The 144,179-nt window shown below is 48.7% G+C and overlaps 1 protein-coding gene across 1 annotated transcript; it reads right to left on the reverse strand.

The window, feature by feature from the left end:
• Positions 1 to 24,254: 24,254 nt before the first annotated feature.
• Positions 24,255 to 100,001, reverse strand: LOC143767012 (uncharacterized). The gene is made up of 5 exons (XM_077255030.1): positions 99,996 to 100,001; positions 99,191 to 99,194; positions 97,826 to 99,147; positions 93,951 to 94,064; positions 24,255 to 24,650 (listed from the first exon to the last, which is right to left on the reverse strand). Exons 1-4 carry the CDS (start codon positions 99,999 to 100,001, stop codon positions 94,056 to 94,058), a joined length of 1,341 nt encoding a protein of 446 aa, XP_077111145.1. The 3' UTR covers positions 24,255 to 24,650; positions 93,951 to 94,055.
• Positions 100,002 to 144,179: the final 44,178 nt, after the last annotated feature.

Here is a 144,179-nt window from a genome sequence, read left to right on the forward strand (position 1 = left end):
AGCAGAGTGTAGGCCGAAGCCTAATTGAACCAATTTTAAAGGTAACACTTAACCCGTCCTCAGGGGTTACAAACTAGAAGAGCCACACCTTGGGCAGCAGTAATGCTGCACAAGTCAAAGGTTGCTCTTTTAATTTTTCTCCTTGCACACGCTGAATTAAACACGTATAACATTTAGCCCTTTATACAGTCAAACTGTGTTGGAGGCGGGAGTTCCCTTCGTAATGAGACGCAGCACAGCTGGCAAAAATACCACCTTGGTGCTTGGCGCGGCCTCCTGAGCATCGCATTTTGATGTACAGGAGTCTGCGTTGTTGCGTTATCCCTTGGCCATGCGCTGCCCATCTTCTGACATCATTTCTTGTCGGCTGGTGCGGTTCGCGATGCCCATGAATCCCAGCCCCGCAGTGTCTTTACAGTGTTTCACACTGCGGGGCTGGGATTCATGGCCTGGCGCAGTACATAGGTTCGCCTCTCGCTCGTGTCCTTACACCTGCTACAGACTGTGCGGCGTCAGCTGATCCCTTATCGCATGCCGCGGCCATGAAGCCGCACAGTCTGAAGAAGGCGGAAGGAGCTGAGTGACAGCCTGGCGAAGATATGCACTGCTCATGCCCGTCAATCACACCCTCGCAGTCAAAATAAATAAGACACCGAGGGGCGTTGTGTCGGGCAGGGCGGCCGCAGAGGCGCAGCCAGCCAAACAATGATGTCAGAAGAAGGGCAGCGCTACCAAGGGGGTCGTTGCATGTCATTACAAAGGAAAGTCACACCTCAGGGATGTTTTAATGGTCTCAGGGGACACATTGTAGACGTGTTCTGTTCCACGGGTGCAAGGAGAATAAGTTTATGAGCCACCTTGCACACATGCAGCATTACTGCTGTACAAGGTGGCTGCAAAACATACAAACACCTGGGGGTGGGGCGACAGGATCCCTTCAATTTCAGTTCTTGTGTCTGCGTGGCTTTTGCAGGACATGATGCCGGCTACACAGCAGGGGAACAGCTGGCGTTGCTGAACCCCACTGACACATTGGCTGGTGTATTTCTCTGTGCAGCTAGCAGTACCGGGCCCCAACTGGCGGTGTTAGAGCCCAGGGTCAGCAGGAGGAGCAGGGGGAGCAGAGTGTAGGCCGAAGCCTGCACTGGCGGCAGCTTTGGGTCTGTTGTGTCTGCGTGGCTGTTGCAGGACACGTTGCCGGCTACACAGCAGGTGAACAGCTGGCGGTGCTGAACCCCACTGACACATTGGCGAGGTGTTTTTCTCTGTGCAGCCAGCACTTCCGGACAGCAACTAGCGGTGTTGGAGCCCGGGCTCTGCAGGTAGAGCAGAGTGTAGGCCGCAGCCTGCACTGGAGCAAGTTGAAAGGGAACCTTTAACCCCCCCCAGGCGTTTGTAGCTGAAAGAGCCATCTTGTACAGCACTAATGCTGGAAAAGGTAAACTTAGCTCTTTTAATTATGGTCCTTGCACATGCTGAACCTAACACTTTTGAAATGTGTCCCCTCACACGGTTAAACCGTCCGGTCGGTGGAACTTTCCTTTGTCATGTGACGCAGCACAGCCGTCATTCTTACCCCCTTGGCGCCTCCTCCTCAGCGTTGTTTGAATCTGTCCCGGAGTCTGCGCTGTTATGTTATCCCTTGGCCAGGCACACTTAGCGCTGCCCGTCTTCTGACATCATTTGGTGTCAGGCTGGCTGCGCCTGTGCGGCCGCGCTGGCCGAGAGCCCGCCTAGCAGTGTCGTCTAATGTAATCCCACCGAGGGCCTGGGATCCGTGGCCATGCGCAGTGCATATCCTCGCCTCTCACTCCCCTCCCTACGGCTTCTTCAGACTGTGCGGCGTCACGGCCGTGGCATGCTATTAGGGTATCAGCTGACGCCGCACAGTCTGAAGAAGCCGTAGGGAGGGGAGTGAGAGGCGAGGATATGCACTGCGCATGTCCATGGATCTCAGTGGGATTAAATCAGAAGACAATGCGAGGCGGGCTCTCGGCCAGCGCGGCCGCACAGGCGCAGCCAGCCTGACACCAAATGATGTCAGAAGATGGGCAGCGCTAAGTGTGCCTGGCCAAGGGATAACATAACAGTGCAGGCTCCGGGACGGAATCAAACAACGCTGAGGAGCCGGGGCACGGTGCCAAGGGGGTAGGAATGACAGCTGTGCTGCATCATATTACGAAGGAAAGTCCCACCTCCGGGACGGTTTTACGGTATCAGTGGACACATTTTATAAGTGTTAAGTTCTGCGTGTGCAAGGAGCTAAACAAAAATAGCTACCTTTTCCTTGTGCAGCATTACTGCTGCACAAGGTGGCTCTTTCAGTAACAAACGCCTTGGGGGGGGGGGGGACAGGTTCCCTTACATTTCAGTTGTTGTGTCAGCGTGGCGGTCGCAGGACACATTGCCGGCTACACAGCTGGGGATCAGCTGACGTTACTGAAACCCAATAACACTGGGTCGTATGTTTTGACTGTGCAGACGGCACTTCAGAGCCTCAACTGGCGGTATTGGAGCCCAGGAATTTAAGTTCAGGTGGTAGAAAGATGAACACAACAGGAGACCTGGATAACGTAGACAGTCACCTAATTATTTAATCAGGAAGAGGAGTGGCAAATTCCTGCAAGATGCAGGCCTTGTTCATTTTCAGGAAAGTAAGCCGGTCAACGTTATCGGAGGATAGTCGCATGCGACGGTCAGTTAGTACACCACCTGCAGCACTAAAGACGCGTTCCGATAATACACTAGCCGCAGGGCAAGCCAGCACCTCCAATGCATACTGGCTTAGCTCTGGCCATGTATCCAGCTTTGAGACCCAAAACTTGAAAGGGGAAGAGCCGTCTGGGAGTACAGCAAGAGGGCAAGACATGTAGTCTGTCACCATCTGACGGAACCGTTGCCTCCTGCTGACTGGAGCCGTCTGTGATGGTGTAGACTTTTGTGGCGGGCACAGGAAACTGTGCCACAGTTGGGCCATACTGGTCTTGCCTTGGGCAGAGGCACTGCTTCTGCTCCCTCTTTGTGCAGAGCCTCCACCACTGCCTGGACGCACTGAGCTGCTTTGTAATGCACTAGCAGCACTTCTCTCACTTGGAATGGAGAAGATGATGGAATTCACCAGTGTGTCTTGGTACTCCCGCATTTTTCGCTCCCGGTTCAACGGTGTGATGAGGCTTTCTACGTTGTCCCGGTAGCGAGGATCGAGGAGGGTGAACACCCAATAATCAGACATGTTGAGAATGTGGGCGATGCGACGGTCGTTTCTCAGGCACTGCAGCATGTAATCCACCATGTGCTGCAGACTGCCAACTGCCCAAGAAACGCTGTCCCCTGCTGGAGGCGTGATCTCTGCCCGCTCGTCATCACCCCACCCTCGCTGTACACACTGACTACTGGACAATTGTGTAACTCCCTCCTCTGGACGGATGTCTTCCCCTTCCATTGACTCCTCCTCATCCTCCTCACAAACTGTCCCCTGCCTACGCGTTTGTGAGGAACCACGTGGCGCTGACTGTCCAGAAGATGATGGAAATGGTGAGTCCTCATCCTCCACCTCTTCCACAACATCATCCCTTAGCGCTTGCAGTGATTTTTCAAGCAGGCAGATAAGGGGGACAGTCATGCTGACTAGTGCATCATCTGCACTCGCCATCCGCGTGGAATAATCGAAGGGACGCAAAACCTGGCAGACGTCATTCATAGTGGCCCACTCTGTGGTTGTGAAGTCTGAACGGCGCTGAGTGCGACTTCTTTGCGCCTGAAGCAGCTGGTACTCCATTACAGCTTGCTGCTGCTCACACAACCGCTCCAACATATGTAACGTGGAATTCCACCTGGTAGGTAGGTCACATATGATGCGATGTTCCGGCAGGCGGTGTCGGCGCTGCAGAGCCGCAATGCGCGCTTTTGCCGTGCTGGAATGCCGCAAGTGAGCACACTCTAGGCGGACCTTGTGCAGCAGTGCATCAAGATCCGGATAGTCCCTCAAAAAACTCTGCATGACCAAATTGAGCACATGTGCCAGACATGGGATGTGAGTGAGGTTGCCGAGGCCCAGAGCTGCCACCAGATTTCGGCCATTATCACACAGTACCATGCCTGGCTGGAGATTCGCTGGCACAAACCACACATCGCTCTCCTGCTTGATGGCATTCCAGAGCTCCTGCGCTGTGTGGCTTCGATTCCCCAAAGAAATTAATTTCAAGACGGCCTGTTGACGTTTGGCCACGGCTGTGCTCATGTCGGTCGTAACAGGTAAACGTTCATCACGGGTCCATGTGGAGGTGGACTGTGACGGCTCCTGCAGCGATGATTCTGAGGAACTGATGTAAGAGGAGGAGTCAATGCGTACAGAATGGATTCCTGCACTCCTTGGAGTGGGCAGGACACGTCCTGCGCCACTCGCACGATCTGTACCCGGCTCAACGACATTAACCCAATGGGCAGTGAGGGAAAGGTATCGCCCCTGTCCATGTTGACTGGTCCACGCATCGGTGGTGAGGTGGACCTTGCTACTGACGGCATTCAGTAGCGCGTGTTTTATGTGTCCCTCCACATGCTTGTGCAGGGCAGGGACGGCTTGCCTGCTGAAGTAAAAGCGGCTGGGCACATTGTACTGTGGGACTGCCAATGACATCAAGTCACGGAAGCTGTCAGTCTCCACCAGCCTGAATGACAGCATTTCCAGTGACAGAAGTTTGGCAATGCCTGCAGTCAGAGCCTGTGCTCGTGGGTGGTTTGATGAGAAAGGCCGCCTTTTCTCCCATGCCTGTACTACCGATGGCTGTACACTGGGCTGGGAGTGTGTGGATGACTGGGAAAGTGGTGATGCCGGTGGAATTACAGCGGGTCTCTGGACAACAGGGCCAGAGGTTCTTCCACGGCGATCCTGGGAGGAAGCCGATCAGCTACGTGTGAGCTGGAGGAAGAGGCAACACGAGCTGAAGAGGTGGTAGCTGCCGCTGTTGGTTGGCCTAGCTCTTCAGTGTGTCTTTCTAACTCCGCCGCGTGCCTGGTGCGCACATGTTTCCACATGTTGGAGGTATTGAGGTTGTTGACATTTCGACCTCTTTTGACTTTGTGATGACACACCTTGCATTTGACATAGCAAATGTCATCTGCAACTGTGTCAAAAAAAGACCAGGCACTGCAAGTCTTGGGAGCGCCCTTTTTGGCTTTTGGAAGAGACATGCTCCTAAAGAGTGACAAAGCGGAGGCTGCAGGATCCGCAGTCTTCCCCCTCCCTCTCCCTCTTTGGGCCGTACGGGGAATCTCTTCCTCAGAGCTGCTCCCACCACCTTCCTGTCCCTCACGCCAAGATGTGTCAAGGACCTCATCATCTACACTACCCTCTGCCCCCAACTGCTCCTCCTAGGTAGTCTCAACAGCAGAGCACGCACCAGAAAGTGGCACCTGAGTGTCATCAGCGGATGCGTCCTGCGATGTGGTGACCGGAGCCACTGGCCCACCCGCCTCTTCAGAGGAAGAGAGAACAAGCTGTTGGGCATCACTGCACCCTGCCTCTTCTTCCATTTCTCCAATGCTGCTTGGCTGGCCCCCTGTTTCCAAGCCAAGAGATTCAGAGAACAGAAGTAGAGACGGCTCCTGTCCTGGGATCTCTGTCTGCCTGGGCAATTTGGCAGGTGGTGAAGAGACAGATGGCTGCTCTCCAGTGCTCTGTGTCTGAGAGGATGTGGCACTAATTGAAGTTGATGCATTAGCTGCCATCCATCCGACAACGGCTTCAATTTGTTCTTCACGCAGCAGCGGTGTACGGCGCTCTGCGACAAAGCTGCGCATGAAGGACTGTTCCCTGGTGAAAGTGGGTGCTGATGAGTCACCGGTGCCCGCAGCAGGCACAGAATCCCCACGTCCTCTCCCTGCTCCGCGCCCACGCCCACGTGCCTTACTCACTGCCTTCTTCATCTTGGTTGACTGATAAAGATAAGCAGAAAAGTACTAACGGCTTTGTGTGCTTATTCCTGAACAACTCCGAGTCCTAACAGATATAAGAAACACTAATTTTCTAAAGTGTGGACTAGACTTTAATATGAGCTAATGTGGCCTACACAAATGTAAAGTGGTGTGTTTGGTGAACTTTATTATTTATTTATTTTTTGGGGGCTGAACTGACAACAGAGAGAGCTGCAGTCACACGGAGACTGTGCAGACAGCCGTAAACGGCGCTGCAAGGCCCAAAAACCCTCCTCTATGTTATCATATGTAGTGTTTTTCCACAAGTTAGCTGGAGACGGGTGGAAAGACACTAATAGGAATTTTTTGAAAAAATGTGCAGCAGCCTGCACTACTTAAAACAAAAGGAAAATTGATTTTACGGTATGACGCAGTGAAGAACCCTGAGCTGGAGACAACCAGGCTATGGCTGCTCACAGACTACAGGGCGAGCTGCAGTCACACGGAGACCGTGCAGACAGCCGTAAACGGCGCTGCAAGGCCCAAAAACCCTCCTCTACGTTATCCTATGTAGTGTTTTTCCACAAGTTAGCTGGAGACGGGTGGAAAGACACTAATAGGAATTTTTTGAAAAAATGTGCAGCAGCCTGCACTACTTAAAACAAAAGGAAAATTGATTTTACGGTATGACGCAGTGAAGAACCCTGAGCTGGACACAACCAGGCTATGGCTGCTCACAGACTACAGGGCGAGCTGCAGTCACACGGAGACCGTGCAGACAACCGTAAACGGCGCTGCAAGGCCCAAAAACCCTCCTCTACGTTATCCTATGTAGTGTTTTTCCACAAGTTAGCTGGAGACGGGTGGAAAGACACTAATAGGAATTTTTTGAAAAAATGTGCAGCAGCCTGCACTACTTAAAACAAAAGGAAAATTGATTTTACGGTATGACGCAGTGAAGAACCCTGAGCTGGACACAACCAGGCTATAGCTGCTCACAGACTACAGGGCGAGCTGCAGTCACACGGAGACCATGCAGACAGCCGTAAACGGTGCTGCAAGGCCCAAAAACCCTCCTCTACGTTATCCTATGTAGTGTTTTTCCACAAGTTAGCTGGAGACGGGTGGAAAGACACTAATAGGAATTTTTTGAAAAAATGAGCAGCAGACTACACTACTTGAAAAAAAAAAAAGAACAGTATGAGGCAATGAACCACCCTCCCTGAACTGAATACAACCAGCTATGGATGGCCTATGGCTGCACTCAGACTAGAGAGTGGGCTGCACTCACACACACACACACACACACAGACCTTGCAGATCGCTGTGAAAACAGCGCTACAAGGCAAAAGCAAGGTGATTAGTAGGTGAACACAGTGGTTGCTAAATTAGCCTTTGAAAAGCACAAAGAAGCAAATCGCTATCTCTAAACTGGCCCTCAGTCAGCAAACAGCATCCTGTCACTAACTGAATTCACAGCAGAGTGAGCGCAAAATGGCGCCAGCGACTTTTAAACTGCATCATGACATCATTTCAGCAGCCAATCACAGCCTTGCCAGTAGTTTCAGGCCCTCCATGCTGAACAGGATGTGCCCACACTTGGAATCATTCTCATTGGCTGATTTCGTACAAATTTGTGCAGTTTGAATCCTGGGAACTTCCGATTCCGGTATCCGATACGCGGCAAGTATCGGATCTCGGTATCGGAATTCCGATACCGCTAAGTATCGGCCGATACCCGATACTTGCGGTATCGGAATGCTCAACACTAATCGCAACCCGTGAATGCATGAAGGAAGAGAAGACTGCTGCAAAAATGGTTTCCCAGGAACTTCTTCATAACCTTAATGTCATATACTGTTGCAAGACTCCCTTTATCTGAGTAAAAATAAAGCTTGTTGCCATCGCTGTTTGACGCGTGATGAAGTAACAACACCAAAAGATCTGTATCTTCGCCAATGAGACTAGTACTTTTGTTGGATGACATTGACACTGCTGCCTTAACAATCTCCACGTCTTCACATCTGCATCCCCCTCTGATTGTATTACGTGGCAACCTCTGTCATTCATGCACTGTGAAACGAGATTGATAAGAGACTGTTTGTTCTCCACATTCGAAAGGAAGTCCTCCTTTTTCCCGACAAATTTCGTTCCTTCAGCAATGTTGACTTTGTTACTTGTTGTTTTTTTGCACCGTCGCTGATGGGTAATGTCCTTAGTGTTTTGTCCTCCAATGTAACTATCAAATACTATCGTAGCCTTACCATAGTGCTTTAGTGTGAAAGATACATAGTCTTCAGCGATTGAACAATATGTCTTTCCTTCTGACCACTTCAGTCGATGGAGAAAAGAACCTCCGTCAAGAACATAATGTTCCACTTCTGGTACATCCTTGAGTACTGCGTCATCTGAACTCTGTTCTTTTATAGCAGTCATCAGTTGTGCTTTGTTTGGTTTGCGTAAGAGATGTTTTGCCTCAAAGAGGCCTGAAATGATGATGGAGCTGGACTGCTAACCCAAGCTGCAATAGAGCTACTACAGCCCTGGGACGTACAGCCTGAACAACTGATTGTCCAATGCTTGCGACCTTCCTGTAAATGTCCTTTCCAACGAAGAGGGTTTCAAGCAAGAAAGCAAACTCAGAGGGAGATAATCTAAGGCAGACTGACATTCAAGTGAAGAAGTCTTCGGATATTCATCGGTTGAAGATGAGATCTTAGACTTGATATCGCTCTTGATTAGTTTGGCCGCAGTCTCTATGATGGCTCTCTTCTGGGCTTCGTCATCCATTTCCTGACTAAGGAAATAGTCCCTCAGCCATTTATTACTATAGGCAGCACTGTTTCCTTCTACAAGATACTCCGTCATTTTCTTTGCAAGATCTGTGACAGTCAGTTGCTCTTCACGTTGTCCTCGAGAAATGCACACATTCTCAAGAACACTTGCTCTTGGTCCATGTTCATCGGCCTCCCTACCTTCCTCGGTTTCTTTGTAGTAGATGCACCACCATAACGCATAGGAATTCCGTAATTTGTCCGAAAGTTAATGTCACATGAACAATGATACAGTCTGCAGCATGTAAGTCCTTCCCAAAGTACGGGATTCTCCCTTGAATGGTGATTGTCCAGTCATCATTACGCTGTTTGCAATGTGACATGATGGACCTTACAAATCCATCCATTTTAACAAAGCTATAGTCATCGAAATCACTACTAGATCTTGTCTTCACCACTTCATGTCCACAGAACAAACGCTGCGTCATGCTGTCATAGGATCCAGTAGACACCCGTGTACCTCTCTTGGCAGGTGAACGATGAACGGCAGTAGCTTTCTTATGCAAGTCTATTTGCTTCTTCGAATAAAATTTAGCACCCGCGCTGCCTTACCGTAGACAAACAAAATCCCTAAGCAGCAGGAAACAGGACAGGTAGGTGCCCTCACTGTCTATGAAAAAAGTCAGTAAATGTAATTATAGCTGATTCCGCGCTATAGGGATATAGAATCCAAAGGATAGGACACGAACTAGAATGCCAGTGCAGGCCCAATGCACACCGAATTCCTGAATGGACCCTGCAATGTTGCGCAATGCAAGTAATAATATATCCCGTGGACCGGGAAATACAGTTAAACACAGAGCTGCAAAGAAAGATATGGTCCCCCAAAGAATGAAGAATAGTGGTGTAAGCAGGCACAATCCACATAAAGAACGTGTGTAGGCACTATAATAGGGAAATATATTATGGCTACAAAAGGTGAAATCGTATGTGTGTATAACTAGCCTACAGGACGCAAACTTGCTGCATATACAGTCATATGAAAAAGTTTGGGCACCTCTATTAATCTTAAGCTTAATGCTTTATAAAAATTGTTTTTTTTGCAACAGCTATTTCAGTTTCATATATCTAATAACTGTTGGACACAGTAATGTTTCTGCCTTGAAATGAGGTTTATTGTACTAACAGAAAATGTGCAATCTGCATTCAAAATTTGACAGGTGCATAAGTATGGGCACCCTTATCATTTTCTTGTTTTAAATACTCCTACCTACTTTTTACTGACTTACTAAAGCACTTTTTTTGGTTTTGTAACCTCATTGAGCTTTGAACTTAATAGCCAGGTGTATGCAATCATGAGAAAAGCTACTTAAAGTGGCCACTTGCAAGTTGTTCTCCTGTTTGAATCTCCTCTGAAGAGTGGCATCATGGGCTCCTCAAAACAACTGTCAAATGATCTGAAAACAAAGATTATTCAACATAGTTGTTCAGGGGAGGGATACAAAAAGCTGTCTCAGAGGTTTCACCTGTCAATTTCCACTGTGAGGAACATAGAAAGGAAATGGAAGAACACAGGTACAGTTCTTGTTAAGGCCAGAAGTGGCAGGCCAAGAAAAACATCAGAAAGGCAGAGAAGAAGAATGGTGAGATCAGTCAAGGACAATCCTCAGGCCATCTCCAGAGATCAGCAGCATCAACTTGCTGCAGATGGTGTCTTGGAATTTGTTCAGGGTAAAGTATTTTTTTTTCGTATTTTGACTGGACTATGTAGCTTAAATGACACCACCCCCAATCAGTGCTAAACATATTGTAACCAGCTCACTCAACGTGTTCCGCTAGGTGTGAATATAACAGGGCTAGGTGTGAATATAACAGCGCAAGGTGTGAATACAACAGTGCTAGGTGTGAATATAACAGGGCTAGGTGTGATTATAACAGGGCTCGGTGTGATTATAACAGGGCTAGGTGTGACTATAATAGCACTAGGTGTGAATATAAAAGGGCTAGGTGTGATTATAACAGGGCTAGGTGTGATTATAACAGGGCTAGCTGTGAATATCACAGCGATAGGTGTGAATATAACAGCGCTAGGTGTGAATACAACAGTGCTAGGTGTGAATATAACAGGGCTAGGTGTGAATATAACAGGGCTAGGTGTGAATATAACAGGGCTAGGTGTGAATATAACAGGGCTAGGTGTGAATATAACAGGGCTAGGTGTGAATATAACAGGGCTAGGTGTGAATATAACAGGGCTAGGTGTGATTATAACAGGGCTAAGTGTGACTATAACAGCACTAGGTTTGAATATAACAGGGCTAGGTGTGATTATAACAGGGCTAGGTGTGAACATCACAGCGCTAGGTGTGAATATAACAGCGCTAGGTGTGAATACAACAGCGCTAGGTGTAAATACAATAGCGCTAGGTGTGAATATAACAGGGCTAGGTGTGTATATAACAGCGCTAGGTGTGAATACAACAGTGCTAGGTGTGAATATAACAGAGCTAGGTGTGAATATAAGAGGGTTAGGTGTGAATATAAGAGGACTAGGTGTGAATATAAGAGGGCTAGGTGTGAATATAACAGGGCTAGTTGTGAATATAACAGGTAGGTGTGAATATAAGAGGGCTCGGTGTGAATATAACAGCGCTAGGTGTGAATATAAGAGGGCTAGGTGTGAATACATCAGGGCTAGGCGTGAATATAACAGCCCTAGGTGTGAATATAACAGGGCTAGGTGTAAATATAACAGGGCTAGGTGTGAATATAACAGCGCTAGGTGTGAATATAACAGGGCTAGGTGTGAATATGTATAACAGGGCTAGGTGTGAATACAACAGCACTAGGTGCAAATACAACAGGGCTAGGTGTGAATATAAGAGGGCTAGGTGTGAATATAAGAGGGCTCGGTGTGAATACGGCAGAATTAGGTGTGAATACAACAGCACAAGGTGTGAATACAACAGGACTAGGTGTGAATATAACAGTGCTTGGTGTGAATACAACAGGGCTAGGTGTGAATATAACAGCACTAGGTGTGAACATAACAGCCATTAGGTGTGAATATAACGGCTATGTGTGAATATAACTGGGCTAGGTGTGAATACTGTACAACAGCGCTAGGTGTGAATATAATAGGGGTAGGTGTGAACATAACAGGGGTAGGTGTGAATATAACAGAGCTAGGTGTGAGTATAACAGGGCTAGGTGTGAATATAACAGGGGTAAGTGTGAATATAACACCGCTAGGTGTGAATATAACAGCGCTAGGTGTGAATATAACAGTGCAAGGTGTGAATATAATAGGGCTCTGTGTGAATATAACAGTGCAAGGTGTGAATGTAACAGGGCTAGGTGTGAATGTAAGTGGGCTAGGTGTGAATATAAGAGGGCTAGATGTGAATATAAGAGGGCTAGGTGTGAATATAAGGGCTAGGTGTGAATATAAGAGGGCTCGGTGTGAATATAACGGGGCAAGGTGTGAATATAAGGGGGCTAGGTGTGAATATAACAGGGCTAGGTGTGAATGTAAGTGGGCTAGGTGTGAAAATAAGAGGGCTAGGTGTGAATATAAGAGGGCTAGATGTGAATATAACAGGGCAAGGTGTGAATATAAGAGGGCTAGGTGTGAATATAAGAGGGCTAGGTGTGAATATAACTGGGCTAGGTATGAATCTAAGAGGGCTCGGTGTGAATATAACAGTGCAAGGTGTGAATATAAGAGGGCTCTATGTGAATATAACTGAAAGGTGTGAATATAACATGGCTAGGTGTGAATATAAGAGGGCTAGATGTGAATATAAGAGGGCTAGGTGTGAATATAACAGGGCTAGGTGTGACTATAACAGGGCTAGGTGTGAATATAACAGGGCTAGGTGTGAATATAACAGGGCTAGGTGTGAATATAACAGGGCTAGGTGTGAATATAACAGGGCTAGGTGTGATTATAACAGGGCTAAGTGTGACTATAACAGCACTAGGTTTGAATATAACAGGGCTAGGTGTGATTATAACAGGGCTAGGTGTGATTATAACAGGGCTAGGTGTGAATATCACAGCGCTAGGTGTGAATATAACAGCGCTAGGTGTGAATACAACAGCGCTAGGTGTAAATACAATAGCGCTAGGTGTGAATATAACAGGGCTAGGTGTGTATATAACAGCGCTAGGTGTGAATACAACAGTGCTAGGTGTGAATATAACAGAGCTAGGTGTGAATATAAGAGGGTTAGGTGTGAATATAAGAGGACTAGGTGTGAATATAAGAGGGCTAGGTGTGAATATAACAGGGCTAGGTGTGAATATAACAGGTAGGTGTGAATATAAGAGGGCTCGGTGTGAATATAACAGCGCTAGGTGTGAATATAAGAGGGCTAGGTGTGAATACATCAGGGCTAGGCGTGAATATAACAAGGCTAGGTGTGAATATAACATGGCTAGGTGTGAATATAACAGCCCTAGGTGTGAATATAACAGGGCTAGGTGTAAATATAACAGGGCTAGGTGTGAATATAACAGCGCTAGGTGTGAATATAACAGGGCTAGGTGTGAATATGTATAACAGGGCTAGGTGTGAATACAACAGCACTAGGTGCAAATACAACAGGGCTAGGTGTGAATATAAGAGGGCTAGGTGTGAATATAAGAGGGCTCGGTGTGAATACGGCAGAATTAGGTGTGAATACAACAGCACAAGGTGTGAATACAACAGGACTAGGTGTGAATATAACAGTGCTTGGTGTGAATACAACAGGGCTAGGTGTGAATATAACAGCACTAGGTGTGAACATAACAGCCATTAGGTGTGAATATAACGGTTATGTGTGAATATAACTGGGCTAGGTGTGAATACTGTACAACAGCGCTAGGTGTGAATATAATAGGGGTAGGTGTGAACATAACAGGGGTAGGTGTGAATATAACAGAGCTAGGTGTGAGTATAACAGGGCTAGGTGTGAATATAACAGGGGTAAGTGTGAATATAACACCGCTAGGTGTGAATATAACAGCGCTAGGTGTGAATATAACAGTGCAAGGTGTGAATATAATAGGGCTCTGTGTGAATATAACAGTGCAAGGTGTGAATGTAACAGGGCTAGGTGTGAATGTAAGTGGGCTAGGTGTGAATATAAGAGGGCTAGATGTGAATATAAGAGGGCTAGGTGTGAATATAAGGGCTAGGTGTGAATATAAGAGGGCTCGGTGTGAATATAACGGGGCAAGGTGTGAATATAAGGGGGCTAGGTGTGAATATAACAGGGCTAGGTGTGAATGTAAGTGGGCTAGGTGTGAAAATAAGAGGGCTAGGTGTGAATATAAGAGGGCTAGATGTGAATATAACAGGGCAAGGTGTGAATATAAGAGGGCTAGGTGTGAATATAAGAGGGCTAGGTGTGAATATAACTGGGCTAGGTATGAATCTAAGAGGGCTCGGTGTGAATATAACAGTGCAAGGTGTGAATATAAGAGGGCTCTATGTGAATATAACTGAAAGGTGTGAATATAACATGGCTAGGTGTGAATATAAGAGGGCTAGATGTGAATATAAGAGGGCTAGGTGTGAATATAAGGGCTAGGTGTGAATATAAGGGCTAGGTGTGAATATAAGAGGGCTCGGTGTGAATATAACAGGGCAAGGTGTGAATATAAGAGGGCTAGGTGTGAATCTAAGAGGGCTTGGTGTGAATATAATAGTGAGAGGTGTGAATATAAGAGGGCTCTGTGTGAATATTACAGTGCAAGGTGTGAATATAACAGGGCTAGGTGTGAATGTAAGTGGGCTAGGTGTGAATATAAGGGCTAGGTGTGAATATAAGAGGGCTCGGTGTGAATATAACAGGGCAAGGTGTGAATATAACAGGGCAAGGTGTGAATATAAGAGGGCTAGGTGTGAATCTAAGAGGGCTTGGTGTGAATATAATAGTGAGAGGTGTGAATATAAGAGGGCTCTGTGTGAATATTACAGTGCAAGGTGTGAATATAACAGGGCTAGGTGTGAATGTAAGTGGGCTAGGTGTGAATATAAGGGCTAGGTGTGAATATAAGAGGGCTCGGTGTGAATATAAGAGGGCTCGGTGTGAATATAACAGGGCAAGGTGTGAATATAAGAGGGCTAGGTGTGAATCTAAGAGGGCTTGGTGTGAATATAATAGTGAGAGGTGTGAATATAAGAGGGCTCTGTGTGAATATTACAGTGCAAGGTGTGAATATAACAGGGCTAGGTGTGAATGTAAGTGGGCTAGGTGTGAATATAAGGGCTAGGTGTGAATATAAGAGGGCTCGGTGTGAATATAACAGGGCAAGGTGTGAATATAAGAGGGCTAGGTGTGAATCTAAGAGGGCTCGGTGTGAATATAACAGTGAGAGGTGTGAATATAAGAGGGCTCTGTGTGAATATTACAGTGCAAGGTGTGAATATAACAGGGCTAGGTGTGAATGTAAGTGGGCTAGGTGTGAATATAAGAGGGCTAGATGTGAATATAAGAGGGCTAGGTGTGAATATAAGGGCTAGGTGTGAATATAAGAGGGCTCGGTGTGAATATAACAGGGCAAGGTGTGAATATAAGAGGGCTAGGTGTGAATATAACAGGGCTAGGTGTGAATATAACAGGGCTAGGTGTGAATGTAAGTGGGCTAGGTGTGAAAATAAGAGGGCTAGGTGTGAATATAAGAGGGCTAGATGTGAATATAACAGGGCAAGGTGTGAATATAAGAGGGCTAGGTGTGAATATAAGAGGGCTAGGTGTGAATATAAGAGGGCTAGGTGTGAATATAACTGGGCTAGGTATGAATCTAAGAGGGCTTGGTGTGAATATAACAGTGCAAGGTGTGAATATAAGAGGGCTCTGTGTGAATATAACAGTGCAAGGTGTGAATATAAGAGGGCTCTGTGTGTTTATAACAGTGCAAGGTGTGAAGATAAGAGGGCTAGGTGTGAATATAGGGAATATAACAGGGCTAGGTGTAAATACAACAGCCCTAGGTGTGATTACAACAGGGCTAGGTGTGAATATAAGAGGGCTAGGTGTCATGATCTCCATGGCTAGAGAACATAGCATAAGCCTATATAGGAACAAGCTCTTGGAAGATGGGAACTGTACTGACCATGAACTAAACCTACCGCACAACTAGAAGTAGCCAGGTAGCATGTCCTACTTTTTATCCCTATATGCCCAGCGCCGGCCGGAGAACTAAATAATGCTAGCAGAGGGAAATATAAGACCTGGCTCACCTCTAGAGAAATGCCCAAAAAGGAGACAGAGGCCCCCCACATATATTGGCGGTGATTTTAGATGAAATAACAAACACAGCAGGAAAATAGTTTTAGCAAATTTGAGGTCCGCTTTCTAGATAGCAGAAGACAGAAAGAACACTTTCATGGTCAGCAGAAACCCCTAACAAAACACCATCCAGAAATTACTTTAGGACTCTGGCATTAACTCATAATACCAGAGTGGCAATTCCTGATCAACAAGAGCTTTCCAGACACAGTAACGAAACTGCAGCTGTGAACTGGAACCAAAAAGCAAAAACAAACATGGACGAAAGTCCAACTTATCTAGTAGATGTCTGGGAGCAGGAACAAGCACAGAGAGGCTTCTGATAACATTGTTGACCGGCAAGCAACTAACAGAGAAGCCAGGTTATATAGCGACACCCAGATCTGATGAGAACAGGTGAACAGGAAAGATGATGACACAAGTTCAATTCCACCAGTGGCCACCGGGGGAGCCCAAAATCCAAATTCACAACAGTACCCCCCCCTCAAGGAGGGGGCACCGAACCCTCACCAGAACCACCAGGGCGATCAGGATGGGCCCTATGAAAGGCACGAACCAGATCGGAGGCATGAACATCAGATGCAGTGACCCAAGAATTATCCTCCTGGCCGTATCCCTTCCACTTGACCAGATACTGGAGTCTCCGTCTGGAAACACGGGAGTCTAGGATTTTCTCCACAACGTACTCCAACTCACCCTCAACGAACACCGGAGCAGGAGGCTCAACGGAAGGCACAACAGGTACCTCATACCTGCGCAATAACGACCGATGAAAAACGTTATGAATGGAAAAGGATGCAGGGAGGTCTAAACGGAAGGAAACAGGGTTAAGAATCTCCAATATTTTATACGGACCGATGAACCGAGGCTTAAACTTAGGAGAAGAGACCCTCATAGGGACAAAACGAGAAGACAACCACACCAAATCTCCAACACAAAGCCGAGGACAAACACGACGGTAACGGTTGGCAAAAAGCTGAGTCTTCTCCTGGGACAACTTCAAATTGTCCATCACCTGCCCCCAAATATGATGCAATCTCTCCACCACCGCATCCACTCCAGGACAATCCGAGGACTCCACCTGACCGGAGGAAAATCGAGGATGGAACCCCGAATTACAGAAAAACGGGGACACCAAGGTGGCAGAGCTGGCCCGATTATTGAGGGCGAACTCCGCCAATGGCAAAAAAGCAACCCAATCATCCTGGTCAGCAGACACAAAACACCTCAGATATGTCTCCAGGGTCTGATTAGTCCGCTCGGTCTGGCCATTAGTCTGAGGGTGAAAAGCAGACGAAAAAGACAAATCTATGCCCATCCTAGCACAGAATGCCCGCCAAAATCTAGACACAAATTGGGTTCCTCTGTCAGAAACGATATTCTCAGGAATACCATGCAAACGAACAACATTTTGAAAAAACAGGGGAACCAACTCGGAAGAAGAAGGCAATTTGGGCAGGGGAACCAAATGGACCATCTTAGAAAAACGGTCACACACCACCCAGATGACAGACATTTTCTGGGAAACAGGCAGATCTGAAATAAAATCCATCGAGATGTGCGTCCAAGGCCTCTTAGGAATAGGCAAGGGCAACAATAATCCACTAGCCCGAGAACAACAAGGCTTGGCCCGAGCACAAACGTCACAAGACTGCACAAAACCTCGCACATCTCGTGACAGGGAAGGCCACCAGAAGGATCTTGCCACCAAATCCCTGGTACCGAAAATTCCAGGATGACCTGCCAATGCAGAAGAATGCACCTCAGAGATGACTCTACTGGTCCAATCATCAGGAACAAACAGCCTATCAGGCGGACAACGATCCGGTCTATCCGCCTGAAACTCCTGCAAGGCCCGCCGCAGGTCTGGAGAAACGGCTGACAAAATAACTCCATCCTTAAGGATACCTGTGGGCTCAGAGTTGCCGGGTGAATCAGGCTCAAAACTCCTAGAAAGGGCATCCGCCTTAACATTCTTAGAACCCGGTAGGTATGACACCACAAAATTAAACCGAGAAAAAAATAATGACCAGCGCGCCTGTCTAGGATTCAGGCGCCTGGCGGTCTCAAGATAAATCAAATTTTTGTGGTCAGTCAATACCACCACCTGATGTCTGGACCCCTCAAGCCAATGGCGCCACTCCTCAAACGCCCACTTCATGGCCAAAAGCTCCCGATTCCCAACATCATAATTCCGCTCAGCGGGCGAAAATTTACGGGAAAAGAAGGCACAAGGCCTCATCACGGAGCAGTCAGAACTTTTCTGCGACAACACTGCCCCAGCTCCGATCTCAGAAGCGTCGACCTCAACCTGAAAAGGAAGAGCCACATCAGGCTGACGCAACACAGGGGCAGAAGAAAAACGGCGCTTAAGCTCCTGAAAAGCCTCCACAGCATCAGGGGACCAATTAGCAACATCAGCACCCTGTCTAGTCAAATCGGTCAATGGCTTAACGACATCCGAAAAACCAGCAATAAATCGACGATAAAAGTTGGCAAAGCCCAAAAATTTCTGAAGACTTTTAAGAGAAGAGGGCTGCGTCCAATCACAAATAGCTTGAACCTTGACAGGATCCATCTCAATGGAAGAGGGAGAAAAAATATATCCCAAAAAGGAAATTCTCTGAACCCCAAAAACGCACTTAGAACCCTTGACACACAGAGAATTAGACCGCAAAACCTGAAAAACCCTCTTGACTTGCTGGACATGAGAGTCCCAGTCATCCGAAAAAATCAGAATATCATCCAGATACACTATCATAAATTTATCCAAAAAATCGCGGAAAATATCATGCATAAAGGACTGGAAGACTGAAGGGGCATTAGAAAGACCAAAAGGCATCACCAAATACTCAAAGTGGCCCTCGGGCGTATTAAATGCGGTTTTCCACTCATCCCCCTGCCTGATCCGCACCAAATTATACGCCCCACGGAGATCAATCTTAGAGAACCACTTGGCCCCCTTTATGCGAGCAAACAAATCAGTCAGCAACGGCAATGGGTATTGATATTTAACCGTGATTTTATTCAAAAGCCGATAATCAATACATGGTCTCAAAGAGCCGTCTTTCTTTGACACAAAGAAAAAGCCGGCTCCTAAGGGAGATGACGATGGACGAATATGTCCCTTTTCCAAGGACTCCTTTATATATTCTCGCATAGCAGCATGTTCAGGCACAGACAGATTAAATAAACGACCCTTTGGGTATTTACTACCCGGAATTAAATCTATAGCACAATCGCACTCACGGTGCGGAGGTAGTGAACCCAGCTTGGGTTCTTCAAAGACGTCACGATAATCAGACAGGAACTCAGGGATTTCAGAGGGAATAGATGATGAAATGGAAACCAAAGGTACGTCCCCATGAGTCCCCTTACATCCCCAGCTCAACACAGACATAGCTCTCCAGTCAAGGACTGGGTTGTGAGACTGCAGCCATGGCAATCCTAGCACCAAATCATCATGTAGATTATACAGCACCAGAAAACGAATAATCTCCTGGTGATCCGGATTAATACGCATAGTTACTTGTGTCCAGTATTGTGGTTTATTATTAGCCAATGGGGTGGAGTCAATCCCCTTCAGAGGAATAAGAGTCTCCAAAGGCTCTAAATCATACCCACAACGATTGGCAAAGGACCAATCCATAAGACTCAAAGCGGCGCCAGAGTCGATATAGGCGTCCGTGGTAATAGATGACAAAGAGCAAATCAGGGTCACAGACAAAATAAACTTAGACTGTAAAGTGCCAATGGAAACAGACTTATCAAGCTTTTTAGTACGCTTAGAGCATGCTGATATAACATGAGTAGAATCCCCACAATAGAAACACAACCCATTTTTCCGTCTAAAATTCTGCCGCTCGCTTCTGGACAGAATTCTATCACACTGCATACTTTCTGGCGTCTTCTCAGTGGACACCGCCAGATGGTGCACTGGTTTGCGCTCCCGCAGACGCCTATCGATCTGAATAGCCATTGTCATGGACTCATTCAGACCCGCAGGCACAGGGAACCCCACCATAACATCCTTAATGGCATCAGAGAGACCCTCTCTGAAAGTAGCCGCCAAGGCACACTCATTCCACTGAGTAAGCACAGACCATTTACGGAATCTCTGGCAGTAAATTTCAGCTTCATCTTGCCCCTGAGATAGGGACATCAAAGTTTTTTCTGCCTGAAGTTCCAAATGAGGTTCGTCATAAAGCAACCCCAAGGCCAGAAAAAACGCATCTACATTGCGCAACGCAGGATCCCCTGGTGCCAATGAAAAAGCCCAGTCTTGAGGGTCGCCACGGAGCAGAGAAATCACAATCCGAACCTGCTGTGCAGGGTCCCCGGCAGAACGAGATTTCAGGGACAAAAATAACTTGCAATTATTTCTAAAATTCTGAAAACCAGATCTATTCCCCGAGAAAAATTCCGGCAGAGGAATTCTCGGTTCAGATACCGGAGCATGAACAACAAAATCTTGCAAATTTTGTACTTTCGTGGTGAGATTATTCAAACCTGCAGTTACACTCTGAAGATCCATAATAAACAGGTGAACACAGAGCCATTCAAAGATTAGAAGGAGAGAGAAAAAAAAGAAAGACTGCAGCATAGACAGACTAGCAAATGATCCAATTAAGAGCACAAAAAAAAACAAAAAAAAAAACCTCTCAGCAGACTTCTTATTTCACTCCTTTCTCAGCCAAGGAATTAACCCTTTAGTAGGCCGGTCAAACTGTCATGATCTCCATGGCTAGAGAACATAGCATAAGCCTATATAGGAACAAGCTCTTGGAAGATGGGAACTGTACTGACCATGAACTAAACCTACCGCACAACTAGAAGTAGCCAGGTAGCATGTCCTACTTTTTATCCCTATATGCCCAGCGCCGGCCGGAGAACTAAATAATGCTAGCAGAGGGAAATATAAGACCTGGCTCACCTCTAGAGAAATGCCCAAAAAGGAGACAGAGGCCCCCCACATATATTGGCGGTGATTTTAGATGAAATAACAAACACAGCAGGAAAATAGTTTTAGCAAATTTGAGGTCCGCTTTCTAGATAGCAGAAGACAGAAAGAACACTTTCATGGTCAGCAGAAACCCCTAACAAAACACCATCCAGAAATTACTTTAGGACTCTGGCATTAACTCATAATACCAGAGTGGCAATTCCTGATCAACAAGAGCTTTCCAGACACAGTAACGAAACTGCAGCTGTGAACTGGAACCAAAAAGCAAAAACAAACATGGACGAAAGTCCAACTTATCTAGTAGATGTCTGGGAGCAGGAACAAGCACAGAGAGGCTTCTGATAACATTGTTGACCGGCAAGCAACTAACAGAGAAGCCAGGTTATATAGCGACACCCAGATCTGATGAGAACAGGTGAACAGGAAAGATGATGACACAAGTTCAATTCCACCAGTGGCCACCGGGGGAGCCCAAAATCCAAATTCACAACAGCTAGGTGTGAATTTAAGGGCTAGGTGTGAACATAAGAGGGCTCGGTGTGAATATAACAGGGCTCGGGGTGAATATAACAGGGCTAGGTGTGAATATAACAGGGCTAGGTGTGAATATAACAGGGCTAGGTGTGAATTCTTTATATGCTATTATTAAGTGGGGCCGCTACTCAGCCCGGTGGGTCGTGGGTGGTGGTAAAACTACTACTGGATAACGGGGGAATAATAGAAAGCACTGGAGCAGCGGGTATGAGCAATGAATATCAGGATCACTACAAATACTGTACGGTGTCATATAATATTATATTTCCAGAAATATCATATGTACTGGATGGTGGTTTCCCTGGATGGACTGAACAGTCTTTCAGTGATCTTGTAGGTCCTTCTGTTGTAAAAGAAAAGTATAGATAAAGATTGCACAGCAGCAAATGTATGACAGTGACCTCAGACCCTCAATGATGTGACAAAAGTGACGTATCATAGAGATCGTACCACTCAGGGTGAAGTGTGACTGCAGGGGGCGCCATTACCTAATAGCAGAGCTTCCTCTCCCTGCAGCTTCTTTCATCAGCCCATGATGTGTTTTTTTTACTGGACCCTTTAATTTTTGATACAGTCTAAGACCCGAATTTATCAAAGTAGTTTAACCAGAATTCTGAGATAAATTGCAAATTGCCTCTTCAGTGAAAAAGAGGTCCCCTTTTTCTCTGAAGAGGCAATTTGCATATTAAATTTCCCAGAGGAGCATTGCACGGCGAATAAGCCTCCTTACCTTGACAAGCCAGAGCTGGTATGTCACTCTCCACAGGGAGAAACCTTACCCCTTAGAGATAAATTGCAAAATTTTGGCGCAACTTGGAGTTGCGAAAATATTTTGCAGCTTTTGGCGTTTCCACATCAATTTCTCCCAACTCTGCCAAAATGGTGTACGCCACTCGTCAGATGCCCCTGATTCGTGAAGAGGCAGACACTTCTTCATGGATCAGGAGTATCTGACGCCACCACAACCCGCATGAAGACCAGTGAGAAAATCCCCGGTCTTCATGTATCAGAGCCTTCATTTTTCAATCTTAGCAAAACTCTTGTCTAGTTTTTTCTTCTGCTTATAAAGGTACTAGATGGTGGCCCGATTCTAACGCATCAGGTATTCTAGAATGCACAGCCACTTAGTATATAGCACAGCCCACGTAGTATATAGCATAGCCACGTAGTATATTGAACAACCACATAGTATATAACACAGCCACATAGTATATAGCATAGCTACGTAGTATATTGCACAGCCACATAGTAAATAACACAGCCCACGTAGTATATAGCACAGCCACGCAGTATATAACACAGCCCAAGTAGTATATTAAACAGCCACGTAGTAAATAGCACAGCCACGTAGTACATAACACAGCCCACGCAGTATGTAACACAGCCCACGTAGTATATAGCACAGCCCACATAGTATATAGCACAGGCCACTTAGTATATAACGCAGCCACGTAATATATAACACAGGCCACGCAGTATATAACACAGCCATATAGTATATAACACAGCCCACACAGTATATAACACAGCCATGTAGTATATTGCACAGGCACATAGTATATAGCATAGGCCATGTAGTATATAACACAGGCCATGTAGTATATAACAAAGCCCACACAGTATATAACACAGCCCACGCAGTATATAACACAGGCCACGTAGTATATAACACAGCCCACGTAGTATATAACACAGCCCACGTAGTATATAACACAGCCCACATAGTACATAACACAGCCCACATAGTATATAGCAATGTGGGCACCATATCCCTGTTAAAAAACAATTAAAATAAAAAATAGTTATATACTCACCCTCCGTCGGCCCCCGGATCCAGCCAAGGCCTTTACCGATGCTCCTCGCGCTCCGGTCCAAAGAATGCATTGCGGTAATGAGTCGAGATCATGTAGCGGTCTCGCGAGACCACCACGTCATCATCTCGCGAGACCGCTACGTGATCTCGAGTCAGTGCCGCAATGCATTATTGGGACTGGAGCGCGAGGAGCGGGAAAGGCTGCGGCGGACTTCGGAAGGTGAGAATATAATGTTTGTTTTTTTAAAATTATTTTTAACATTCTATGTTTTTACTATTGATGCTGCATAGGCAGCATCAATAGTAAAAAGTGAAGCGGTGTTCAAATCCCGCCCCAATTTCGCCGCGACCAATCAGCGACCCAGGATTTCCGTTACGGAAGTTACAGACAGACAGGCAAACAGACGTAAGTACTCCTTAGACAATTATATCTATAGAAATGGTTTTTACAGTTAAAATGAGTCACGTCATTAAGGGGTTAAATGCACTCAATGCAGCTGAGTAATGCGCACCCTGTGGTGACTTCGGGCATAAGTTCAAAATCTACAATAAAAAGTGACATTTTGGGTTTTCTTTTCAGCTTTAATTTTACAAATTACAGAAGGGATGAGAATGATTTTAGGGAATTATTTTCTATTTCATCTACACTTGTGTTTACATGTGAGGTCCATTTATTACATAGGTTGGAAAAAAGACCTCAGTCCGTCAGGTTCAACCTTTCTCCAACTATTGTGCATTTTGTCACTAAACTAACTATAACCCGCAATGTTATGTATACTGAAGAAATAATCCAGCCCTTTATTAAGTGTCTGCGATTACTACCTCTTGTGGTCAGGCGTTCCACAGTCTGATTGCTCTAACTGTAAAGAACCCTTTACTATTTAGCTGCCGGAATCGCCTTTCTTAAACCTGCAATGAGTGCCCCCTCGTCCTTAGTATGGTCCTTGGAAGGAACAAGTCACGTGTCAGTCCTTTGTACTAACCATACATCTACTATATAATTGTCTAAGGGGTACTTCCGTCTGTCTGTCCTTCTGTCTGTCTGTCACGGATATTCATTGGTCGCGGCCTCTGTCTGTCATGGAAATCCAAGTCGCTGATTGGTCACGGCAAAACAGCCACGACCAATCAGCGACGGGCACAGTCCGGAAGAAAATGGCTGCTCCTTACTCCCCGCAGTCAGTGCCCGGCGCCCGCATTCTCCCCTCCAGTCACCGCTAACACAGGGTTAATGCCGGCGGTAACGGACCACGTTATGCCGCGGGTAACGCACTCCGTTGCCGCTGCTATTAACCCTGTGTGTCCCCAACATTTTACTATTGATGCTGCCTATGCGGAATCAATAGTAAAAAATGTAATGTTAAAAATAACTAGATGGGTATTTCCTGAAGGAACTACAGATAGTGCTTTGGAATGGTGCCCGGGTTGCCCCAGCAAGACTTTCACACTTGGGTGCCCCTCAGGTGCTGGTTTGGTAGTTGTAGCCACGCTGGGTCCGATTTGGCGGGCGGCGCCACTCTGGGTCCGATTTGACGGGCGGCGCCACTCTGGGTCCGATTTGGCGGGCGGTGCCACTCTGGGTCCGATTTGGCGGGCGGCGCCACTCTGGGTCCGATTTGGCGGGAGGCGCCACTCTGGGTCCGATTTGGCGGGCGGCGCCACTCTGGGTCCGATTTGGTGGGCGGCGCCACACTGGGTCCGATTTGGTGGGCGGCGCCACTCTGGGTCCGATTTGGCGGGCGGCGCCACTCTGGGTCCGATTTGGCGAGCGGCGCCACTCCGGGTCCGATTTGGCGGGCGGGGGCACTCCGGGTCCCATTTGGCGGGCGGGGGCACTCCGGGTCCGATTTGGCGGGCAGGGGCACTCTGGGTCCCATTTGGCGGGCGGGGGCACTCTGGGTCCCATTTGGCGGGCGGCGGCACTCTGGGTCCGATTTGGCGGCGGGGGCACTCTGGGTGCGATTTGGTGGGCTGGGTCCGATTTGGTGAGCGGGGCAATAATTATAATAAGACTACAGATAGTGCTTTGGAATTGTGCTGTGCTATCACTTTAAGAGCTGATATTATCTGGCAAAACTGTGCTGGTGTGGTCATGTACAGTTCGCAGGCGTTGGCATAGTAACTGGGCCTGACTGCGCATATCAATGAGCTAATCAGCCAGGTGGCAGGTACATTTCAAATTGCCTCAGAAACCCGGCCATTATAACCTATGGAAAAATTTCCCTATTGAAATGCATTACAATGAGGGGAAAAACAATTTTCAAACGCAAATTGCGCCAAAACTACAAATCCGATCGACACGAAAAATACTTAGCACACCTCTTGGGGACGCTGGCTTCGAAATGACACCTCACTGGAGTCTGTGACTGAAGCGGTTCAGGACGCATTACGTGCGGACTGAATAATAATAACTAGATGGGTATTTCCTGAAGGAACTACAGATAGTGCTTTGGAATGGTGCCCGGGTTGCCCCAGCAAGACTTTCACACTTGGGTGCCCCTCAGGCGCTGTATTGGTAGTTGTAGCCACTCTGGGTCCGATTTGGCAGGCGGCGCCACTCTGGGTCCGATTTGGCAGGCGGCGCCACTCCGGGTCCGATTTGGCGGGCGGCACCACTCCGGGTCAGATCTGGTGAGCGGCGCCACTCCGGGTCCGATTTGGCGGGCGGCGCCACTCCGGGTCCGATTTGGCGGGCGCCGCCACTCTGAGTCCGATTTGGCGGGCGGCGCCACTCTGGCGGGCGGCACCACTCCGGGTCTGATTTGGCGGGCGGTGCCACTCCGGGTCCGATTTGGCGGGCAGGGGCACTCCGGGTCCCATTTGGCGGGCGGGGGCACTCCGGGTCCCATTTGGCGGGCGGGGGCACTCTGGGTCCCATTTGGCGGGCGGGGGCACTCTGGGTCCCATTTGGCAGGCGGGGGCACTCTGAGTCCCATTTGGCGGGCGGCGGCACTCTGGGTCCGATTTGGCGGCGGGGGCACTCTGGGTGCGATTTGGTGGGCTGGGTCCGATTTGGTGAGCGGGGCAATAATTATAATAGGACTACAGATAGTGCTTTGGAATTGTGCTGTGCTATCACTTTAAGAGCTGATATTATCTGGCAAAACTGTGCTGGTGTGGTCATGTACAGTTCGCAGGCGTTGGCATAGTAACTGGGCCTGACTGCACATATCAATGAGCTAATCAGCCAGGTGGCAGGTACATTTCAAATTGCCTCAGAAACCCGGCCATTATAACCTATGGGAAAATTTCCCTATTGAAATGCATTACAATGAGGGTAAAAAAAATTTTCAAACGCAAATTGCGCCAAAACTACAAATCCGATCGACACGAAAAATACTTAGCACACCTCTTGGGGACGCTGGCTTCGAAATGACACCTCACTGGAGTCTGTGACTGAAGCGGTTCAGGACGCATTACGTGCGGACTGAATAATAATAACTAGATGGGTATTTCCTGAAGGAACTACAGATAGTGCTTTGGAATGGTGCCCGGGTTGCCCCAGCAAGACTTTCACACTTGGGTGCCCCTCAGGCGCTGTTTTGGTAGTTGTAGCCACTCTGGGTCCGATTTGGCAGGCGGCGCCACTCTGGGTCTGATTTGGCGGGCGGCGCCACTCCGGGTCCGATTTGGCGGGCGGCGCCACTCCGGGTCCGATTTGGCGGGGGGCGCCACTCCGGGTCCGATTTGGCGGGCGATGCCACTCTGGGTCCGATTTGGCGGGCGGCGCCACTCCGGGTCCGATTTGGCGGGCGGCGCCACTCCGGGTCAGATTTGGCGGACGGCGCCACTCCGGGTCCGATTTGGCGGGCGGCGCCACTCTGGCGGGCGGCGCCACTCCGGGTCCGATTTGGCGGGTGGCGCCACTCCGGGTCCGATTTGGCGTGCGGCGCCACTCTGGGTCCAATTTGGTGCGCGGCGCCACTCCGGGTCCAATTTGGCACGCGGCGCCACTCCGGTCCGATTTGGCGCGCGGCGCCACTCCGGGTCCGATTTGGTGGGCGGCGCCACTCCGGGTCCGATTTGGCGGGCGGCGCCACTCCGGGTCCGATTTGGCGGGCGGCGCCACTCCGGGTCCGATTTGGCGGGCGGCGCCACTCCGGGTCCGATTTGGCGGGCGACGCCACTCGGGGTCCGATTTGGCGGGCGGCGCCACTCCGGGTCCGATTTGGCGTGCGGCGCCACTCCGGGTCCGATTTGGCGGGCGGCGCCACTCCGGGTCCGATTTGGCGGGCGGCGCCACTCCGGGTCCGATTTGGCGGGCGGCGCCACTCCGGGTCCGATTTGGCGGGAGGCGCCACTCTGGGTCCGATTTGGCGGGCGGCGCCACTCCGGGTCAGATTTGGCGGGCGGCGCCACTCTGGGTCCGATTTGGCGGGCGGCGCCACTCTGGCGGGCGGCGCCACTCCGGGTCCGATTTGGCGGGTGGCGCCACTCCGGGTCCGATTTGGCGGGCGGCGCCACTCCGGGTCCGATTTGGCGGGCGGCACCACTCCGGGTCCGATTTGGCGGGCGGCGCCACTCCGGGTCCGATTTGGCGGGCGACGCCACTCTGGGTCCGATTTGGCGGGCGGCGCCACTCCGGGTCCGATTTGGCGGGTGGCGCCACTCCGGGTCAGATTTGGCGGACGGCGCCACTCCGGGTCCGATTTGGCGAGCAGCGCCACTCTGGCGGGCGGCGCCACTCCGTGTCCGATTTGGCGGGTGGCGCCACTCCGGGTCCGATTTGGCGCGTGGCGCCACTCCGGGTCCGATTTGGCGTGCGGCGCCACTCTGGGTCCAATTTGGCGCGCGGCGCCACTCCGGGTCCGATTTGGCACGCGGCGCCACTCCGGTCCGATTTGGCGGGCGGCGCCACTCCGGGTCCGATTTGGCGGGCGGCGCCACTCCGGGTCCGATTTGGCGGGCGGCGCCACTCCGGGTCCGATTTGGCGGGCGGCGCCACTCCGGGTCCGATTTGGCGGGCGGCGCCACTCCGGGTCCGATTTGGCGGGCGGCGCCACTCCGGGTCTGATTTGACGGGCGGCGCCACTCCGGGTCCGATTTGACGGGCGGCGCCACTCCGGGTCCGATTTGACGGGCGGCGCCACTCCGCGTCAGATTTGGCGGGCGGTGCCACTCCGGGTCCGATTTGGCGGGCGGCGCCACTCCGGGTCCGATTTGGCGGGCGGCGCCACTCCGGGTCCGATTTGGCGGGCGGCGCCACTCCGGGTCCGATTTGGCGGGCGGCGCCACTCTGGGTCCGATTTAGTGGGCGGCACCACTCTGGGTCCGATTTGGCATTCGGCGCCACTCTGGGTCCGATTTGGCGGGTGGCGCCATTCTGGGTCCGATTTGGCGGGCGGCGCCACTCTGGGTCCGATTTGGCGGGCGGCGCCACTCTGGGTCCGATTTGGCGGGCGGCGCCACTCTGGGTCCGATTTGGCGGGCGGCGCCACTCTGGGTCCGATTTGGCGGGCGGCGCCACTCTGGGTCCGATTTGGCGCGCGGCGCCACTCTGGGTCCGATTTGGCGGGCGGCGCCACTCCGGGTCCGATTTGGCGGGCGGCGCCACTCCGGGTCCGATTTGGCGGACGGCGCCACTCCGGGTCCGATTTGGCGGGCGGCGCCACTCCGGGTCCGATTTGGCGGGCGGCGCCACTCTGGGTCCGATTTGACGGGCGGCGCCACTCTGGGTCCGATTTGACGGGCGGCGCCACTCCGGGTCCGATTTGACGGGCGGCGCCACTCCGGGTCAGATTTGGCGGGCGGCGCCACTCCGGGTCCGATTTGGCGGGCGGCGCCACTCCGAGTCCGATTTGGCGGGCGGCACCACTCCGGGTCCGATTTGGCGGGCGGCGCCACTCCGGGTCCGATTTGGCGGGCTGCGCCACTCTGGGTCCGATTTAGTGGGCGGCGCCACTCTGGGTCCGATTTGGCATTCGGCGCCACTCTGGGTCCGATTTGGCGGGTGGCGCCACTCTGGGTCCGATTTGGCGGGCGGCGCCACTCTGGGTCCGATTTGGCGGGCGGCGTCACTCTGGGTCCGATTTGGCGGGCGGCGCCACTCTGGGTCCGATTTGGCGGGCGGCACCACTCTGGGTCCGATTTGGCGGGCGGCGCCACTCTGGGTCCGATTTGGTGAGCTGGGCAATAATTATAATAAGACTACAGATAGTGCTTTGAAATTGTGCTGTGCTATCACTTTAAGAGCTGATATTATCTGGCAAAACTGTGCTGGTGTGGTCATGTACAGTTCGCAGGCGTTGGCATAGTAACTGGGCCTGACTGCACATATCAATGAGCTAATCAGCCAGGTGGCAGGTACATTTCAAATTGCCTCAGAAACCCGGCCATTATAACCTATGGGAAAATTTCCCTATTGAAATCCATTACAATGAGGGGAAAAAACATTTTCAAACGCAAATTGCGCCAAAACTACAAATCCGATCGACACGAAAAATACTTAGCACACCTCTTGGGGACGCTGGCTTCGAAATGACACCTAACTGGAGTCTGTGAGAGAAGCGGTTCGGGCCGCATTACGTGCGGACTGAATAATAATAATAACTAGATGGGTGTTGTGAATTTGCTTTTTGCTCTCTCTAGTGGTTACTAGTTTTTTGACTCTGGTTTTTCTGTCATTCCTTTTATCCGCACCTGGGTCGTTAGTTAGGGGTGTTGCTATATAAGCTCCCTGGACCTTCAGTTCAATGCCTGGCAACGTAGTTATCAGAGCTAGTCTGCTGTGCTCTTGTCTACTGATCCTGGTTCCAGTTATATCAGCTAAGTCTGCCTTTTGCTTTTTGCTATTTGTTTTGGTTTTGTATTTTTGTCCAGCTTGTTCCAAATCTATATCCTGACCTTTGCTGGAAGCTCTAGGGGGCTGGTGTTCTCCCCCCGGACTGTTAGACGGTTCGGGGGTTCTTGAATTTCCAGTGTGGATTTTGATAGGGTTTTTGTTGACCATATAAGTGACCTTTCTTTATTCTGCTATCAGTAAGCGGGCCTCTCTGTGCTAAACCTGGTTCATTTCTGTGTTTGTCATTTCCTCTTACCTCACCGTCATTATTTGTGGGGGGCTTCTATCCAGCTTTGGGGTCCCCTTCTCTGGAGGCAAGAAAGGTCTTTGTTTTCCTCTACTAGGGGTAGCTAGATTCTCCGGCTGGCGCGTGTCATCTAGAATCAACGTAGGAACAGGGGTGGGATTCAGCCGGTACGACCCGGTACGGGGCAGCCGTTTACTAAAATTTCTATCTGCCAGCGTTCCGGTAATTGAAAAATGGTTACCACGCCCCCGGACCGCCTCTGGTAAGTTGCTGTGTGGTCGCTGGGGAGCTGTCACACAGACAGCTCTCTCCAGCGACCAAGCGACTTCGGCATCGCTGAAACTGTCTTCAGCGATGCCGAAGTCCCCATGTAAAAAAAAAAAAAACACTACATACGCACCTTCTGTCGTCCTTCATGTCCCTCGGCGCTTGCCGCACTGACTGTGTCTCAGCGCCGGCCGGCCGTAACAGCGGTGCCCAGCGGTGAACCGCTGTTACTGCAGGTTCACCGCTGGGCTCTGCTTTATGGCCGGACGGCGCTGACACAGTCAGTACGGCAAGCTCCAGGGGACATGAAGGACGACAGAAGGTGCGTATGTAGTGTTTTTTTTTTTACTTTTAGGAGGGGGCAGAACGCTGGACACAGGAGGGGGCAGAACGCTGGACACAGGAGGGGGCAGAACGCTGGACACAGGAGGGGGCAGAACGCTGGACACAGGAGGGGGCAGAACGCTGGACACAGGAGGGGGCAGAACGCTGGACACAGGAGGGGGCAGAACGCTGGACACAGGAGGGGGCAGAACGCTGGACACAGGAGGGGGCAGAACGCTGGACACAGGAGGGGCAGAACGCTGGACACAGGAGGGGGCAGAACGCTGGACACAGGAGGGGGCAGAACGCTGGACACAGGAGGGGGCAGAACGCTGGACACAGGAGGGGGCAGAACGCTGGACACAGGAGGGGGCAGAACGCTGGACACAGGAGGGGGCAGAACGCTGGACACAGGAGGGGGCAGAACGCTGGACACAGGAGGGGCAGAACGCTGGACACAGGAGGGGGCAGAACGCTGGACACAGGAGGGGGCAGAACGCTGGACACAGGAGGGGGCAGAACGCTGGACACAGGAGGGGGCAGAACGCTGGACACAGGAGGGGGCAGAACGCTGGACACAGGAGGGGGCAGAACGCTGGACACAGGAGGGGGCAGAACGCTGGACACAGGAGGGGGCAGAACGCTGGACACAGGAGGGGGCAGAACGCTGGACACAGGAGGGGGCAGAACGCTGGACACAGGAGGGGGCAGAACGCTGGACACAGGAGGGGGCAGAACGCTGGACACAGGAGGGGGCAGAGCGCTGGACACAGGAGGGGGCAGAGCGCTGGACACAGGAGGGGGCAGAGCGCTGGACACGGGGGCAGAGCGCTGGACACGGGGGCAGAGCGCTGGACACGGGGGCAGAAAGCTGGACACGGGGGCAGAAAGCTGGACACGGGGGCAGAAAGGAGAAACGGCATGATTGGAGACAAGGGGCAGGATGACAGACATGGCGGCATGACTGGAGACACTGGGGCATGACTGGAGACACTGGGGCAGGAATGGAAACAGATGGGGCAGAATTGAGACACAGGGGGCATGATTGCAGAAATGGGGGCCTGATTGGAGATGGGGCAGAATGGTGATACGGGCATGATTGGAGACACTGGAGGCAGGATTGGAGACAGATGGGGCAGGATCATGGGGCAGGATGGATACGATGGAGACAGATGGGGCAGGATGGGGAGATCATATGGTGCAGAAAGGATACTCATGAGGGCAGGATGGGAGAACATATGGCTGACGCCAGGAATGAGACACACGGGGGCCAGGATGGGGAATATTATTACCATAGGGACTAATTAAGGGATATTATTACTGCAGTGATGTATTTATTTTTTGAGGACACTGTTTTAAATGAGGGGGCGGTCCTGTTACTGTGTAGAGTGACACTATGTCGCCTCTTTTTCTTTATGCGGTGTAATGTAGAAGTTCGGAAAAATTAAGTAATGTGTTCTACAAGCGGAGCGCGAGATAACTCTGTTATTTCCTGCAGAGACGAGTCCTGGCTGGAAGACATGATGGCGGTCTGTGCTGGATGAAAGATGAAGGACTTAACCTAGAGACGTCACTGGTAAGTCAGTGTTACCTATACACTGACACTATACACTGTATACTATATACAGAGCTCCTGTGTATAATCTCACTAGTGATCACTGTATTACCTCTACACAGACACTGCATACTAAGTACAGATCTCCTGTGTATAATGGCACTTATGGTGATAGTGTGGTGTTTTTTTTTAATTACTGATCAGAATTGTAGTATTCAGTCACTATGTGGTGGTAATATGTGGTCTGGACATGGTGTTGCGGTATTTGTCCCTTGTATGTGATATTATTCGATCACTGTGGTGGTAATATGTCATCTGGTCATGGTGTAGCGGTATTTGTTCTTTATATGTGATATTATTCGATCACTGTGGTGGTAATATGTCATCTGGTCATGGTGTAGCGGTATTTGTTCTTTGTATGTGATATTATTCGATCACTGTGGTGGTAATATGTCATCTGGTCATGGTGTAGCGGTATTTGTTCTTTTTATGTGATATTATTGGTCATTTTAAAAATTGAAAAATAAATAAAAATATACCTAAATTGTATTGCATATTTTAACAAATATTTAATAGGTTACAGCAGAGTAGGGCCTCACCAAAAGAGTCTACCGTGTTATGGTGGCGGCTTACAAAATCTTTTGGCCAAAACAAAAGCTGCCGGCTAGATGTGTGATCTGGTGATGGGAACGGTTAGGGTATGTGTCCACGTTAAGTAAACGCTGCGTGTTTGACGCTGCGTGGGGCCACAGCGTCAAACACGCAGCGTCCAGATGTTCCAGCATAGTGAAGGGGATTTTATGAAATCCCGTCTCCGCTATGCGTGGTAACACGCACCCGGCGGCCCTGCGACTCCGGACATGTGGCGCTTCTTTTAAGATCGCAGCATGTCCGTGTTCCTTGCGGCAGTCTTTGAATGACTTTAATACCGTATGTCACAACGTATTCTTGTCATTAACCCCTTAGTGACAGAGCCAATTTGGTACTTAATGACCGAGCCAATTTTTACAATTCTGACCAGTGTCACTTTATGAGGTTATAACTCTGGAACGCTTTATCGGATCCCGCTGATTCTGAGATTGTTTTTTCGTGACATGTTGTACTTCAAGTTAGTGGTAACATTTCTTCGATATTACTTGCGATTATTTATGAAAAAAATGGAAATATGGCGAAAATTTTTAAAATTTTGCAATTTTCAAACTTTGTATTTTTATGCCCTTAAATCAGAGAGATATGTCACAAAAAATAGTTAATAAATAACATTTCTCACATGTCTACTTTACATCAGCACAATTTTGGAAACAATTTTTTTTTTTGTTAGGGAGTTATAAGGGTTAAAAGTTGACCAGCAATTTCTCATTTTTACAACACCATGTTTTTTTTAGGGACCACATCACCTTTGAAGTGATTTTGAGGGGTCTATATGATAGAAAATAACCAAGTGTGACACCATTCTAAAAACTGCACCCCTCAAGCTGCTCAAAACCACATTCAAGAAGTTTATTAACCCTTTACGTACTTCACAGGAACTAAAACAATGTGGAAGAAAAAAATTAACATTTTACTTTTTTTTGCAAACATTTTACTTCAGAACCATTTTTTTTAATTTTCACAAGTGTAAAAACAGAAATTTAACCACAAATTTTGTTGTGCAATTTTTCCTGAGTACGCCGATACCCCATATGTGGAGGTAAACCACTGTTTGGGCGCACCGCAGAGCTTGGAAGTGAAGGAGCACCGTTTGACTGTTTCAATGCAGAATTGGCTGGAATTGAGATCGGACGCCATGTCGCGTTTGGAGAGCCCCTAATGTGCCTAAACAGTGGAAACCCCCCACAAGTGACACCATTTTGGAAACTAGACCCCCCAAGGAACTTATCTAGATGTGTGGTGAGCACTTTGAACCCCCAAGTGCTTCACAGAAGTTTATAACGTAGAGCCGTGAAAATAAAAAATCGCATTTGTTTTCACAAAAATGATTTTTTCGCCCACAAATTCTTATTTTCACAAGGGTAACAGGAGAAATTAGACCACAAAAGTTGTTGTGCAATTTCTCCTGAGTACGTCGATACCCCATATGTGAAGGTAAACCACTGTTTGGGCGCACCGCAGAGCTTGGAAGTGAAGGAGCACCGTTTGACTTTTTCAATGCAGAATTGGCTGGAATTGAGATCGGATGCCATGTCGCGTTTGGAGAGTCCCTGATGTGCCTAAACAGTGGAAACCCCCCACAAGTGACACCATTTTGGAAACTAGACCCCCCAAGGAACTTATCTAGATGTGTGGTGAGCACTTTGAACCCCCAAGTGCTTCACAGAAGTTTATAACGTAGAGCCGTGAAAATAAAAAATCTCATTTTTTCTACAAAAATGATCTTTTTGCCCCAAAATTTTTATTTTCACAAGGGTAACAGGAGAAATTAGACCACAAAAGTTGTTGTGCAATTTCTCCTGAGTACGTCGATACCCCATATGTGGAGGTAAACCACTGTTTGGGCGCACCGCAGAGCTTGGAAGTGAAGGAGCACCGTTTGACTTTTTCAATGCAGAATTGGCTGGAATTGAGATCGGATGCCATGTCGCGTTTGGAGAGTCCCTGATGTGCCTAAACAGTGGAAACCCCCCACAAGTGATACCATTTTGGAAACTAGACCCCCCAAGGAACTTATCTAGATGTGTGGTGAGCACTTTGAACCCCCAAGTGCTTCACAGAAGTTTATAACGTAGAGCCGTGAAAATAAAAAATCTCATTTTTTCTACAAAAATGATCTTTTTGCCCCCAAATTTTTATTTTCACAAGGGTAACAGGAGAAATTAGACCACAAAAGTTGTTGTGCAATTTCTCCTGAGTACGTCAATACCCCATATGTGGGGGTAAACCACTGTTTGGGCGCACCGCAGAGCTTGGAAGAGAAGGAGTGTCGTTTTACTTTTTCAATGTAGAATTGGCTGGAATTGAGATCGGACGCCATGTCACGTTTGGAGAGCCGCTGATGTGCCTAAACAGTAGAGACCCCCCACATATGACACCATTTTGGAAACTAGACCCCTTAAGGAACTTATCTAGATGTGTGGTGAGCACTTTAAACCCCCAGGTGCTTCACAGAAGTTTATAACGTAGAGCCGTGAAAATAAAAAAATCGCATTTTTTCTACAAAAATGATCTTTTTGCCTCCAAATTTTTATTTTACCAAGGGTAACAGGAGAAAATGGACCCCAGAAGCTGTTGTACAATTTGTCTTGAGTACGCCGACACCCCATATGTGGGGGTAAACCACTGTTTGGGCGCATGGCTGAGCTCGGAAGCAAAGGAGCGCCATTTGACTTTTCAATGCAAAATTGACTGGAATTGAGATTGGACGCCATGTCGCGTTTGGAGAGCCCCTGATGTGCCTAAACAGCAGAAACCCCCCAAAAGTGACCCCATTTTGGAAACTAGACCCCCCATGGAACTTATCTAGATGTGTAGTGAGAACTTTGAATGCCCAAGTGCATCACAGAAGTTTATAATGCAGAGTCGTGAAAATAAAAAATATATATTTTTTAACAATAAAGATTTTTTAGCCCCCAAGTTTTTATTTTCACAAGGGTAACAAGAGAAATTGGACCCCAAAAGTTGTTGTCCAATTTGTCCTGAGTATGCTGGTACCCCATATGTGGGGGTAAACCACTGTTTGGGCGCATAGCAGAGCTCGAAAGGGAAGGAGTGCCATTTTGGAATGCAGACTTTGATAGAATTGTCTGCGTGCGTTATGTTGCCTTTGCAGACCCCTAATGTACCTAAACAGTAGAAACCCCCAACAAGTGACCCCATTTTGGAAAATAGACCCCCCAAGGAACTTATCTAGATATGTGGTGAGAACTTTGAATGCCCAAGTGCTTCACAGAAGTTTATAATGCAGAGTAGTGAAAATAAAAAATATTTTTTTTCCCACAAAAAAGATTTTTTTAGCCCCCAAATTTTTATTTTCACAAGGGTAACAAGAGAAATTGGACCCCAAAAGTTGTTGTCCAATTTGTCCTGAGTATGCTGGTACCCCATATGTGGGGGTAAACCACTGTTTGGGCGCACGGCAGAGCTCGGAAGGGAAGGAGCGCCATTTTGCAATGCAGACTTTGATAGAATTGTCTGCGGGCGTTATGTTGCGTTTGCAGACCCCTAATGTACCTAAACAGTAGAAACCCCCACAAGTGACCAAATTTTGGAAACTAGACCCCCTAAGGAACTTATCTAGATATGTGGTGAGAACTTTGAAAGCTCAAGTGCTTCACAGAAATTTATAATGCAGAGTAGTGAAAATAAAAAAATATATTTTTTTCCAACAAAAAAGATTTTTAGCCCCCAAGTTTTTATTTTCACAAGGGTAACAGGAGAAATTGGACCCCAAAAGTTGTTGTCCAATTTATCCCGAGTACGCTGATGCCCCATATGTGGGGGTAAACCACTGTTTGGGCGCACGGCAGAGCTCAGAAGGGAGGGAGTACCATTTGACTTTTTTAGCGCAAAATTGGCTGTCGTGTTTGGAGACCCCCTGATGTACCTAAACAGTGGAAACCCCCCAATTCTAACTCCAACCCTAACCCCAACACAGCCCTAACCCTAATCTCAACCCGATCCATAATCCTAATCACAACCCTAACGATAATCACAACCCTAACCCCAAAACAGCCCTAATCTCAACCCTAACCATAACCCTAATCAAAACCCTAAATCCAACACACCCCTAACCCTAATCCTAACCCTAATCCCAACCCTAATCCCAAACGTAACACTAATCCCAACCCTAATCCAAACCCTAACCCTAATCCCAACTCTAACCCTAACTTTAGCCCCAACCCTAACTTTAGCCCCAACCCTAACCATAACTTTAGCCCCCGTCGTCACAAAAAAAGTTCAATGTAACCTTTTTTTTGTACGTCGCGTCCGCCATTTCCGCGGATGCGTGGCCGTAACTCTGCCCCCTCCTCCCCAGGACATAGACTGGGCAGCGGATGCGTTGAAAAACTGCATCCGCTGCCCACGTTGTGCACAATTTTCACAACGTGCGTCGGTACATCGGGCCGACGCATTGCGACCGCCCCGTACCGACGCAAGTGTGAAAGAAGCCTTAGGCTACTTTCAGACATAGCGCATTTTTGAGCGCTATTTTGCGGGCGCTTTTCAAAAATGCGCAATGTCATTTTCGTCTGCCGGCAAAGTGAATGAGAAATTCACTTTGCCGTTCAGACACACCGCAAAAAAACGCGGCGCTTTTGTCTGCAAACACGCCGGCGTAAAAAGAATTGACATGTCAATTCTTTACGCAGCGGCGTGTCTGCGTATCCCCCTAGGGCCCCATATTACCTTCCACACACAGCGCCTTTGTCCTGGGTGTCGGCGTCTTTGTACGGAGGGGTTGACACCCAGGACCGGACGTGACGTCGGACAGGAAGAGGGAAGCCCCCGCCCCCCAGTGAATCAGCATGGAGTCCTTCTGTGTGTGTGTGTGTGTGTGTGTGCGTGTGTGTGCGTGTGTGTGTCCCCATGCGACGCTAGTGCCACCATTGTGCTAAGTCGCCGTATGGGACTACTACTCCCATCCGGTATTAGGATGGGAGAGTTGTCCCTGTGTCCGGCGACTTAGCACAATTGTAAAGTTACACAAAACACCTACACACAATACACATACATGACACACAGTACATACAACATATAACACAGAGTATATACTCACCAACAGCACACTTGTAGGCGAAGCCCTCGATCCTCCAGGAAAAAATCCAAAAATAATAAACCAAATTCATACTCCCTGTCCGCAGAATCCATAAAACGAGTTTCCCACGCCGATCGGCTGCTCTCCGGCGATACACTGCCAGGAGCGAAGCTCCTAGCAGTGTATCGCGTACTGTTCCGGAGTTCAATGACTCCGGCGTCTCGGTTAACAGCAGTACAGCTGCGTTGAACTTTCCCACGCAGCACTGCCGTTAAGCGAGAGTGCCGGGGTCAATGACCGCCGGTAAACTCGCTCGCGCATGCGCAGTGACACACCGACAGGAACTATGGCTCCTGTCAGTGTGTTGCTGCAGCCGTGGAGAGCAGACATATCTCTGGATGTGTCTGTTCTCCATGGAAAATCTTGATACGTGGCACTTAAATATGTGGCAATTAAATACGTGACACGTGGCACTTATACGTGATACGTGTCACTTAAATACGTGGCACTGAAATACGTGGCACGTGGCACTTTGATACGTGGCACTTTGATACGTGGCACGTGGCACGTGGCACTTTGATACGTGGCACTGAAATATGTGGCACGTGGCACTTTGATACGTGGCACGTGTCACTTAAATACGTGGCACGTGGCACTGAAAGATGTGGCACGTGGCACTTTGATACGTGGCACGTGGCACTTTGATACGTGGCACGTGGCACTGAAATATGTGGCACGTGGCACTTTGATACGTGGCACGTGGCACTTTGATACGTGGCACGTGGCACTTTGATACGTGGCACGTGGCACTTTGATACGTGGCACTGAAATATGTGGCACGTGGCACTTTGATACGTGGCACGTGTCACTTAAATACGTGGCACGTGGCACTGAAATATGTGGGACACGTCGCACAAAAAAGTTACATGTAGTTTTTTTTGTGTCGACGGTCCGCCGAAGCACGACGCATCCGTCGCACGACGGATGCGACATGTGGCAATCCGTCGCAATGCGTCGCTAATGCAAGCCAATGGAGAAAAAACGCATCCTGCAAGCACTTTTGCAGGATGCGTTTTTTCTCCAATGACGCATTGCGACGGAAGCCAAAAAACGCTAGTGTGAAAGTAGCCTAACCCTAACCCTAGCCCTAACCCTAAATTTAGCCCCAACCCTAACCCTAACCCTAACCCTAACTCTAACCCTAACCCTAACCCTAACCCTAATTTTAGCCCCAACTTGTCTTCTCCTGCCGGCCGGCAGATGGCAGCAGATGGCGGGCGCACTGCGCATGCGCCCGCCATGATGAAAAAGCCGGCTGGCAGGAGAAGACAGAAGAGGACCCAGGGACCCCGGGTGAGTATGATAGGGTCCCCGAATCCCCCTATTTCTCTGTCCTCTGATGTGCGATCACATCAGAGGACAGAGAAATAACTGATCGCTTTTTTTTTTTTTTTTTTTTTTTTTGCGGTCGCCGGTAAACTGTTAATTACCGGCGATCGCAAAGCAGGGGTCGGTGCAAATCGACCCCGATCATGTTCTTTGGGGTCTCGGCTACCCCCGGCAGCCGAGACCCCAAAGAACATCCGGGTGCCGGGCGGCGGGCGCACTGCGCGTGCGCCCGCCATTTTTTCCCGGAAAAAAGATGGCGGCGCCCATGGGGAGACACGAGGAGCACCGGGGGAGGTAGGTAAGTATCGGGGGGCTATTGGGGGCCATCGGGGACCACATTTCTCTGTCCTCCGATGTGCGATCACATCGGAGGACAGAGAAATTAAACGGCAAATCGCGTTTTTTTTTTTTTTGTTGCGACCGCCGGTAAACGGTTAATTACCGGCGATCGCAACTCGGGGGTCGGTAAAAACCCCCCGAATCATGTTCTCTGGGGTCTCGGCTACCCTCGGCAACCGAGACCCCAGAGAAAATCCGACTCTGGGGGGCGCTATTCACTTTTTCCACAGCGCCGTTAATTAACGGCGCTGTGGTTTAAGTACCCTTAGCGGCCGCCGTTAAAAGGCGTATCGGCGGTCGTTAAGGGGTTAAGGGAGACAAACTGCTTCCAAAAATATGAATCGTGCCACTGGGCGTGGCTTATTAGTATGGGCGGGGTTATTGAAAATGGGCGTGGCCAAAATTCCGGCCGCCGCGACTTAGAGGACCTGTTGTTAAAAATTTGAATCCCACCCCTGCGTAGGAATGATCCCCGGCTACTTCTAGTGTTGGCATTAGGAGTAGATATATGGTCAACCCAGTTACCACTGCCCTATGAGCTGGATTTTTGTATTCTGCAGACTTCCACGTTCCTCTGAGACCCTCGCCATTGGGGTCATAACAGTTTGCCAGGCCAGTATTAAATGTTTAATGCATTGCAGAAGAGGGATTATAAGAAAGAAGATTCTGAGTTTTTTTTTTCTCCTTCCCCTTTACCTCAGAGTGGCTATGCTTGCTGCAGACATGAATGTCCAGACCTTGATTACAAGTGTGGACCAGCTGGCTACTCGTGTGCAGGGCATACAAGACTATGTTATCAGAAATCCTAGGTCAGAACCTAAAATACCGATTCCTGAACTGTTTTCCGGAGACAGGTTTAAGTTTAGGAATTTCGTGAATAATTGTAAATTGTTTTTGTCTCTGAGACCCTGTTCATCAGGAGATTCTGCTCAGCAAGTAAAAATTGTTATTTCGTTCTTACGGGGCGACCCTCAGGATTGGGCTTTTTCGCTGGCGCCAGGAGATCCGGCATTGGCTGATCTTGATGCGTTTTTTCTGGCGCTCGGTTTACTTTATGAGGAACCCAATCTTGAGATTCAGGCAGAAAAGGCCTTGCTGTCTATGTCTCAGGGGCAGGACGAGGCTGAAGTGTATTGCCAAAAATTTCGGAAATGGTCCGTGCTGACACATTGGAACGAGTGTGCACTGGCCGCTAGTTTTAGAAATGGCCTTTCTGAAGCCATTAAGAATGTTATGGTGGGTTTTCCCATTCCCGCAGGTCTGAATGATACTATGGCACTGGCTATTCAAATTGACCGGCGGTTGCGGGAGCGCAAAACCGCAAATTCCCTCATGGTGTTGTCTGAACAGACACCTGATTTAATGCAATGTGATAGAATCCTGACTAGAAATGAGCGGAAAATTCATAGACGCCGGAATGGCTTGTGCTACTACTGTGGTGATTCTACACATGTTATCTCAGCATGCTCTAAACGTATAGCTAAGGTTGTTAGTCCTGTCACCGTTGGTAATTTGCAACCTAAATTTATTCTGTCTGTAACTTTGATTTGCTCACTGTCATCTTATCCTGTCATGGCGTTTGTAGATTCAGGTGCTGCCCTGAGTCTCATGGATCTCTCATTTGCTAAGCGCTGTGGATTTACTCTTGAACCATTAGAAAATCCTATTCCTCTTAGGGGTATTGATGCTACACCATTGGCAGCAAATAAACCGCAGTATTGGACTCAGGTTACCATGTGCATGACTCCTGAACACCGCGAGGTGATACGTTTCCTGGTTTTACATAAAATGCATGATTTGGTCGTTTTAGGGCTGCCATGGTTACAGACCCATAATCCAGTCCTGGACTGGAAGGCTATGTCAGTCTCAAGTTGGGGCTGTCGTGGTATTCATGAGGATTCCCTGCCTGTGTCTATTGCTTCTTCTACGCCTTCGGAAGTTCCGGAGTATTTGTCTGATTATCAGGATGTCTTCAGTGAGTCTGAGTCCAGTGCACTGCCTCCTCATAGGGACTGTGACTGTGCTATAGATTTGATCCCAGGCAGTAAATTTCCTAAGGGAAGACTGTTTAATCTGTCGGTACCTGAACATACCGCTATGCGTTCATATATCAAGGAGTCTCTGGAAAAAGGACATATTCGTCCGTCTTCTTCCCCTCTTGGTGCGGGATTCTTTTTTGTGGCAAAAAAGGACGGATCTTTGAGACCTTGTATTGATTATCGGCTTTTAAATAAGATCACTGTCAAATTTCAGTATCCTTTACCGCTGTTGTCTGACTTGTTTGCCCGGATTAAGGGTGCCAAGTGGTTCACCAAGATAGACCTTCGTGGTGCGTACAACCTTGTGCGCATTAAGCAAGGTGATGAATGGAAAACCGCATTCAATACGCCCGAAGGTCATTTTGAGTACTTGGTGATGCCTTTTGGGCTCTCCAATGCGCCTTCAGTTTTTCAGTCCTTTATGCATGACATTTTCCGGAAGTATCTGGATAAATTTTTGATTGTTTATCTGGATGATATTTTGGTTTTTTCTGATAATTGGGATTCGCATGTGGAGCAGGTCAGGTTGGTCTTTAAAATTTTGCGTGAAAATTCTTTGTTTGTCAAGGGCTCAAAGTGTCTCTTTGGTGTACAGAAGGTTCCCTTTTTGGGGTTCATTTTTTCCCCTTCTGCTGTGGAGATGGACCCAGTCAAGGTCCGAGCTATTCTTGATTGGACTCAGCCCTCGTCAGTTAAGAGTCTTCAGAAGTTCTTGGGCTTCGCTAACTTCTACCGTCGTTTTATCGCTAATTTTTCTAGCATTGTGAAACCTTTGACGGATATGACCAAGAAGGGCTCCGATGTAGCTAACTGGGCTCCTGCTGCCGTGGAGGCTTTCCAGGAGTTGAAACGCCGGTTTACTTCGGCGCCTGTTTTGTGCCAGCCTGACGTCTCACTTCCCTTTCAGGTTGAGGTGGATGCTTCGGAGATTGGGGCAGGGGCCGTTTTGTCGCAGAGAGGCCCTGGTTGCTCTGTTATGAAACCTTGTGCCTTTTTCTCTAGGAAGTTTTCGCCTGCCGAGCGAAATTATGATGTGGGCAATCGGGAGTTGTTGGCCATGAAATGGGCATTTGAGGAGTGGCGTCATTGGCTCGAGGGTGCTAAGCATCGTGTGGTGGTCTTGACTGATCACAAAAATCTGATGTATCTCGAGTCTGCTAAACGCCTTAATCCGAGACAGGCCCGCTGGTCATTGTTTTTCTCCCGCTTTGATTTTGTTGTCTCGTATTTACCAGGTTCAAAGAATGTGAAGGCCGATGCTCTTTCTAGGAGCTTTGTGCCTGATGCTCCTGGAGTCACTGATCCTGTTGGTATTCTTAAAGATGGAGTTATCTTGTCAGCTATTTCTCCGGATCTGCGACGTGTGTTGCAGAGATTTCAGGCTGATAGGCCTCAGTCTTGTCCACCTGACAGACTGTTTGTCCCGGATAAGTGGACCAGCAGAGTCATTTCCGAGGTTCATTCCTCGGTGTTGGCAGGTCACCCGGGAATTTTTGGCACCAGAGATCTGGTGGCCAGGTCCTTTTGGTGGCCTTCCTTGTCAAGGGATGTGCGGTCATTTGTGCAGTCCTGTGGGACTTGTGCTCGAGCTAAGCCTTGCTGTTCTCGTGCCAGCGGTTTGCTCTTGCCCTTGCCTGTCCCGAAGAGACCTTGGACACATATCTCCATGGATTTCATTTCTGATCTTCCGCTATCTCAGGGCATGTCCGTTATCTGGGTGATATGTGATCGCTTCTCCAAGATGGTCCATTTGGTTCCTTTGCCTAAGCTGCCTTCCTCTTCCGATCTGGTTCCTGTGTTTTTCCAGAACGTGGTTTGTTTGCACGGCATCCCTGAGAATATTGTGTCAGACAGAGGATCCCAGTTCGTTTCCAGGTTCTGGCGATCCTTTTGTAGTAGGATGGGCATTGATTTGTCGTTTTCGTCTGCTTTCCATCCTCAGACTAATGGACAGACGGAGCGAACCAATCAGACTTTGGAGGCTTATTTGAGGTGTTTTGTCTCTGCTGATCAGGACGATTGGGTGACATTCTTGCCGTTGGCTGAGTTTGCCCTTAATAATCGGGCTAGTTCCGCCACCTTGGTTTCGCCTTTTTTCTGCAACTCTGGTTTCCATCCTCGCTTTTCTTCGGGTCATGTGGAGCCTTCTGACTGTCCTGGGGTGGATTCTGTGGTGGATAGGTTGCAGCAGATCTGGAATCATGTGGTGGACAACTTGAAGTTGTCACAGGAGAAGGCTCAGCGCTTTGCCAACCGCCGCCGCGGTGTGGGTCCCCGACTACGCGTTGGGGATTTGGTGTGGCTTTCTTCCCGCTTTGTTCCTATGAAGGTCTCCTCTCCCAAATTTAAACCTCGTTTTATTGGGCCTTACAAGATATTGGAAATCCTTAATCCTGTATCTTTTCGTCTGGATCTTCCTGTGTCGTTTGCTATTCACAATGTATTTCATAGGTCCTTGTTGCGGCGGTACATTGTGCCTGTAGTTCCTTCTGCTGAGCCTCCTGCTCCGCTGTTGGTTGAGGGCGAGTTGGAGTACGTGGTGGAGAAGATCTTGGATTCTCGCCTCTCCAGGCGGAGGCTTCAGTACCTGGTCAAGTGGAAGGGCTATGGTCAGGAGGATAATTCCTGGGTGGTCGCCTCTGATGTTCATGCGGCCGATTTAGTTCGTGCCTTTCATGCCGCTCATCCTGATCGCCCTGGTGGTCGTGGTGAGGGTTCGGTGACCCCTCACTAAGGGGGGGGTACTGTTGTGAATTTGCTTTTTGCTCCCTCTAGTGGTTACTAGTTTTTTGACTCTGGTTTTTCTGTCATTCCTTTTATCCGCACCTGGGTCGTTAGTTAGGGGTGTTGCTATATAAGCTCCCTGGACCTTCAGTTCAATGCCTGGCAACGTAGTTATCAGAGCTAGTCTGCTGTGCTCTTGTCTACTGATCCTGGTTCCAGTTATATCAGCTAAGTCTGCCTTTTGCTTTTTGCTATTTGTTTTGGTTTTGTATTTTTGTCCAGCTTGTTCCAAATCTATATCCTGACCTTTGCTGGAAGCTCTAGGGGGCTGGTGTTCTCCCCCCGGACCGTTAGACGGTTCGGGGGTTCTTGAATTTCCAGTGTGGATTTTGATAGGGTTTTTGTTGACCATATAAGTGACCTTTCTTTATTCTGCTATCAGTAAGCGGGCCTCTCTGTGCTAAACCTGGTTCATTTCTGTGTTTGTCATTTCCTCTTACCTCACCGTCATTATTTGTGGGGGGCTTCTATCCAGCTTTGGGGTCCCCTTCTCTGGAGGCAAGAAAGGTCTTTGTTTTCCTCTACTAGGGGTAGCTAGATTCTCCGGCTGGCGCGTGTCATCTAGAATCAACGTAGGAATGATCCCCGGCTACTTCTAGTGTTGGCGTTAGGAGTAGATATATGGTCAACCCAGTTACCACTGCCCTATGAGCTGGATTTTTGTATTCTGCAGACTTCCACGTTCCTCTGAGACCCTCGCCATTGGGGTCATAACAGATGGGTATTTCCTGAAGGAACTACAGATAGTGCTTTGGAATGGTGCCCGGGTTGCCCCAGCAAGACTTTCACACTTGGGTGCCCCTCAGGCGCTGTTTTGGTAGTTGTAGCCACTCTGGGTCCGATTTGGCGGGCGGCACCACTCTGGGTCCGATTTGGCAGGCGGCGCCACTCCGGGTCCGATTTTGCGGGCGGCGCCACTCCGGGTCAGATTTGGTGAGCGGCGCCACTCCGGGTCCGATTTGGCGGGCGGCGCCACTCCGGGTCCGATTTGGCAGGCGGCGCCACTCCGGGTCCGATTTGGCGGGCGGCGCCACTCTAGGTCAGATTTGGCGGGCGGCGCCACTCTGGGTCCGATTTGGCGGGCGGCGCCACTCTGGGTCCGATTTGGCGGGCGGCGCCACACTGGGTCCGATTTGGCGGGCGGCGCCACTCTGGGTCCGATTTGGCGGGCGGCGCCACTCTGGGTCCGATTTGGCGGGCGGCGCCACTCTGGGTCCGATTTGGCAGGCGGCGCCACTTTGGGTCCGATTTGGCATTCGGCGCCACTCTGGGTCCGATTTGGCGGGCGGCACCACTTTGGGTCCGATTTGGCATTCGGCGCCACTCTGGGTCCGATTTGGCGGGCGGCGCCACTCTGGGTCCGATTTGGCGGGCGGCGCCACTCTGGGTCCGATTTGGTGGGCGGCGCCACTCTGGGTCCGATTTGGTGGGCGGCGCCACTCTGGGTCCGATTTGGTGAGCGGGGCAATAATTATAATAAGACTACAGATAGTGCTTTGAAATTGTGCTGTGCTATCACTTTAAGAGCTGATATTATCTGGCAAAACTGTGCTGGTGTGGTCATGTACAGTTCGCAGGCGTTGGCATAGTAACTGGGCCTGACTGCGCATATCAATGAGCTAATCAGCCAGGTGGCAAGTGGCAGGTACATTTTAAATTGCCTCAGAAACCCGGCCATTATAACCTATGGGAAAATTTCCCTATTGAAATGCATTACAATGAGGCGAAAAAACATTTTCAAACGCAAATTGCGCCAAAACTACAAATCCGATCGACACGAAAAATACTTAGCACACCTCTTGGGGACGCTGGCATTGAAATGACACCTCACTGGAGTCTGTGAGTGAAGCGGTTCGGGCCGCATGACGTGCGGACTGAATAATAATAATAACTAGATGGGTATTTCCTGAAGGAACTACAGATAGTGCTTTGGAATGGTGCCCGGGCTGCCCCTGCAAGACTTTCACACTTGGGTGCCCCTCAGATGCTGGTTTGGCAGTTGTAGCCCCTCAGGGTTGAGGATTTGGTGGGCGGGGCCACTCTGGGTCCGATTTGGGGGGTGGAGCCACTCTGGGTCCGATTTGGTGGGCTGGGTCACTCTGGGTCCGATTTGGTGGGTCGGGCCAGTATGGGTCCGATTTGGTGGGCCGGGCCACTCTGGGTCCGATTTGGTGGGCCGGGTCACTCTGGGTCCGATTTGGTGGGCCGCGTCACTCTGGGTCCGATTTGGTGGCCCGAGTCACTCTGGGTCCGATTTGGTGGGCGGGGCCCATCAGGGGCCGATTTGGTGGGCCGGGCCACTCTGGGTCCGATTTGGTGGCCCGGGTCACTCTGGGTCCGATTTGGTGGCCCGGGTCCCTCTGGGTCCGATTTGGTGGCCCGGGTCACTCTGGGTCCGATTTGGTGGCCCGGGTCACTCTGGGTCCGATTTGGTGGCCCGGGTCACTCTGGGTCCGATTTGGTGGCCCGGGTCACTCTGGGTCCGATTTGGTGGCCCGGGTCACTCTGGGTCCGATTTGGTGGGCCGGGTCACTCTGGGTCCGATTTGGTGGGCCGGGTCACAGTGGGTCCGATTTGGTGGGCCGGGTCACAGTGGGTCCGATTTGGTGGCCCGGGTCACTCTGGGTCCGATTTGGTGGCCCGGGTCACTCTGGGTCCGATTTGGTGGCCCGGGTCACTCTGGGTCCGATTTGGTGGCCCGGGTCACTCTGGGTCCGATTTGGTGGCCCGGGTCACTCTGGGTCCGATTTGGTGGCCCGGGTCACTCTGGGTCCGATTTGGTGGCCCGGGTCACTCTGGGTCCGATTTGGTGGCCCGGGTCACTCTGGGTCCGATTTGGTGGGCCGGGTCACTCTGGGTCCGATTTGTTGGGCCGGGTCACTCTGGGTCCGATTTGGTGGGCCGGGTCACTCTGGGTCCGATTTGGTGGGCCGGGTCACTCTGGGTCCGATTTGGTGGGCCGGGTCACTCTGGGTCCGATTTGGTGGGCCGGGTCACTCTGGGTCCGATTTGGTGGGGCGGGTCACTCTGGGTCCGATTTGGTGGGCCGGGTCACTCTGGGTCCGATTTGGTGGGCCGGGTCACTCTGGGTCCGATTTGGTGGGCCGGGTCACTCTGGGTCCGATTTGGTGGGCCGGGTCACTCTGGGTCTGATTTGGTGGGCCGGGTCACTCTGGGCCCGATTTGGTGGGCCGGGTCACTCTGGGTCCGATTTGGTGGGCCGGGTCACTCTGGGTCCGATTTGGTGGGCCGGGTCACTCTGGGTCCGATTTGGTGGGCCGGGTCACTCTGGGTCCGATTTGGTGGGCCGGGTCACTCTGGGTCCGATTTGGTGGCCCGGGTCACTCTGGGTCCGATTTGGTGGCCCGGGTCACTCTGGGTCCGATTTGGTGGGCCGGGTCACTCTGGGTCCGATTTGGTGGGCCGGGTCACTCTGGGTCCGATTTGGTGGGCCGGGTCACTCTGGGTCCGATTTGGTGGCCCGGGTCACTCTGGGTCCGATTTGGTGGCCCGGGTCACTCTGGGTCCGATTTGGTGGGCCGGGTCACTCTGGGTCCGATTTGGTGGGCCGGGTCACTCTGGGTCCGATTTGGTGGGCGGGTCACTCTGGGTCCGATTTGGTGGGCCGGGTCACTCTGGTCCGATTTGGTGGGCCAGGTCACTTTGGGTCCGATTTGGTGGGCCGGGTCACTCTGGGTCCGATTTGGTGGGGCGGGTCACTCTGGGTCCGATTTGGTGGGCCGGGTCACTCTGGGTCCGATTTGGTGGGCCGTGTCACTCTGGGTCCGATTTGGTGGGCCGGGTCACTCTGGGTCCGATTTGGTGGGCCGGGTCACTCTGGGTCCGATTTGGTGGGCCGGGTCACTCTGGGTCCGATTTGGTGGGCCAGGTCACTATGACTGACAGCAGGATAAGGGAATGGCTGATAACAGAGAATAGACTGACAGCAGGACAAGGGAATGGCTGATAACAGAGAGAATAGACTGACAGCAGGACAGGGGAATTGCTGATAATAGAGAAATAGACTGACAGCAGGACGGGGGAATGGCTGATAACAGAGAGAATAGACTGACAGCAGGACGGGAATGGCTGATAACAGAGAGAATAGACTGACAGCAGGACAAGGGAATGGCTGATAACAGAGAGAAATAGACTGACAGCAGTACGGGGAATGGCTGATAACAGAGAGAAATAGACTGACAGCAGGACAGGGGAATGGCTGATAACGGAGAGGAGCTGATATTATCTGACTGACAAAACCTGTTTTCTAGTGGGCTCATAGGCGTTGGCATAGTAACTGGATCTGACTGCGCATATCAATGAGCTAATCAGCCAGGTGGCAGTTTGCAGTTATTTTTAAAAATTGCCTCAGAAACCAGGCCATTATATCCTATGAGGAAATTTCCGTATTGAAATGCATTGAGACAATGCTTTCCAATGAGGGGAAAACAATTTTCAAATGCAAATTGCGCGAAAACTACAAATCCGATCGACACGAAAAATACTTAGCACACCTATCATGGACACTAGCTTCGAAATGACACCTCACTGGAGTCTGTGAGTGCAGCGGTATGGGCCGCATTAATTGCGGAAAAAAGCCTAATAATAATAATAAGAAGAAGTTTACCACGATGGAATAACAGTATAGTGCTTTGTTCCAAAGCACTATAATAATAATAAGAAGAAGTTTACCACGATGGAATAACAGTATAGTGCTTTGTTCCAAAGCACTATAATAAGAAGAAGTTTACCACGATGGAATAACAGTATAGTGCTTTGTTCCAAAGCACTATAATAAGAAGTTTACCACGATGGAATAACAGTATAGTGCTTTGTTCCAAAGCACTTTAATAATAAGAAGAACTAGATGGGTATTTCCTGAAGGAACTACAGACAGTGCTTTGGAATGGTGCCCGGGCTGCCCCTGCAAGACTTTCACACTTGGGTGCCCCTCAGGCGCTGGTTTGGTAGTTGTAGCCCCTCAGGGTTGAGGATTTGGTGGGCTGGGCACCTCGGGGTCCGGTTTGGTGGGCTGGGCACCTCGGGGTCTGATTTGGTGGGCGGGGCCCCTCAGGAGCCGATTTGGTGGGCGGGGCCCCTCAGGAGCCGATTTGGTGGGCGGGGCCCCTCAGGAGCCGATTTGGTGGGCGGGGCCCTTCAGGAGCCGATTTGGTGAGCGGGGCCCCTCAAGAGCCGATTTGGTGGGCGGGGCCCCTCAGGAGCCGATTTGGTGGGCGGGGCCCCTCAAGAGCCAATTTGGTGGACGGGACCACTCTGGGTCCAATTTGGTGGGCGGGGCCCCTCAGGGGCCGATTTGGTGGGCAGGGCCCCTCAGGAGCCGATTTGGTGGGCGGGGCCCCTCAGGAGCCGATTTGGTGGGCGGGGCCCCTCAGGAGCCGATTTGGTGGGCGGGGCCCCTCAGGAGCCGATTTGGTGGGCGGGGCCCCTCAGGAGCCGATTTGGTGGGCGAGACCACTCTGGAGCCGATTTGGTTGGCGGGGCACCTCATGGGCCGATTCGGTGGGCGGGGCCCCTCAGGGGCTGATTTGGTGGGCGGGGCCCCTCAGGGGCTGATTTTGTGGGTGGGGCCACTCTGGGTCTGATTTGGTGGGCGGGGCCCCTCAGGGTCCGATTTGGTGGGTGGGGCCCCTCAGGGTCCGATTTGGTGGGCGGGGCCACTCTGGGGCAGATTAGTTGGGCGGGGCCCTTCAGGGGCCGAATTGTTGGGTGGGGCCCCTCAGGGGCCGATTTGGTGGGCGGGGCCCCTCAGGGGCCGATTTGGTGGGTGGGGCCCCTCAGGGGCCTATTTGGTGGGCGGGGCCCCTCAGGGGCCGATTTGGTGGGTGGGGCCCCTCAGGTGGGCGCTGTATACTGCGCGGCTCTGCGCTGTATACTGCGCGGCTCTGCGCTGTATACTGCGCGGCTCTGCGCTGTATACTGCGCGGCTCTGCGCTGTATAATGCGGGGTTCTGCGCTGTATACTGCGGGGCTCTGCGCTGTATACTGCGGGGCTCTGCGCTGTATACTGCGGGGCTCTGCGCTGTATACTGCGGGGCTCTGCGCTGTATACTGCGCGGCTCTGCGCTGTATACTGCGCGGCTCTGCGCTGTATGCTGCGTGGCTCTGCGCTGTATACTATGTGGCTGTGCAATATACTACGTGACTGGGCAGTATAACTACGTGGCTCTGCGCTGTATGCTGCGCGGCTCTGCGCTGTATACTGCGGGGCTCTGCGCTGTATACTGCGCGGCTCTGCGCTGTATACTGCGTGGCGCTGCGCTGTATACTACGTGGCTGTGCAATATACTACGTGACTGGGCAGTATAACTACGTGGCTCTGCGCTGTATGCTGCGCGGCTCTGCGCTGTATACTGCGGGGCTCTGCGCTGTATACTGCGCGGCTCTGCGCTGTATACTGCGCGGCTCTGTGCTTTATGCTGCGCGGCTCTGCGCTGTATACTGCGCGGCTCTGCGCTGTATACTGCGCCGCTCTGCGCTGTATACTGCGCGGCTCTGCGCTGTATACTGCGCCACTCTGCGCTGTATACTGCGCCGCTGTGCGCTGTATACTGCGCGGCTCTGCGCTGTATACTGCGCGGCTCTGCGCTGTATACTGCGCGGCTCTGCGCTGTATACTGCGCGGCTCTGCGCTGTATACTGCGCGGCTCTGCGCTGTATACTGCGCGGCTCTGCGCTGTATACTGCGCCGCTCTGCGCTGTATACTGCGCCGCTCTGTGCTGTATACTACGCGGCTCTGTGCTGTATACTGCGTGGCACTGCGCTGTATACTACGTGGCTGTGCAATATACTACGTGACTGGGCAGTATAACTACGTGGCTCTGCGCTGTATGCTGTGCGGCTCTGTGCTGTATACTGCGGGGCTCTGCGCTGTATACTGCGGGGCTCTGCGCTGTATACTGCGCGGCTCTGCGCTGTATACTGCGCGGCTCTGCGCTTTATGCTGCGCGGCTCTGCGCTGTATACTGCGTGGCTCTGCGCTGTATACTGCGCGGCTCTGCGCTGTATACTGCGCGGCTCTGCGCTTTATGCTGTGCGGCTCTGCGCTTTATGCTGCGCGGCTCTGCGCTGTATGCTGCGCGGCTCTGCGCTGTATGCTGCGCGGCTCTGCGCTGTATACTGCGCGGCTCTGCGCTGTATACTGCGCGGCTCTGCGCTGTATACTGCGCGGCTCTGCGCTTTATACTGCGCGGCTCTGCGCTGTATACTGCGCGGCTCTGCGCTCTATACATTGCATATTCTAGAATACCCGATGAGTTAGAATCGGGCCACCATCTAGTAATAATAATAAGACTACAGATAGTGCTTTGGAATTGTGCTGTACTGTCACTTTAAGAGCTGATATTATCTGACAAAACTGTGACCTGGTGGAGTTGGTAGGCGTTGGCATAGTAACTGTGTCTGACTGCGCATATCAATGAGCTAATCAGCCAGGTGGCATTTGGCAGTTAAGTTATTTTTAGAAATTGCCTCAGAAACCAGCCCATTTTAAACGTATAGGAAAATTTCCCTATTGAAATGCATTGAAACAATGCTTTCCAATGAGGGGGAAACAATTTTCAAATGCAAATTGCACCAAAACTACAAATCCGATCGACATGAAAATAACTTAGCACACCTCTCGTGGACGCTGGTTTCGAAATGACACCTCACTGGAGTCTGTGCGTTTTACGGTTTGGGCCACATTAATTGCGGAAAAAAGCCTAATAATAATAAGAATAAGAATAAGAACTAGATGGGTATTTCCTGAAGGAACTACAGATAGTGCTTTGGAATGGTGCCCGGGCTGCCCCTGCAAGACTTTCACACTTGGGTGCCCCTCAGGCGCTGGTTTGGTAGTTGTAGCCCCTCAGGGTTGAGGCCACTCTGGGTCCAATTTGGTGGCCCGGGTCACTCTGGGTCCGATTTGGTGGCCCGGGTCACTCTGGGTCCGATTTGGTGGCCCGGGTCACTCTGGGTCCGATTTGGTGGCCCGGGTCACTCTGGGTCCGATTTGGTGGCCCGGGTCACTCTGGGTCCGATTTGGTGGCCCGGTTCACTCTGGGTCCGATTTGGTGGCCCGGGTCACTCTGGGTCCGATTTGGTGGCCCGGGTCACTCTGGGTCCGATTTGGTGGCCCGGGTCACTCTGGGTCCGATTTGGTGGGCCGGGTCACTCTGGGTCCGATTTGGTGGGCCGGGTCACTCTGGGTCCGATTTGGTGGCCCGGGTCACTCTGGGTCCGATTTGGTGGGCCGGGTCACTCTGGGTCCGATTTGGTGGCCCGGGTCACTCTGGGTCCGATTTGGTGGCCCGGGTCACTCTGGGTCCGATTTGGTGACCCGGGTCACTCTGGGTCCGATTTGGTGGCCCGGGTCACTCTGGGTCCGATTTGGTGGCCCGGGTCACTCTCGGTCCGATTTGGTGGCCCGGGTCACTCTCGGTCCGATTTGGTGGCCCGGGTCACTCTGGGTCCGATTTGGTGGCCCGGGTCACTCTGGGTCCGATTTGGTGGCCCGGGTCACTCTGGGTCCGATTTGGTGGGCCGGGTCACTCTGGGTCCGATTTGGTGGGCCGGGTCACTCTCGGTCCGATTTGGCGGCCCGGGTCACTCTGGGTCCGATTTGGCGGCCCGGGTCACTCTGGGTTTGATTTGGCGGCCCGGGTCACTCTGGGTCCGATTTGGTGGGCCGGGTCACTCTGGGTCCGATTTGGTTGGCCGGGTCACTCTGGGTCCGATTTGGTGGGCCAGGTCACTCTGGGTCCGATTTGGTGGGCCGGGTCACTCTGGGTCCGATTTGGTGGGCCGGGTCACTCTGGGTCCGATTTGGTGGGCCGGGTCACTCTGGGTCCGATTTGGTGGCCCGGGTCACTCTGGGTCCGATTTGGTGGCCCGGGTCACTCTGGGTCCGATTTGGTGGCTCGGGTCACTCTGGGTCCGATTTGGTGGCCCGGGTCACTCTGGGTCCGATTTGGTGGCCCGGGTCACTCTGGGTCCCATTTGGTGGCCCGGGTCACTCTGGGTCCGATTTGGTGGCCCGGGTCACTCTGGGTCCGATTTGGTGGCCCGGGTCACTCTGGGTCCGATTTGGTGGCCCGGGTCACTCTGGGTCCGATTTGGTGGGCCGGGTCACTCTGGGTCCGATTTGGTGGGCCGGGTCACTCTGGGTCCGATTTGGTGGGCCGGGTCACTCTGGGTCCGATTTGGTGGGCCGGGTCACTCTGGGTCCGATTTGGTGGGCCGGGTCACTCTGACTGACAGCAGGATAAGGGAATGGCTGATAACAGAGAATAGACTGACAGCAGGACAAGGGAATGGCTGATAACTAGTGTTGAGCATTCCGATACTGCAAGTATCGTGTATCGGCCGATACTTGCTGTATCGGAATTCCGATACCGAGATCCGATATTTTTGTGATATCGGGTATCGGTATCGAAACAACATTAATGTAAAAATGTGTAAAAGAGAGAATTAAAATAAAGAATATTGCTATACTCACCTCTCCGACGCAGCCTGCACCTTACCGAGGGAAGCGGCAGCGTTCTTTGTTTAAAATTTGCGCTTTTCTTTCCTTTACGTGAGTCCCGGCTTGTGATTGGTTGCGTGCCGCCCATGTGACCGGGACGCAACCAATCACAGCAAGCCGTGACGTAATTTCAGGTCCTTCAGGATTTTAAAATTACGTTCCGGCGTTGTGATTGGTTGCGTCGCAGTCACATGGGAGACGCAACCAATCACAAGCCGTGACGTCACGGGAGGCTGGACACGCGCGCATTTTAAAATGGGCGCGTGTCCAGCCGTCACGGGAGGCTGGACACGCGCCCATTTTAAAATTTTAAAATGCGCGCGTGTCCAGCCTCCCGGCTTGTGATTGGTTGACCGCGGCGCACAAAATTAGTGAGGATGAACTAAACCAAACAAGGGGAAACTGCCAATGTTGTCAAAACATCAATTGTTGCATAATAAGTTTGGTCGAATTTGCAGGATGTGTCTCACATTCCCATGTATCACCTCTCAGCTGATGTATTATACAAGCCTCCCGGCTTGTGATTGGTTGACCGCGGCGCAACCAATCACAAGCCGGGACGTCACGGGAGGCTGGACACGCGCCCATTTTAAAAAGCGCGCGTGTCCAGCCTCCCGTGACGTCACGGCTTGTGATTGGTTAATGGCGGCCATGTTGCCGGGACGCGGACCAATCACAGCAAGCCGTGACGTAATTTCGTCACGGCTTGCTGTGATTGGTCCGCGTCCCGGCAACATGGCGCCGTGACCAATCATAAGCCGGGACGTCACTGGAGGCTGGACACGCGCGCTTTTTAAAAAGCGCGCGTGTCCAGCCTCCCGTGACGTCACGGCTTGTGATTGGTTAATGGCGGCCATGTTGCCGGGACGCGGACCAATCACAGCAAGCCGTGACGTAATTTCGTCACGGCTTGCTGTGATTGGTCCGCGTCCCGGCAACATGGCCGCCCTGACCAATCACAAGCCGGGACTTCACGTAACCAAGTAAAAGCGCGAATTTTAAACAAACAACGCTGCCGGTTCCCTCGCTGAGGTCCAGGCTGCGTCGGAGAGGTGAGTATAGCGATATTTTTTATTTTAATTCTTTCTTTTACACATTTATATGGATCCCAGGGCCTGAAGGAGAGTTTCCTCTCCTTCAGACCCTGGGAACCATCAGGAATACCGTCCGATACTTGAGTCCCATTGACTTGTATTGGTATCGGGTATCGGTATCGGATTGGATCCGATACTTTGCCGGTATCGGCCGATACTTTCCGATACCGATACTTTCAAGTATCGGACGGTATCGCTCAACACTACTGATAACAGAGAGAATAGACTGACAGCAGGACAGGGGAATTGCTGATAACAGAGAGAAATAGACTGACAGCAGGACGGGGAATGGCTGATAACAGAAAGAATAGACTGACAGCAGGACAGGGGAATGGCTGATAACAGAGAAAAATAGACTGACAGCAGTACGGGGAATGGCTGATAACAGAGAGAAATAGACTGACAGCAGGACGGGGAATGGCTGATAACAGAGAGAATAGACTGACAGCAGGACAGGGGAATGGCTGATAACAGAGAGAATAGACTGACAGCAGGACGGGGAATGGCTGATAACAGAGAGAATAGACTGACAGCAGGACAGGGGAATGGCTGATAACAGAGAGAAATAGACTGACAGCAGTACGTGGAATGGCTGATAACAGAGAGAAATAGATGGGTATTTCCTGAAGGAACTACAGATAGTGCTTTGGAATGGTGCCCGGGTTGCCCCAGCAAGACTTTCACACTTGGGTGCCCCTCAGGCGCTGGTTTGGTAGTTGTAGCCACTGTGGGTCCGATTTGGTGGGTGGGGCCCCTCAGGGGCCGATTTGGTGGGCGCTGTATACTGCGGGGCTCTGCGCTGTATACTGCGGGGCTCTGCGCTGTATACTGCGGGGCTCTGCGCTGTATACTGCGAGGCTCTGCGCTGTATGCTGCGGGGCTCTGCGCTGTATGCTGCAGGGCTCTGTGCTGTATGCTGTGCGGCTCTGCGCTGTATGCTGCGCGGCTCTGCGCTGTATGCTGCTCGGCTCTGCGCTGTATGCTGCGGGGCTCTGCGCTGTATGCTGCACGGCTCCGCGCTGTATGCTGCGTGGCTCTGCGCTGTATAATGCGCGGCTCTGCGCTGTATACTGCGCGGCTCTGCGCTGTATGCTGCGTGGCTCTGCGCTGTATAATGCGCGGCTCTGCACTGTATACTGCGCGGCTCTGCGCTGTATACTGCGGGGCTCTGCGCTGTATACTGCGCGGCTCTGTGCTGTATGCTGCGCGGCTCCATGCTGTATACTGCGGGGCTCTGCGCTGTATACTGCGCGGCTCTGCGCTGTATACTGCGGGGCTCTGCGCTGTATACTGCGGGGCTCTGCGCTGTGTACTGTAATAATAATAAGACTACAGATAGTGCTTTGAAATTGTGCTGTGCTGTCACTTTAAGAGCTGATATTATCTGGCAAAACTGTGCTGGTGTGGTCATGTACAGTTCGCAGGCGTTGGCATAGTAACTGGGCCTGACTGCGCATATCAATGAGCTAATCAGCCAGGTGGCAGGTGGCAGGTACATTTCAAATTGCCTCAGAAACCCGGCCATTATAACCTATGGGAAAATTTCCCTATTGAAATGCATTACAATGAGGGGAAAAAACATTTTCAAACGCAAATTGCGCCAAAACTACAAATCTGATCGACACGAAAAATACTTAGCACACCTCTTGGGGACGCTGGCTTCGAAATGACACCTCACTGGAGTCTGTGAGTGAAGCGGTTCGGGCCGCATTACGTGCGGACTGAATAATAATAAGAACTAGATGGGTATTTCCTGAAGGAACTACAGATAGTGCTTTGGAATGGTGCCCGGGCTGCCCCTGCAAGACTTTCACACTTGGGTGCCCCTCAGGCGCTGGTTTGGTAGTTGTAGCCCCTCAGGGTTGAGGCCACTCTGGGTCCGATTTGGTGGCCAGGGTCACTCTGGGTCCAATTTGGTGGCCCGGGTCACTCTGGGTCCGATTTGGTGGCCCGGGTCACTCTGGGTCCGATTTGGTGGCCCGGGTCACTCTGGGTCCGATTTGGTGGCCCGGGTCACTCTGGGTCCGATTTGGTGGGCCGGGTCACTCTGGGTCCGATTTGGTGGCCCGGGTCACTCTGGGTCCGATTTGGTGGCCCGGGTCACTCTGGGTCCGATTTGGTGGCCCGGGTCACTCTGGGTCCGATTTGGTGGCCCGGGTCACTCTGGGTCCGATTTGGCAGGCGGCGCCACTCTGGGTCCGATTTGGTGAGCGGGGCAATAATTATAATAAGACTACAGATAGTGCTTTGAAATTGTGCTGTGCTATCACTTTAAGAGCTGATATTATCTGGCAAAACTGTGCTGGGGTCATGTACAGTTCGCAGGCGTTGGCATAGTAACTGGGCCTGACTGCACATATCAATGAGCTAATCAGCCAGGTGGCAAGTGGCAGGTACATTTCAAATTGCCTCAGAAACCCGGCCATTATAACCTATGTGAAAATTTCCCTATTGAAATGCATTACAATGAGGGGAAAAAACATTTTCAAACGCAAATTGCGCCAAAACTACAAATCCGATCGACACGAAAAATACTTAGCACACCTCTTGGGGACGCTGGCTTCGAAATGACACCTCACTGGAGTCTGTGAGTGAAGCGGTTCGGGCCGCATTACGTGCGGACTGAATAATAATAAGAAGAACTAGATGGGTATTTCTTGAAGGAACTACAGATAGTGCTTTGGAATGGTGCCCGGGCTGCCCCTGCAAGACTTTCACACTTGGGTGCCCCTCAGGCGCTGGCTTGGTAGTTGTAGCCCCTAAAGGGGTGAGGCCACTCTGGGACCGATTTGGTGGGCGGGGTCACTCTGGGACCGATTTGGCGGGCGGGGTCACTCTGGGACAGATTTGGCGGGCGGCGCCACTCTGGGTCCGATTTGGCGGGCGGCGCCACTCTGGGTCCGATTTGGCGGGCGGCGCCACTCTGGGTCCGATTTGGGGGGCGGCGCCACTCTGGGTCCGATTTGGCGGGCGGCGCCACTCTGGGTCCGATTTGGCGGGCGGCGCCACTCTGGGTCCGATTTGGCGGGCGGCGCCACTCTGGGTCCGATTTGGCGGGCGGCGCCACTCTGGGTCCGATTTGGCGGGCGGCGCCACTCTGGGTCCGATTTGGCGGGCGGCGCCACTCTGGGTCCGATTTGGCGGGCGGCGCCACTCTGGGTCCGATTTGGCGGGCGGCGCCACTCTGGGTCCGATTTGGCGGGCGGCGCCACTCTGGGTCCGATTTGGCGGGCGGCGCCACTCTGGGTCCGATTTGGCGGGCGGCGCCACTCTGGGTCCGATTTGGCGGGCGGCGCCACTCTGGGTCCGATTTGGCGGGCGGCGCCACTCTGGGTCCGATTTGGCAGGCGGCGCCACTCTGGGTCCAATTTGGCGGGCGGCGCCACTCTGGGTCCGATTTGGCGGGCGGCGCCACTCTGGGTCCGATTTGGCGGGCGGCGCCACTCTGGGTCCGATTTGGCGGGCGGCGCCACTCTGGGTCCGATTTGGCGGGCGGCGCCACTCTGGGTCCGATTTGGCGGGCGGCGCCACTCTGGGTCCGATTTGGCGGGCGGCGCCACTCTGGGTCCGATTTGGCGGGCGGCGCCACTCTGGGTTCGATTTGGCGGGCGGCGCCACTCTGGGTCCGATTTGGCGGGCGGCGCCACTCTGGGTCCGATTTGGCCGAACGGCGCCACTCTGGGTCCGATTTGGCGGGCGGCGCCACTCTGGGTCCGATTTGGCGGGCGGCGCCACTCTGGGTCCGATTTGGCCGAACGGCGCCACTCTAGGTCCGATTTGGCGGGCGGCGCCACTCTGGGTCCGATTTGGCGGGCGGCGCCACTCTGGGTCCGATTTGGCGGGCGGCGCCACTCTGGGTCCGATTTGGCGGGCGGCGCCACTCTGGGTCCGATTTGGCGGGCGGCGCCACTCTGGGTCCGATTTGGCGGGCGGCGCCACTCTGGGTCCGATTTGGCGGGCTGGGTCCGATTTGGTGAGCGGGGCAATAATTATAATAAGACTATAGATAGTGCTTTGAAATTGTGCTGTGCTATCACTTTAAGAGCTGATATTATCTGCCAAAACTGTCCTGCTAGGGTCATGTACAGTTCGCAGGCGTTGGCATAGTAACTGGGCCTGACTGAGCATATCAATGAGCTAATCAGCCAGGTGGCAGGTACATTTCAAATTGCCTCAGAAACCCGGCCATTATAACCTATGTGGAAATTTCCCTATTGAAAAGCATTACAATGAGGGGAAAAAACATTTTCAAACGCAAATTGCGCCAAAACTACAAATCCGATCGACACGAAAAATACTTAGCACACCTCTTGGGGACGCTGGCTTCGAAATGACACCTCACTGGAGTCTGTGAGTGAAGCGGTTCGGGCCGCATTACGTGCGGACTGAATAATAATAAGAATAAGAATAATAAGAAGTTATCCACGGTGGAATAACAGTATAGTGCTTTGTTCCAAAGCACTATAATAAGAAGAAGTTTACCACGGTGGAATAACAGTATAGTGCTTTGTTCCAAAGCACTATAATAATAAGAAGTTATCCACGATGGAATAACAGTATAGTGCTTTGTTCCAAAGCACTATAATAAGAAGTTTACCACGGTGGAATAACAGTATAGTGCTTTGTTCCAAAGCACTATAATAAGAATAAGAAGAAGTTTACCACGGTGGAATAACAGTATAGTGCTTTGTTCCAAAGCACTATAATAACTAGATGGGTATTTCCTGAAGGAACTACAGATAGTGCTTTGGAATGGTGCCCGGGTTGCCCCAGCAAGACTTTCACACTTGGGTGCCCCTCAGGCGCTGTTTTGTTAGTTGTAGCCACTCTGGGTCCGATTTGGCGGGCGGCGCCACTCCGGGTCCGATTTGGCGGGCGGCGCCACTCCGGGTCCGATTTGGCGGGCGGCGCCACTCCGGGTCCGATTTGGCGGGCGGCGCCACTCCGGGTCCGATTTGGCGGGCGGCGCCACTCCGGGTCCGATTTGGCGGGCGGCGCCACTCCGGGTCCGATTTGGCGGGCGGCGCCACTCTGGGTCCGATTTGGCGGGCGGTGCCACTCTGGGTCTGGGTGTTGGCTGCTGCTGTGTGTGGAAGGAGCTCCTGGGAAGGGAGATTTTTCACCTGGGACTCTTTGCCTGCCCCTTCCCAGGAAGCAGAGACTGTTCCTGGGACTGAGCTTCGGGGCTGAGCCCCTGGCTCCCACCCCCCGGTGCAAGCCGGCTGGGGGTGGGAGGCCTTGCATATCATCGGGAGGCCCCATGTGTCATCCAGCCAGTCCCAGGAGCAGAAAGCCATGGGAAAAATTGGCAAGAGTTCGGGGGGCCGCAGGCCCCAGAAGACAGGGACCCCTAAGGCCGAGGCCGTGGCGGTTCCTCCTCCTGGAGGAGGAGAGGCGGCCAGTTGAGGTGTGGCGATGAGCCCCCTGATATGGGGCTCTAAGGTGGCAGGGGAGCCGATCACCAACTACGGCTCCCGGATACACGCGCACCTCTACGAATACGGGGAGGCCGCCAAGAAGCTGAGGCTACTCCGGGAGGAGTTGAAGGGAGCCAGGGCAACTGCAAAGTGCCGGCTCCCTGCCTCAAGAAGAGCTGAGGTCTCCGCCACGGTGGAGAGGCTGAAGGGGTCCATAAAGTCCCTTGAAGACCGGAGGGCACAGATCCTGGCGGGAAGCGGTCCCTTCGAAGAGAAGTTGAGGAACGACGACCGGTTTAGGGCCATGACCGGTGGGTCTCCTGAGGGGTCTGGAGACCCCTACCAGGTGGAGGAAGAGGAGGAGGAGGAAGATGGCGGTCCATCTGCGCCATATCCACCTGAGGACCTGGTGAGCAACAGCGCCCAGGTATCGTATAGCGGGATAGCCCCTGAGCAAGTGGCCCTCCCGTCAGACTCCAGTAACTCGGAGGAAAGCGGGAGCGAGGGGGGAGGATGGTGGTGGTACCAGCAGTCAGGGGGGGCTGCCTCATCTTGCAGCAAGTGTGGCAGATCGAGTCCCCGGCACGGTTTGGCGAGCTGTTGTTTGGGGACGTGGTCTGCGAGGATGGGGCAACCGGGAGGGGGAAAAAACGGAAGAAGGCGAAGGTATCCGTGGTAGATAAATATGTCTACGTCCCCCTTCCCGGGGCTCCCCTGTCCCGTTGTGCGGAACCCGCTACCCACCCCGGCTCGGACCCTGTTGTGGGTCTGCAGCGAGGGAGCGGGGAGAGGAAAGTCTGCCCGGATCGGAATGCCATGCCTGGTGGTGGTAGCTCTGATTCGGGCAGTGATATGGAGTGCGGTGCCGGCGGAGCCGGTGGTAGTGTTTGTGGTGGAGGTGCTCGGGCCAAGTCCCCTGTGGCAGGGGGGGCTGGCCTGGCACCTGGTGTGCAGGCAGCCGGGGCCGCATCTCCGGCGGCGAGAGCTGGGGTGTCCGGGTCCCCCACATGCGGATCTGCTCATAAGGCTGGATCTTTTTCGGGGACCCGGGGACCAGGAAAGGGCGCGACTAAGTTAAAGGCACAATGCAAGGTACTGGTCGCTCCCCTGCCGGTGTCCGTGGCCAGGTCGGGGACCCCCGTGCGCGGAGCCAGTGATGGGTCCGTGCCGGGGGCCCCGCCGCCACTGGACGCCGAGGGGGAGTGGCCTGTGCTGAGGGGTTCAGCGGTGGTGGCGGCTGGTGCGGGGGCTATGCCTCTTGGCGTCAGTACCGTGGGGGGCCCTGGGCGTACCCCGGGGTCTCCGGTGCGGGTGGCGTCGGGGGGCGTGGCTTCCCCAGCTGCGGCCCCAGTTGTCCCCTCCATGCATGTGTCTGGGGCCCGTGAGGGGGGCGTGGTCTCCCCGAGTGTTGCCCGGCCCGCTGTGGTTGTGGCATGCGGGGGGGTGTGCCCTCCTCGGCTGCTGTCCCACCCGCCGCTGTGGTTGCGGCCGGCGGGGGGGGGGCGCAGCCTCGGTGGTCGCGGGACCCCCCGCTGTGATCGCGGGCGGTGGAGGGGGCGTGGCCTGTGCGTCTGCGGCCCCGCCCACTGGTGCTGTGTCCGGCGGAGGGGGCGTGGCCTCGGCGGGTCGGCCGCGAGTGGCTCCGCCCACTCAAAAAAATAACAGTGCTGCGGCAGTAAAAAGTAAAGCCGGCAAAGGGGTGCCGGGGTCCCCTGCCCACTTACCGTCATCTGGTGGTGCGGGGGCTCCGGTGCCTGAAGTTATGGCTGCCCGTGGTCCCGGTGTGGAGCAGGGTCCGGAGGCAGAGTCCGGCCCTGCTCCAGGTAACAAAGAAAAAAAAATGGCTGCCGCAGAGAGCTCGGGAGGTGCTGCTGCTCCTGAGCCCGGGCAGAGCGGATTGACTGTTCAGCTCTGCTCTGCGGGCCTTAAAGGGGCAGCGGCACCCCTGGGAAAAGTAAACAGTAAAGCTGCACCAGGAAGCGTGCAGCAGGGGCCCCCAGCAGGAGGGAAAGTTAAAGAGAAAGGAAAACATACTGTTAATAATAATAATAAAAATAATAAAAATAATACTGAGGTGAATGTGGCCGCGGCGACTGGGGATATAAATGACGGTATGGATGGTGTGTTGTGTGTTGGGGATGTGGGGGAGGGTATGAGTGGTGTCGCAAATGTTGCAGGTGTGAATGGTGTGGATGGCGGTGCGGATGGTGGTATAGATGGCGGTGGTATAGATGGCGGTGCGGATGATGGTATGGATGTAGGTGGTGCGGGGGGTAGGGGGGAGGCTGGTCCATCTGCCCCCCCAGTTGCTCCCCTCCCCCTTTCTTTTGCGAGGATGGTGGCTGGGGCTCCAGGGGGTTCACGGGGGGCTCGGGGGGTCTCCTCGCCTCTGGGTTCCGGGGACGGCGTTTTGCAGCGCCGTTTTCTGGAAGCCCTAAAAAACGGAGAGCGGTCGATCATGGTAGAGGGAAGAGAGGTGGACCTGTCTTTCTGGCTGGAGAGACATGGCCTGGCCGCCTTCCAAGATAGAAGGGAGGGGGAAACCGTATGGTCCCTCCCGACAGCCGGGCAGGGGGTGGCGAGGAGAAATGTAGTCCGTCTTCGCTGGAGGGGCAGTGAAGCTTGCCCACCCAGGAGCAGGGTGGTGGAGCTCCTCATGAAGATGGGCTTTGGGGTAGTTGACATCTTTGCCCTGATTCATCCTGCGGCCACCCTCTTCTTTGACATCAGTTTCGTGCGGCCAGAGGGGCTTGAGCTCTTCTGGTCAAATTACGAGCTGGTGAAGGGGGAGCCCGGCTGGCGAGACTTCGCTGTACAAGCGGTGTCTCGCCAAAATGGCGTGAAGAGGGTGACCGTTATAACATGTAACGAGTCACTCTCTGGTGTTGACATCCTGACGTGGCTTTCCCGCTATGGGGAAGTCACGGACGTCCCTAAAAAAAATCTGGACGAATTTGGCATTTGGTCAGGGGGCTGGACCTTCATAATGAAGTTGAAGGTCTCAGGGGGTACTGTCACCCACATCCCTTCCTCGGCGTTCATTGGAAGGGACCGGATCTTGATCTTCTACCAGGGGCAGCCGAAGGTCTGTCACAGGTGCGGTGATCCCCGCCACTTCAGTGCAAGCTGCAAGGTGCAGAAATGTGCCTTGTGTGGCGGGGTAGGCCATCTTGCTGCATCCTGTAAGGATATTCGGTGTAACCTGTGTGGTGATCTGGGTCACCCGTACAGCCGCTGCCCTCGCTCTTTCTCCAATGCTGCTGCTGGCCGGGTGGGGGGAGGCCGTGAGGGGGAAACCTCTGGCGGTTCAACCTCTGCCGTGGTAGGTGGTGGCGGCGGGGGAGGGGCTGAGGGGCCAGTGAGGAGAGACAGAGCCCGGGGTCCTACCTACCGAAGGAGGCAGGAGGGGCGCCACGGGGGTGGGGGGCAGGGAGAGCCTCAGGCAACTGGGGTAATGTCTGCTCCCCCCTCTGGGGCATCGGCTGTTGTCGCTGAGGCCCCGGGGGAGGCGGAGGTGTGCGAGGAGATCAGGAGGATAGAGAGGGAGGACAACAGGGCTGACTCCGACAACTCCTCCCAGTATGAAAGTGTGGATGAGGAGGTCACGGATCAGCCGACAGTAAAACAGGGTGAAAAACATCGTACCAAAAAAAGGGGGAAGAAGAAAAAGAAGGTTGCTAAGCCTTCTGGTCCTTCGCCCCCTCCCCTGACCGTAGGTGTGCCAATGGAAGGGCTCACCGGCTCCCCTCTGATTGCCCTCTCCAACCGGTTCCAAGCCCTCGAGGACTCTGCTGAGCTGGAGGTCGAGGGTGAGGGGCCGGGGGCGGCACCTGGGGGGCTTTCGGGGGGCGGCGCAGTCTGTCCTCCGGGGGACGTTGTTTCCTCTGGAGGGGGGACTGACCCGGAACCCAGAGGCGAGGACACCACCAAAATGGACACCTCGTCATCCTTAAAGAGGAAAAAGATGTCTGGTGTTGTCCCTTCTTCGGGGGGGAAAAGTGAGGATGATGGGGTGGGGAAGAAGAAGGCCGTCTAACTTGATCACCCATGATGGCGGAACTCACCCCGTTGACTCTGGCGTCGATTAATGTCGCCAGCATAAAGTCTGATGCGGCTAGATTTGCGGCCTTCGATTTTTTCACCCGAATTGAGGCTGAAATTTTGTTTTTGCAGGAGACCAGACCAGACTAACAGACATGGGGGTCATCCACAAAGCTAAAAAGGAGTGGAGGTGTGGGCCCTCATACTGGTCTCTTGCGGCCGAGCCGTATAGCGGGGTGGCGGTCCTTTTTAAGACCGCTGAGGTGGAATGCCGACGGGTTATTGAGATAGAAATGGGGAGGTGCCTGGTCTTAGACGTCTTCATGAGGGGACAGGAGCTTCGGCTCATAAACATCTACGGCCCACAGTCTAAGTGGGACCGTAAATGTCTCTTCATGAAGATCAAGCCCTTTCTTTTTACGAGCCGGCAGGTGGTCTTCGGTGGGGATTTCAACACCATTACGAGATCCCGTGATAGGGGGGGTCCCGGAGGCCGCCTGGCTTATGATAGCATAGCCCTAAATAGTCTAGCTAGTGAAGCTCGCCTGGTGGATGTCCACATACGGCACACCCCAGGTCACGGGGGTTTCACCTTTCATAGAGGTAGCAGTAGGTCTAGAATAGACAGGTTTTTTTTGAAGGACGCCATCTTTTCCGCAGTGTCCGCCGTTGAGGTGGAGTTCTCCGACCACTGTTTAATTTTCTTTTCTCTGAATGTTACAGAGACCCCCCGGATGGGAAGAGGGCTGTGGAAGCTGAATTCATCCCTTCTGGAAGAGGCGGAGGTGAGACAATCCTTTGAGGCTTTTCTTCAGAGCAAGGTACCGCTTTTGGATCTCTGTAGTACTAAGTCTGAGTGGTGGGAGATCTTCAAGAAAAGGGTGGCGGGGTTCCTCCGTCAGCTCTCGAGCCTCAGAAGCCTGAACAGGCATCGCTTGTATCAGGACCTGAGGAGGAAACTCGAGCAGCTCGTCTCGGCTGGAGGTGACCGAGAGGAAATCTCCAGAGTGAAATCTTTGCTCAAGGGGTGTCAGTATGATAGGCACGCATCTTTAGTTTTTGAGAGGGACTTCGGGAAGTACCGCTCGCCCGACCCTTACAGAAACTGTAAGATGTCAGTAAATTGTAAGGTGGTGACAGGACTGATCGACAGTATGGGTTCCCTGAACAGATCCAAATCAGGGATCCTGGAGGTCGTCAGGTCCTTTTACTCACGCCTCTTGAGGAAGAGGGATCTGGATCGAGATGGGATGTCGGCTTTCCTGGCTGAAACTGTTCCTGAGCCAGGAGATGACCCCTCTCTTCATGTTTTGGCCGAGGTAATCAGGGAAGAGGAAGTGAGACTGGCCATTGATGGGCTCCGGTCGAAAAAATAGCCAGGTACGGATGGCTTAACATCCGAGTTTTACAAGACTTTTAGGGACTCCTTGGTCCCCCTCTTGACTGAGGTGTTTAATGAGTGCCTCTCCTCGGGTGCTCTTCCCAGTTCAATGAGGAAGTCAGCTCTGATTATCTTGTCAAAGGGTAAGGACCCGTCCCGTATCGAGAATTGGCGTCCCATAGCGCTCCTCGATACGGACCGAAAGATTCTGGCAAAGGTGTTGTTTAATCGGCTGGTGAAGTTTGCACCCTGGCTCCTTTCGGGGGCTCAGCACTGCTCTGTTCCAGGCCGCAGTACTTTTAGTGCTGTGCTCGGTGTCCGAGAGGCAGTGGAGCAGGGCATTGCGGGTTGCTGGAAGGGGTACTTGCTGTCCTTAGACCAGGCAAAGGCTTTTGACCGGGTGGATCATGAGTACCTCTGGTCTGTCCTTCTGAGGTATGGTCTGCCGGGGAGGTTTGTCAATTGGTTAAAGACCTTATATGAGGGGGCTGAGACTTTCCCGCTCGTGAATGGTTGGGTTGGTCACCCTTTTGAGGTGAGCTCCGGGGTCCGTCAGGGCTGTCCTCTGAGCCCACTCTTATACGTGTTCGCGATCGATCCCTTCTTAAGGAGGGTAGATCGTGGACCGTTGGTGGGAGTCGGGATGGACCGGGCGGAGCCGGGGGCCACTCTGAGGGTGGTAGCGTACGCCGACGATGTCTCCCTTTTTGTATCCTCGAGAGAGGAGGCGGATTGGGTCATGTCTGGGGTCATGCGCTACTTGGAGGCTTCCGGGTCCATGATCAACCGGGAAAAGTGTGAGAGTCTCTGGCTGGGAGGGGGAGATCCAAGTTTTGATCTCCCGGACACCCTTCCAGGGCCCCAGCCCTCCGCTAAGATCTTAGGCATCAATTTTGGCCCAGGGGACTATCCCCAACAAAATTGGGAAGGCAGGCTCAAGATTGCCGCCCAGAAGGTGGACCAGTGGAAGGGTTGGTCTTTAACCCTGAGGGAAAGGGTCAGCTTGGCCAAGGGTTATTTGCTTCCTTTGTTAATTTACTTGGGCAGTGTCTGCATCTTGCCAGAATCTCTCTGGACGCGGGTCTATAGCCTGTTCTTCCAACTGTTATGGGGGAACAGGCTTAACCTAATCAAGAGGGAGGTCACGTACCGCACGAGGAGACTAGGTGGGTTGGGTATGGTCAACCCAGTGGTGTTCTTAGTGAACACCTTTCTTAAGACCAACATTGCCAACCTCTGGACAGAGAGGGCTCCTCCGTGGGTATTCTCCTGCAGGGGATGGTTTCGGCCTTTCTTCCAGGAATGGGAGACAGGAGGGCAGGTGAAGGACCTACGAACACCACATGGACATCTCCCGGCTTATGCTACCCCGGCTCTGAAGGTGATCCGCCGGTGGGGTCTGGGAATGTGGGAAATCAGGACCATGTCGAGGAAATCCCTTGACAGTAGGGTCCTGTTGACCCATTTCCAGAAGCCCCTGGTGCTCAGAGATTGCCCAGGCCGGGATCTGGAGGGGGGGCTCGGGTTGTTAAATTCTTCACGGATCCCCTCGAAGTTTTGGGACTTGGCCTGGCGCTGCTTCCACGGGAGGCTGTATGTGAGGGACAATCTGAAGTACAGGAACTCTGATGATCGGGGTTGTCCCCGTGAAGAGTGTGGCGACATGCTGGAAAGCATGGAGCACTTCCTCCTTCAGTGTCCCTTTAATGCAGGGGTCTATAACCGGGTGGGTGCTTCCATAGGCTGGCCTAGGCTGGCATCCCTTTCCTATCCGGAGTGGGCTTATGGGGCATTCAGATCCCTTGGTGGCCGAGATCGGGGCACTTTATTCCTAGTTAGTGTAGTTGTTAGGTTCTACACCTGGAATGCACGATGCCTAGTTTCAATACAGCATAAAACCCTCCCCCGGGATGAGGTGGTTAGTAGTGTTGAGCATTCCGATGCTGCAAGTATCGGGTATCGGCCGATACTTGCTGTATCGGAATTCCGATACCGGGATTCCGATACTCTTGTGATATCGGGTATCGGGTATCGCAACAACATTAATGTTAAAATGTGTAAAAGAGAGAATTAAAATAAAAAATATCGCTATACTCACCTGTCCGACGCAGCCGGGACTTCAGCGAGGGAACCGGCAGCGTTGTTTGTTTAAAATTCGCGCTATTACTTGGTTACGTGAATTCCCGGCTTGTGATTGGTCAGGTCGGCCATGTTGCCGGGACGCGGACCAATCACAGCAAGCCGTGACGAAATTACGTCACGGCTTGCTGTGATTGGTCCGCGTCCCGGCAATATGGCCGCCCTGACCAATCACAAGCCGTGACGTCACGGGAGGCTGGACACGCGCCCATTTTAAAATTTAAAAATGGGCGCGTGTCCAGCCTCCCGTGACGTCACGGCTTGTGATTGGTTGCGCCGCGGTCAACCAATCACAAGCCGGGAGGCTGGACGCGCTCATTTTAAAATGGGCGCGTGTCCAGCCTCCCGTGACGTCACGGCTTGTGATTGGTTGCGCCGCGGTCAACCAATCACAAGCCGGGAGGCTGGACGCGCTCATTTTAAAATTGGCGCGTGTCCAGCCTCCCGTGACGTCACGGCTTGTGATTGGTTGCGCCGCGGTCAACCAATCACAAGCCGGGAGGCTGGACGCGCTCATTTTAAAATGGGCGCGTGTCCAGCCTCCCGTGACGTCACGGCTTGTGATTGGTTGCGCCGCGGTCAACCAATCACAAGCCGGGAGGCTGGACGCGCTCATTTTAAAATGGGCGCGTGTCCAGCCTCCCGTGACGTCACGGCTTGTGATTGGTCAGGGCGGCCATATTGCCGGGACGCGGACCAATCACAGCAAGCCGTGACGTAATTTCGTCACGGCTTGCTGTGATTGGTCCGCGTCCCGGCAACATGGCCGACCTGACCAATCACAAGCCGGGAATTCACGTAACCAAGTAATAGCGCGAATTTTAAACAAACAACGCTGCCGGTTCCCTCGCTGAAGTCCCGGCTGCGTCGGACAGGTGAGTATAGCGATATTTTTTATTTTAATTCTTTCTTTTACACATTTATATGGTTCCCAGGGCCTGAAGGAGAGTTTCCTCTCCTTCAGACCCTGGGAACCATCAGGAATACCGTCCGATACATGAGTCCCATTGACTTGTATTGGTATCGGGTATCGGTATCGGATTGGATCCGATACTTTGCCGGTATCGGCCGATACTTTCCGATACCGATACTTTCAAGTATCGGACGGTATCGCTCAACACTAGTGGTTAGTAACATCTTGGGTGACCTGGGTAAGGTGCGCTCTTTGGAGTTCGGGAGGCTGGGTGCGAGGAGGGCCTCTTGGCTTTGGAGGGGTCTCTCCTTTTAATACGTACCCGAGGGAAAGCTTGGTTGAGTAATTAGGGGCTTCCTAGGTTTTGGGAGGCTGGGTGGGAAGAGGGCCTCTTCACTTTTGGAGGGGTTTCTCTTCTTACTCTAGGGACAGATTGGTTGTGTGACTGGGAGAGGGAAAGATAAGGTGGTGTGGGGTGTTGAGGGACAGTTATATAGGGATAGATAGGGACAGGGAGGGACAGTCTAGGGATAGGTAGATAGTTAGTATTGTTAAGTTAGGTAGAGTAGGGATAGGTAGGGGCATGTAGGGACAGTTAGGGTCAGCTTTTTGAGGGACAGTTTTAGTTGAGTAGGGACAGGGTGTTTGTGTTGGTGTTAGGGTCAGGGCCTCTTCAGACTCCTATTCCCTGGTAGTGGGCTGATGTGTGGCACGCTTAGCCTTTTTGTTTTGTTCTGGTAGAATTAATGGATATCGGGCTTGAAGGTGCCGAACTTGGGCCTTACAGGTTAAAAGCTGTTGTTTTGGTATTATGGTATTTTGATGTTGTGTTAGTAAAGTTATGATCTGTAAATAAAATTTTTGTATGTCTGTATTTTATCTTGTGGTATGTATAGTTAGTATGTTGTGGGGGGTGTAGTTTAGGTTGGGTGGGGGGTGTTTGTTGGGGGGTTGCATAAGGGCATATGGACCCTGGAAACAATATAAGGGCATGGAAACTTTCATGGACCCGGGGGAAAAAAAGTGTGGTGTGTTTTTCAGAGGGCATGAACTTGCATGGACCCGTGGTGGCAGTGTGGGTGGAGGGAAAAAAAAAATAAAAAAAAAATAAAAATATATATATATAAATAAATTAAAAAAAAAAAAAAAAAAAGAATTTGCTGTGTTTAGAGTGTTATAGACTGTTATAGACTGTTATAGAGTGTTAAGTTTGTATAGCTAGGTTGGCCTTTTCTTTTATTTTTTGGGCAGCATGGGCCAGATTTTCTTTTCTAGTTTTATATGTATATATGTAATTAAATAGTGGGGAGTGTGAGTGTATGTGTGAGTGTATGTGCGAATGAGTTTTTCTTTACTTTATATTTGTCTATTGGTTAGGAAAAATGCATGTGATGATTTTCCTGCTGGGGGTTTCCTAAAGCTGCAAAGTTAAGAGACTCTAAGAGGCGTGGGAAAAAAAAGACTTCTTAAATGCTGGTTTTATTTTTGTAAGATATGTTGTGTATTTCTGTTTTTGTTTGTGTTTTGTATTTTTTATAAATAAAAGAGTTCCTGAAGGAACTACAGATAGTGCTTTGGAATGGTGCCCGGGTTGCCCCAGCAAGACTTTCACCCTTGGGTGCCCCTCAGGCGCTGTTTTGTTAGTTGTAGCCACTCTGGGTCCGATTTGGCGGGCGGCGCCACTCCGGGTCCGATTTGGCGGGCGGCGCCACTCCGGGTCCGATTTGGCGGGCGGCGCCACTCCGGGTCCGATTTGGCGGGCGGCGCCACTCCGGGTCCGATTTGGCGGGTGGCGCCACTCTGGGTCCGATTTGGCGGGCGGCGCCACTCTGGGTCCGACTCCGGGTCCGATTTGGCGGGCGGCGCCACTCCGGGTCCGATTTGGCGTGCGGCGCCACTCCGGGTCCGATTTGGCGGGCGGCGCCACTCTGGGTCCGATTTGGCGGGCGGCGCCACTCTGGGTCCGATTTGGCGGGCGGCGCCACTCTGGGTCCGATTTGGCGGGCGGCGCCACTCTGGGTCCGATTTGGCGGGCGGCGCCACTCTGGGTCCGATTTTGCGGGTGGCGCCACTCTGGGTCCGATTTGGCGGGCGGCGCCACCCTGGGTCCGATTTGGCGGGCGGCGCCACTCCGGGTCCGATTTGATGGGCGGCACCACTCCGGGTCCGATTTGGCGGGCGGCGCCACTCCGGGTCCGATTTGGCGGGTGGCGCCACTCCGGGTCCGATTTGGTGGGCGGGGTCACTCTGGGTCCGATTTGGTGGGCCGGGTCACTCTGGGTCCGATTTGGTGGGCCGGCTCCCTCTGGGTCCGATTTGGTGGGCTGGGTCACTCTGGGTCCGATTTGGTGGGCCGGGTCACTCTGGGTCCGATTTGGTGGGCCGGGTCACTCTGGGTCCGATTTGGTGGGCCGGGTCACTCTGGGTCCGATTTGGTGGCCCGGGTCACTCTGGGTCCGATTTGGTGGCCCGGGTCACTCTGGGTCCGATTTGGTGGCCCGGGTCACTCTGGATCCGATTTGGTGGCCCGGGTCACTCTGGGTCCGATTTGGTGGGCCGGGTCACTCTGGGTCCGATTTGGTGGGCCGGGTCAGTCTGGGTCCGATTTGGTGGGCCGGGTCACTCTGGGTCCGATTTGGTGGCCCGGGTCACTCTGGGTCCGATTTGGTGGCCCGGGTCACTCTGGGTCCGATTTGGTGGGACGGGTCACTCTGACTGACAGCAGGACAAGGGAATGGCTGATAACAGAGAGAAATAGACTGACAGCAGGACGGGGATTGGCTGATAACAGAGAGAAATAGACTGACAGCAGGACAGGGGAATGGCTGATAACAGAGAGAAATAGACTGACAGCAGGATGGGGATTGGCTGATAACAGAGAGAATAGACTGACAGCAGGACAGGGGAATGGCTGATAACAGAGAAATAGACTGACAGCAGGATGGGGGAATGGCTGATAACAGAGAGAATAGACTGACAGCAGGACGGGGAATGGCTGATAACAGAGAATAGACTGACAGCAGGACAGGGGAATGGCTGATAACAGAGAGAAATAGACTGACAGCAGTACGGGGAATGGCTGATAACAGAGAGAATAATTGCGGGAAAAAGCCTAATAAGAATAAATAGACTGACAGCAGGACAGGGGAATGGCTGATAACAGAGAGGAGCTGATATTATCTGACTGACAAAACCTGTTTCCAAGTGGGCTCGTAGGCGTTGGCATAGTAACTGTGTCTGACTGCTCATATCAATGAGCTAATCAGCCAGGTGGCAGTTTTGAAATTGCCTCAGAAACCAGGCCATTATACCCTATGAGGAAATTTCCCTATTGAAATGCATTGAGAAATGCTTTCCAATGGGGGGAAAACAATTTTCAAACGCAAATTGCGCCAAAACTACAAATCCGATCGACACGAAAAATACTTAGCACAACTCTCGTGGACGCTGGCTTCGACATGACACCTCACTGGAGTCTGTGCGTTTAGCGGTTCGGGCCGCATTAATTGCGGAAAAAAGCCTAATAATAATAACTAGATGGGTATTTCCAGAAGGAACTACAGATAGTGCTTTGGAATGGTGCCCGGGCTGCCCCTGCAAGACTTTCACACTTGGGTGCCCCTCAGGCGCTGGTTTGGTAGTTGTAGCCCCTCAGGGTTGAGGCCACTCTGGGTCCGATTTGGTGGGCCGGGTCACTGTGGGTCCGATTTGGTGGGCCGGGTCACTCTGGGTCTGATTTGGTGGCCCGGGTCACTCTGGGTCCGATTTGGTGGCCCGGGTCACTCTGGGTCCGATTTGGTGGCCCGGGTCACTCTGGGTCCGATTTGGTGGCCCGGGTCACTCTGGGTCCGATTTGGTGGGTCGGGTCACTCTGGGTCCGATTTGGTGGGCCGGGTCACTCTGGGTCCGATTTGGTGGCCCGGGTCACTCTGTGTCCGATTTGGTCGCCCGGGTCACTCTGGGTCCGATTTGGTGGCCCGGGTCACTCTGGGTCCGATTTGGTGGCCCGGGTCACTCTGGGTCCGATTTGGTGGCCCGGGTCACTCTGGGTCCGATTTGGTGGCCCGGGTCACTCTGGGTCCGATTTGGTGGCCCGGGTCACTCTGGGTCTGATTTGGTGGGCTGGGTCACTCTGGGTCCGATTTGGTGGGCCGGGTCACTCTGGGTCCGATTTGGTGGCCCGGGTCACTCTGGGTCCGATTTGGTGGGCGGCGCCACTCTGGGTCCGATTTGGCGGGCGGCGCCACTCTGGGTCCGATTTGGTGGCCCGGGTCACTCTGGGTCTGATTTGGTGGCCCGGGTCACTCTGGGTCCGATTTTGTGGGCCGGGTCACTCTGGGTCCGATTTGGTGGCCCGGGTCACTCTGGGTCCAATTTGGTGGCCCGGGTTACTCTGGGTCCGATTTGGCGGGCGGCGCCACTCTGGGTCCGATTTGGCGGGCGGCGCCACTCTGGGTCCGATTTGGCGGGCGGCGCCACTCTGGGTCCGATTTGGCGGGCGGCACCACTCTGGGTCCGATTTGGCGGGCGGCGCCACTCTGGGTCCGATTTGGCGTTCGGCGCCACTCTAGGTCCGATTTGGCGGGCGGCACCACTCTGGGTCCGATTTGGCGGGCGGCGCCACTCTGGGTCCGATTTGGCGGGCGGCGCCACTCTGGGTCCGATTTGGCGGGCGGCGCCACTCTGGGTCCGATTTGGCGGGTGGCGCCAGTCTGGGTCCGATTTGGCGGGCGGCGCCACTCTGGGTCCGATTTGGCAGGCGGCGTTACTCTGGGTCCGATTTGGCGGACGGCGCCACCCCGGGTCCGATTTGGTGGCCTGGGTCACTCTGGGTCCGATTTGGTGGCCCGGGTCACTCTGGGTCTGATTTGGTGGCCCGGGTCACTCTGGGTCCGATTTGGTGGCCCGGGTCACTCTGGGTCCGATTTGGTGGCCCGGGTCACTCTGGGTCCGATTTGGTGGGCCGGGTCACTCTGGGTCCGATTTGGTGGCCCGGGTCACTCTGGGTCCGATTTGGCGGGCGGCGCCACTCTGGGTCCGATTTGGCGGGCGGCGCCACTCTGGGTTCGATTTGGCGGGCGGCGCCACTCTGGGTCCGATTTGGCGGGCGGCGCCACTCTGGGTTCGATTTGGCGGGCGGCGCCACTCTGGGTCCGATTTGGCGGGCGGCGCCACTCTGGGTCCGATTTGTCGGGCGGCGCCACTCTGGGTCCGATTTGGCGGGCGGCGCCACTCTGGGTCCGATTTGGTGAGCGGGGCAATAATTATAATAAGACTACAGATAGTGCTTTGAAATTGTGCTGTGCTATCACTTTAAGAGCTGATATTATCTGGCAAAACTGTGCTGGTGTGGTCATGTACAGTTCGCAGGCGTTGGCATAGTAACTGGGCCTGACTGCGCATATCAATGAGCTAATCAGCCAGGTGGCAAGTGGCAGGTACATTTCAAATTGCCTCAGAAACCCGGCCATTATAACCTATGGGAAAATTTCCCTATTGAAATGCATTACAATGAGGGGAAAAAACATTTTCAAACGCAAATTGCGCCAAAACTACAAATCCGATCGACACGAAAAATACTTAGCACACCTCTTGGGGACGCTGGCTTCGAAATGACACCTCACTGGAGTCTGTGAGTGAAGCGGTTCGGGCCGCATTACGTGCGGACTGAATAATAATAAGAATATGAATAAGAAGTTATCCACGGTGGAATAACAGTATAGTGCTTTGTTCCAAAGCACTATAATAATAATAAGTTATCCACGATGGAATAACAGTATAGTGCTTTGTTCCAAAGCACTATAATAAGAAGAAGTTTACCACGATGGAATAACAGTATAGTGCTTGTTCCAAAGCACTATAATAATAATAAGAAGATGTTTACCACGATGGAATAACAGTATAGTGCTTTGTTCCAAAGCACTATAAATATAAGGAATCGGATTACAATATGTTGCTTGAACCTAGGAGGTTCAAGCACCATAAATATAAGAAATCGGATTACAATATGTTGCTTGAACCTAGGAGGTTCAAGCACCAAAATAATAATAATAATAATAATAATAATAATAATAACTAGATGGGTATTTCCTGAAGGAACTACAGATAGTGCTTTGGAATGGTGCCAGGGCTGCCCCTGCAAGACTTTCACACTTGGGTGCCCCTCAGGCGGTCCGATTTGGTAGGTGGAGTCACTCTGGGTCTGATTTGGTGGGTTGGGTCACTCTGGGTCAGGTTTGGTGGGCGGGGTCACTCTGGGTCAGGTTTGGTGGGTGGGGTCACTCTGGGTCCGATTTGGCGGGCGGCGCCACTCTGGGTCCGATTTGGCGGGCGGCGCCACTCTGGGTCCGATTTGGCGGCCGGCGCCACACTAGGTCCGATTTGGCGGCCGGCGCCACTCTGGGTCCGATTTGGCGGCCGGCGCCACTCTGGGTCCGATTTGGCGGCCGGCGCCACTCTGGGTCCGATTTGGCGGCCGGCGCCACTCTGGGTCCGATTTGGTGAGCGGGGCAATAATTATAATAAGACTACAGATAGTGCTTTGAAATTGTGCTGTGCTATCACTTTAAGAGCTGATATTATCTGGCAAAACTGTGCTGGTGTGGTCATGTACAGTTCGCAGGCGTTGGCATAGTAACAGGGCCTGACTGCGCATATCAATGAGCTAATCAGCCAGGTGGCAAGTGGCAGGTACATTTCAAATTGCCTCAGAATCCCGGCCATTATAACCTATGGGAAAATTTCCCTATTGAAATGCATTACAATGAGGGGAAAAAACATTTTCAAACGCAAATTGCGCCAAAACTCCAAATCCGATCGACACGAAAAATACTTAGCACACCTCTTGGGGATGATGGCTTCGAAATGACACCTCACTGGAGTCTGTGAGTGAAGCGGTTCGGGCCGCATTACGTGCGGACTGAATAATAATAAGAACTAGATGGGTATTTCCTGAAGGAACTACAGATAGTGCTTTGGAATGGTGCCCGGGCTGCCCCTGCAAGACTTTCACACTTGGGTGCCCCTCAGGCGCTGGTTTGGTAGTTGTAGCCCCTCAGGATTGAGGCCACTCTGGGTCCGATTTGGTGGGCCGGGTCACTCTGGGTCCGATTTGGTGGGCCGGGTCACTCTGGGTCCGATTTGGTGGGCCGGGTCACTCTGGGTCCGGTTTGGTGGGCCGGGTCACTCTGGGTCCAGTTTGGTGGGCTGGGTCACTCTGGGTCCGATTTGGTGGCCCGGGACACTTTGGGTCCGATTTGGTGGCCCGGGTCACTCTGGGTCTGACTTGGTGGGCCGGGTCACTCTGGGTCCGACTTGGTGGGCCGGGTCACTCTGGGTCCGATTTGGTGGCCCGGGTCACTCTGGGTCCGATTTGGTGGCCTGGGTCACTCTGGGTCCGATTTGGTGGCCGGGGCACTCTGGGTCCGATTTGGTGGCCCGGGTCACTCTGGGTCCGATTTGGTGGCCCGGGTCACTCTGGGTCCGATTTGGTGGCCCGGGTCACTCTGGGTCCGATTTGGTGGGCCGGGTCACTCTGGGTCCGATTTGGTGGCCCGGGTCACTCTGGGTCCGATTTGGTGGCCCGGGTCACTCTGGGTCCGATTTGGTGGCCCGGGTCACTCTGGGTCCGATTTGGTGGCCCGGGTCACTCTGGGTCCGATTTGGTGGGCCGGGTCACTCTGGGTCCGATTTGGTGGCCCGGGTCACTCTGGGTCCGATTTGGTGGCCCGGGTCACTCTGGGTCCGATTTGGTGGCCCGGGTCACTCTGGGTCCGATTTGGCAGCCCGGGTCACTCTGGGTCCGATTTGGCGGCCCGGGTCACTCTGGGTCCGATTTGGCGGGCGGCGCCACTCTGGGTCCGATTTGGCGGGCATCGCCACTCTGGGTCCGATTTGGCGGGCGGCGCCACTCTGGGTCCGATTTGGCGGGCGGTGCCACTCTGGGTCCGATTTGGCGGGCGGCGCCACTCTGGGTCCGATTTGGCGGGCGGCGCCACTCTGGGTCCGATTTGGCGGGCCGCGCCACTCTGGGTCCGACTTGGCGGGCGGCGCCACTCTGGGTCCGACTTGGCGGGCGGCGCCACTCTGGGTCCGATTTGGCGGGCGGCGCCACTCTGGGTCCGATTTGGTGGAACGGGTCACTCTGGGTCCGATTTGGTGGGCCGGGTCACTCTGGGTCCAATTTGGTGGGCCGGGTCACTCTGGGTCCGATTTGGTGGGCCCGGTCACTCTGGGTCCGATTTGGTGGGCCGGGTCACTCTGGGTCCAGTTTGGTGGGCCGGGTCACTCTGGGTCCGATTTGGTGGGCCGGGTCACTCTGGGTCCGATTTGGTGGGCCGGGTCACTCTGGGTCCGATTTGGTGGGCCGGGTCAATCTGGGTCCGATTTGGTGGGCCGGGTCACTCTGACTGACAGCAGGATAAGGGAATGGCTGATAACAGAGAATAGACTGACAGCAGGACAAGGGAATGGCTGATAACAGAGAGAATAGACTGACAGCAGGACAGGGGAATTACTGATAACAGAGAGAAATAGACTGACAGCAGGACGGGGAATGGCTGATAACAGAGAGAATAGACTGACAGCAGGACAGGGGAATGGCTGATAACAGAGAAAAATAGACTGACAGCAGTACGGGGAATGGCTGATAACAGAGAGAAATAGACTGACAGCAGGACGGGGAATGGCTGATAACAGAGAGAATAGACTGACAGCAGGACAGGGGAATGGCTGATAACAGAGAGAATAGACTGACAGCAGGACGGGGAATGGCTGATAACAGAGAGAATAGACTGACAGCAGAACAGGGGAATGGCTGATAACAGAGAGAAATAGACTGACAGCAGTACGGGGAATGGCTGATAACAGAGATAAATAGACTGACAGCAGGACGGGGAATGGCTGATAACAGAGAGAATAGACTGACAGCAGGACAGGGGAATGGCTGATAACAGAGAGAATAGACTGACAGCAGGACGGGGAATGGCTGATAACAGAGAGAATAGACTGACAGCAGGACAGGGGAATGGCTGATAACAGAGAGAAATAGACTGACAGCAGTACGGGGAATGGCTGATAACAGAGAGAAATAGATGGGTATTTCCTGAAGGAACTACAGATAGTGCTTTGGAATGGTGCCCGGGTTGCCCCAGCAAGACTTTCACACTTGGGTGCCCCTCAGGCGCTGGTTTGGTAGTTGTAGCCACTCTGGGTCCGATTTGGTGGGTGGGGCCCCTCAGGGGCCGATTTGGTGGGCACTGTATACTGCGGGGCTCTGCGCTGTATACTGCGGGGCTCTGCGCTGTATACTGCGGGGCTCTGCGCTGTATGCTGCGGGGCTCTGCGCTGTATACTGCGCGGCTCTGCGCTGTATGCTGCGGGTCTCTGCGCTGTATGCTGCGGGGCTCTGCGCTGTATGCTGCGGGGCACTGCGCTGTATGCTGCGCGGCTCTGCGCTGTATACTGTGCGGCTCTGCGCTGTATGCTGCGCAGCTCTGCGCTGTATACTGTGGGGCTCTGCGCTGTATGCTGCGCGGCTCCGCGCTGTATGCTGCGTGGCTCTGCTCTGTATAATGCGCGGCTCTGCGCTGTATACTGCGCGGCTCTGCGCGGCTCTGCGCTGTATACTGTGGGGCTCTGCGCTGTATGCTGCGCGGCTCCGCGCTGTATGCTGCGTGGCTCTGCGCTGTATAATGCGCGTCTCTGCGCTGTGTACTGTAATAATAATAAGACTGCAGATAGTGCTTTGAAATTGTGCTGTCACTTTAAGAGCTGATATTATCTGGCAAAACTGTGCTGGTGTGGTCATGTACAGTTCGCAGGCGTTGGCATAGTAACTGGGCCTGACTGCGCATATCAATGAGCTAATCAGCCAGGTGGCAGGTACATTTCAAATTGCCTCAGAAACCCGGCCATTATAACCTATGGGAAAATTTCCCTATTGAAATGCATTACAATGAGGGGAAAAACATTTTCAAACGCAAATTGCGCCAAAACTACAAATCCGATCGACACGAAAAATACTTAGCACACCTCTTGGGGACGCTGGCTTCGAAATGACACCTCACTGGAGTCTGTGAGTGAAGCGGTTCGGGCCGCATTACGTGCGGACTGAATAATAATAAGAACTAGATGGGTATTTCCTGAAGGAACTACAGATAGTGCTTTGGAATGGTGCCCGGGCTGCCCCTGCAAGACTTTCACACTTGGGTGCCCCTCAGGCGCTGGTTTGGTAGTTGTAGCCCCTCAGGGTTGAGGCCACTCTGGGTCCGATTTGGTGGGCCGGGTCACTCTGGGTCCGATTTGGTGGGCCGGGTCACTCTGGGTCCAGTTTGGTGGGCCCGGTCACTCTGGGTCCGATTTGGTAGGCCGGGTCACTCTGGGTCCGATTTGGTGGGCCGGGTCACTCTGGGTCCGATTTGGTGGGCCGGGTCACTCTGGGTCCAGTTTGGTGGGCCGGGTCACTCTGGGTCCGATTTGGTGGCCCGGGTCACTCTGGGTCCGATTTCGTGGCCCGGGTCACTCTGGGTCCGACTTGGTGGGCCGGGTCACTCTGGGTCCGATTTGGTGGGCCGGGTCACTCTGGGTCCGATTTGGTGGCCCGGGTCACTCTGGGTCCGATTTGGTGGCCCGGGTCACTCTGGGTCCGATTTGGTGGCCCGGGTCACTCTGGGTCCGATTTGGTGGCCCGGGTCACTCTGGGTCTGATTTGGTGGCTTGGGTCACTCTGGGTCCGATTTGGTGGCCCGGGTCACTCTGGGTCCGATTTGGTGGCCCGGGTCACTCTGGGTCCGATTTGGTGGGCCGGGTCACTCTGGGTCCGATTTGGTGGGCCGGGTCACTCTGGGTCTGATTTGGTGGGCCGGGTCACTCTGGGTCCGATTTGGTGGGCCGGGTCACTCTGGGTCCGATTTGGTGGGCCGGGTCACTCTGGGTCCGATTTGGTGGCCCGGGTCACTCTGGGTCCGATTTGGTGGCCCGGGTCACTCTGGGTCCGATTTGGTGGCCCGGGTCACTCTGGGTCCGATTTGGCGGGCGGCGCCACTCTGGGTCCGATTTGGCGGGCGGCGCCACTCTGGGTCCGATTTGGCGGGCGGCGCCACTCTGGGTCCGATTTGGCGGGCGGCGCCACTCTGGGTCCGATTTGGCGGGCGGCGCCACTCTGGGTCCGATTTGGCGGGCGGCGCCACTCTGGGTCCGATTTGGCGGGCGGCGCCACTCTGTGTCCGATTTGGTGGCCCGGGTCACTCTGGGTCCGATTTGGTGGGCCGGGTCACTCTGGGTCCGATTTGGTGGGCCGGGTCACTCTGGGTCCGATTTGGTGGGCCGGGTCACTCTGGGTCCGATTTGGTGGCCCGGGTCACTCTGGGTCCGATTTGGTGGGCCGGGTGACTCTGGGTCCGATTTGGTGGGCTGGGTCACTCTGGGTCCGATTTGGTGGGCCGGGTTACTCTGGGTCTGATTTGGTGGGCCGGTTCACTCTGGGTCCGATTTGGTGGGCCGGGTCACTCTGGGTCCGATTTGGTGGGCCGGGTCACTCTGGGTCCGATTTGGTAGGCCAGGTCACTCTGGGTCCGATTTGGTAGGCCGGGTCACTCTGGGTCCGATTTGGTGGGCCGGGTCACTCTGGGTCCGATTTGGTGGCCCGGGTCACTCTGGGTCCGATTTGGTGGCCTGGGTCACTCTGGGTCCGATTTGGTGACCCGGGTCACTCTGGGTCCGATTTGGTGGCCCGGGTCACTCTGGGTCCGATTTGGTGGCCCGGGTCACTCTGGGTCCGATTTGGTGGGCCGGGTCACTCTGGGTCCGATTTGGTGGCCCGGGTCACTCTGAGTCCGATTTGGTGGCCCGGGTCACTCTGGGTCCGATTTGGTGGCCCGGGTCACTCTGGGTCCGATTTGGTGGCCCGGGTCACTCTGGGTCCGATTTGGTGGCCCGGGTCACTCTGGGTCCGATTTGGTGGGCCGGGTCACTCTGGGTCCGATTTGGTGGGCCGGGTCACTCTGGGTCCGATTTGGTGGGCCGGGTCACTCTGGGTCCGATTTGGTGGGACGGGTCACTCTGGGTCCGATTTGGTGGGCCGGGTCACTCTGGGTCCGATTTGGTGGCCCGGGTCACTCTGGGTCCGATTTGGTGGGCCGGGTCACTCTGGGTCCGAATTGGTGGGCCGGGTCACTTCGGGTCCGATTTGGTGGGCCGGGTCACTCTGGGTCCGATTTGGTGGGCCGGGTCACTCTGGGTCTGATTTGGTGGGCCGGGTCACTCTGGGTCCGATTTGGTGGGCCGGGTCACTCTGGGTCCGATTTGGTGGGCCGGGTCACTCTGGGTCCGATTTGGTGGGCCATGTAACTCTGGGTCCGATTTGGTGGGCCGGGTCACTCTGGGTCCGATTTGGTGGCCCGGGTCACTCTGGGTCTGATTTGGTGGCCCGGGTCACTCTGGGTCCGATTTGGTGGCCCGGGTCACTCTGGGTCCGATTTGGTGGCCCGGGTCACTCTGGGTCCGATTTGGTGGCCCGGGTCACTCTGGGTCCGATTTGGTGGCCCGGGTCACTCTGGGCCCGATTTGGTGGGCCGGGTCACTCTGGGTCCGATTTGGTGGGCCGGGTGACTCTGGGTCCGATTTGGTGGGCTGGGTCACTCTGGGTCCGATTTGGTGGGCCGGGTTACTCTGGGTCTGATTTGGTGGGCCGGTTCACTCTGGGTCCGATTTGGTGGGCCGGGTCACTCTGGGTCCGATTTGGTGGGCCGGGTCACTCTGGGTCCGATTTGGTGGGCCGGGTCACTCTGGGTCCGATTTGGTGGGCCGTGTAACTCTGGGTCCGATTTGGTGGGCCGGGTCACTCTGGGTCCGATTTGGTGGCCCGGGTCACTCTGGGTCTGATTTGGTGGCCCGGGTCACTCTGGGTCCGATTTGGTGGCCCGGGTCACTCTGGGTCCGATTTGGTGGCCCGGGTCACTCTGGGTCCGATTTGGTGGCCCGGGTCACTCTGGGTCCGATTTGGTGGCCCGGGTCACTCTGGGCCCGATTTGGTGGGCCGGGTCACTCTGGGTCCGATTTGGTGGGCCGGGTGACTCTGGGTCCGATTTGGTGGGCTGGGTCACTCTGGGTCCGATTTGGTGGGCCGGGTTACTCTGGGTCTGATTTGGTGGGCCGGTTCACTCTGGGTCCGATTTGGTGGGCCGGGTCACTCTGGGTCCGATTTGGTGGGCCGGGTCACTCTGTGTCCGATTTGGTAGGCCGGGTCACTCTGGGTCCGATTTGGTAGGCCGGGTCACTCTGGGTCCGATTTGGTGGGCCGGGTCACTCTGGGTCCGATTTGGTGGCCCGGGTCACTCTGGGTCCGATTTGGTGGCCCGGGTCACTCTGGGTCCGATTTGGTGACCCGGGTCACTCTGGGTCCGATTTGGTGGCCCGGGTCACTCTGGGTCCGATTTGGTGGCCCGGGTCACTCTGGGTCCGATTTGGTGGGCCGGGTCACTCTGGGTCCGATTTGGTGGCCCGGGTCACTCTGAGTCCGATTTGGTGGCCCGGGTCACTCTGGGTCCGATTTGGTGGCCCGGGTCACTCTGGGTCCGATTTGGTGGCCCGGGTCACTCTGGGTCCGATTTGGTGGGCCGGGTCACTCTGGGTCCGATTTGGTGGGCCGGGTCACTCTGGGTCCGATTTGGTGGGCCGGGTCACTCTGGGTCCGATTTGGTGGGCCGGGTCACTCTGGGTCCGATTTGGTGGGACGGGTCACTCTGGGTCCGATTTGGTGGCCCGGGTCACTCTGGGTTTCGATTTGGTGGCCCGGGTCATTCTGGGTCCGATTTGGTGGCTGGGTCACTCTGGGTCCGGTTTGGTGGGCCGAATCACTCTGGGTCCGATTTGGTGGGCCGGGTCACTCTGGTTCCGATTTGGTAGGCCGGGTCACTCTGGGTCCGATTTGGTGGGCCGGGTCACTCTGGGTCCGATTTGGTAGGCCGGGTCACTCTGGGTCCGATTTGGTGGACCGTGTCACTCTGACTGACAGCAGGATAAGGGAATGGCTGATAACAGAGAATAGACTGACAGCAGGACAAGGGAATGGCTGATAACAGAGAGAATAGACTGACAGCAGGACAGGGGAATTGCTGATAACAGAGAGAAATAGACTGACAGCAGGACGGGGAATGGCTGATAACAGAGAGAATAGACTGACAGCAGGACAGGGGAATGGCTGATAACAGAGAGAAATAGACTGACAGCAGTACGGGGAATGGCTGATAACAGAGAGAAATAGACTGACAGCAGGACGGGGAATGGCTGATAACAGAGAGAATAGACTGACAGCAGGACAGGGGAATGGCTGATAACAGAGAGAATAGACTGACAGCAGGACGGGGAATGGCTGATAACAGAGAGAATAGACTGACAGCAGGACAGGGGAATGGCTGATAACAGAGAGAAATAGACTGACAGCAGTACGGGGAATGGCTGATAACAGAGAGAAATAGACTGACAGCAGGACGGGGAATGGCTGGTAACAGAGAGAATAGACTGACAGCAGGACAGGGGAATGGCTGATAACAGAGAGAATAGACTGACAGCAGGACGGGGAATGGCTGATAACAGAGAGAATAGACTGACAGCAGGACAGGGGAATGGCTGATAACAGAGAGAAATAGACTGACAGCAGTACGGGGAATGGCTGATAACAGAGAGAAATAGATGGGTATTTCCTGAAGGAACTACAGATAGTGCTTTGGAATAGTGCCCGGGTTGCCCCAGCAAGACTTTCACACTTGGGTGCCCCTCTGGGTCCGATTTGGCGGGCGGCGCCACTCTTGGTCCGATTTGGCGGGCGGCGCCAGTCTGGGTCCGATTTGGTGGGCGGCGCCACTCCGAGTCCGATTTGGCGGGCAGCGCCACTCCGGGTCCGATTTGGCGGGCGGCGCCACTCCGGGTCCGATTTGGCGGGCGGCGCCACTCCGGGTCCGATTTGGCGGGCGGCGCCACTCTGGGTCCGATTTGGCGGGCGGCGCCACTCTGGGTCCGATTTGGCGGGCGGCGCCACTCTGGGTCCGATTTGGCGGGCGGCGCCACTCTGGGTCCGATTTGGCGGGCGGCGCCACTCCGGGTCCGATTTGGCGGGCGGCGCCACTCCGGGTCCGATTTGGTGGGCGGCGCCACTCTGGGTCCGAGTTGGCGGGCGGCGCCACTCTGGGTCCGATTTGGCGGGCGGCGCCACTCTGGGTCCGGTTTGGCGGGCGGCGCCACTCTGGGTCCGATTTGGCGGGCGGCGCCACTCTGGGTCCGATTTGGCGTTCGGCGCCACTCTGGGTCCGATTTGGCGGGCGGCGCCACTGTGGGTCCGATTTGGCGTGCGGCACCACTCTGGGTCCGATTTGGTGGGCGGCGCCACTCTGGGTCCGATTTGGCGGGCGGCGCCACTCTGGGTCCGATTTGGCGGGCGGCGCTACTCTGGGTCCGATTTGGCGGGCGGCGCCACTCTGGGTCCGATTTGGCGGGCGGCGCCACTCTGGGTCCGATTTGACGGGCGGCGCCACTCTGGGTCCGATTTGGTGAGCGGGGCAATAATTATAATAAGACTACAGATAGTGCTTTGAAATTGTGCTGTGCTATCACTTTAAGAGCTGATATTATCTGGCAAAACTGTGCTGGGGTCATGTACAGTTCGCAGGCGTTGGCATAGTAACTGGGCCTGACTGCACATATCAATGAGCTAATCAGCCAGGTGGCAAGTGGCAGGTACATTTCAAATTGCCTCAGAAACCCGGCAATTATAACCTATGGGAAAATTTCCCTATTGAAATGCATTACAATGAGGGGAAAAAACATTTTCAAACGCAAATTGCGCCAAAACTACAAATCCGATCGACACGAAAAATACTTAGCACACCTCTTGGGGACGCTGGCTTCGAAATGACACCTCACTGGAGTCTGTGAGTGAAGCGGTTCGGGCCGCATTACGTGCGGACTGAATAATAATAAGAACTAGATGGGTATTTCCTGAAGGAACTACAGATAGTGCTTTGGAATGGTGCCCGGGTTGCCCCAGCAAGACTTTCACACTTGGGTGCCCCTCAGGCGCTGGTTTGGTAGTTGTAGCCCCTCAGGGTTGAGGGCACTCTGGGTCCGATTTGGTGGGCCGGGTCACTCTGGGTCCGATTTGGTGGGCCGGGTCACAGTAGGTCCGATTTGGTGGCCCGGGTCACTCTGGGTCCGATTTGGTGGCCCGAGTCACTCTGGGTCCGATTTGGTGGCCCGGGTCACTCTGGGTCCGATTTGGTGGCCCGGGTCACTCTGGGTCCGATTTGGTGGCCCGGGTCACTCTGGGTCCGATTTGGTGGCCCGGGTCACTCTGGGTCCGATTTGGTGGCCCGGGTCACTCTGGGTCCGATTTGGTGGCCCGGGTCACTCTGGGTCCGATTTGGTGGCCCGGGTCACTCTGGGTCCGATTTGGTGGCCCGGGTCACTCTGGGTCCGATTTGGTGGCCCGGGTCACTCTGGGTCCGATTTGGTGGCCCGGGTCACTCTGGGTCCGATTTGGTGGGCCGGGTCACTCTGGGTCCGATTTGGTGGGCCGGGTCACTCTGGGTCCGATTTGGTGGCCCGGGTCACTCTGGGTCCGATTTGGTGGCCCGGGTCACTCTGGGTCCGATTTGGTGGGCCGGGTCACTCTGGGTCCGATTTGGTGGGCCGGGTCACTCTGGGTCCGATTTGGTGGCCCGGGTCACTCTGGGTCCTATTTGGTGGGCCGGGTCACTCTGGGTCCGATTTGGTGGCCCGGGTCACTCTGGGTCCGATTTGGTGGCCCGGGTCACTCTGGGTCCGATTTGGTGGCCCGGGTCACTCTGGGTCCGATTTGGTGGCCCGGGTCACTCTGGGTCCGATTTGATGGCCCGGGTCACTCTGGGTCCGATTTGGTGGCCCGGGTCACTCTGGGTCCGATTTGGTGGCCCGGGTCACTCTGGGTCCGATTTGGTGGCCCGGGTCACTCTGGGTCCGATTTGGTGGCCCGGGTCACTCTGGGTCCGATTTGGTGGCCCGGGTCACTCTGGGTCCGATTTGGTGGGCCGGGTCACTCTGACTGACAGCAGGATAAGGGAATGGCTGATAACAGAGAATAGACTGACAGCAGGACAAGGGAATGGCTGATAACAGAGAGAAATAGACTGACAGCAGGACGGGGAATGGCTGATAACAGAGAGAAATAGACTGACAGCAGGACAGGGGAATGGCTGATAACAGAGAGGAGCTGATATTATCTGACTGACAAAACCTGTTTTCTAGTGGGCTCATAGGCGTTGGCATAGTAACTGGATCTGACTGCGCATATCAATGAGCTAATCAGCCAGGTGGCAGTTTGCAGTTATTTTTAGAAATTGCCTCAGAAACCAGCCCATTATACCCTATGAGGAAATTTCCATATTGAAACGCATTGAGACAATGCTTTCCAATGAGGGGAAAACAATTTTCAAATGCAAATTGCGCCAAAACTACAAATCCGATCGACACGAAAAATACTTAGCACACCTCTTGGGGACGCTGGCTTCGAAATGACGCCTCACTGGAGTCTGTGAGTGCAGCGGTATGGGCCGCATTAATTGCGGAAAAAAGCCTAATAATAATAACTAGATGGGTATTTCCTGAAGGAACTACAGATAGTGCTTTGGAATGGTGCCCGGGTTGCCCCAGCAAGACTTTCACACTTGGGTGCCCCTCAGGCGCTGGCTTGGTAGTTGTAGCCCCTAAAGGGGTGAGGCCACTATGGGTCCGATTTGGTGGGCGGGGTCACTCTGGGACCAATTTGGTGGGCGGGGTCACTCTGGGACCAATTTGGTGGGCGGGGTCACTCTGGGACCGATTTGGCGGGCGGCACCACTCTGGGTCCGATTTGGCGGGCGGCGCCACTCTGGGTCCGATTTGGCGGGCGGCGCCACTCTGGGTCCGATTTGGCGGGCGGCGCCACTCTGGGTCCGATTTGGCGGGCGGCGCCACTCTGGGTCCGATTTGGCGGGCGGCGCCACTCTGGGTCCGATTTGGCGGGCGGCGCCACTCTGGGTCCGATTTGGCGGGCGGCGCCACTCTGGGTCCGATTTGGCGGGCGGCGCCACTCTGGGTCCGATTTGGCGGGCGGCGCCACTCTGGGTCCGATTTGGCGGGCGGCGCCACTCTGGGTCCGATTTGGCGGGCGGCGCCACTCTGGGTCCGATTTGGCGGGCGGCGCCACTCTGGGTCCGATTTGGCGGGCGGCGCCACTCTGGGTCCGATTTGGCGGGCCGGGTCACTCTGGGTCCGATTTGGCGGGCCGGGTCACTCTGGGTCCGATTTGGCGGCCCGGGTCACTCTGGGTCCGATTTGGCGGGCCGGGTCACTCTGGGTCCGATTTGGTGGGCCGGGTCACTCTGGGTCCGATTTGGCGGGCCGGGTCACTCTGGGTCCGATTTGGTGGGCCGGGTCACTCTGGGTCCGATTTGGTGGCCCGGGTCACTCTGGGTCCGATTTGGTGGGCCGGGTCACTCTGGGTCCGATTTGGTGGCCCGGGTCACTCTGGGTCCGATTTGGTGGCCCGGGTCACTCTGGGTCCGATTTGGTGGCCCGGGTCACTCTGGGTCCGATTTGGTGGCCCGGGTCACTCTGGGTCCGATTTGGTGGCCCGGGTCACTCTGGGTCCGATTTGGTGGCCCGGGTCACTCTGGGTTTGATTTGGTGGGCCGGGTCACTCTGGGTCCGATTTGGTGGCCCGGGTCACTCTGGGTCCGATTTGGTGGCCCGGGTCACTCTGGGTCCGATTTGGTGGCCCGGGTCACTCTGGGTCCGATTTGGTGGCCCGGGTCACTCTGGGTCCGATTTGGTGGCCCGGGTCACTCTGGGTCCGATTTGGTGGCCCGGGTCACTCTGGGTCCGATTTGGTGGCCCGGGTCACTCTGGGTCCGATTTGGTGGCCCGGGTCACTCTGGGTCCGATTTGGTGGCCCGGGTCACTCTGGGTCCGATTTGGTGGCCCGGGTCACTCTGGGTCCGATTTGGTGGCCCGGGTCACTCTGGGTCCGATTTGGTGGCCCGGGTCACTCTGGGTCCGATTTGGTGGCCCGGGTCACTCTGGGTCCGATTTGGTGGCCCGGGTCACTCTGGGTCCGATTTGGTGGCCCGGGTCACTCTGGGTCCGATTTGGTGGCCCGGGTCACTCTGGGTTTGATTTGGTGGGCCGGGTCACTCTGGGTGCGATTTGGTGGGCCGGGTCACTCTGGGTCCGATTTGGTTGCCCGGGTCACTCTGGGTCCGATTTGGTGGGCCGGGTCACTCTGGGTCCGATTTGGTGGCCCGGGTCACTCTGGGTCCGATTTGGTGGGCCGGGTCACTCTGGGTCCGATTTGGTGGGCCGGGTCACTCTGGGTCCGATTTGGTGGGCCGGGTCACTCTGGGTCCGATTTGGTGGGCCGGGTCACTCTGGGTCCGATTTGGTGGGCCGGGTCACTCTGGGTCCGATTTGGTGGGCCGGGTCACTCTGGGTCCGATTTGGTGGGCCGGGTCACTCTGGGTCCGATTTGGTGGGCCGGGTCACTCTGACTGACAGCAGGATAAGGGAATGGCTGATAACAGAGAATAGACTGACAGCAGGACAAGGGAATGGCTGATAACAGAGAGAATAGACTGACAGCAGGACAGGGGAATTGCTGATAACAGAGAGAAATAGACTGACAGCAGGACGGGGAATGGCTGATAACAGAGAGAATAGACTGACAGCAGGACAGGGGAATGGCTGATAACAGAGAGAATAGACTGACAGCAGGACAGGGGAATGGCTGATAACAGAGAGAATAGACTGACAGCAGGACGGGGAATGGCTGATAACAGAGAGAATAGACTGACAGCAGGACAGGGGAATGGCTGATAACAGAGAGAAATAGACTGACAGCAGTACGGGGAATGGCTGATAACAGAGAGAAATAGATGGGTATTTCCTGAAGGAACTACAGATAGTGCTTTGGAATGGTGCCCGGGTTGCCCCAGCAAGACTTTCACACTTGGGTGCCCCTCAGGCGCTGGTTTGGTAGTTGTAGCCACTCTGGGTCCGATTTGGTGGGTGGGGCCCCTCAGGGGCCGATTTGGTGGGCGCTGTATACTGCGGGGCTCTGCGCTGTATACTGCGGGGCTCTGCGCTGTATACTGCGGGGCTCTGCGCTGTATACTGCGGGGCTCTGCGCTGTATACTGCGGGGCTCTGCGCTGTATACTGCGGGGCTCTGCGCTGTATACTGCGGGGCTCTGCGCTGTATGCTGCGGGGCTCTGCGCTGTGTACTGCGCGGCTCTGCGCTGTGAACTGCACGGCTCTGCGCTTTATACTGCGCGGCTCTGCGCTGTGTACTGCACGGCTCTGCGCTGTGTACTGCGCGGCTCTGCGCTGTGTACTGCACGGCTCTGCGCTTTATACTGCGCGGCTCTGCGCTGTGTACTGCGCGGCTCTGCGCTGTGTACTGCGCGGCTCTGCGCTGTGTACTGCGCGGCTCTGCGCTTTATACTGCGCGGCTCTGCGCTGTGTAGTGCGCGGCTCTGCGCTGTGTACTGCGCGGCTCTGCACTGTATACTGCGTGGCTGTGCAATATACTACGTGGACATGCATATTCTAGAATACCCGATGAGTTAGAATCGGGCCTCCATCTAATAATCATAAGACTACAGATAGTGGTTTGGAATTGTGCTGTACTGTCACTTTAAGAGCTGATATTATCTGACAAAACTTGTGACCTGGTGAGCTGATGTAGATTTCATAGGCGTTGGCATAGTAACTGTGTCTGACTGCGCATATCAATGAGCTAATCAGCCAGGTGGCAGTTATTTTTAGAAATTGCCTCAGAAACCAGCCCATTATAAACGTATGGGACAATTTCCCTATTGAAACGCATTGAAAGACTTTTTTCAAACACAAATTGCGCAAAAACTACAAATCCGATCGGCACGAAAAATACTTAGCACACCTCTTGGGGACGCTGGCTTCGAAATGACACCTCACTGGAGTCTGTGAGTTTAGCGGTTCGGGCCGCATTACGTGCGGACTGAATAATAAGAATAAGAAGAAGTTTACCACGGTGGAATAACAGTATAGTGCTTTGTTCCAAAGCACTATAACTAGATGGGTATTTCCTGAAGGAACTACAGATAGTGCTTTGGAATGGTGCCCGGGCTGCCCCTGCAAGACTTTCACACTTGGGTGCCCCTCAGGCGGTCCGATTTGGTGGGTTGGGTCAATCTGGGTCTGATTTTGTGGGCGGGGTAAATCTAGGTCCGATTCGGTGGGCGGGGTCACTTTTGATCCGATTCTGTGGGCGCGGCCACTCTGGGTCCGATTCGGTGGGCGGGGCACCTTAGGGTCCAATTTGGTGGGTGGGGTCACTCGGTCCGATTTGGTGGGCTGGGCACCTCAGGGTCTCATTTGGTGGGCTGGGCACCTCAGGGTCTCATTTGGTGGGCTGGGCACCTCAGGGTCCGATTTGGTGGGTGGGGTCACTCTGGGTCCGATTTGGTGGAAGGGGTCACTCTGGGTCTGATTTGGTGGAAGGGGTCACTCTGGGTTCGATTTGGTGGGCGGAGCCACTCTGGGTCCGATTTGGTGGGCGGGGTCACTCTGGGTCCGATTTGGTGGGCGGGGTCACTCTGGGTCCGATTTGGTGAGCCGGGCCCCTCGGGGTCCGATTTGGTGAGCGGGGTAATCTACTATATAATTGTCTAAGGGCACTTCCGTCTTTCTGTCTCACAACACCGCTACGTCATCATCTCATGAGACCGCAATGCACTCTTGGGACCGGAGCGCGCAACAAGCATCGGGTACCGGCCACTCCAGGTGCAACAAGCATCGTGTACCGGCCGCTCTAGGAGGTGCAACAACCATCAGATACCGGCCGCTCCAGGAGGTGAGTATGTAACTTTTTTATTTTAATTCTTTTTTTTTTTTTAACAGGGATATGCAGTATACTATGTGACTGGACAATATACTACGTGACTGGGCAGTATAACTACGTGGCTCTGCGCTGTATACTGCGTGGCTCTGCGCTGTATACTGCGTGGCTCTGCGCTGTATACTACGCGGCTCTGCGCTGTATACTACGCGGCTCTGCGCTGTATACTGCGCGGCTCTGCGCTTTGTACTGCGCGGCTCTGCGCTATATACTGCGTGGCTCTTCGCTGTATGCTATGCGGCTCTGCGCTGTGTACTGCGCGGCTCTGCGCTGTGTACTGCGCGTGTCCGTGCTGTGTACTGCGTGTGTCTGCGCTGTATACTGCGCCGCTCTGCGCTGTGTACTGCGCGGCTCTGCACTGTGTACTGCACGGCTCTGCGCTGTATACTGCGGGGCTCTGCACTGTATACTGCGGGGCTCTGCGCTGTATACTACGCGGCTCTGCGCTGTATACTGCGCGGCTCTGCGCTGTATACTGCGCGGCTCTACGCTGTGTACTGCGCGGCTCTGCGCTGTATACTGCGCGGCTCTGCGCTGTATACTGGGCGGCTCTGCGCTGTGTACTGCGCGGCTCTGCGCTGTATACTGCGCGGCTCTGCGCTGTATACTGCGCGGCTCTGCGCTGTGTACTGCGCGGCTCTGCGCTGTGTACTGCGCGGCTCTGCGCTGTGTACTGCGCGGCTCTGCGCTGTGTACTGCGCGGCTCTGCGCTTTATACTGCGCGGCTCTGCGCTATGCACTGCGCGGCTCTGCGCTGTGCACTGCGCGGCTCTGCGCGGTATACTGTGCGGCTCTGCGCTTTATACTGTGCGGCTCTGCGCTCTGTACTGCGCGGCTCTGCGCTGTGTACTGCGCGGCTCTGCGCTGTGTACTGCGCGGCTCTGCGCTGTGTACTGCGCGGCTCTGCGCTGTGTACTGCGCGGCTCTCCGCTTTACACTGCGCGGCTCTGCGCTGTGTACTGCGCGGCTCTGCGCTGTGTACTGCGCGGCTCTGCACTTTATACTGCGCGGCTCTGCGCTTTGTACTGCGCGGCTCTGCGCTGTGTACTGCGCGGCTCTGCGCTGTGTACTGCGCGGCTCTGCGCTGTGTACTGCGCGGCTCTGCGCTGGGTACTGCGCGGCTCTGCGCTGTATACTGCGCGGCTCTGCGCTGTGTACTGCGCGGCTCTGCGCTGTGTACTGCACGGCTCTGCGCTGTGTACTGCACGGCTCTGCGCTTTATACTGCGCGACTCTGCGCTTTGTACTGCGCGGCTCTGCGCTGTGTACTGCGCGGCTCTGCGCTGTGTACTGCGCGGCTCTGCGCTGTGTACTGCGCGGCTCTGCACTGTATACTGCGTGGCTCTGCGCTGTGTACTGCGCGGCTCTGCGCTGTGTACTGCGTGGCTCTGCGCTTTATACTGCGCGACTCTGCGCTTTGTACTGCGCGGCTCTGCGCTGTGTACTGCGCGGCTCTGCGCTGTGTACTGCGCGGCTCTGCGCTGTGTACTGCGCGGCTCTGCGCTTTATACTGCGCGACTCTGCGCTTTGTACTGCGCGGCTCTGCGCTGTGTACTGCGCGGCTCTGCGCTGTGTACTGCGCGGCTCTGCGCTGTGTACTGCGCGGCTCTGCGCTGTGTACTGCGCGGCTCTGCGCTGTATACTGCGTGGCTGTGCAATATACTACGTGGACATGCATATTCTAGAATACCCGATGAGTTAGAATCGGGCCACAGTCTAATAATCATAAGACTAAGGATAGTGGTTTGGAATTGTGCTGTACTGTCACTTTAAGAGCTGATATTATCTGACAAAACTTGTGACCTGGTGAGCTGATGTAGACTTCATAGGCGTTGGCATAGTAACTGTGTCTGACTGCGCATATCAATGAGCTAATCAGCCAGGTGGCAGTTATTTTTAGAAATTGCCTCAGAAACCAGCCCATTATAAACGTATGGGACAATTTCCCTATTGAAACGCATTGAAAGACTTTTTTCAAACACAAATTGCGCAAAAACTACAAATCCGATCGGCACGAAAAATACTTAGCACACCTCTTGGGGACGCTGGCTTCGAAATGACACCTCACTGGAGTCTGTGAGTTTAGCGGTTCGGGCCGCATTACGTGCGGACTGAATAATAAGAATAAGAAGAAGTTTACCACGGTGGAATAACAGTATAGTGCTTTGTTCCAAAGCACTATAATAATAATAAGAAGTTTACCACGATGGAATAACAGTATAGTGCTTTGTTCCAAAGCACTATAATAATAAGAATAAGAAGAAGTTATCCACGATGGAATAACAGTATAGTGCTTTGTTCCAAAGCACTATAATAATAAGAAGTTTACCACGGTGGAATAACAGTATAGTGCTTTGTTCCAAAGCACTATAATAATAAGAAGTTTACCACGGTGGAATAACAGTATAGTGCTTTGTTCCAAAGCACTATAATAAGAATAAGAAGAAGTTATCCACGGTGGAATAACAGTATAGTGCTTTGTTCCAAAGCACTATAATAATAATAAGTTATCCACGTTCGGATTACAATATAGTGCTTTGTTCCAAAGCACTATAATAATAAGGTTACCACGATGGAATAACAGTATAGTGCTTTGTTCCAAAGCACTATAATAAGAATAAGAAGAAGTTATCCACGATGGAATAACAGTATAGTGCTTTGTTCCAAAGCACTATAATAATAAGAATAAGAAGAAGTTTACCACGATGGAATAACAATATAGTGCTTTGTTCCAAAGCACTATAATAAGAAGAAGAAGTTATCCACGATGGAATAACAGTATAGTGCTTTGTTCCAAAGCACTATAATAAAAAAACAAAAAACCTGCTATACTCACCCTCTGTTGTCCGCCGAGCCGCTCGCGCCAGCCGCCATCTTCCGTTCCCGGCGATGCATTGCGAAATTACGCTAAGTCATCTGGGTAATATCGCATTGCATCCTGGGAACGGAAGATGGCGGCAGCCGTGCACGCATCGGCACAGTGCCGTTGGATCCCAGGAGGTGAGTATGTAACTTTTTTATTTTAATTCTTTTTTTTTTAACAGGGATATAGTGCCCACACTGCTAAATACTGCGTGGGCTGCATTATATACTACATGGCTGCTATATACTACGTGGGCAATACTCTATACTACATGGCTGCTATATACTACGTGGGCAGTACTATATACTACATGGCTGCTATATACTACGTGGACAGTACTATATTCAAGATTCAAGATTCAAAGAAGCTTTATTGGCAGGACCAAATACCCATCAGTTTTGCCAAAGCAAGTGTATAAAGGCAATTGGAATAGGGACTGTGGGGATGTTGGGTAGGAGCTGTAGGGAAGGTGGATGGGGCAGATCCAGGGTAGGGGCTATAGTCCATGGCATAGGGAAGGTGGATGGGGGCAGATCAATTGTGGGGGCTATAGTCCATGGCATAGGGGAGGTGGAAGGGGGCAGATCCAGGGTGGGGGCTATAGTCCATGGCATAGGGGAGGTGGATGGGGGCAGATCCATTGTGGGGGCTATAGTCCATGGCGTCATAGTTCTCTTTCTCGCAGTCTATGACATTCGCTCACATACCACGCTGCTATCTCCACTGCTCTCTCTTCTTCTCCCAGCAGGATATATGTCTTCTCTTCCTCCTTCATGGTGATGAAGTCCGGGAAGAGATGTGAGAGTCTCCTGAAGTGAGTGTCCGTCACTGCTGAGTATTTGGAGCAGTGTAGCAGGAAGTGGGTTTCGTCCTCTATGGCCTCCTGATCACAGTGTTGGCACAGTCTTTCCTCCCTGGGCTTGTAGCTCTGTCTGTGCCGGCCACATTCGATGGCCAGACTGTGGGCACTGAGTCTATATCGGCTCAGGATCTTGCGATCTCTGGGGTCCGGGAGTTTCTCCAGATATGGGGCCAGTCTGTAGTCTCTCTGTAGGCTCCGGTACATGATCAGTTTCCGTGAGATGTTGATATCATTCTTCCAGTCACTGACATACCTCTCCTGGCCTTCGTCTGCCATCTTCCTGATTCCGGCTTTTGTCAGGTTGTTATGATTGATGTTCTGGTCCGGTTGGGTTTGGCTTGGCTGTTCCGAGGGTTCTGGTTTTTCTGTTTCACCTACATGTATCAGGGCTTTATGGTGATGGGAGCTTGGATTGCTCCTATGCAGGTGAGCCCGGAATGACAGCGCCCTCTTTAGAACTGTTAGGTGTAGAGGGAATCTGCCCAGCTCGGCCCGACAAGCACTGTTGGAGGTGCTCTGATGGACCTGGAGAAGGTGCTTGCAGAATTCCAGGTGGAATATTTCTGTTGGACTGGAATCCCACCTTGACCAGTCTGGGTAGGTGTGAGGACCCCAGACTTCGCTGCCATACAGGAGGATTGGGGCGATGATGGAGTCGAAAATTTTTAGCCAGACCCTCACTAGTGGTTTCAGATGGTAGAGTTTCCTTTGGATGGCATAGAAGGTTTTGCAGGCCTTGTCTTTCAGGGTCTCTATGGCTTGTTTGAAGCTCCCTGACCGGTGAATCTCTAGGCCCAGGTAGGTATATTTGTCCGTTCCTGTGAGGTCGCAGTTGTTGAGGACAAATGATGGGTGCTGGTCTGATTTTATCTTTCTCCTCTGGAACACCATGGTGTTGATTTTCTTTAGGTTGACCGGTAGCGCCCAGGTGGAGCTGAATTTCTCTAGGATTTTCAGGTTGTCCTGGAGGCCTTTCTCGGTTGGTGACAGCAGCAGCAGGTCATCTGCATACAGCAGGAATTTCACCTGCGTGTCGTGGAGGGTGAGACCTGGTGCTGAGGAGGATTCCAGGGCTGTAGCCAGCTCATTGATGTAAATGTTGAAGAGTGCTGGACTTAGGCTGCAGCCTTGTCTGACCCCGCGGCTCTGCTGGAAATAAGCCGTTCTTCTGCCGTTCACACTCACGCTGCAGCGGTTCTCGGTGTAGGAGCTTTTGATGACATCATAGGTCTTTCCTCCTATTCCGCTCTCCAGCAGTTTCAGGAATAAGCCCTGGTGCCACACTGAATCAAAGGCCTTCTTAAAGTCCACAAAGCAGGCGTATATCTTCCCATTCTTTGTTTTGTAGACATGTCTCTGAATGAGGCTGTGCAGAGTGTAGATGTGGTCAGTGGTTCGGTGGTTCGGCATGAACCCTGCTTGGCTCTTGCTGAGGATGTTGTGCTCGGTGAGGAAGGTGAGGATCCTCTTGTTCAGGATACTGTTGAACAGTTTTCCCAGGTTGCTGCTGACACATATGCCTCTGTAGTTGGCTGGGTCATACCTGTCTCCACTCTTGTGGATGGGTGTGATGAGGCCTTGGTTCCAGGTACGAGGGAAGTAGCCAGCACTCCGCACAATATTGAAGAGTTTAACCATTGCAGCCTGTATTTCTGGTGGGCTGTACTTCAGCATTTCTGGTAGAATTCCATCCAGGCCACCGGCTTTTCTACATCTTATGGAGGAGAGTCTCTCGGCTACTTCCTGTAGCGTTATAGGTGTATCCACCGGATTTTGGAAGTTTTTGATTTTTTCCTCCATTGCTTTTAGTTTCGCCATTATGTTTTCCTGTTCTTGGCTTAGTTCTTCCTTTGGAATGTCTGTATAGAGGTCTCTGAAGTATTGGAGCCAGAGGTTGCCATTTTAGATATGGGTGTTGTTTTTCTTGTCTTTGGTGCTCATGTGGTTCCATAGATCCCAGAAGGAGTTGTCTTGGAGGGCGTCTTGGAGTTGTTTAAGCTTGGTAGAGATGTAACTCTGCTTCTTCCTCCTGAGGAGGGTTTTGTACTGCCTCTGTATGGAGTCATAGGCTTCCCTCAGACCCAGGTGGTTGGGGTCTCTGTGTTTCTTGTTGGAGGCTGTTCTCAGGGTCTTCCGTACAGCTTTACATTCTTTGTCAAACCAGCCATTGACCTGTGTTTCTTTTGGTCTCTTGTAGTCGACTTTTTTAAGGTCGGACAGTCTGGCCATTGCGTAGAATATATTGTTGAGGTCCTTTGCGGCTTGGCTCACTCCCTCTGGGTTTGGTTTGTACTCGAGGTTGTAGAAGTGATGGAGCATCCGCTGTATTTCAGGTCTGCTGGATATATACTATATGCTATATACTACATGGCTGCTATATACTACGTGGGCAGTACTATATACTACATGGCTGCTATTTACTGCGTGGGCTGCGTTATATACTACATGGCTGCTATATACTACGTGGGCAGTACTATATACTACATGGCTGCTATTTACTGTGTGGGCTGCGTTATATACTACATGGCTGCTATATACTACGTGGGCAGTACTATATACTACATGGCTGCTATATACTACGTGGACAGTACTATATACTACATGGCTGCTATATACTACGTGGGCAGTACTATATACTACATGGCTGCTATATACTACATGGGCAGTACTATATACTACATGGCTGCTATATACTACGTGGGCAGTACTATATACTACATGGCCGCTATTTACTGCGTGGGCTGCATTATATACTACATGGCTGCTATATACTACGTGGGCAGTACTATATACTACATGGCTGCTATATACTACGTGGACAGTACTATATACTACATGGCTGCTATATACTACGTGGGCAGTACTATATACTACATGGCTGCTATATACTACGTGGGCAGTACTATATACTACATGGCTGCTATATACTACATGGGCAGTACTATATACTACATGGCTGCTATATACAACGTGGACAGTACTATATACTACATGGCTGCTATATACTACGTGGGTAGTACTATATACTACATGGCTGATATATACTACGTGGACAGTACTATATATTACATGGCTGCTATATACTACGTGGGCAGTACTATATACTACATGGCTGCTATATACTACGTGGGCAGTACTATATACTACATGGCTGCTATATACTATGTGGACAGTACTATATACTACATGGCTGCTATATACTACGTGGGCAGTACTATATACTACATGGCTGCTATATACAACGTGGACAGTACTATATACTACATGGCTGCTATATACTACGTGGGCAGTACTATATACTACATGGCTGCTATATACTACGTGGGCAGTACTATATACTACATGGCTGCTATATACTACGTGGACAGTACTATATACTACATGGCTGCTATATACTACATGGGCAGTACTATATAATACATGGCTGCTATATACTACGTGGACAGTACTATATACTACATGGCTGCTATATACTACGTGGGCAGTACTATATACTACATGGCTGCTATATACTACGTGGACAGTACTATATACTACATGGCTGCTATATACTACGTGGGCAGTACTATATACTACATGGCTGCTATATACTACGTGGGCAGTACTATATACTACATGGCCGCTATTTACTGCGTGGGCTGCATTATATACTACATGGCTGCTATATACTACGTGGGCAGTACTATATACTACATGGCTGCTATATACTACGTGGACAGTACTATATACTACATGGCTGCTATATACTACGTGGGCAGTACTATATACTACATGGCTGCTATATACTACGTGGGCAGTACTATATACTACATGGCTGCTATATACTACATGGGCAGTACTATATACTACATGGCTGCTATATACAACGTGGACAGTACTATATACTACATGGCTGCTATATACTACGTGGGTAGTACTATATACTACATGGCTGCTATATACTACGTGGACAGTACTATATATTACATGGCTGCTATATACTACGTGGGCAGTACTATATACTACATGGCTGCTATATACTACGTGGGCAGTACTATATACTACATGGCTGCTATATACTATGTGGACAGTACTATATACTACATGGCTGCTATATACTACGTGGGCAGTACTATATACTACATGGCTGCTATATACAACGTGGACAGTACTATATACTACATGGCTGCTATATACTACGTGGGCAGTACTGTATACTACATGGCTGCTATATACTACGTGGGCAGTACTATATACTACATGGCTGCTATATACTACGTGGACAGTACTATATACTACATGGCTGCTATATACTACATGGGCAGTACTATATAATACATGGCTGCTATATACTACGTGGACAGTACTATATACTACATGGCTGCTATATACTACGTGGGCAGTACTATATAATACATGGCTGCTATATACTACGTGGACAGTACTATATACTACATGGCTGCTGTATACTATTTGGGCAGTACTATATACTATATGGCTGCTATATACTACGTGGACAGTACTATATACTACATGGCTGCTATATACTACATGGGCAGTACTATATACTACATGGCTGCTATATACAGTACTACGTGGGCAGTGTTATATACTACATGGCTGCTATATACTACATGGCAGTGTTATATACTACATGGCTGCTGTATACTACGTGGTCTGTGTTAGATACTGCGTGGGCTGCGTTATATGCTACATGGCTGCTATATACTACATGGGCAGTGCTATATACTACATGGCTGCTATATACTACGTGGCCAGTGTTACATACTATATGGCCTGTGTTTTGTACTGCGTGGGCAGTGCTATATATTGTGTGGCCTGTGTTATATACTATGTCGCCTGTGTTATATACTACGTGGCTGCTATATGCTGCGTGGGCTGCGTTATATAGTACGTGGGCTGTGTTATATACTGTTTGGGCTGTGTTATATTTTGCGTGGCCTGTATTAACGCATCGGGTATTCTACAATATGTATGTATGTATATAGCAGCCACATACTATATAGCACTATTTGTATGCTATATACTACATGGCTCCTATATACTACGTGGCCTGTGCTATATACTATGTGGCTGCTATGTACATACATATTCTAGAATACCCGGTGCGTTAGAATCGGGCCACCATCTAGTGTATTTATAAATGAGTTTCCCTCTGATACATCTTTTTTAACCCCTTCACCCCCAAGGGTGGTTTGCACGTTAATGACCGGGCCAATTTTTACAATTTTGACCACTGTCCCTTTATGAGGTTATAACTCTGGAATGCTTCAACGGATCTTGGCGATTCTGACATTGTTTTCTCGTGACATATTGTAATTCATGATAGTGGTAAAATTTCTTCGATATAACTTGCGTTTATTTGTGAAAAAAATGAATATTTGGCGAAAATTTTGCAAATTTCGCAATTTTCCAACTTTGAATTTTTATGCCCTTAAATCACAGACATATGTCACGCAAAATACTTAATAAGTAACATTTCCCACATGTCTACTTTACATCAGCACAATTTTGGAACCAAAATTTTTTTTGGTGACGGAGTTATAAGGGTTAAAAGTTGACCAGCAATTTCTCATTTTTACAACACCATTTTTTTTTAGGGACCACATCTCATTTGAAGTCATTTTGAGGGGTCTATATGATAGAAAAATACCCAAGTGTGACACCATTCTAAAAACTGCACCCCTCAAGGTACTCAAAACCACTTTCAAGAAGTTTATTAACCCTTCAGGTGTTTCACAGGAATTTTTGGAATGTTTAAATAAAAATGAACATTTAACTTTTTTTCACACAAAATTTATTTCAGCTCCAATTTGTTTTATTTTACCAAGGGTAACAGGAAAAAATAGACCCCAAAATTTGTTGTACAATTTGTCCTGAGTACGCTGATACCCCATATGTGGGGGTAAACCACTGTTTGGGCGCATGGCAGAGCTCGGAAGGAAAGGAGCGCCATTTGACTTTTCAATGCAAAATTGACTGGAATTGAGATTGGACGCCATGTTGCATTTGGAGAGCCCCTGATGTGCCTAAACATTGAAACCCCTCACAAGTGACACCATTTTGGAAAGTAGACCCCCTAAGGATCTTATCCAGATGTGTGGTGAACACTTTGACCCAACAAGTGCTTCACAGAAGTTTATAATGCAGAGCCGTAAAAATAAAAAATCATATTTTTTCACAAAAATGATCTTTTCGCCCCATTTTTTTATTTCCCCAAGGGTAAGAGAAGAAATTAGACCACAAAAGTTGTTGTGCAATTTGTCCTGAGTACGACGATACCCCATATGTGGGGGTAAACCACTGTTTGGGCGCATAGCAGAGCTCGGAAGGGAAGGAGCGCTATTTTACTTTTCAATGCAAAATTGACTGGAATTAAGATGGGATGCCATGTTGCGTTTGGAGAGCCCCTGATGTGCCTAAACATTAAAAACCCCCACAAGTGACACCATTTTGGAAAGTAGACCCCCTAAGGAACTTATCTAGATGTGTTTTGAGAGCTTTGAACCCCCAAGTGTTTCACTACAGTTTATAACGCAGAGCCGTGAAAATAAAAATTCTTTTTTTTTTCACAAAAATGATTTTTTTATCCCCCAGTTTTGTATTTTCACAAGGGTATCAGGATAAATTGGACCCCAAAAGTTGTTGGCCAATTTGTCCTGAGTACGCTGATACCCCATATGTGGGGGGGAACCACTCTTTGGGCGCATGACAGAGCTCGGAAGGGAAGGAGCGCCATTTGGAATGCAGACTTAAATGGATTGGTCTGCAGGCGTCACATTGCATTTGCAGAGCCCCTGATGTACCCAAACAGTACAAACCCCCCACAAGTGACCCCATATTGGAAACTAGACCCCCCAAGGAACTTATCTAGATGTGTTGTGAGAACTTTGAACCCCCAAGTGTTTTACTACAGTTTATAACGCAGAGCCGTGAAAATAAAAATTCTTTTTTTTTCAGAAAAATGATTTTTTAGCCCCCAGTTTTGTATTTTCACAAGGGTATCAGGATAAATTGGACCCCAAAAGTTGTTGTCCAATTTGTCCTGAGTACGCTGATACCCCATATGGGGGGGAACCACTGTTTGGGCGCATGACAGAGCTCGGAAGGGAAGGAGCGCCATTTGGAATGCAGACTTAAATGGATTGGTCTGCAGGCGTCACGTTGCATTTGCAGAGCCCCTGATGTACCCAAACAGTACAAACCCCCCACAAGTGACCCCATATTGGAAACTAGACCCCCCAAGGAACTTATCTAGATGTGTTGTGAGAACTTTGAACCCACAAGTGGAAGCTTTGAACCCCCAAAAGTTGTTGTCCAATTTGTCCTGAGTACGCTGATACCCCATATGTTGGGGTAAACCCCTGTTTGGGCACACGGGAGAGCTCTGAAGGGAAGGAGCACTGTTTTCCTTTTTCAACGCAGAATTGGCTGGAATTCAGATCGGATGCCATGTCCCGTTTGGAGAGCCCCTGATGTGCCTAAACAGTGGAAACCCCCCAATTATAACTGAAACCCTAATCCAAACACACCCCTTACCCTAATCCCAACAGTAACCTGTTATGACCCCAGTGGACAGGGTCTCAGAGGAACGTGTAAGTCTGCAAGATACAAAAATCCAGCTCATAGGGCTGTGGTAACTGGGTTGACCAAATAGCTACTCCTAACGCCAACACTAGAAGTAGCCGGGGATCATGCCTACGGTGATCGCTAGATGACGCGCGCCAGCCGGAGAATCTAACTACCCCTAGGAGAAGAAAACAAAGACCTCTCTTGCCTCCAGAGAAAGGGACCCCAAAGCAAGATACAAGCCCCCCACAAATAATAACGGTGAGGTAAGAGGAAATGACAAACACAGAAATGAACCAGGTTCAGCAAAGAGAGGCCAGCTTACTAATAGCAGAATATAGCAAGATAACTTATCTGGTCAACAAAAACCCTATAAAAATCCACGCTGGAGATTCTAGAACCCCCGAACCGTCTAACGGTCCGGGGGGAGAACACCAGCCCCCTAGAGCTTCCAGCAAAGGTCAGGATACAGATAGGAACAAGCTGGACAAAAATACCAAACAAAACAAAAGCAAAAAGCAAAGAAGCAGACTTAGCTTGAAAAACAGGAACCAGGATCAGAGGACAAGAGCACAACAGATTAGCTCTGATTTCAACGATGCCAGGCATTGAACTGAAGGTCCAGGGAGCTTATATAGCAACGCCCCTGAACTAACGGCCCAGGTGAGGATATAGGAAAAGACAGACGCTCCAGAGTCAAATCACTAATGACCACTAGAGGGAGCAAAAAGCAAAATCACAACAGTACCCCCCCCTTAGTGAGGGGTCACCGAACCCTCACCACGACCACCAGGGCGATCAGGATGAGCGGCATGAAAGGCACGAACTAAATCGGCCGCATGAACATCAGAGGCGACCACCCAGGAATTATCTTCCTGACCATAGCCCTTCCACTTGACCAGGTACTGAAGCCTCCGCCTGGAGAGACGAGAATCCAAGATCTTCTCCACCACGTACTCCAACTCGCCCTCAACCAACACCGGAGCAGGAGGCTCAGCAGAAGGAACCACAGGCACAACGTACCGCCACAATAAGGACCTATGAAACACGTTGTGGATAGCAAACGACACAGGTAGATCCAGGCGAAAGGATACAGGATTAAGAATTTCCAATATCTTGTAAGGACCAATAAAACGAGGTTTAAATTTGGGAGAGGAAACCTTCATAGGAACAAAGCGGGAAGAAAGCCACACCAAATCCCCAACACGTAGTCGGGGACCCACACCGCGGCGGTGGTTGGCAAAGCGCTGAGCCCTCTCCTGTGACAACTTCAAGTTGTCCACCACAAGATTCCAGATCCGCTGCAACCTATCCACCACAGAATCCACCCCAGGGCAGTCAGAAGGTTCCACATGACCCGAAGAAAAACGAGGGTGGAAACCAGAGTTGCAGAAAAACGGCGAAACCAAGGTGGTGGAACTAGCCCGATTATTAAGGGCAAACTCAGCTAACGGCAAGAAGGTCACCCAATCGTCCTGATCAGCAGAGACAAAAAACCTCAAATAAGCCTCCAAAGTCTGATTAGTTCGCTCCGTCTGTCCATTAGTCTGAGGATGGAAAGCAGACGAAAACGACAAGTCAATGCCCATCCTACTACAAAAGGATCGCCAGAATCTGGAAACGAACTGGGATCCTCTGTCTGACACAATATTCTCAGGGATGCCGTGCAAACGAACCACGTTCTGGAAAAACACAGGAACCAGATCGGAAGAGGAAGGCAGTTTAGGCAAAGGAACCAAATGGACCATCTTGGAGAAGCGATCACATATCACCCAGATAACAGACATGCCCTGAGACACCGGAAGATCAGAAATGAAATCCATGGAGATATGTGTCCAAGGTCTCTTAGGGACAGGCAAGGGCAAGAGCAACCCGCTGGCACGAGAACAGCAAGGCTTAGCTCGAGCACAAGTCCCACAGGACTGTACAAATGACCGCACATCCCTAGACAAGGAAGGCCACCAAAAGGATCTGGCCACCAGATCTCTGGTGCCAAAAATTCCTGGGTGACCTGCCAACACCGAGGAATGAACCTCGGAAATGACTCTGCTGGTCCACTTATCAGGCACAAACAGTCTGTCAGGTGGACAAGAATCAGGCCTATCAGCCTGAAATCTCTGCAACACACGTCGCAGATCAGGAGAAATAGCTGACAAGATAATACCATCCTTAAGAATACCAACAGGTTCAGCGACTCCAGGAGCATCAGGCACAAAGCTCCTGGAAAGAGCATCGGCCTTCACATTCTTTGAACCTGGTAAATACGAGACAACAAAGTCAAAACGGGAGAAAAACAATGACCAGCGGGCCTGTCTAGGATTCAGGCGTTTAGCAGACTCGAGATACATCAGATTTTTGTGATCAGTCAAGACCACCACACGATGCTTAGCACCCTCGAGCCAATGACGCCACTCCTCAAATGCCCATTTCATGGCCAACAACTCCCGATTGCCCACATCATAATTTCGCTCCGCAGGCGAAAACTTCCTAGAGAAAAAGGCGCAAGGTCTCATAACAGAGCAACCAGGGCCTCTCTGCGACAAAACGGCCCCTGCTCCAATCTCTGAAGCATCCACCTCAACTTGAAAGGGAAGCGAGACATCAGGCTGGCACAAAACAGGCGCCGAAGTAAACCGACGTTTCAACTCCTGGAAAGCCTCCACGGCAGCAGGAGCCCAATTAACCACATCGGAGCCCTTCTTGGTCATATCCGTCAAAGGTTTCACAATGCTAGAAAAGTTAGCGATAAAACGACGGTAGAAGTTAGCGAAACCCAAGAACTTCTGAAGACTCTTAACTGACGAGGGCTGAGTCCAATCAAGAATAGCTCGGACCTTGACTGGGTCCATCTCCACAGCAGAAGGGGAAAAAATGAACCCCAAAAAGGGAACCTTCTGTACACCAAAAAGACACTTTGAGCCCTTGACAAACAAAGAATTTTCACGCAAAATTTTAAAGACCATCCTGACCTGCTCCACATGCGAGTCCCAATTATCAGAAAAAACCAGAATATCATCCAGATAAACGATCAGAAATTTATCCAGATAGTTCCGGAAAATGTCATGCATAAAGGACTGAAAAACTGAAGGGGCATTAGAGAGCCCAAAAGGCATCACCAAGTACTCAAAATGACCTTCGGGCGTATTGAATGCGGTTTTCCATTCATCCCCTTGCTTAATGCGCACAAGGTTGTACGCACCACGAAGGTCTATCTTGGTAAACCACTTGGCACCTTTAATCCGGGCAAACAAGTCAGACAACAGCGGCAAAGGATACTGAAATTTGACAGTGATCTTATTTAAAAGCCGATAGTCAATACAAGGCCTCAAAGATCCGTCCTTTTTAGCCACAAAAAAGAATCCCGCACCAAGAGGGGAAGAAGACGGACGGATGTGTCCTTTCTCCAGAGACTCCTTGATATATGAACGCATAGCGGTATGTTCAGGTATCGACAGATTAAACAGTCTTCCCTTAGGAAATTTACTGCCTGGAATCAAATCTATTGCACAGTCACATTCCCTATGAGGAGGCAATGCACTGGACCTGGACTCGCTAAAGACATCCTGATAATCAGACAAGTACTCCGGAACTTCCGAAGGCGTAGAAGAAGCAATAGACACAGGCAGGGAATCCTCATGAATACCACGACAGCCCCAACTAGACACTGACATAGCCTTCCAGTCAAGGACTGGATTATGGGTCTGTAACCATGGCAGCCCCAAAACAACCAAATCATGCATTTTATGTAGAACGAGAAAACGTATCACCTCTCGGTTTTCAGGAGTCATGCACATGGTAACCTGTGTCCAATACTGCGGTTTATTTTCTGCTAATGGCGTAGCATCAATACCCCTAAGAGGGATAGGATTTTCTAATGGTTCAAGAATAAAACCACAGCGCTTAGCAAATGAGAGATCCATAAGACTCAGGGCAGCACCTGAATCTACAAACGCCATGACAGGATAAGATGACAGTGAGCAAATCAAAGTTACAGACAGAATAAACTTAGGATGCAAATTACCAACGGTGACAGGACTAACAACCTTAGATATACGTTTAGAGCATGCTGAGATAACATGTGTAGAATCACCACAGTAGTAGCACAAGCCATTCCGGCGTCTATGAATTTTCCTCTCATTTCTAGTCAGGATTCTATCACATTGCATCAAATCAGGTGTCCGTTCAGACAACACCATGAGGGAATTTGCGGTTTTTCTATCACATTGCATCACATCAGGTGTCTGTTCAGACAACAACATGAGGGAATTTGCGGTTTTGCGCTCCCACAACCGCCGGTCAATTTGAATAGCCAGGGACATGGTATCATTCAGACCTGTGGGAATGGGAAAACCCACCATAACATTCTTAATGGCCTCAGAAAGGCCATTTCTAAAATTAGCGGCCAGTGCACACTCGTTCCAATGTGTCAGCACGGACCATTTCCGAAATTTTTGGCAATACACCTCAGCCTCGTCCTGGCCCTGAGACATAGCCAGCAAGGCTTTCTCTGCCTGAATCTCAAGATTGGGTTCCTCATAAAGTAAACCGAGCGCCAGAAAAAACGCATCAATATCAGCCAATGCCGGATCTCCTGGCGCCAACGAAAAAGCCCAATCCTGAGGGTCACCCCGTAAGAATGAAATAACAATTTTTACTTGTTGAGCAGAGTCTCCAGACGAACAAGGTTTCAGGGACAAAAATAATTTACAATTATTCCTGAAATTCCTAAACTTAAATCGGTCTCCTGAAAACAGTTCAGGAATCGGAATCTTGGGTTCAGACCTAGGATTTCTGGTAACATAATCTTGTATACCCTGCACACGAGCGGCAAGCTGGTCCACACTTGTAATCAAGGTCTGGACATTCATGTCTGCAGCAAGCTTAAGCCACTCTGAGGTAAAGGGGAAAAGAAAAAAAAAATGAGAGAGGGAAAAAAAAAACTCAAAATTTTCTTTCTTATAATCCCACTTCTGCAATGCATTAAACATTTAATACTGGCCTGGCATACTGTTATGACCCCAGTGGACAGGGTCTCAGAGGAACGTGTAAGTCTGCAAGATACAAAAATCCAGCTCATAGGGCTGTGGTAACTGGGTTGACCAAATAGCTACTCCTAACGCCAACACTAGAAGTAGCCGGGGATCATGCCTACGGTGATCGCTAGATGACTCGCGCCAGCCGGAGAATCTAACTACCCCTAGGAGAAGAAAACAAAGACCTCTCTTGCCTCCAGAGAAAGGGACCCCAAAGCAAGATACAAGCCCCCCACAAATAATAACGGTGAGGTAAGAGGAAATGACAAACACAGAAATGAACCAGGTTCAGCAAAGAGAGGCCAGCTTACTAATAGCAGAATATAGCAAGATAACTTATCTGGTCAACAAAAACCCTATAAAAATCCACGCTGGAGATTCTAGAACCCCCGAACCGTCTAACGGCCCGGGGGGAGAACACCAGCCCCCTAGAGCTTCCAGCAAAGGTCAGGATACAGATAGGAACAAGCTGGACAAAAATACCAAACAAAACAAAAGCAAAAAGCAAAGAAGCAGACTTAGCTTGAAAAACAGGAACCAGGATCAGAGGACAAGAGCACAACAGATTAGCTCTGATTTCAACGATGCCAGGCATTGAACTGAAGGTCCAGGGAGCTTATATAGCAACGCCCCTGAACTAACGGCCCAGGTGAGGATATAGGAAAAGACAGACGCTCCAGAGTCAAATCACTAATGACCACTAGAGGGAGCAAAAAGCAAAATCACAACAGTAACCCTAACCACTCCTCTAACCCAGACACACCCAACCCTATTCCCAACCGTAAATGTAATCCAAACCCTAACCCTATCTTTAGCCCCAACCCTAACTGTAGCCCCAACCCTAGCCCCAACCCTAGCCCTAACCCTAGCAATAACCCTAGCCCTATCACTAGCCCTAACACTAGCCGTAACACTAGCCCTAACCCTAGCCCTAACCCTAACCCTAGCTCCAACCCTAGCCCCAACCCTAGCCCTAACCCTAGCCCTAACCCTAACCCTAGCCCCAACCCTAGCCCTAACCCTAACCCTAGCCCTAACCCTAGCCCCAACCCTAGCCCTAACCCTAACCCTAGCCCTAACTCTAGTCCTAACTCTAGCCCTAACCCTAACCCTAACCCTAATGGGAAAATGGAAATAAATACATTTTTTAATTTTTTTATTTTTCCCTAACTAAGGGGGTGATGAAGGGGGGTTTGATTTACTTTTATAGCGGGTTTTTTAGCGGATTTTTATGATTGGCAGCCGTCATGCACTGAAAGACGCTTTTCATTGCAAAAAATATTTTTTGCATTACCACATTTTGAGAGCTGTAATTTTTCCATATTTGAGTCCACAGAGTCCTGTGAGATCTTGTTTTTTGCAGGACGAGTTGACATTTTTATTGGTAACATTTTCGGACACGTGACATTTTTTGATCGCTTTTTATTCCGATTTTTGTGAGGCAGAGTGATCAAAAACCAGCTATTCATGAATTTCTTTTGGGGGAGGCGTTTATACCGTTCCGCGTTTGGTAAAATTGATAAAGCAGTTTTATTCTTCGGGTCAGTACGATTACAGCGATATCTCATTTATATAATTTTTTTTATGTTTTGGCGCTTTTATACGATAAAAACTATTTTATAGAAAAAATAATTATTTTGGTATCGCTTTATTCTCAGGCCTATAACTTTTTTATTTTTTTGCTGATGATGCTGTATGGTGGCTCGTTTTTTGCGGGACAAGATGACGTTTTCAGCGGTACCATGGTTATTTATATATGTCTTTTTGATCGCGTGTTATTCCACTTTTTGTTCGTCGGTATGATAATAAAGCGTTGTTTTTTGCCTCGTTTTTTTTTTCCTTACGGTGTTTACTGAAGGGGTTACCTAGTGGGGCAGTTTTATAGGTTGGGTCGTTACGGACGCGGCGATACTAAATATGTGTACTTTTATTGTTTTTTTTATTTTATTTAGCTAAAGAAATGTATTTATGGGAATAATATTTTCTTTTTTTTTTCTTTATTTAGGATATTTTTTTTTTTTTTTTTTACACACATGTGGGGAATTTTTTTTTAAACTTTTTTACTTTGTCCCAGGGGGGGACATTACAGATCATTGATCTGACAGTGTGCACAGCACTCTGTCAGATCGACGATCTGCTGTGCAGGGCTGCAGGCTTACCAGCGCCTGCTCTGAGCAGGCACTCGGTAAGCCACCTCCCTCCCTGCAGGACCCGGATACCACGGCCATCTTGGATCCGGGACCTGCAGCGAGGAGGGAGGTAGGAGACCCTCGGAGCAACGCGATCACATCGCGTTGCTCCGGGGGTCTCAGGGAAGCCCGCAGGGAGCCCCCTCCCTGCGCGATGCTTCCCTATTCCGCCGTTACACCGCGATCATGTTTGATAGCGGTGTGCCGGGGGTTAATGTGTCGGGGGCGGTCCGTGACTGCTCCTGGCACATAGTGCCGGATGTCAGCTGCGATATGCAGCTGACACCCGGCTGCGATCGGCCGCGCTTCCCCCGTGAGCGCGGCCGATGGCGTATGACGTACTATCCCGTCGGTGGTCATACGGGCCCACCCCACCTCGACGGGATAGTACGTCAGATGTCAGAAAGGGGTTAAAGAAGCCCAACTTTTCCAACCTTTTATCATATGAGAGGCCTTCTAATGTGGAGCCAAAAACAAAATGTGATCGCACATCACAGGAGAAAGAAATAGTGTCCACTGGCGGCTTCTTTCAGGAGAAAATGGCAAGCGCATGTGCAGTGTGCCCGCCGAGATCTGCCAGCCGGCACCCGGCAACAATGGGAAATTTTTCCTATTCGTTAATTTTGATCACTGTGATAGGCCCTAAAGTTAGGGTGAGGGATAGGGTTGTGGTTGTAATTATGGTTAGGGTTGGGGTTTTGGGCTAGGTTTCTTGTTAGGGTTATAGGGTTAGGGTTAGGTCTGTGGTTAGGGTTATGGTTAGGGTTTGGATTAGGGATAGAATAGGGGGTTTCCACTTTTTAGGTACATCAGGGGGTCTCAAAATGCGACATGGCACATCCATTGATTCCAGCCAATTTTGCATTCATAAAGTCAAACGGTGATTCCTCCCTTCTGAGCACTGCCATGCACCCAAACAGTGGCTTTTCCCCACATATGGGATTTCGGCATATTCAGGAGAAATTGCACAACAAACTTTTTGGTCCATTTTCTCTTGATACCCTTGTGAAAATAAAAAAATTGGTTCCAACGTAATTTTTTTTGTGAAACAAGTAAAATGTTCATTTTTTCCTTCCATGTTGCTTTAGTTTTTGTGAAGCACCTGAAGGGTTAATAAACTTCTTGAATGTGGTTTTGCGCACCTTGAGGGGTGCAGTTTTTAGAATAGTGTCTCTTTTGGGTATTTTCTGTTATATTGACCCCCCAAATTCACTTCAAATGTGGGGTGGTCCCTAAAAAAAATGGTTTTGTAAATTTTGTTGCAAAAATCAGAAATTGCTGGTCAACTTTTTAACCCTTATATCTTTCTGACAAAAAAAAATTGGTTCCAAAATTGTGCTAATATAAAGTAGACATGTGGGAAATGATATTTATTAAGTATTTTGTGTGACAAAACTATCTGATTTAAGAGCATAAAAATCCCAAGTTTGACAATTGTAAAATGTTCAAAATTTTATTCATAAATAAACTCAAGTTATATTGAAGACATTTTACCACTCTCATGAAGTACAATATGTCACAGAAAAACAATTTCAGAATCAGTGGGATCCGTTAAAGCGTTGCAGAGTTATAACCTCATAAAGTGACAGTGGTCAGAATTGTAAAAATTGGCTTGGTCATTAAGCACCAAATTAGCTCTGTCCAGTAGCTTAGCTACCGGGGGGCAGAGAGGGCCATCACCCCAGACCCCACGCTCTGATGGGGCCCACCCAGAACTACGCTACTGTAACTGTATCGGCATGTGCAGCTCGCTGATACAATTACAGTCTGCGGCAGAGCAGTGAGAATCGATCTCCCTGCTCTGCCACCCAGCCCGCTATGGGGCCCCTGAGCAGGCGGGGGGGCCTGGTGCCAGCAGTGGGCCCCCCGCTCATCATTGCAGGTTCAGCTGTATCGGCTACATGCTGATACAGCTGACCACATTGATGAGAGAAGGAGTGCTACTTCTCCCATCATCCCCCTGTCAGTGTCTGACATCACCGATGCTGACACTGACAGCAGACACGATAACATCACCACCCGGCACCTGCAGTCTGGAGATGTGTGGGCGCTCAGAGCAATGGAGGAACTAGGAAGAGAGGCATTTATTTTTATGGGGACTGCATTATTACAGAGTCTGCCTATGGGGGGCTGCCTTATACTATGGAGTCTGACTATGTGGGGCTGCCTTATACTACAGAGTCTGTCTATGGGGGGATGCCTTATGCTACAGAGTCTGCCTATGGGGTGCTGCCTTATACTAGAGAGTCTGCCTATGGGGGGCTGCCTTATACTACAGAGTCTGCCTATGATGGGCTGCCTTATACTACAGAGTATGCCTATGGGGGCTGCCTCATACTACAGAGTCTGCCAATGGGGCTTCCTTATACTACAGAGTCTGCCTATGGGGGCTTTCTTATACTACAGAGGCTGCCTATGGGGGCTGCCTTATACTACAGAGTCTGCCTATGGGGTGCAGTCTTATACTACAAAGTCCGCCTATGGGGGCTGTTTTATACTACAGAGTCTGCCTATGGGGATTCCTTATACCACACAGTCTGCCTATGGGACTTCCTTGTACTACAGAGTCTGCCTATGGGGGCTGCCGTATACTAGAGAGTCTGCCTATGGGGGCTGCCTTATACTACAGAGTATGCCTATGGGGGCTTCCTCATACTACAGAGTCTGCCTATGGGGGCTTCCTCATACTACAGAGTCTGCATATGGGGGTTTCCTTATATTACAGAGTCTGCCTTTTGTGTGCTGTCATATACTACAGGGTCTGCCTTTGGGGGGCTGCCTCATACTACAGGGTCTGCCTATGGGAGGCTTCCTTATACTACAGAGTCTGGGTATGGGGTGCTGCCTTATACTAGAAGGTCTGCCTATGGGGGGCTTCCTTATACTACAGAGTCTGCCTATGGGTGTCTGCCTTATACTACAGAGTCTGCCTATGGGGGATTCCTTATACCACAGAGTCTACCTATGGGGGCTGCCTTATACTGCAAAGTCTTCCTATGGGGGGCTGCCTTATACTACAGAGTCTGCCTATAGGGGGCTGCCTTATACTACAGATTCTGCCTATGGGGGACTGCCTTATACTACAGGCCATTTTTGGCTTGGCCGGGTATTTTTTGACGTTTTCAGGTTTTACGAAAAATCACTTAATTCTCCTACCTCTACATCTAGAGGGTTAAAACTATGTTGGAAAGCATCCTAAAAGAGTTCCCAAAGAAAGGGTATAGTACGTGTTTGATTTGTGGTAAAAAAAATTTGGGCTGAAAATCAGCCATTTTTGGCTTGGCCGGGTATTAGATTTTTTGACGTTTTCAGGTTTTGCGAAAAATCACTTAATTCTCCTACTTCTACATCTAGAGGGTTAAAACTATGTTGGAAAGCATCCCGAAAGAGTTCTCAAAGAGGGGGCATAGTGCATGTTTGATTTGTGGAAAAAAAATTTTGGCCTGAAAATCAGCCATTTTTGGCTTGGCCGGGTATTAGATTTTTTGACGTTTTCAGGTTTTGCGAAAAATCACTTAATTCTCCTACTTCTACATCTAGAGGGTTAAAACTATGTTGGAAAGCATCCCAAAAGAGTTCCCAAAGAGAAGGTATAGTGCATGTTTGATTTGTGTAAAAAAAAATTTTGGCTGAAAATCAGCCATTTTTGGCTTGGCCGGGTATTGGATTTTTTGACGTTTTCAGGTTTTGCAAAAAATCACTTAATTCTCCTACTTCTACATCTAGAGGGTTAAAACTATGTTGGAAAGCATTCCAAAAGAGTTCCCAAAGAGGGGATATAGTGTGTGTTTGATTTGTGGAAAAAAAAAATTTGGCTGAAAATCAGACATTTTTGGCTTGGCCGTGTATTAGATTTTTTGAACTTTTCAAGTTTTGCGAAAAATCACTTAATTCTCCTACTTCTACATCTAGAGGGTTAAAACTATGTTGTAAAGCATCCCAAAAGAGTTCCCAAAGAGGGGGTTTAGTGCGTGTTTGATATGTGGAAAAAATTTTTTTGCCTGAAAATCAGCCATTTTTGGCTTGGTCGGGTATTTGATTTTTTGATGTTTTCAGTTTTTGCGAAAAATCACTTAATTCTCCTACTTCTACATCTAGAGGGTTAAAACTATGTTGGAAAGCATCCCAAAAGAGTTCCCAAAGAGGGGGTATAGTGCGTGTTTGATTTGTGGAAAAAAAATTGGGCTGAAAATCAGCCATTTTTGGCTTGGCCGGGTATTTGATTTTTTGACGTTTTCAGGTTTTGCGAAAAATCACTTATTTCTCCTACTTCTACATCTAGAGGGTTAAAACTATGTTGGAAAGCATCCCAAAAGAGTTCCCAAAGAGGGGGTTTAGTGCGTGTTTGATTTGTAGAAAAAAAAAATTTGCCTGAAAATCAGCCATTTTTGGCTTGGCCAGGTATTTGATTTTTTGACGTTTTCAGTTTTTGCGAAAAATAACTTAATTCTCTTACTTCTACATCTAGAGGGTTAAAACTATGTTGGAAAGTATCCCAAAAGAGTTCCCAAAGAGGGGGTATAGTGCGTGTTTGATTTGCGGGAACATTTTTTTTTGCCTGAAAATCAGCCATTTTTGGCTTGGCCGGGTATTAGATTTTTTGACGTTTTCAGGTTTTGCAAAAAATCACGTAATTCTAATACTTCTACATCTAGAGGGTTAAAACTGTGTTGGAAAGCATCCCAAAAGAGTTCTCAAAGAGGGGGTATAGTGCGTGTTTGATTTGTGGAAAAAAAAATTTTGGCTGAAAATCAGCCATTTTTGGCTTGGCCGGGTATTTGATTTTTTTATGTTTTCAGGTTTTGCGAAAAATCACTTAATTCTCCTACTTCTACATCTAGAGGGTTAAAACTATGTTGGAAAGCATCCCAAAAGAGTTCTCAAAGAGGGGGTATAGTGCATGTTTGATTTGTGGAAAAAAAATTTTGGCTGAAAATCAGCCATTTTTGGCTTGGCCAGGTATTAGATTTTTTGACGTTTGCAGGTTTTGCGAAAAATCACTTAATTCTCCTACTTCTACATCTAGAGGGTTAAACTATGTTGGAAAGCATCCCAAAAGAGCTCCCAAAGAGGGGGTATAGTGCGTGTTTGATTTGTGGAAAAAAAGATTTTGGCTGAAAATCAGCCATTTTTGGCTTGGCCGGGTATTAGGTTTTTTGACGTTTTCAGGTTTTGCAAAAAAATCACTTAATTCTCCTACTTCTACATCTAGAGGGTTAAAACTATGTTGGAAAGCATCCCAAAAGAGTTTCCAAAGAGCGGGTATAGTGCGTGTTTGATTTGTGGAAAAAAAAATTTGCCTGAAAATCAGCCATTTTTGGCTTGGCCGGGTATTTGATTTTTTGACGTTTTCAGGTTTTGCAAAAAATCACTTAATTCTCCTACTTCTACATCTAGAGGGTTAAAACTTTGTTGGAAAGCATCCCAAAAGAGTTCCCAAAGAGGGGGTATAGTGCGTGTTTGATTTGTGTAAAAAAAATTTTTGGCTGAAAATCAGCCATTTTTGGCTTGGCCGGGTATTTGATTTTTTGACGTTTTCAGGTTTTGCGAAAAATCACTTAATTCTCCTACTTCTACATCTAGAGGGTTAAAACTATGTTGGAAAGCATTCCAAAAGAGTTCTCAAAGAGGGGGCATAGTGCACGTTTGATTTGTGGAAAAAAAGTTTTGGCTGAAAATCAGCTATTTTTGGCTTGGCCGGGTATTAGATTTTTTGACGTTTTCAGGTTTTGCAAAAAATCACGTAATTCTAATACTTCTACATCTAGAGGGTTAAAACTGTGTTGGAAAGCATCCCAAAAGAGTTCTCAAAGAGGGGGTATAGTGCGTGTTTGATTTGTGTAAAAAAACATTTTGGCTGAAAATCAGCCATTTTTGGCTTGGCCGGGTATTTGATTTTTTGACGTTTTCAGGTTTTGCGAAAAATCACTTCATTCTCCTACTTCTACACCTAGAGGGTTAAAACTATGTTGGAAAGCATCCCAAAAGAGTTTCCAAAGAGGGGGTATAGTGCGTGTTTGATTTGTGGAAAAAAAATTTTGGCCTGAAAATCAGCCATTTTTGGCTTGGCCAGGTATTAGATTTTTTGACGTTTGCAGGTTTTGCGAAAAATCACTTAATTCTCCTACTTCTACATCTAGAGGGTTAAACTATGTTGGAAAGCATCCCAAAAGAGCTCCCAAAGAGGGGGTATAGTGCGTGTTTGATTTGTGGAAAAAAAGATTTTGGCTGAAAATCAGCCATTTTTGGCTTGGCCGGGTATTAGGTTTTTTGACGTTTTCAGGTTTTGCAAAAAAATCACTTAATTCTCCTACTTCTACATCTAGAGGGTTAAAACTATGTTGGAAAGCATCCCAAAAGAGTTTCCAAAGAGGGGGTATAGTGCGTGTTTGATTTGTGGAAAAAAAAATTTGCCTGAAAATCAGCCATTTTTGGCTTGGCCGGGTATTTGATTTTTTGACGTTTTCAGGTTTTGCAAAAAATCACTTAATTCTCCTACTTCTACATCTAGAGGGTTAAAACTTTGTTGGAAAGCATCCCAAAAGAGTTCCCAAAGAGGGGGTATAGTGCGTGTTTGATTTGTGTAAAAAAAATTTTTGGCTGAAAATCAGCCATTTTTGGCTTGGCCGGGTATTTGATTTTTTGACGTTTTCAGGTTTTGCGAAAAATCACTTAATTCTCCTACTTCTACATCTAGAGGGTTAAAACTATGTTGGAAAGCATTCCAAAAGAGTTCTCAAAGAGGGGGCATAGTGCACGTTTGATTTGTGGAAAAAAAGTTTTGGCTGAAAATCAGCTATTTTTGGCTTGGCCGGGTATTAGATTTTTTGACGTTTTCAGGTTTTGCAAAAAATCACGTAATTCTAATACTTCTACATCTAGAGGGTTAAAACTGTGTTGGAAAGCATCCCAAAAGAGTTCTCAAAGAGGGGGTATAGTGCGTGTTTGATTTGTGTAAAAAAACATTTTGGCTGAAAATCAGCCATTTTTGGCTTGGCCGGGTATTTGATTTTTTGACGTTTTCAGGTTTTGCGAAAAATCACTTCATTCTCCTACTTCTACACCTAGAGGGTTAAAACTATGTTGGAAAGCATCCCAAAAGAGTTTCCAAAGAGGGGGTATAGTGCGTGTTTGATTTGTGGAAAAAAAATTTTGGCCTGAAAATCAGCCATTTTTGGCTTGGCCGGGTATTAGATTTTTTGACGTTTTCAGGTTTTGCGAAAAATCACTTAATTCTCCTACTTCTACATCTAGAGGGTTAAAACTATGTTGGAAAGCATCCCAAAAGAGTTCCCCAAGAGGGGGTATAGTGCATGTTTGATTTGTGTAAAAAAAAAATTTGGCTGAAAATCTGCCATTTTTGGCTTGGCCGGGTATTGGATTTTTTGACGTTTTCAGGTTTTGCAAAAAATCACTTAATTCTCCTACTTCTACATCTAGAGGGTTAAAACTATGTGGGAAAGCATCCCAAAAGAGTTCCCAAAGAGGGGGTCTAGTGCGTGTTTGATTTGTGGAAAAAAATTTTTTGCCTGAAAATCAGCCATTTTTGGCTTGGCCGGGTATTTGATTTTTTGACGTTTTCAGGTTTTGCGAAAAATCACTTAATTCTCCTACTTCTAAATCTAGAGGGTTAAAACTATGTTGGAGAGCATCCCAAAAGAGTTCTCAAAGAGGGGGCATAGTGCATGTTTGATTAGTGGAAAAAAAATTCGGCTGAAAATCAGCCATTTTTGGCTTGGCCGGGTATTAGATTTTTTGACGTTTGCCATTTTTGGCTTGGCCGGGTATTTGATTTTTTGACGTTTTCAGTTTTTGCGAAAAATCACTTATTTCTCCTACTTCTACATCTAGAGGGTTAAAACTATGTTGGAAAGCATCCCAAAAGAGTTCCCAAAGAGGGGGTATAGTGCGTGTTTGATTTGCAGGAAAAAATTTTTTGCCTGAAAATCAGCCATTTTTGGCTTAGCCGGGTATTTGATTTTTTGACGTTTTCAGTTTTTGCGAAAAATCACTTAATTCTCCTACTTCTACATCTAGAGGGTTAAAACTATGTTGGAAAGCATCCCAAAAGAGTTCCCAAAGAGGGGGTATAGTGCATGTTTGATTTGTGTAAAAAAAATTTTTGCCTGAAAATCAGCCATTTTTGGCTTGGCTGGGTATTGGATTTTTTGACGTTTTCAGGTTTTGCAAAAAATCACTTAATTCTCCTACTTCTACATCTAGAGGGTTAAAACTATGTGGGAAAGCATCCCAAAAGAGTTCCCAAAGAGGGGGTATAGTGCGTGTTTGATTTGTGGAAAAAAACATTTTGGCTGAAAATCTGCCATTTTTGGCTTGGCCAGGTATTAGATTTTTTGACGTTTTCAGGTTTTGCGAAAAATCACTTAATTCTCCTACTTCTACATCTAGAGGGTTAAAGCTATGTTGGAAAGCATTCCAAAAGAGTTCCCAAAGAGGCGGTATAGTGTGTGTTTGATTTGTGGAAAAAAAAAATTTGGCTGAAAATCAGACATTTTTGGCTTGGCCGTGTATTAGATTTTTTGAACTTTTCAAGTTTTGCGAAAAATCACTTAATTCTCCTACTTCTACATCTAGAGGGTTAAAACTATGTTGTAAAGCATCCCAAAAGAGTTCCCAAAGAGGGGGTTTAGTGCGTGTTTGATTTGTGGAAAAAAAATTTTTGCCTGAAAATCAGCCATTTTTGGCTTGGTCGGGTATTTGATTTTTTGATGTTTTCAGTTTTTGCGAAAAATCACTTAATTCTCCTACTTCTACATCTAGAGGGTTAAAACTATGTTGGAAAGCATCCCAAAAGAGTTCCCAAAGAGGGGGTATAGTGCGTGTTTGATTTGTGGAAAAAAATTGGGCTGAAAATCAGCCATTTTTGGCTTGGCCGGGTATTAGATTTTTTGACGTTTGCCATTTTTGGCTTGGCCAGGTATTTGATTTTTTGACGTTTTCAGGTTTTGCGAAAAATCACTTAATTCTCCTACTTCTACATCTAGAGGGTTAAAACTATGTTGGAAAGCATCCCAAAAGAGTTCCCAAAGAGGGGGTTTAGTGCGTGTTTGATTTGTAGAAAAAAATTTTTTGCCTGAAAATCAGCCATTTTTGGCTTGGCCGGGTATTTGATTTTTTGACGTTTTCAGTTTTTGCGAAAAATCACTTTATTCTCCTACTTCTACATCTAGAGGGTTAAAACTATGTTGGAAAGCATCCCAAAAGAGTTCCCAAAGAGGGGGTATAGTGCGTGTTTGATTTGCGGGAAAAAATTTTTTGCCTGAAAATCAGCCATTTTTGGCTTGGCCGGGTATTTGATTTTTTGACGTCTTCAGTTTTTGCGAAAAATCACTTATTTCTCCTACTTCTACATCTAGAGGGTTGAAACTATGTTGGAAAGCATCCCAAAAGAGTTCCCAAAGAGGGGGTTTAGTGCGTGTTTGATTTGTGGAAAAAAAATTTTTGCCTGAAAATCAGCCATTTTTGGCTTGGCCGGGTATTAGATTTTTTGACGTTTTCAGGTTTTGCAAAAAAATCACGTAATTCTAATACTTCTACATCTAGAGGGTTAAAACTGTGTTGGAAAGCATCCCAAAAGAGTTCTCAAAGAGGGGGTATAGTGCGTGTTTGATTTGTGGAAAAACATTTTTTGGCTGAAAATCTGCCATTTTTGGCTTGGCCGGGCATTAGATTTTTTGACGTTTTCAGGTTTTGCGAAAAATCACTTAATTCTCCTACTTCTACATCTAGAGGGTTAAAACTATGTTGGAAAGCATCCCAAAAGAGTTCCCAAAGAAGGGGCATTGTGCATGTTTGAATTGTGGAAAAAAAATTTGGCTGAAAATCAGCCATTTTTGGCTTGGCCGGGTATTAGATTTTTTGAAGTTTTCAGGTTTTGCAAAAAATCACTTAATTCTCCTAATTCTACATCTAGAGGGTTAAACTATGTTGGAAAGTATCCCAAAAGATCTCCCAAAGAGGTGGCATAGTGCATGTTTGATTTGTGAAAAAAAAAATTTTGGCTGAAAATCAGCCATTTTTAGCTTGGCCGGGTATTAGATTTTTTGACGTTTTCAGGTTTTGCGAAAAATCACTTAATTCTCCTACTTCTACATCTAGAGGGTTAAAACTATGTTGGAAAGCATTCCAAAAGAGTTCTCAAAGTGGGGGCATAGTGCATGTTTGATTTGTGGAAAAAAAATTTGGCTGAAAATCAGCCATTTTTGGCTTGGCCGGGTATTAGATATTTTGACGTTTTCAGGTTTTGCGAAAAATCACTTAATTCTCCTACTTCTACATCTAGAGGGTTAAAACTATGTTGGAAAGCATCCCAAAAGAGTTCCCAAAGAGGGGGTATAGTGCGTGTTTGATTTGTGTAAAAAAAATTTTTGGCTGAAAATCAGCCATTTTTGGCTTGGCCGGGTATTTGATTTTTTGACGTTTTCAGGTTTAGCAAAAAATCACTTAATTCTACTACTTCTACATCTAGAGGGTTAAAACTATGTTGGAAAGCATTCCAAAAGAGTTCTCAAAGAGGGGGTATAGTGCCTGTTTGAATTGTGTAAAAAAACATTTTGGCTGAAAATCAGCCATTTTTGGCTTGGCCGGGTATTTGATTTTTTGACGTTTTCAGGTTTTGCGAAAAATCACTTAATTCTCCTACTTCTACATCTAGCGGGTTAAAACTATGTTGGAAAGCATCCCAAAAGAGTTCTCAAAGTGGGGGCATAGTGCATGTTTGATTTGTGGAAAAAAATTTGGCTGAAAATCAGCCATTTTTGGCTTGGCCGGGTATTAGATTTTTTGACGTTTTCAGGTTTTGCGAAAAATCACTTAATTCTCCTACTTCTACATCTAGAGGGTTAAAACTATGTTGGAAAGCATCCCAAAAGAGTTCCCAAAGAGGGGGTATAGTGCATGTTTGATTCGTGTAAAAAAATTTTTTGGCTGAAAATCAGCCATTTTTGGCTTGGCCGGGTATTGGATTTTTTGACGTTTTCAGGTTTTGCAAAAAATCACTTAATTCTCCTACTTCTACATCTAGAGGGTTAAAACTATGTGGGAAAGCATCCCAAAAGAGTTCCCAAAGAGGGGGTATAGTGCGTGTTTGATTTGTGGAAAAAAAAATTTGGGCTGAAAATCTGCCATTTTTGGCTTGGCCAGGTATTAGATTTTTTGACGTTTTCAGGCTTTGCGAAAAATCACTTAATTCTCCTACTTCTACATCTAGAGGGTTAAAACTATGTTGGAAAGCATTCCAAAAGAGTTCCCAAAGAGGGGGTATAGTGTGTGTTTGATTTGTGGAAAAAAAAAATTTGGCTGAAAATCAGACATTTTTGGCTTGGCCGTGTATTAGATTTTTTGAACTTTTCAAGTTTTGCGAAAAATCACTTAATTCTCCTACTTCTACATCTAGAGGGTTAAAACTATGTTGGAAAGCATCCCAAAAGAGTTCCCAAAGAGGGGGTTTAGTGCGTGTTTGATTTGTAGAAAAAAAATTTTGCCTGAAAATCAGCCATTTTTGGCTTGGCCAGGTATTTGATTTTTTGACGTTTTCAGTTTTTGCGAAAAATCACTTAATTCTCCTACTTCTACATCTAGAGGGTTAAAACTATGTTGGAAAGCATCCCAAAAGAGTTCCCAAAGAGGGGGTATAGTGCGTGTTTGATTTGCGGGAACATTTTTTTTGCCTGAAAATCAGCCATTTTTGGCTTGGCCGGGTATTTGATTTTTTGACGTTTTCAGTTTTTGTGAAAAATCACTTAATTCTCCTACTTCTACATCTAGAGGGTTAAAACTATGTTGGAAAGCATCCCAAAAGAGTTCTCAAAGAGGGGGTATAGTGCATGTTTGATTTGTGGAAAAAAAATTTTGGCTGAAAATCAGCCATTTTTGGCTTGGCCAGGTATTAGATTTTTTGACGTTTGCAGGTTTTGCGAAAAATCACTTAATTCTCCTACTTCTACATCTAGAGGGTTAAACTATGTTGGAAAGCATCCCAAAAGAGCTCCCAAAGAGGGGGTATAGTGCGTGTTTGATTTGTGGAAAAAAAGATTTTGGCTGAAAATCAGCCATTTTTGGCTTGGCCGGGTATTAGGTTTTTTGACGTTTTCAGGTTTTGCAAAAAAATCACTTAATTCTCCTACTTCTACATCTAGAGGGTTAAAACTATGTTGGAAAGCATCCCAAAAGAGTTTCCAAAGAGGGGGTATAGTGCGTGTTTGATTTGTGGAAAAAAAAATTTGCCTGAAAATCAGCCATTTTTGGCTTGGCCGGGTGTTAAATTTTTTGACATGTTTTTAGGTTTTGCGAAAAATCACTTAATTCTCCTACTTCTACATCTAGAGGGTTAAAACTATGTTGGAAAGCATTCCAAAAGAGTTCTCAAAGAGGGGGCATAGTGCACGTTTGATTTGTGGAAAAAAAGTTTTGGCTGAAAATCAGCTATTTTTGGCTTGGCCGGGTATTAGGTTTTTTGACGTTTTCAGGTTTTGCAAAAAATCACGTAATTCTAATACTTCTACATCTAGAGGGTTAAAACTGTGTTGGAAAGCATCCCAAAAGAGTTCTCAAAGAGGGGGTATAGTGCGTGTTTGATTTGTGTAAAAAAAATTTTTGGCTGAAAATCAGCCATTTTTGGCTTGGCCGGGTATTTGATTTTTTGACGCTTTCAGGTTTTGCGAAAAATCACTTAATTCTCCTACTTCTACATCTAGAGGGTTAAAACTATGTTGGAAAGCATTCCAAAAGAGTTCTCAAAGAGGGGGCATAGTGCACGTTTGATTTGTGGAAAAAAAGTTTTGGCTGAAAATCAGCTATTTTTGGCTTGGCCGGGTATTAGGTTTTTTGACGTTTTCAGGTTTTACAAAAAATCACGTAATTCTAATACTTCTACATCTAGAGGGTTAAAACTGTGTTGGAAAGCATCCCAAAAGAGTTCTCAAAGAGGGGGTATAGTGCGTGTTTGATTTGTGTAAAAAAACATTTTGGCTGAAAATCAGCCATTTTTGGCTTGGCCGGGTATTTGATTTTTTGACGTTTTCAGGTTTTGCGAAAAATCACTTAATTCTCCTACTTCTACACCTAGAGGGTTAAAACTATGTTGGAAAGCATCCCAAAAGAGTTTCCAAAGAGGGGGTATAGTGCGTGTTTGATTTGTGGAAAAAAAATTTTGGCCTGAAAATCAGCCATTTTTGGCTTGGCCGGGTATTAGATTTTTTGACGTTTTCAGGTTTTGCGAAAAATCACTTAATTCTCCTACTTCTACATCTAGAGGGTTAAAACTATGTTGGAAAGCATCCCAAAAGAGTTCCCAAAGAGGGGGTATAGTGCATGTTTGATTTGTGTAAAAAAAAAATTTGGCTGAAAATCAGCCATTTTTGGCTTGGCCGGGTATTGGATTTTTTGACGTTTTCAGGTTTTGCAAAAAATCACTTAATTCTCCTACTTCTACATCTAGAGGGTTAAAACTATGTGGGAAAGCATCCCAAAAGAGTTCCCAAAGAGGGGGTCTAGTGCGTGTTTGATTTGTGGAAAAAAAATTTTTGCCTGAAAATCAGCCATTTTTCGCTTGGCCGGGTATTTGATTTTTTGACGTTTTCAGGTTTTGCGAAAAATCACTTAATTCTCCTACTTCTAAATCTAGAGGGTTAAAACTATGTTGGAAAGCATCCCAAAAGAGTTCTCAAAGAGGGGGCATAGTGCATGTTTGATTTGTGGAAAAAAAATTGGGCTGAAAATCAGCCATTTTTGGCTTGGCCGGGTATTAGATTTTTTGACGTTTCCCATTTTTGGCTTGGCCGGGTATTTGATTTTTTGACGTTTTCAGGTTTTGCGAAAAATCACTTATTTCTCCTACTTCTACATCTAGAGGGTTAAAACTATGTTGGAAAGCATCCCAAAAGAGTTCCCAAAGAGGGGGTATAGTGCATGTTTGATTTGTGTAAAAAAAATTTTTGCCTGAAAATCAGCCATTTTTGGCTTGGCCGGGTATTTGATTTTTTGACATTTTCAGGTTTTGCGAAAAATCACTTATTTCTCCTACTTCTACATCTAGAGGGTTAAAACTATGTTGGAAAGCATCCCAAAAGAGTTCCCAAAGAGGGGGTATAGTGCATGTTTGATTTGTGTAAAAAAAATTTTTGGCTGAAAATCAGCCATTTTTGGCTTGGCCGGGTATTGGATTTTTTGACGTTTTCAGGTTTTGCAAAAAATCACTTAATTCTCCTACTTCTACATCTAGAGGGTTAAAACTATGTGGGAAAGCATCCCAAAAGAGTTCCCAAAGAGGGGGTATAGTGCGTGTTTGATTTGTGGAAAAAAACATTTTGGCTGAAAATCTGCCATTTTTGGCTTGGCCAGGTATTAGATTTTTTGACGTTTTCAGGTTTTGCGAAAAATCACTTAATTCTCCTACTTCTACATCTAGAGGGTTAAAACTATGTTGGAAAGCATTCCAAAAGAGTTCCCAAAGAGGGGGTATAGTGTGTGTTTGATTTGTGGAAAAAAAAAATTTGGCTGAAAATCAGACATTTTTGGCTTGGCCGTGTATTAGATTTTTTGAACTTTTCAAGTTTTGCGAAAAATCACTTAATTCTCCTACTTCTACATCTAGAGGGTTAAAACTATGTTGTAAAGCATCCCAAAAGAGTTCCCAAAGAGGGGGTTTAGTGCGTGTTTGATTTGTGTAAAAAAATTTTTTGCCTGAAAATCAGCCATTTTTGGCTTGGTCGGGTATTTGATTTTTTGATGTTTTCAGTTTTTGCGAAAAATCACTTAATTCTCCTACTTCTACATCTAGAGGGTTAAAACTATGTTGGAAAGCATCCCAAAAGAGTTCCCAAAGAGGGGGTATAGTGCGTGTTCGATTTGTGGAAAAAAATTGGGCTGAAAATCAGCCATTTTTGGCTTGGCCGGGTATTAGATTTTTTGACGTTTGCCATTTTTGGCTTGGCCAGGTATTTGATTTTTTGACGTTTTCAGGTTTTGCGAAAAATCACTTAATTCTCCTACTTCTACATCTAGAGGGTTAAAACTATGTTGGAAAGCATCCCAAAAGAGTTCCCAAAGAGGGGGTTTAGTGCGTGTTTGATTTGTAGAAAAAAATTTTTTGCCTGAAAATCAGCCATTTTTGGCTTGGCCGGGTATTTGATTTTTTGACGTTTTCAGTTTTTGCGAAAAATCACTTAATTCTCCTACTTCTACATCTAGAGGGTTAAAACTATGTTGGAAAGCATCCCAAAAGAGGTCCCAAAGAGGGGGTATAGTGCGTGTTTGATTTGCGGGAAAAAATTTTTTGCCTGAAAATCAGCCATTTTTGGCTTGGCCGGGTATTTGATTTTTTGACGTCTTCAGTTTTTGCGAAAAATCACTTATTTCTCCTACTTCTACATCTAGAGGGTTGAAACTATGTTGGAAAGCATCCCAAAAGAGTTCCCAAAAAGGGGGTTTAGTGCGTATTTGATTTGTGGAAAAAAATTTTTTGCCTGAAAATCAGCCATTTTTGGCTTGGCCGGGTATTAGATTTTTTGACGTTTTCAGGTTTTGCAAAAAAATCACGTAATTCTAATACTTCTACATCTAGAGGGTGAAAACTGTGTTGGAAAGCATCCCAAAAGAGTTCTCAAAGAGGGGGTATAGTGCGTGTTTGATTTGTGGAAAAAAAATTTTTGGCTGAAAATCTGCCATTTTTGGCTTGGCCGGGTATTAGATTTTTTTACATTTTCAGGTTTAGCAAAAAATCACTTAATTCTACTACTTCTACATCTAGAGGGTTAAAACTATGTTGGAAAGCATTCCAAAAGAGTTCTCAAAGAGGGGGTATAGTGCCTGTTTGAATTGTGTAAAAAAACATTTTGGCTGAAAATCAGCCATTTTTGGCTTGGCCGGGTATTTGATTTTTTGACGTTTTCAGGTTTTGCGAAAAATCACTTAATTCTCCTACTTCTACATCTAGCGGGTTAAAACTATGTTGGAAAGCATCCCAAAAGAGTTCTCAAAGTGGGGGCATAGTGCATGTTTGATTTGTGGAAAAAAATTTGGCTGAAAATCAGCCATTTTTGGCTTGGCCGGGTATTAGATTTTTTGACGTTTTCAGGTTTTGCGAAAAATCACTTAATTCTCCTACTTCTACATCTAGAGGGTTAAAACTATGTTGGAAAGCATCCCAAAAGAGTTCCCAAAGAGGGGGTATAGTGCATGTTTGATTCGTGTAAAAAAATTTTTTGGCTGAAAATCAGCCATTTTTGGCTTGGCCGGGTATTGGATTTTTTGACGTTTTCAGGTTTTGCAAAAAATCACTTAATTCTCCTACTTCTACATCTAGAGGGTTAAAACTATGTGGGAAAGCATCCCAAAAGAGTTCCCAAAGAGGGGGTATAGTGCGTGTTTGATTTGTGGAAAAAAAAATTTGGGCTGAAAATCTGCCATTTTTGGCTTGGCCAGGTATTAGATTTTTTGACGTTTTCAGGCTTTGCGAAAAATCACTTAATTCTCCTACTTCTACATCTAGAGGGTTAAAACTATGTTGGAAAGCATTCCAAAAGAGTTCCCAAAGAGGGGGTATAGTGTGTGTTTGATTTGTGGAAAAAAAAAATTTGGCTGAAAATCAGACATTTTTGGCTTGGCCGTGTATTAGATTTTTTGAACTTTTCAAGTATTGCGAAAAATCACTTAATTCTCCTACTTCTACATCTAGAGGGTTAAAACTATGTTGGAAAGCATCCCAAAAGAGTTCCCAAAGAGGGGGTTTAGTGCGTGTTTGATTTGTAGAAAAAAAATTTTGCCTGAAAATCAGCCATTTTTGGCTTGGCCAGGTATTTGATTTTTTGACGTTTTCAGTTTTTGCGAAAAATCACTTAATTCTCCTACTTCTACATCTAGAGGGTTAAAACTATGTTGGAAAGCATCCCAAAAGAGTTCCCAAAGAGGGGGTATAGTGCGTGTTTGATTTGCGGGAACATTTTTTTTGCCTGAAAATCAGCCATTTTTGGCTTGGCCGGGTATTTGATTTTTTGACGTTTTCAGTTTTTGTGAAAAATCACTTAATTCTCCTACTTCTACATCTAGAGGGTTAAAACTATGTTGGAAAGCATCCCAAAAGAGTTCTCAAAGAGGGGGTATAGTGCATGTTTGATTTGTGGAAAAAAAATTTTGGCTGAAAATCAGCCATTTTTGGCTTGGCCAGGTATTAGATTTTTTGACGTTTGCAGGTTTTGCGAAAAATCACTTAATTCTCCTACTTCTACATCTAGAGGGTTAAACTATGTTGGAAAGCATCCCAAAAGAGCTCCCAAAGAGGGGGTATAGTGCGTGTTTGATTTGTGGAAAAAAAGATTTTGGCTGAAAATCAGCCATTTTTGGCTTGGCCGGGTATTAGGTTTTTTGACGTTTTCAGGTTTTGCAAAAAAATCACTTAATTCTCCTACTTCTACATCTAGAGGGTTAAAACTATGTTGGAAAGCATCCCAAAAGAGTTTCCAAAGAGGGGGTATAGTGCGTGTTTGATTTGTGGAAAAAAAAATTTGCCTGAAAATCAGCCATTTTTGGCTTGGCCGGGTGTTAAATTTTTTGACATGTTTTTAGGTTTTGCGAAAAATCACTTAATTCTCCTACTTCTACATCTAGAGGGTTAAAACTATGTTGGAAAGCATTCCAAAAGAGTTCTCAAAGAGGGGGCATAGTGCACGTTTGATTTGTGGAAAAAAAGTTTTGGCTGAAAATCAGCTATTTTTGGCTTGGCCGGGTATTAGGTTTTTTGACGTTTTCAGGTTTTGCAAAAAATCACGTAATTCTAATACTTCTACATCTAGAGGGTTAAAACTGTGTTGGAAAGCATCCCAAAAGAGTTCTCAAAGAGGGGGTATAGTGCGTGTTTGATTTGTGTAAAAAAAATTTTTGGCTGAAAATCAGCCATTTTTGGCTTGGCCGGGTATTTGATTTTTTGACGCTTTCAGGTTTTGCGAAAAATCACTTAATTCTCCTACTTCTACATCTAGAGGGTTAAAACTATGTTGGAAAGCATTCCAAAAGAGTTCTCAAAGAGGGGGCATAGTGCACGTTTGATTTGTGGAAAAAAAGTTTTGGCTGAAAATCAGCTATTTTTGGCTTGGCCGGGTATTAGGTTTTTTGACGTTTTCAGGTTTTGCAAAAAATCACGTAATTCTAATACTTCTACATCTAGAGGGTTAAAACTGTGTTGGAAAGCATCCCAAAAGAGTTCTCAAAGAGGGGGTATAGTGCGTGTTTGATTTGTGTAAAAAAACATTTTGGCTGAAAATCAGCCATTTTTGGCTTGGCCGGGTATTTGATTTTTTGACGTTTTCAGGTTTTGCGAAAAATCACTTAATTCTCCTACTTCTACACCTAGAGGGTTAAAACTATGTTGGAAAGCATCCCAAAAGAGTTTCCAAAGAGGGGGTATAGTGCGTGTTTGATTTGTGGAAAAAAAATTTTGGCCTGAAAATCAGCCATTTTTGGCTTGGCCGGGTATTAGATTTTTTGACGTTTTCAGGTTTTGCGAAAAATCACTTAATTCTCCTACTTCTACATCTAGAGGGTTAAAACTATGTTGGAAAGCATCCCAAAAGAGTTCCCAAAGAGGGGGTATAGTGCATGTTTGATTTGTGTAAAAAAAAAATTTGGCTGAAAATCAGCCATTTTTGGCTTGGCCGGGTATTGGATTTTTTGACGTTTTCAGGTTTTGCAAAAAATCACTTAATTCTCCTACTTCTACATCTAGAGGGTTAAAACTATGTGGGAAAGCATCCCAAAAGAGTTCCCAAAGAGGGGGTCTAGTGCGTGTTTGATTTGTGGAAAAAAAATTTTTGCCTGAAAATCAGCCATTTTTCGCTTGGCCGGGTATTTGATTTTTTGACGTTTTCAGGTTTTGCGAAAAATCACTTAATTCTCCTACTTCTAAATCTAGAGGGTTAAAACTATGTTGGAAAGCATCCCAAAAGAGTTCTCAAAGAGGGGGCATAGTGCATGTTTGATTTGTGGAAAAAAAATTGGGCTGAAAATCAGCCATTTTTGGCTTGGCCGGGTATTAGATTTTTTGACGTTTCCCATTTTTGGCTTGGCCGGGTATTTGATTTTTTGACGTTTTCAGGTTTTGCGAAAAATCACTTATTTCTCCTACTTCTACATCTAGAGGGTTAAAACTATGTTGGAAAGCATCCCAAAAGAGTTCCCAAAGAGGGGGTATAGTGCATGTTTGATTTGTGTAAAAAAAATTTTTGCCTGAAAATCAGCCATTTTTGGCTTGGCCGGGTATTTGATTTTTTGACATTTTCAGGTTTTGCGAAAAATCACTTATTTCTCCTACTTCTACATCTAGAGGGTTAAAACTATGTTGGAAAGCATCCCAAAAGAGTTCCCAAAGAGGGGGTATAGTGCATGTTTGATTTGTGTAAAAAAAATTTTTGGCTGAAAATCAGCCATTTTTGGCTTGGCCGGGTATTGGATTTTTTGACGTTTTCAGGTTTTGCAAAAAATCACTTAATTCTCCTACTTCTACATCTAGAGGGTTAAAACTATGTGGGAAAGCATCCCAAAAGAGTTCCCAAAGAGGGGGTATAGTGCGTGTTTGATTTGTGGAAAAAAACATTTTGGCTGAAAATCTGCCATTTTTGGCTTGGCCAGGTATTAGATTTTTTGACGTTTTCAGGTTTTGCGAAAAATCACTTAATTCTCCTACTTCTACATCTAGAGGGTTAAAACTATGTTGGAAAGCATTCCAAAAGAGTTCCCAAAGAGGGGGTATAGTGTGTGTTTGATTTGTGGAAAAAAAAAATTTGGCTGAAAATCAGACATTTTTGGCTTGGCCGTGTATTAGATTTTTTGAACTTTTCAAGTTTTGCGAAAAATCACTTAATTCTCCTACTTCTACATCTAGAGGGTTAAAACTATGTTGTAAAGCATCCCAAAAGAGTTCCCAAAGAGGGGGTTTAGTGCGTGTTTGATTTGTGTAAAAAATTTTTTTGCCTGAAAATCAGCCATTTTTGGCTTGGTCGGGTATTTGATTTTTTGATGTTTTCAGTTTTTGCGAAAAATCACTTAATTCTCCTACTTCTACATCTAGAGGGTTAAAACTATGTTGGAAAGCATCCCAAAAGAGTTCCCAAAGAGGGGGTATAGTGCGTGTTCGATTTGTGGAAAAAAATTGGGCTGAAAATCAGCCATTTTTGGCTTGGCCGGGTATTAGATTTTTTGACGTTTGCCATTTTTGGCTTGGCCAGGTATTTGATTTTTTGACGTTTTCAGGTTTTGCGAAAAATCACTTAATTCTCCTACTTCTACATCTAGAGGGTTAAAACTATGTTGGAAAGCATCCCAAAAGAGTTCCCAAAGAGGGGGTTTAGTGCGTGTTTGATTTGTAGAAAAAAATTTTTTGCCTGAAAATCAGCCATTTTTGGCTTGGCCGGGTATTTGATTTTTTGACGTTTTCAGTTTTTGCGAAAAATCACTTAATTCTCCTACTTCTACATCTAGAGGGTTAAAACTATGTTGGAAAGCATCCCAAAAGAGGTCCCAAAGAGGGGGTATAGTGCGTGTTTGATTTGCGGGAAAAAATTTTTTGCCTGAAAATCAGCCATTTTTGGCTTGGCCGGGTATTTGATTTTTTGACGTCTTCAGTTTTTGCGAAAAATCACTTATTTCTCCTACTTCTACATCTAGAGGGTTGAAACTATGTTGGAAAGCATCCCAAAAGAGTTCCCAAAGAGGGGGTTTAGTGCGTATTTGATTTGTGGAAAAAAAATTTTTGCCTGAAAATCAGCCATTTTTGGCTTGGCCGGGTATTAGATTTTTTGACGTTTTCAGGTTTTGCAAAAAAATCACGTAATTCTAATACTTCTACATCTAGAGGGTGAAAACTGTGTTGGAAAGCATCCCAAAAGAGTTCTCAAAGAGGGGGTATAGTGCGTGTTTGATTTGTGGAAAAAAAATTTTTGGCTGAAAATCTGCCATTTTTGGCTTGGCCGGGTATTAGATTTTTTTACATTTTCAGGTTTTGCAAAAAATCACTTAATTCTCCTACTTCTACATCTAGAGGGTTAAAACTATGTTGGAAAGCATCCCAAAAGAGTTCCCAAAGAGGGGTTATAGTGCGTGTTTGATTTGTGGAGAAAAAAAATTTGCCTGAAAATCAGCCATTTTTGGCTTGGCCGGGTATTAGACTTTTTGACGTTTTCAGGTTTTGCGAAAAATCACTTAATTCTCCTACTTCTACATCTAGAGGGTTAAAACTATGTTGGAAAGCATCCCAAAAGAGTTCCCAAAGAAGGGGCATTGTGCATGTTTGAATTGTGGAAAAAAAATTTGGCTGAAAATCAGCCATTTTTGGCTTGGCCGGGTATTAGATTTTTTGAAGTTTTCAGGTTTTGCAAAAAATCACTTAATTCTCCTAATTCTACATCTAGAGGGTTAAACTATGTTGGAAAGTATCCCAAAAGATCTCCCAAAGAGGTGGCATAGTGCGTGTTTGATTTGTGAAAAAAAAAATTTTGGCTGAAAATCAGCCATTTTTAGCTTGGCCGGGTATTAGATTTTTTGACGTTTTCAGGTTTTGCGAAAAATCACTTAATTCTCCTACTTCTACATCTAAAGGGTTAAAACTATGTTGGAAAGCATTCCAAAAGAGTTCTCAAAGTGGGGGCATAGTGCATGTTTGATGTGTGGAAAAAAAATTTGGCTGAAAATCAGCCATTTTTGCCTTGGCCGGGTATTAGATATTTTGACGTTTTCAGGTTTTGCGAAAAATCACTTAATTCTCCTACTTCTACATCTAGAGGGTTAAAACTATGTTGGGAAGCATCCCAAAAGAGTTCCCAAAGAGGGGGTATAGTGCGTGTTTGATTTGTGTAAAAAAAATTTTTGGCTGAAAATCAGCCATTTTTGGCTTGGCCGGGTATTTGATTTTTTGACGTTTTCAGGTTTAGCAAAAAATCACTTAATTCTACTACTTCTACATCTAGAGGGTTAAAACTATGTTGGAAAGCATTCCAAAAGAGTTCTCAAAGAGGGGGTATAGTGCATGTTTGAATTGTGTAAAAAAAATTTTGGCTGAAAATCAGCCATTTTTGGCTTGGCCGGGTATTTGATTTTTTGACGTTTTCAGGTTTTGCGAAAAATCACTTAATTCTCCTACTTCTACATCTAGAGGGTTAAAACTATGTTGGAAAGCATCCCAAAAGAGTTTCCAAAGAGGGGGTATAGTGCGTGTTTGATTTGTGGAAAAAAATTTTTGGCCTGAAAATCAGCCATTTTTGGCTTGGCCGGGTATTAGATTTTTTGACGTTTTCAGGTTTTGCGAAAAATCACTTAATTCTCCTACTTCTACATCTAGCGGGTTAAAACTATGTTGGAAAGCATCCCAAAAGAGTTCTCAAAGTGGGGGCATAGTGCATGTTTGATTTGTGGAAAAAAATTTGGCTGAAAATCAGCCATTTTTGGCTTGGCCGGGTATTAGATTTTTTGACGTTTTCAGGTTTTGCGAAAAATCACTTAATTCTCCTACTTCTACATCTAGAGGGTTAAAACTATGTTGGAAAGCATCCCAAAAGAGTTCCCAAAGAGGGGGTATAGTGCATGTTTGATTCGTGTAAAAAAATTTTTTGGCTGAAAATCAGCCATTTTTGGCTTGGCCGGGTATTGGATTTTTTGACGTTTTCAGGTTTTGCAAAAAATCACTTAATTCTCCTACTTCTACATCTAGAGGGTTAAAACTATGTGGGAAAGCATCCCAAAAGAGTTCCCAAAGAGGGGGTATAGTGCGTGTTTGATTTGTGGAAAAAAAAATTTGGGCTGAAAATCTGCCATTTTTGGCTTGGCCGGGTATTAGATTTTTTGACGTTTTCAGGCTTTGCGAAAAATCACTTAATTCTCCTACTTCTACATCTAGAGGGTTAAAACTATGTTGGAAAGCATTCCAAAAGAGTTCCCAAAGAGGGGGTATAGTGTGTGTTTGATTTGTGGAAAAAAAAAATTTGGCTGAAAATCAGACATTTTTGGCTTGGCCTTGTATTAGATTTTTTGAACTTTTCAAGTATTGCGAAAAATCACTTAATTCTCCTACTTCTACATCTAGAGGGTTAAAACTATGTTGGAAAGCATCCCAAAAGAGTTCCCAAAGAGGGGGTTTAGTGCGTGTTTGATTTGTAGAAAAAAAATTTTGCCTGAAAATCAGCCATTTTTGGCTTGGCCAGGTATTTGATTTTTTGACGTTTTCAGTTTTTGCGAAAAATAACTTAATTCTCCTACTTCTACATCTAGAGGGTTAAAACTATGTTGGAAAGCATCCCAAAAGAGTTCCCAAAGAGGGGGTATAGTGCGTGTTTGATTTGCGGGAACATTTTTTTTGCCTGAAAATCAGCCATTTTTGGCTTGGCCGGGTATTTGATTTTTTGACGTTTTCAGTTTTTGTGAAAAATCACTTAATTCTCCTACTTCTACATCTAGAGGGTTAAAACTATGTTGGAAAGCATCCCAAAAGAGTTCTCAAAGAGGGGGTATAGTGCATGTTTGATTTGTGGAAAAAAAATTTTGGCTTAAAATCAGCCATTTTTGGCTTGGCCAGGTATTAGATTTTTTGACGTTTGCAGGTTTTGCGAAAAATCACTTAATTCTCCTTCTTCTACATCTAGAGGGTTAAACTATGTTGGAAAGCATCCCAAAAGAGCTCCCAAAGAGGGGGTATAGTGCGTGTTTGATTTGTGGAAAAAAAGATTTTGGCTGAAAATCAGCCATTTTTGGCTTGGCCGGGTGTTAAATTTTTTGACATGTTTTTAGGTTTTGCGAAAAATCACTTAATTCTCCTACTTCTACATCTAGAGGGTTAAAACTATGTTGGAAAGGATCCCAAAAGAGTTCCCAAAGAGGGGGTATAGTGCGTGTTTGATTTGTGTAAAAAAAATTTTTGGCTGAAAATCAGCCATTTTTGGCTTGGCCGGGTATTTGATTTTTTGACGTTTTCAGGTTTTGCGAAAAATCACTTAATTCTCCTACTTCTACATCTAGAGGGTTAAAACTATGTTGGAAAGCATTCCAAAAGAGTTCTCAAAGAGGGGGCATAGTGCACGTTTGATTTGTGGAAAAAAAGTTTTGGCTGAAAATCAGCTATTTTTGGCTTGGCCGGGTATTAGATTTTTTGACGTTTTCAGGTTTTGCAAAAAATCACGTAATTCTAATACTTCTACATCTAGAGGGTTAAAACTGTGTTGGAAAGCATCCCAAAAGAGTTCTCAAAGAGGGGGTATAGTGCGTGTTTGATTTGTGTAAAAAAACATTTTGGCTGAAAATCAGCCATTTTTGGCTTGGCCGGGTATTTGATTTTTTGACGTTTTCAGGTTTTGCGAAAAATCACTTAATTCTCCTACTTCTACACCTAGAGGGTTAAAACTATGTTGGAAAGCATCCCAAAAGAGTTTCCAAAGAGGGGGTATAGTGCGTGTTTGATTTGTGGAAAAAAAATTTTGGCCTGAAAATCAGCCATTTTTGGCTTGGCCGGGTATTAGATTTTTTGACGTTTTCAGGTTTTGCGAAAAATCACTTAATTCTCCTACTTCTACATCTAGAGGGTTAAAACTATGTTGGAAAGCATCCCAAAAGAGTTCCCAAAGAGGGGGTATAGTGCATGTTTGATTTGTGTAAAAAAAAAATTTGGCTGAAAATCAGCCATTTTTGGCTTGGCCGGGTATTGGATTTTTTGACGTTTTCAGGTTTTGCAAAAAATCACTTAATTCTCCTACTTCTACATCTAGAGGGTTAAAACTATGTGGGAAAGCATCCCAAAAGAGTTCCCAAAGAGGGGGTATAGTGCGTGTTTGATTTGTGGAAAAAAAAATTTTGCCTGAAAATCAGCCATTTTTGGCTTGGCCGGGTATTTGATTTTTTGACGTTTTCAGGTTTTGCGAAAAATCACTTAATTCTCCTACTTCTAAATCTAGAGGGTTAAAACTATGTTGGAAAGCATCCCAAAAGAGTTCTCAAAGAGGGGGCATAGTGCATGTTTGATTTGTGGAAAAAAAATTGGGCTGAAAATCAGCCATTTTTGGCTTGGCCGGGTATTAGATTTTTTGACGTTTGCCATTTTTGGCTTGGCCGGGTATTTGATTTTTTGACGTTTTCAGGTTTTGCGAAAAATCACTTATTTCTCCTACTTCTACATCTAGAGGGTTAAAACTATGTTGGAAAGCATCCCAAAAGAGTTCCCAAAGAGGGGGTTTAATGCGTGGTTGATTTGTGGGAAAAAAAATTTTTGCCTGAAAATCAGCCATTTTTGGCTTGGCCGGGTATTTGATTTTTTGACGTTTTCAGTTTTTGCGAAAAATCACTTAATTCTCCTACTTCTACATCTAGAGGGTTAAAACTATGTTGGAAAGCATCCCAAAAGAGTTCCCAAAGAGGGGGTATAGTGCATGTTTGATTTGTGTAAAAAAAAATTTTGCCTGAAAATCAGCCATTTTTGGCTTGGCCGGGTATTTGATTTTTTGACATTTTCAGGTTTTGCGAAAAATCACTTATTTCTCCTACTTCTACATCTAGAGGGTTAAAACTATGTTGGAAAGCATCCCAAAAGAGTTCCCAAAGAGGGGGTATAGTGCATGTTTGATTTGTGTAAAAAAATTTTTTGGCTGAAAATCAGCCATTTTTGGCTTGGCCGGGTATTGGATTTTTTGACGTTTTCAGGTTTTGCAAAAAATCACTTAATTCTCCTACTTCTACATCTAGAGGGTTAAAACTATGTGGGAAAGCATCCCAAAAGAGTTCCCAAAGAGGGGGTATAGTGCGTGTTTGATTTGTGGAAAAAAACATTTTGGCTGAAAATCTGCCATTTTTGGCTTGGCCAGGTATTAGATTTTTTGACGTTTTCAGGTTTTGCGAAAAATCACTTAATTCTCCTACTTCTACATCTAGAGGGTTAAAACTATGTTGGAAAGCATTCCAAAAGAGTTCCCAAAGAGGGGGTATAGTGTGTGTTTGATTTGTGGAAAAAAAAAATTTGGCTGAAAATCAGACATTTTTGGCTTGGCCGTGTATTAGATTTTTTGAACTTTTCAAGTTTTGCGAAAAATCACTTAATTCTCCTACTTCTACATCTAGAGGGTTAAAACTATGTTGTAAAGCATCCCAAAAGAGTTCCCAAAGAGGGGGTTTAGTGCGTTTTTGATTTGTGGAAAAAAAATTTTTGCCTGAAAATCAGCCATTTTTGGCTTGGTCGGGTATTTGATTTTTTGATGTTTTCAGTTTTTGCGAAAAATCACTTAATTCTCCTACTTCTACATCTAGAGGGTTAAAACTATGTTGGAAAGCATCCCAAAATAGTTCCCAAAGAGGGGGTATAGTGCGTGTTTGATTTGTGGAAAAAAATTGGGCTGAAAATCAGCCATTTTTGGCTTGGCCGGGTATTAGATTTTTTGACGTTTGCCATTTTTGGCTTGGCCAGGTATTTGATTTTTTGACGTTTTCAGGTTTTGCGAAAAATCACTTAATTCTCCTACTTCTACATCTAGAGGGTTAAAACTATGTTGGAAAGCATCCCAAAAGAGTTCCCAAAGAGGGGGTTTAGTGCGTGTTTGATTTGTAGAAAAAAATTTTTTGCCTGAAAATCAGCCATTTTTGGCTTGGCCGGGTATTTGATTTTTTGACGTTTTCAGTTTTTGCGAAAAATCACTTAATTCTCCTACTTCTACACCTAGAGGGTTAAAACTATGTTGGAAAGCATCCCAAAAGAGGTCCCAAAGAGGGGGTATAGTGCGTGTTTGATTTGCGGGAAAAATTTTTTTGCCTGAAAATCAGCCATTTTTGGCTTGGCCGGGTATTTGATTTTTTGACGTCTTCAGTTTTTGCGAAAAATCACTTATTTCTCCTACTTCTACATCTAGAGGGTTGAAACTATGTTGGAAAGCATCCCAAAAGAGTTCTCAAAGAGGGGGTTTAGTGCGTGTTTGATTTGTGGAAAAAAAAAATTTGCCTGAAAATCAGCCATTTTTGGCTTGGCCGGGTATTTGATTTTTTGACGTTTTCAGGCTTTGCGAAAAATCACTTAATTCTCCTACTTCTACATCTAGAGGGTTAAAACTATGTTGGAAAGCATTCCAAAAGAGTTCTCAAAGAGGGGGCATAGTGCACGTTTGATTTGTGGAAAAAAAGTTTTGGCTGAAAATCAGCTATTTTTGGCTTGGCCGGGTATTAGATTTTTTGACGTTTTCAGGTTTTGCAAAAAATCACGTAATTCTAATACTTCTACATCTAGAGGGTTAAAACTGTGTTGGAAAGCATCCCAAAAGAGTTCTCAAAGAGGGGGTATAGTGCGTGTTTGATTTGTGTAAAAAAACATTTTGGCTGAAAATCAGCCATTTTTGGCTTGGCCGGGTGTTTGATTTTTTGACGTTTTCAGGTTTTGCGAAAAATCACTTAATTCTCCTACTTCTACACCTAGAGGGTTAAAACTATGTTGGAAAGCATCCCAAAAGAGTTTCCAAAGAGGGGGTATAGTGCGTGTTTGATTTGTGGAAAAAAAATTTTGGCCTGAAAATCAGCCATTTTTGGCTTGGCCGGGTATTAGATTTTTTGACGTTTTCAGGTTTTGCGAAAAATCACTTAATTCTCCTACTTCTACATCTAGAGGGTTAAAACTATGTTGGAAAGCATCCCAAAAGAGTTCCCAAAGAGGGGGTATAGTGCATGTTTGATTTGTGTAAAAAAAAAATTTGGCTGAAAATCAGCCATTTTTGGCTTGGCCGGGTATTGGATTTTTTGACGTTTTCAGGTTTTGCAAAAAATCACTTAATTCTCCTACTTCTACATCTAGAGGGTTAAAACTATGTGGGAAAGCATCCCAAAAGAGTTCCCAAAGAGGGGGTATAGTGCGTGTTTGATTTGTGGAAAAAAAATTTTTGCCTGAAAATCAGCCATTTTTGGCTTGGCCGGGTATTTGATTTTTTGACGTTTTCAGGTTTTGCGAAAAATCACTTAATTCTCCTACTTCTAAATCTAGAGGGTTAAAACTATGTTGGAAAGCATCCCAAAAGAGTTCTCAAAGAGGGGGCATAGTGCATGTTTGATTTGTGGAAAAAAAATTGGGCTGAAAATCAGCCATTTTTGGCTTGGCCGGGTATTAGAATTTTTGACGTTTGCCATTTTTGGCTTGGCCGGGTATTTGATTTTTTGACGTTTTCAGGTTTTGCGAAAAATCACTTAATTCTCCTACTTCTACATCTAGAGGGTTAAAACTATGTTGGAAAGCATTCCAAAAGAGTTCCCAAAGAGGGGGTATAGTGTGTGTTTGATTTGTGGAAAAAAAAAATTTGGCTGAAAATCAGACATTTTTGGCTTGGCCGTGTATTAGATTTTTTGAACTTTTCAAGTTTTGCGAAAAATCACTTAATTCTCCTACTTCTACATCTAGAGGGTTAAAACTATGTTGTAAAGCATCCCAAAAGAGTTCCCAAAGAGGGGGTTTAGTGCGTGTTTGATTTGTGTAAAAAAAATTTTTGCCTGAAAATCAGCCATTTTTGGCTTGGTCGGGTATTTGATTTTTTGATGTTTTCAGTTTTTGCGAAAAATCACTTAATTCTCCTACTTCTACATCTAGAGGGTTAAAACTATGTTGGAAAGCATCCCAAAAGAGTTCCCAAAGAGGGGGTATAGTGCGTGTTTGATTTGTGGAAAAAAATTGGGCTGAAAATCAGCCATTTTTGGCTTGGCCGGGTATTAGATTTTTTGACGTTTGCCATTTTTGGCTTGGCCAGGTATTTGATTTTTTGACGTTTTCAGGTTTTGCGAAAAATCACTTAATTCTCCTACTTCTACATCTAGAGGGTTAAAACTATGTTGGAAAGCATCCCAAAAGAGTTCCCAAAGAGGGGGTTTAGTGCGTGTTTGATTTGTAGAAAAAAAATTTTTGCCTGAAAATCAGCCATTTTTGGCTTGGCCGGGTATTTGATTTTTTGACGTTTTCAGTTTTTGCGAAAAATCACTTAATTCTCCTACTTCTACATCTAGAGGGTTAAAACTATGTTGGAAAGCATCCCAAAAGAGGTCCCAAAGAGGGGGTATAGTGCGTGTTTGATTTGCGGGAAAATTTTTTTTGCCTGAAAATCAGCCATTTTTGGCTTGGCCGGGTATTTGATTATTTGACGTCTTCAGTTTTTGCGAAAAATCACTTATTTCTCCTACTTCTACATCTAGAGGGTTGAAACTATGTTGGAAAGCATCCCAAAAGAGTTCCCAAAGAGGGGGTTTAGTGCGTGTTTGATTTGTGGAAAAAAAAATTTTGCCTGAAAATCAGCCATTTTTGGCTTGGCCGGGTATTAGATTTTTTGACGTTTTCAGGTTTTGCGAAAAATCACTTAATTCTCCTACTTCTACATCTAGAGGGTTAAAACTATGTTGGAAAGCATCCCAAAAGAGTTCCCAAAGAAGGGGCATTGTGCATGTTTGAATTGTGGAAAAAAAATTTGGCTGAAAATCAGCCATTTTTGGCTTGGCCGGGTATTAGATTTTTTGAAGTTTTCAGGGTTTGCAAAAAATCACTTAATTCTCCTACTTCTACATCTAGAGGGTTAAACTATGTTGGAAAGTATCCCAAAAGATCTCCCAAAGAGGTGGCATAGTGCGTGTTTGATTTGTGAAAAAAAAAATTTTGGCTGAAAATCAGCCATTTTTGGCTTGGCCGGGTATTAGATTTTTTGACGTTTTCAGGTTTTGCGAAAAATCACTTAATTCTCCTACTTCTACATCTAGAGGGTTAAAACTATGTTGGAAAGCATCCCAAAAGAGTTCCCAAAGAGGGGGTATAGTGCATGTTTGATTCGTGTAAAAAAAATTTTTGGCTGAAAATCAGCCATTTTTGGCTTGGCCGGGTATTAGATTTTTTGACGTTTTCAGGTTTAGCAAAAAATCACTTAATTCTACTACTTCTACATCTAGAGGGTTAAAACTATGTTGGAAAGCATTCCAAAAGAGTTCTCAAAGAGGGGGTATAGTGCATGTTTGAATTGTGTAAAAAAAATTTTGGCTGAAAATCAGCCATTTTTGGCTTGGCCGGGTATTTGATTTTTTGACGTTTTCAGGTTTTGCGAAAAATCACTTAATTCTCCTACTTCTACATCTAGAGGGTTAAAACTATGTTGGAAAGCATCCCAAAAGAGTTTCCAAAGAGGGGGTATAGTGCGTGTTTGATTTGTGGAAAAAAATTTTTGGCCTGAAAATCAGCCATTTTTGGCTTGGCCGGGTATTAGATTTTTTGACGTTTTCAGGTTTTGCGAAAAATCACTTAATTCTCCTACTTCTACATCTAGCGGGTTAAAACTATGTTGGAAAGCATCCCAAAAGAGTTCTCAAAGTGGGGGCATAGTGCATGTTTGATTTGTGGAAAAAAATTTGGCTGAAAATCAGCCATTTTTGGCTTGGCCGGGTATTAGATTTTTTGACGTTTTCAGGTTTTGCGAAAAATCACTTAATTCTCCTACTTCTACATCTAGAGGGTTAAAACTATGTTGGAAAGCATCCCAAAAGAGTTCCCAAAGAGGGGGTATAGTGCATGTTTGATTCGTGTAAAAAAATTTTTTGGCTGAAAATCAGCCATTTTTGGCTTGGCCGGGTATTGGATTTTTTGACGTTTTCAGGTTTTGCAAAAAATCACTTAATTCTCCTACTTCTACATCTAGAGGGTTAAAACTATGTGGGAAAGCATCCCAAAAGAGTTCCCAAAGAGGGGGTATAGTGCGTGTTTGATTTGTGGAAAAAAAAATTTGGGCTGAAAATCTGCCATTTTTGGCTTGGCCGGGTATTAGATTTTTTGACGTTTTCAGGCTTTGCGAAAAATCACTTAATTCTCCTACTTCTACATCTAGAGGGTTAAAACTATGTTGGAAAGCATTCCAAAAGAGTTCCCAAAGAGGGGGTATAGTGTGTGTTTGATTTGTGGAAAAAAAAAATTTGGCTGAAAATCAGACATTTTTGGCTTGGCCTTGTATTAGATTTTTTGAACTTTTCAAGTATTGCGAAAAATCACTTAATTCTCCTACTTCTACATCTAGAGGGTTAAAACTATGTTGGAAAGCATCCCAAAAGAGTTCCCAAAGAGGGGGTTTAGTGCGTGTTTGATTTGTAGAAAAAAAATTTTGCCTGAAAATCAGCCATTTTTGGCTTGGCCAGGTATTTGATTTTTTGACGTTTTCAGTTTTTGCGAAAAATAACTTAATTCTCCTACTTCTACATCTAGAGGGTTAAAACTATGTTGGAAAGCATCCCAAAAGAGTTCCCAAAGAGGGGGTATAGTGCGTGTTTGATTTGCGGGAACATTTTTTTTGCCTGAAAATCAGCCATTTTTGGCTTGGCCGGGTATTTGATTTTTTGACGTTTTCAGTTTTTGTGAAAAATCACTTAATTCTCCTACTTCTACATCTAGAGGGTTAAAACTATGTTGGAAAGCATCCCAAAAGAGTTCTCAAAGAGGGGGTATAGTGCATGTTTGATTTGTGGAAAAAAAATTTTGGCTTAAAATCAGCCATTTTTGGCTTGGCCAGGTATTAGATTTTTTGACGTTTGCAGGTTTTGCGAAAAATCACTTAATTCTCCTTCTTCTACATCTAGAGGGTTAAACTATGTTGGAAAGCATCCCAAAAGAGCTCCCAAAGAGGGGGTATAGTGCGTGTTTGATTTGTGGAAAAAAAGATTTTGGCTGAAAATCAGCCATTTTTGGCTTGGCCGGGTGTTAAATTTTTTGACATGTTTTTAGGTTTTGCGAAAAATCACTTAATTCTCCTACTTCTACATCTAGAGGGTTAAAACTATGTTGGAAAGGATCCCAAAAGAGTTCCCAAAGAGGGGGTATAGTGCGTGTTTGATTTGTGTAAAAAAAATTTTTGGCTGAAAATCAGCCATTTTTGGCTTGGCCGGGTATTTGATTTTTTGACGTTTTCAGGTTTTGCGAAAAATCACTTAATTCTCCTACTTCTACATCTAGAGGGTTAAAACTATGTTGGAAAGCATTCCAAAAGAGTTCTCAAAGAGGGGGCATAGTGCACGTTTGATTTGTGGAAAAAAAGTTTTGGCTGAAAATCAGCTATTTTTGGCTTGGCCGGGTATTAGATTTTTTGACGTTTTCAGGTTTTGCAAAAAATCACGTAATTCTAATACTTCTACATCTAGAGGGTTAAAACTGTGTTGGAAAGCATCCCAAAAGAGTTCTCAAAGAGGGGGTATAGTGCGTGTTTGATTTGTGTAAAAAAACATTTTGGCTGAAAATCAGCCATTTTTGGCTTGGCCGGGTATTTGATTTTTTGACGTTTTCAGGTTTTGCGAAAAATCACTTAATTCTCCTACTTCTACACCTAGAGGGTTAAAACTATGTTGGAAAGCATCCCAAAAGAGTTTCCAAAGAGGGGGTATAGTGCGTGTTTGATTTGTGGAAAAAAAATTTTGGCCTGAAAATCAGCCATTTTTGGCTTGGCCGGGTATTAGATTTTTTGACGTTTTCAGGTTTTGCGAAAAATCACTTAATTCTCCTACTTCTACATCTAGAGGGTTAAAACTATGTTGGAAAGCATCCCAAAAGAGTTCCCAAAGAGGGGGTATAGTGCATGTTTGATTTGTGTAAAAAAAAAATTTGGCTGAAAATCAGCCATTTTTGGCTTGGCCGGGTATTGGATTTTTTGACGTTTTCAGGTTTTGCAAAAAATCACTTAATTCTCCTACTTCTACATCTAGAGGGTTAAAACTATGTGGGAAAGCATCCCAAAAGAGTTCCCAAAGAGGGGGTATAGTGCGTGTTTGATTTGTGGAAAAAAAAATTTTGCCTGAAAATCAGCCATTTTTGGCTTGGCCGGGTATTTGATTTTTTGACGTTTTCAGGTTTTGCGAAAAATCACTTAATTCTCCTACTTCTAAATCTAGAGGGTTAAAACTATGTTGGAAAGCATCCCAAAAGAGTTCTCAAAGAGGGGGCATAGTGCATGTTTGATTTGTGGAAAAAAAATTGGGCTGAAAATCAGCCATTTTTGGCTTGGCCGGGTATTAGATTTTTTGACGTTTGCCATTTTTGGCTTGGCCGGGTATTTGATTTTTTGACGTTTTCAGGTTTTGCGAAAAATCACTTATTTCTCCTACTTCTACATCTAGAGGGTTAAAACTATGTTGGAAAGCATCCCAAAAGAGTTCCCAAAGAGGGGGTTTAATGCGTGGTTGATTTGTGGGAAAAAAATTTTTTGCCTGAAAATCAGCCATTTTTGGCTTGGCCGGGTATTTGATTTTTTGACGTTTTCAGTTTTTGCGAAAAATCACTTAATTCTCCTACTTCTACATCTAGAGGGTTAAAACTATGTTGGAAAGCATCCCAAAAGAGTTCCCAAAGAGGGGGTATAGTGCATGTTTGATTTGTGTAAAAAAAAATTTTGCCTGAAAATCAGCCATTTTTGGCTTGGCCGGGTATTTGATTTTTTGACATTTTCAGGTTTTGCGAAAAATCACTTATTTCTCCTACTTCTACATCTAGAGGGTTAAAACTATGTTGGAAAGCATCCCAAAAGAGTTCCCAAAGAGGGGGTATAGTGCATGTTTGATTTGTGTAAAAAAATTTTTTGGCTGAAAATCAGCCATTTTTGGCTTGGCCGGGTATTGGATTTTTTGACGTTTTCAGGTTTTGCAAAAAATCACTTAATTCTCCTACTTCTACATCTAGAGGGTTAAAACTATGTGGGAAAGCATCCCAAAAGAGTTCCCAAAGAGGGGGTATAGTGCGTGTTTGATTTGTGGAAAAAAACATTTTGGCTGAAAATCTGCCATTTTTGGCTTGGCCAGGTATTAGATTTTTTGACGTTTTCAGGTTTTGCGAAAAATCACTTAATTCTCCTACTTCTACATCTAGAGGGTTAAAACTATGTTGGAAAGCATTCCAAAAGAGTTCCCAAAGAGGGGGTATAGTGTGTGTTTGATTTGTGGAAAAAAAAAATTTGGCTGAAAATCAGACATTTTTGGCTTGGCCGTGTATTAGATTTTTTGAACTTTTCAAGTTTTGCGAAAAATCACTTAATTCTCCTACTTCTACATCTAGAGGGTTAAAACTATGTTGTAAAGCATCCCAAAAGAGTTCCCAAAGAGGGGGTTTAGTGCGTGTTTGATTTGTGGAAAAAAAATTTTTGCCTGAAAATCAGCCATTTTTGGCTTGGTCGGGTATTTGATTTTTTGATGTTTTCAGTTTTTGCGAAAAATCACTTAATTCTCCTACTTCTACATCTAGAGGGTTAAAACTATGTTGGAAAGCATCCCAAAAGAGTTCCCAAAGAGGGGGTATAGTGCGTGTTTGATTTGTGGAAAAAAATTGGGCTGAAAATCAGCCATTTTTGGCTTGGCCGGGTATTAGATTTTTTGACGTTTGCCATTTTTGGCTTGGCCAGGTATTTGATTTTTTGACGTTTTCAGGTTTTGCGAAAAATCACTTAATTCTGCTACTTCTACATCTAGAGGGTTAAAACTATGTTGGAAAGCATCCCAAAAGAGTTCCCAAAGAGG

Source organism: Ranitomeya variabilis, chromosome 4 (genome assembly GCF_051348905.1).
Source record: "Ranitomeya variabilis isolate aRanVar5 chromosome 4, aRanVar5.hap1, whole genome shotgun sequence".
In the NCBI taxonomy this organism is placed as follows: Eukaryota; Metazoa; Chordata; class Amphibia; order Anura; family Dendrobatidae; genus Ranitomeya; species Ranitomeya variabilis.